Source organism: Falco peregrinus, chromosome 2 (assembly GCF_023634155.1).
Source record: "Falco peregrinus isolate bFalPer1 chromosome 2, bFalPer1.pri, whole genome shotgun sequence".
Lineage (NCBI taxonomy): Eukaryota > Metazoa > Chordata > Aves > Falconiformes > Falconidae > Falco > Falco peregrinus.
In genome coordinates, this window is record NC_073722.1 from 78513826 (window position 1) to 78642415 (window position 128590).

The 128590-nt window shown below is 39.5% G+C and overlaps 2 protein-coding genes across 3 annotated transcripts; both read left to right on the forward strand.

Annotated features, from left to right (window-relative positions):
- Positions 1 to 28200: 28200 nt before the first annotated feature.
- GUCY1A1 (guanylate cyclase 1 soluble subunit alpha 1) lies at positions 28201 to 64886 on the forward strand. Its single transcript, XM_055797013.1, has 9 exons — positions 28201 to 28338; positions 49970 to 50381; positions 53216 to 53277; positions 54903 to 54961; positions 56016 to 56725; positions 58198 to 58683; positions 59198 to 59341; positions 61486 to 61640; positions 63878 to 64886. Exons 2-9 carry the CDS (start codon positions 50133 to 50135, stop codon positions 64077 to 64079), a joined length of 2067 nt encoding a protein of 688 aa, XP_055652988.1. The 5' UTR covers positions 28201 to 28338; positions 49970 to 50132; the 3' UTR covers positions 64080 to 64886.
- A 6708-nt stretch (positions 64887 to 71594) lies between these two features.
- Positions 71595 to 115143, forward strand: GUCY1B1 (guanylate cyclase 1 soluble subunit beta 1). 2 transcript variants are annotated; one of them, XM_055796494.1, is made up of 14 exons: positions 71596 to 71669; positions 72011 to 72084; positions 87842 to 87942; positions 88919 to 89037; positions 93815 to 94012; positions 101482 to 101712; positions 103169 to 103285; positions 104126 to 104259; positions 105061 to 105258; positions 107546 to 107783; positions 108651 to 108791; positions 109932 to 110086; positions 110400 to 110526; positions 113846 to 115143. In XM_055796494.1, the coding sequence occupies exons 1-14, from the start codon at positions 71667 to 71669 to the stop codon at positions 113867 to 113869; spliced, it is 1860 nt and encodes a 619-aa protein (XP_055652469.1). In that variant the 5' UTR covers positions 71596 to 71666; the 3' UTR covers positions 113870 to 115143. The 2 variants fall into 2 exon arrangements, with proteins under 2 accessions (XP_055652468.1, XP_055652469.1); XM_055796493.1 differs by lacking the exon at positions 72011 to 72084 and having other exon boundaries at positions 71595 to 71669.
- Positions 115144 to 128590: the final 13447 nt, after the last annotated feature.

Sequence of the window (128590 nt, forward strand, 5' to 3'; positions counted from 1 at the left end):
TTACTGAAGTTCAACCAGGAATGTCAGTGTAGAGGGAAAAAATTGCCCTCCAAAATGCAAAACCTGTGGGCACCATTGCAGACCTTCCCCTAACCCCCGCCAGAAGCTGGAGGCAGCCAAATGAAATACGGTTCGATACGGTACCATACCAATTCAAGTCAAACAACCTGAATAGAAATGCATTGTTTTGATGTTCCTGATGAAAAATTAAAAGAGACGGAAAAAGCAGCCTTTCTGAACACAGTTTCAATGTTGTGCTCTCTGGGTTTTCTCAAGAAGTGTTACTTTTAACTGCTCAAGAGTATTTTAAATTATTTTAAGTAGCATCATTTATGTACCTGACTGAACAGGAATGTATGCAAACATGCCCAGGCAAATATTTTTTCATTTGTTCTTTATACAAAGACATTTTTTGTGTTTGTGCCTCATGGCAAGACTTTCAGGAACCAGTCTGTGGATGACTCCTCTCTCCTCTTGAGTTATGTCTCCTTGCAACAGTCAAGAGAAGGGGTGGGGAAGAGAAGTGCTTCAGGTCAAGAGGATTTAACCTTTTTTGTTAATGTTTAAAAACTTCATGTGCACAAGTAAACTCTTATACACAAATTCTAAAAACTTGGCAAAAAGGGATGTTGTTTACCTGATACCAGAAATTAAGCTGGTTTTCTGGGGCACTGGAGGGGAGTCATTGCAACATTAATGGTCACTGAGTATGAATTTGAGGAAGACCTTAATGTCAGCCATAGCTCAGTGTAAATAAAGATCAAGGAGTTAGTAGGCCAGGGGTCTTCTGATGCAAGCGATATTTTGGTAGAAAATTATACCATAGAATCATAGAATACCGGGTTGGAAGGGACCTCAAGGATCATCTGGTCCAACCTTCCTTGGCAAATTAAGAATAAGCCACAAGTAGTGCCCTTGCCCTTGCAACTGTAAATGGAGACTGGCAGATTCTCAATTTCTTGCCCAGCCATGTTTTCTTGTTTACATTTAGTATATAAGCAAATTGCATTAATCATAGAAGTCCTATTTCTTAATGCTTATGCATGTCGTCCATCAGCAATATTATCAGAAGATCTGCCAACAATATTTTTTTTTCATTTTTTTTATCCCTGAAGCCTGCTATGCAATTAGTCAACATAATTAAAGGCTGCAAATCACAGGAAAAATGTTCTGTTTACATCATTCAATATGTCCCTTTACCACTAATGTGCTATAGTGTTCCCCTCACAGATTTTTAGTAATCTTCATCAAATTTTCTACAGATCTACTAAGTATGGTGGCTTCTCTCAGACCCTTTACTGTGTGCATTCCAGCTAAACTGGGCGATACTCCATAATTGTTCTCAAGCTCTGTCATCAGCATCCACTAATAGTAGCTGTGGGCACAGGAATGCACTTGGGGATATTAAAATGTTCACGATATATATACACATATTACATGGAAATGAGTAAGTACACTGGTTTCTTTAAAAATTACTTAAAGTGGGTTTTTTTGAAAAAATTACCATATTATGGACAACTTCTTTATTGCAATCAGTGCCAAATACCCTAAACTGTAGCAGAACTGCCAAAGTTAAAAAAAAAAAGTATGGAAGTCTTAAGTTCGCTGGTATTTTTAGATATTTGTCAAACAGCATGAAAGATTTCAAAAGTTTGACCCTTTGGAGTCCCTTCCATCTACGCAAACTTGTAACCTAGTTTTTCAGTTCACAGAAAACAACATTTTTCTCCTCTGTTTTACTTGGCTTGAGTTTCACTTGGAACTTCTCTTTCCCACAGTGTACTCTGAAATGACAGGGAGAGAGAGACGGACAGATCAAACGTTTTCTTGATGGATGACAATGTTAGCAGTAAAGGTTTGTGACTTGCTAATTCTCAGTCAGCAACCTCTTCAGCAGTGTATATGCTAATTCATCATTATGCTCTTCAAATTTGGAAATGCATTTATAATGTTCCCTCAGGAAGTGTGCCTTGGCCAATCTGCTAGCCAAGCGTTAAAGGAGGAGTAAGCACAACAACTGAACCTTTGCTGTAGGACATCCAGCCAGTCCTTGCAGAAGAGGACAGAGACACACCCTGTATTGCAGCAACTCACAAGACCTATTTCTTATCAGCTACGTGGATTTCAAAACAAATCAGTAAAATGTTCTAAATCTTCTCACTGCCAGTTGGAAACATGTACAGAAAAAGCAAGCTTTGCACGATTATTTAAATGTCATTCTATGTGAAGCTGCGGTTGCTTTATAAAATAAACTACTCTGACGAAAAGTAATGATGCGGTTCATGTTTAAAGCTTGCAGTAAGAGCAGCAAGTACTAAGACAGAGTGAAAGACCTCATGTTCCTTTCACCTAGGTGGTCTGGGTCTGATGCAGTCATGTATCTCTGAAATAAAAGGCAAAACAGGTGAAAGACAACTTGCAGCTCTGGAAAAGCTCCAAAAGTCACGGCTTGTGTATACATCGTGGGAAAGAAGGATCTGACTGCATCTTCACTGAACAGCAGTCTTCACTCTTCAACTGTGAGAGAGAATTCAACCACACACTTTCTATTTTCTAGCATTGCTCTGGGTATCACGTACATCTAGCACTGTAGCTGCAGCACTATTAAAATCAAACTTACTTAATGTTTCTCATTATAACTGCAAATGGGCTTGGCTTGGACCATCAGCTAGCCGTTGACCTACAGGAAATATCCTCTGACTTGATCATCGCTGTATGAATCTGCAACGCAGACAATTGATTAAGCCTGTACATCGGTATTGATTGTGGTTATGACCTTCTCGATTTACTCAGTGAACAGTAATATAAATTCTTGACGGGTACTATAATCCATATTTCCCAAGCTGCTGTCAGTCGTTCTGAAAAGAGTACCACTGCAGTTTACTAGATTAGCAGCCAAATTGATGCTTATGCATAAGCAGATAAGACAGAAAGCCAGTCCTGTGGGAAGATATGTGCTGTACCCAGAGAAGCATTTTGGTGTGTGCTTATCTTTGAATGCAAGAGCAACCTCATTATTGCTGTGACCTGACTCAGATGTTTAATATCAAGTATATGTTGACCAAGTTGGCAGAACTGAGACATACATAGTACTGTGCACTTTGCAAGGCTAAGCCCAAAGGGCCTTTCATCTCAGAGCCCCGTCATTACTGATCATACCGCAAGGTCAGCCACTCATTACAGTGACATGCTCAGTATCAGTCAGCTGCACAAAATACATCAAAAAGCAGTTAGAATAAAGCTTTACATTGAGGGTATTTAATAATTTTTTGGAAATTACTAGGAAGAGGTACTGAAAACTTTGAGCCAAATTGTACCATTTTAAGTTTGCATACAGCTTCCAATGACTTCATATCTGCTGACAGCAGAGTAGCCACATGCTTCTGTCTGAAAGCAGAATTTGGCTCTCTGACAGCTTAAAAACAAAAAGAAGCTTTTCAAACCAGTTGGTGGATAAATACTTTGTACCAAAGGCCTTTGTATTTCTACCAAAATGAATCACCACACTTTCTGTTTAGACAATACTTTTTCAAATCAAGTCAGCCTGAGGAAAACCACAAAATCACATATTTGTATTAAAATACTCTTTTTTTTTTCTTCAAATGAGAAGAATGCTAAGCATCCATGACCTATATAGCTATTTTCAGCTAGATAGGAATTCATTATATTTACAGGGCACTTTACTAATTCTTCTTTAGATTCTAATAGCAGAAAGCCTGTTAATGGAATTGAGACACTATAGCAACTGTTTAAATGTTTTATATATAAAACATATACAGATGAGATGTACTCACTTAGGGGATCACGTGTGATTATAAACTACATTATTTATCCTCATTAGTATGATTATACACAAACTAATAATAAGCTGTGGCAATCAGACCACAGGGTTGACCAATGGCTGATCAACTGCCATAGTTCTAACCGTTACCAAGTTTTGAGGTTTTTTTGGACCTGCTCCAGCTAACCTTTCCCCAAAGGATTCAGGTGACAGCATGGGCCAGGGACTGTTCCCAGTCATCAGTCTACATGTGGTTACCTTCTGAGGGTAAAGGAGTTTAGATGCATGGAGATGAGTATGTATGTCTTAGAGTCAGAGAAAACTCCAGAGTCCATTAAAAATCACAGAAACACAGAATAACTTCAGTTTGAAGGGAGCCCTGGTGATTCCAGCCCCCTGCTCACAGTAGGGCTAACTTCAGCTAGATCATTGCTCAAGCCCCTGTTCACTTGAGGTTTCAGAGTCTCCAAAGATGGAGACACTGCAAGACTTCTGGACCACCTGCTGAAGTGTTTGACCACCCTCACCGTGAAGATCTTTTTCCCTTTTATTAGTCGGAATTTCCCTTGGTGCAATTTTGTCTATTATCTCACCTCCTTTTCCTGTGCATGCTGTGAAGATTCTGGTTCCGTCTTCTCTGTAGCTTTCCATGAAGTAGTAAAGACACCAATGAGACCCTCCTGAGCCTCCTCTTCCCTAGACTGAACAAATCTAGGTCTTTCAGCTTCTTGTACATTATGTGCTGCAGCCTGCCAAATGCTCTGGTGGTTTTCCACTGGACTCACTCCAGTTTGTCAATGTCTTTGGAAGCACGAAAGCAGACAGGTACACTTCAGCATAAAAATCGCTCCCCCAGTTTAGTGCCATTTGTTAACTACCTGAGCGTGCTTTCCATGCTTTTTTGTGAGCGGCAAAGGTTAATGGTTCCCATGCGATAATGCCATGGGGATGGCCCTGCAGCATCCTCGGTCTGGGCCTGTGACAAGCAACGGTGTTCTTGAGGTTACTACTGTAGGGGTAAATTGACTCTTCTATAATGGGAGTAGCACATATGTGCTACAAAATCTGCTTCAGGATATCCCAGCTGTTTTACACACAGCCAGGCTGGCACTAGACTGGATCCTAGAAGCAGTACAGCAACATTTCCATTGAAGCTAATCCAATCGGCATTTTCATGCACAACTCCTATGAGGAAACGCAGTATCTATTAATCCAAGAAGAAATCTTCATTAGTTTGGTTTTATTACTCCTGGTGTTCAAGCTTCTCCATTTATACATAACTCTGGCAATTCTATATTGTACTGCAATGTTCAGTATAGATATAATCTTGAGCTGAGCCAATCATATTTGCTGTGAATAGAACCTGAAGAGCTTTCTTCTCCTACCAGATGGCATAGTTTTGGCTCATGACACAGAAATAAACTCATAGCCAGTCTTTTATGGGTAAAAAAAAATGCATTTTACTTCCATTTTGAAATCTGTTTGCTATCTGTTTTTTTAGTGCAGATAGTACTTCTGACAGCTCACTTTATAATTAATCCTGACATCTTTGATGGTCTCTTTCTACATGGAGGAATGGTGTTTTCTTGCTATACTGGCATTTCACATCCCACTGAGTTCAGAACAAAGGTGGTTTTGCTGCGTTGCTTGAATGCTAAGTTTAGAGTAAGAGATGACAAGGTGAATGTAAGCCTTTGATTAGGTGGATTCATTTTTAAGACATGATTGATATATAAAATCTGCATCAGATTCTTACAAAAAAAAAGTCCTAGCCCTGTCCTGTTAAAATCCACAGTATTACCTAGAGTGGAGCGTTTAGAGGATAAGTACATACTGCTACTAGTAAGTTAACATTACGTGCTAGATAACACCAGTGTTAGCTGTCTTATAACTGTTACAAGACTTACTAGAATTTTTCCTACTTCACCCATATCTGGAGCATGTAATTTTGTTTCAAACTGACAAAAATCAATCTCAGGACATTTACCACAGGCAAGGTAGTAAATACCTGAAACTTGGAGGCTTTATTTGGGCTCTCTTCTAACTCTGCATGCACTCTACATGATGGCATCAGAAGAGTGTAGGATATGGGTACCGGTACTTGTTTGGGCTAGAGGACCAAGAAGATGCAGAACCCATTCCCTTGGCTTTCCTCCAGCCAAGGGCAATTCAACACTAGCTGAACTGTCAGATACAAGCTTTAAAGCTTCTGTGCTCTACCATGTAATACAGAAGGAACATTGTATCGTCTGTCTCACAACATATCTCACCGATTTATTTTATAACCCTTTTCCCACAGCTTTGCTGGAGTAGTCATAGGGATGAAGTAGGTGACAGAGGTTTAATTTTATTCCTTTGAAGCCATGCTTATTTGTTGATTTTGTATTGTAATCTGCTAAGGTATAGGTGTTAGGATTCAGCTTTAACTATAATTACGGTTCATTTAAATGATACAGAAGTGAGGCTTATGATCATGTAGCTAGTAGGATCAGCTTTATTGCAGAAACTTAGTGCCCTTATTAAAATTAGTAAATCTAATAGCTTATATGAAATGTATGATGTTCCTAAACAGCATTAAAGATCATCCTCTGTCTATTTTATATTTTAGTTCAAAATTTGCACGTGTACAAAAATCTGCATCTCAACAATAACAGACACTGGTGCATCTGTCTTGAAACAGGAATTAGGCTTTTTGATCTGTTTACTTAATATTATGTCACAGCATAAACACCAAGTTCCTCTTTAAGTCATAGATGCAAACGGGACAATGCTAAGTTCAAGCCTCTGATAATCATAAAAAAACCTGCATATTCTGATTATTACTGTCCCATCTCTTATCAGTAAATATATCAGCACATAGCACTTTTACACAGATCTGCTGAAAGCAACTATAAGCAAACTAGATTAGGCATGTACACTTGCACTGTGTTGTATAAATTTAGGTTTGTATATAGAGGTTTTTTTAGATTTTTCAAGACATTTTCTCATATTGCAGGTTTACACCAACTAGCAGACTGAAAGAGCTATATAAAGATAAAGACTCCAGAAAAAGACCTTGCTGCAAATATTTTTGTAACCTTCTGAGAGGCATGTCTCATACTGGTGGCCCAAAAATACATGGCAAAGGTACACCACCCACACTGCAGCACTTCTCATGCACTAGGGTGTGGAACAGAGAAGGAGGATTCTTTCTTCAGTCTGCCCATTTTGAGCAACTGATATCTTGTTTGTGCAGTTGTAAAGAGCTGGAACTTTCCTTTACTATAGAACCATAGAATTGTTTAGGTTGGAAAAGACCTTTAAGATCATCAAGTCCCACTGTTAAACTAACAATGCTAAGTCCACCACTAAACCATGTCCCTAAGTGTCACATCTACACTTCTTTTAAAAACCTCCAGGGTTGGTGACTCCACCACTTCCCTAGGCAGCCTGTTCCGGTGTGTGACAACTCTTTCAGTGAAGAAATTTTTCCTAATATCCAATGTAAACCTCCCCTGGAACAACTTGAGGCCATTTCCTCTTGTCTTATCGCTTATTACTTCATAGAAAAGACCAATACCCACCTTGCTGCAACCTCTTTTCAAGTATATGGGATATTGGATTCTTTGATTTGCTGAAACAGGGTTCATTTATAACCTGGGATAAACAGATTACATGATTTTCTATACATAAACACATATACACACATTTATAAATTTACTTCTACACATAAACGAGACAACTGTTTAAACTCTTGGGTGTCTTGTGTGGTTTGCAAGACCAAAGAATTCATGAAGCAACTGACTTTGACTATATTGATCCTGTAGAGCTGTACAAAGCAAGAGAAACAGTTCCGAAACTTGCATGTTGAATTTGACTTTCTGTGAGGAAGTAAAGATAAGAATATTTTGCTTGGCTTCTGTTCTCTAACAAATTAATGTTAGTTGCCATACAAAGGTAAGGTCTGATTTTGGGAGTAAGTACCTCTGTAAAACACCTGCCAAATGGACCTGTGTACATAGACCGAGTCACACTGTGGATGATCAACATTGAAAATCTTTGTAGTCACTGCAACAGATCCTTCCAGTGGTAATTATGGAATAATTATTGGAATGTACTACAGCATAAAAAGGAATCCTGTATGTGTCCTCCTGCTGCATCCAAGAAGGGATGCGTAAGCTCAGCTTTAATATGGTGAAGACAGGAAACTGTGACGGAGCTGTTTTCCGTTCTCATTACAGTAATTATAATTCAAAACTTGCCATTTTCCATTCGTCAGAAACTTTACCAGAAAGAAGAGATTTTATGTTTAAAATCAAGATGGCCAGAACTCTCCACTCTCTCTAATGTTTGGGTGAGAGGTAGTCAGCATTTCAGAGAGCTTTGCCCAATATTTCCCATATTCTTCTCTAAAAGACTGCAGAAGAATGAAGCAATATATCCTTTCTCTTCTTCAGTTTTGCTCAGTTGGTTTATCCTGCTTTCTGTTATGGGCTGAAAAAAAAATAAATATCTGAGACACACAATAATCTAGATATTCAAAATCAGGTGCTTTTAAAAAAGTATATAAAAAACCTATATATAGGTATATACACCTAATATAATGATAAACTCTTTCTTAACACTTGATAAAAAAAACCCCAAAATACCACCCACATTTGGAAGCAGACTTACATATGTATTTCTGAGGTGTGAAAGGCTAGAAACCCTAATTATATTTAGCATACATCATGCAAATTTTTTTCCCAGCAATCATATTCACAAAGCTTTTGATCATCTTATGCATTGATAGTTACCCAGTCATACCTTATCTTCCAGATGGTTCCTGAAAATCAGTAGATTAAAAGAATTTGAAGTGCTCAAACATGGTAAAAGAAACTGCAGAGCACTAAAAAGGGAAGGAAAGAAAAACTCAGAAAGCTACCAAAGGAAACAGAGAGAACAAAAGAGAAAGACAGAACAGGCTGAAATCCAGCTAGCAATACATTTAACTTCATCCGTCACTAGTATATATATATATATATATATATATACATATATATATAAAATCAGAAATAAGAATTTAAGGTGGTCAATAAAGGAAAATAGTAGCTAAAAGGCTTATTCCAGTGTGACACAACTCAGATCCTAATCTCTCTAATCTTTCTAATCTTACTCTAATCTTTCTCTTACGCTAGAAAGGCTTCCCCATTAAATAAATTGCTCAGTGTATTTTTCACAGTAAATCTGTGTGCTTACTTTTAAATGGCATGGAGAATTTTTTTCTAAAGCAGATCACTCTTGAGTGGAGATTTCATAGTAATTTACTGAAATTTCATGGAATGTTTTCCCTAGCTCTGTGAACCCTGATGAAAGTCAGAAGGGCAAAATTAGTCTTTTTCCATAAATTCTTCTATTTCAGTTTTTATCATAGCTTCACTGTTCGGCAGTTTCTGGCCTTCCTTCTCTCTATTATGCAGCTTTATTCAACAAGGCTGTATTTGTACATATATTATACTTTGGTACCACAATTGTTCCTGTAATCACAGCAAATGGCTTTTGCAACATCTTCTGAATCTGTACTAAGCTGCTGTACTTTTGTGTGTTAATCCATAGCAGGAAAGCATGAACATTCTTGACAGGTTTTCAGGCTGAAGCAAACATTACCAAAATAAAAAAAACCACAATGTGTTCACTATTAAATAGTTTGGCCAGGGGACTTTTGTTTCTCATGAACAGGAATTTGAATGAATACAAAGAAAAGTAATTTAATTATAAATATACTTGCAGTTGAACATAATGGTGCCATCAATTTTTTAGCAGACTCCACATTACAGTCCATGGGGGATCTATTAAAATATTGATAGCAGGATATGGCCCATTATGAGGACACACAATGTATTCTATTTTAAACAGAGAATTAATAAAGATTTGTTTGAGGAGGATGTAAGAAGAATAATCCATAAGGTTTATTTTGAATATCACTGGAGTGGAGGAATTCTAAACTACTGCCTTTCACTCTTTTTTGCCTTGCAACATTAGGGGGGTGGGGGGTGGGGGTGGGGGGGTGGGGAAGAAAAGGAACAGTTATTTTTATAGCATGTTATATCAAACAGTTATATTTCTAGCATGTAATATACATACGTATTTTTTCCCTCTCTTGTGTAATAAGAACTAGGCTTCCCAAATGGACCTGAGTACTCAAGGAAGTGGAACTGTTCTTTATTTTCTGCTTTTATCTTATCCAGGTTTACCAGAATGGCAAAATATATTTCCATTGCTCTGATGGAAGGACAGAAAAGCCTTCATTTCTAACTCAGCCTCCTTGAAGAGAATGCATAACAGACACAGACACTAATAGAGTGTTTCATATCTTTTGACCTTTTCCTGCTTCCTTAGAAATAATTGTGGTGGCTTTCATAAATCTTTTCCAGCTAATACTTTCCAGTGCTCAAAAGAGGAGGAGAATATAACACTGGTGGCAGCTTGGTCTTTGGAATTTTTATTGGATACTCTTTTCTCATTTTACATTTTGTTCCCACACAAAACATTCATTCCTCCCCCTAATTTACTTCCTCTGCTGGGGAAAGGGGGAGAATCACAAGTGTGGTGAGGAAGGGGAGGGTAATACAGCTGTCAGGCCAGCACAGTCCCTAGGACCCAGCAGTTCAGACTGACAGTCTCCCTCTGTTTGCTGTGCACTGGGTTCATCTGCCATTTTTGAGCAGCCTTAAAAGCCTATTTTGGAAACAGGGGGAATTTATCACCTTCCAGACAGGGATCTTGAAAAGTGATGATCAAATCCTTTATCTTCAGGTTTTACAGTTTAAGTAAGGTGGAAGCTTATGTAACTTATTGTTACTTATTTTAGCTAGCATAACAATATATGAAGATAAGCTATGTGAACACATCTATCTGAGAATGACAAGGTTTTGGCTGAGGCAAGCTTATGGTTTTCCCTGTTGGCAGGGCTGGGATATCTCTCAGAGCAGCAAGGGATAGAAATCTGGTGTGTGTGTCGCAGCTGCCAAGGCTGATTTGAAGCTGGGAAGAGTTTATGTCAGGTCCACTATGCCAGGGCAATTAGCATTGATAGGTCTTGGAAACACATGGCACCTGTACAAATGCCAGATCAACTCATTAAGATTGGTGAGATTATGCTAAAAAATTGAACTAATCAGATTTGACTGAGCTATCAAATAAAGGGAAAATGCATATTCCTGAATCTCCGATATCTGAAGTTATCTCAGCTTCTCGAGTTTCCCATTTCCTTTTTCTCTGCCTTTTCTTGTGCTGTCTAAGCCTAGCTGGTTTGATCCTGGTCTCACTAACATCATTTTCAGCAGGGCTGGGATTGCAAACATGAACCTCTTCAAACATTGCAAATTAATAAGCTCCAGCTTTGTGCACAACTGAAACCCTTGTTCTCAAACATGTCATCAAGTGTGGCCAACCGTCATCCACACTGATAGAGTTACATAAATATATATATATGTTCTGAGAGAATGTCCCCTCCTTGTACAAAACAGGTCAAGAAGTCAAGCACTACATCCTGAAGGGTTTTCTCTGGCAGCTGCATCAGAGGATGCAGTTTTCTACTTCTATACTTCTGTGCCTTTTCCAGTTTTTCTTTTCTTTTAATGCAAGCCTTCATATTAGTACTCAGTCCTTGTTTATATGGGAAGATGTTCACATGTAAAATCTAGGGGGCTCTTGAAGACTGAAACACAGAAGACCAAACTTTTTGGGAGGGAAAAAGTTATACCCGGTCTAGTGTGGCCACATAAAGAAATTGGTGGGAAAAGCATCTTTTTTCATCTCTCTGAGCCCCTAAGCCTGCATCTCAAACGTGCATAGAGACTACACAGCTTCTCATAGGAGGAAAGTGCTAGCAGGTTGGGCATTCTCTGTGAAGGCTCTTGGCTTCAGAAAACATGCATTATAACACATCTTGGATTTATAGAGATATTACAAAGACTGTATTTCCCCATAGATTTTCTATACACAATTTTATCCTAAAATTGAATGTAATCTATCTTGTTGATGGGCAGGAAGAGATGCACAGTGTATTTTAGTTACAATTGGAATCGTTTGGTTTCTTAAGGGGTGTCTGACAGAAGTGCCCTTCTCTCGTTGAAGAGGTGTATAGCCACGGTCACACCGTGTGTTCCAAACATGCCTCGTGAAGCTCTGCATCAGGCAATGTGGTGGTGATACTCCTTCATGTTTTGTGGTAGGACAGCATGAAAAGGGGGTTTTCTGAGTTCCAGCACTGAGATAGGGAAGAACATGAAGACCAGCAGAAAGAGGATGGGTAAATCTCAAAAATCCTTGCCTTCAACTCCTAATAAGGCTAATGTTTCTATACTCATCAACATTCCCACAATCTCAAAATGCAGATTAATTAATGCAATGATAAATCAGTAAAGATAATGAAGGTTTGATTGCACAAATTTAATTGTTTGCACAAGTTTGCATAAAGGGAACATATCAAACAGACAAAATAATTGACTCAGTTTTGCTTTGTAACAAAGCTAATTTCTCTAGCATTTGCAGAACTTTTTTTTCTTGAATAACATTTAAGGCAAAAAGCTAAAAAGACCTATTGAACAAATACATATTTCCTGACTAAAAGATAAATGCCAAGCGTTTGCTGTACAGTTAGGATCCCCACTTGTTGGATCCTAGAGAGAAAGGCCATGTACTAAGGCTGACTACCTAAGACATAGTTACATTCTCTGTTAGCACACAGTCAAGATTTTTTATTAGAATTGCCTTGACAGCTGTGAAAATATTGCTCTGCTGAAGTGATATTAGAAACAAAATTAAAAATTGGATTGTTAAAGGAAGGTATTGGGAGCAAAGGGAGACAAAGCATCAAGCTTTTGTTTAACAAATGGTCTTTTTAAGCAAAGCACATAATAAAGTCAGGCTGAACGGGGCTCTGAGCAACCTCAGCCAGTTAAAGGTTTAACTCATTGCAGGGGGGTTGGACTAGGTGACCTTTAATGGTCCCTTCCAACCCAAACTATTCTATGATTCTATGACAAAAGAGCTGTGGTGATCATAACCAGGTGTTTGTGCTCACAAACTATCGTTTAACCCTGGCTGGTCATTAAGCACCACACAGCTGCTCGCACACTCCCCCTCCCCCCAAGGGATGGGGAGGAGGGTTGGAAAGGAACGTAAAACTCGAGGGTTGAGATAAGAACGATGCAATAGTTGAAATAGAATAAAAATGAAAGAACAATAATAACGATGATGACAATAACAGTTATAAGAAAAAGGGGAGGGAAAGAATAACATCCAGCAGGAAAAGAACATGAGGTGTGCAATGCAACTGCTCACTGCCTGCCGGTCCATGCCCAGCCCGTCCCCAAGCAGCAACCAGCCAACCCCCCAGGTACATATATACCAGCATGACATCCCATGGTATGGAACACCTCTTTGGCTGGTTTGGTTCAGCTGCCCTGGCTGTGTCTCTGCCCAATTCCTTGTGCCCATCCAGCCTTATCCCTGGCAGGGCTGGAGGGACTGCAAAGTCCCCCATCAAAGCCAAAACACAGCACCGTGCTAGCTCCTGAGAAGATAATTAACTCCATCCAGCTGAAACCAGGATGCAGACGCAGAAAAAGACCCAATAATTACAGTTTTGTTTTCTCTTACAACTTGAATTCCTGCCAGCAACAGAAATATGCAGAAATCTAATAGTACTTTGGATGCTCACTATTTAGGGTGCACTATAATGAGATACAGAGGTTCCCAAACTGCAGCTCCAGAGGCACTCCTCGCCTTTCAGGGAAAAGCAGACAGCCTGTGAGCCTCATGCCTACAGAACTGGCTGCATGCCTAGCAGGGCACTGCAAGTCACTCTGGTCTATAAGAGCAAGCACAGAGATCTTGGGTCTTTGACAGCCTATGCTTCTCATTTCAGTTATATTTCTAAAACAGAAACCCAATGAATCTTGTGTTCCATCCATCTATCATGGGAAGAGCACTATTGAAGTCAATGAGCAATGGCATTCAATAGAAACAAAATAGTGAGAGCAGATATTGAATTTACATGTTGCCTTATGTCTTTGCCTTATCTATATGTCATGACTGTCCTTGAACCTAGCATTTCAGTGCTGTGAAGAGGGTTTTGCTCTTCACTTTCTTAGGCTAGTCTCTTTTGGATATAATGATAATGGTAGGTGAGCACGGAACTAGTCCATTAGCAGTAGCACTTTGTATCTACATGAAATGTCTTCTTTTCCAAAAAGTCAGATGGAAGTAAGAAGTTATATGTTATATACACTACATTTTGTGTGCCTGCAATGCACAGAACAGCTGCCTGAGAGAAGGCAACACAGATGAATGGTGTCAGTCTTTGTTTATCTTTAAGTACGCTTTTAAGTAAGTCTTGAAGTATGGAAACTAATTACCTGAGCTGAGGTGAGAAAAATAGATACAAAGTTCATAAGTAAAGACCTGAAACTGCAGAAATGGAACAACAGTTTTTGAACAGTTTTTGTTGTGTTGAGTCTTTTTTTTAACAAATATCCATGAGAAAAACATTGGGAAAATGTTTAATCCAGACCAAAGCAGTATATCATAAGACAAAATGTCTTTCTTTCTTAAAGAGTATCTGGCTCTCAGATGCAGAGACTACAGATGAAGTCTTATGAGATAATTATGGCCATACAGTTTATGCTGACTGATGAATAGTGCTCAGACATCCTCCCTGTTAAGAGAAGCAGTGATGGGAAAGCAGGTGAACGTTTCTGAACCAGAGCTTCATAGTCTTCCGTGATCCAAGACTGATCAGCCAAGGTTAGCATTTAGTTGTGACATGACAGCCTGTGCCATAGCTGTAAATACCCACACCTACACATTGCATCAGGAATATCAAAGCACTTCATGTGTACAGTCCATTTAACAAAATACTGAGCAATATGAGCATAAGTACTTCAAATATGGTTCAAGTAATTACCACTTCACATGCTAAACTCAAGGGTTTATCTACATTAAGGACTGCAGAAGTAAAAGTATTTCCTTTGTGATAACAAATAAATTCATTGTTCTGATATCATCCAGGGCCAGGATAGTTAAATAGCATTAGTCAGTGCCTGTCAACTCCTTGTATAAAGTAAGCTACATTAAATCCTATAAAATACTCCTTTACACAGAAAAAACCCTCATTCATTATGAACATTGCAATGTGCATATTCATTCTGATCCGTGAAAGAAATGTAAACATTGCTCTAATTCTATGCGTATGAGAGCAGGACACAGTGAATCACCTTTTGGAACACAGAAATCATATGGAAATAATTGTTTTGCTTGGAACCTGAGATACATACAATATGCTGTGTAGTAGTGCAATGCAATATAGTGTTGTCACTTTGCATCTACTTCTTTAGAAGAAACAACAGAGAAAAGCAGTAGTTTTTCACCCAAATAAAACAATGAAGTGATCATGGCAAGAAACGGTTTGGCAGGACTAGTCAATGCCTCCTATAATTACAGTTTACTTTTTGCACAGTCTTCACCAAGGGTTCCTCTAAGCATCACAGTAAGGAATATCTTCTTCCAAAGAGACTTGCCATTGAATGCAAACAAGTATTGCCAAAACAGGTAGGCAGACCACAAAATTTTTCACAGGCCAGAATTTCACAAACAATAGCCTAGGAACCACTGAGGTTCTGCAGAGTGCTTGCTGGTGGCTTGCAGAAATTCAGCTGGCAGTGATGTTGTCCACTCCTATTTTCTAGCAGTTGAGTTTCATTAGAAGAGATCTGGAAATACAAATGTGCTGGTTTGGGCTGGGATAGAGTTAATTTTCTTCAAGATAGCCAGTATGGGGGTATGTGTTGGATTTGTGCTGGAAACAGTGTTGGTAACACAGGGATGTTTTAGCTGCTGCTGAGCAGCGCTTGCACAGAGTCAGGGTGTCACCTGCCTCCCACCCACCCACCAGCGAGCAGGCTGGGGGGCGCAAGGAGCTGGGGGGGACACAGCCAGGACAGCCGGCCCCAACTGACCCAAGGGGTATTCCAGACCATATGGTGTCATGCCCAGCATATAGAGCTGGGGTAAGAAGAAGTTCAGAGTGATGGTGTTTGTCTTCCCAAGCCACCATTACACGTGACGGAGCCCTGCCTTCCTGGGGATGGCTGAACACCTGCCGGCCGAGGGGAAGCAGTGAATGAATTCCTTGTTCTGCTTCGCTTTGGTGCGCGGCTTTTGCTTCACCTCTTCCACTGTCTTTATCTCAGCCCACAAGTTCTCACTCCCACCCTTCCAACCCTCTCCCCCATCCCACCGTGGGGGCAGTGGGCGAGCAGCTGCGTGGGGCTTGGCTGCTGGTGGGGTTAAACCACAAGCACAAAGCAAGCTCTCCTAAAGCTGACCTGCTATGGAGACAGCTGCTGGTGGTGTCACAAGTGAGGAGCAGCACATGCCATTTACCAAGCAAGTTCTGGTTTAAAGTTCTGTAAAAAGAAGTTCTGTAAAAAGCCAGCAAAGTACATCAGGTGACTTTTCCTCCGATGGGTAGAAGTCTGGAGAGGTCCAAGTCCAGGGAGGGCAGGAGGGGAAAAGACCAGCCTGGAAGGAGGCAGTTGCAGTCAGGCCATCACATCAACATGCTGCATTGTTTAAAAGACAGGATTTGCCCCAGATACACAATTGTGTTTCCTAAACTTTTACGACACTACTGAGTGTATTTCCCTCATCATTTTTAAGAATTAGTTTGCCCATCTGCTATTCCCTCAGGAAGTTAGATATGGAGCTCTTCTAATGAACAAGAAGTTCAGTGGCCATAAAACTATTAAGCAGCCGTTTTTCAAAACCATTTCAAAATATGTCTATCTAGGTGTTTAACTACACCAGGAAGTAAAAGATACGATAAATCCACTCTACACATTGTATCTATATTTAGCATATGTTTGCTTTCTTCTTTCTGTGAAATTTTATACATGATTTCTCTGCTGGTGATATTTTACAGAATAAATAGAGGAGATCAAATAATAGAACTAAAAATCTCCAGAATTATTTCTTCTCCTCCCTCCCTTTCACACTTCCCATTTTCTGCCAGTTCTATGTAATTTCTACTTTTTTCTCCTTCTGGTAAATTTATGTCCTTTTAAACTCAACCAAAGTTCCAACATTGATATTGTTTTTTTTTTTTTCTGGTGAACCATTGCTAATAAAGATTCTACAGATCAAAAATTTCTGTTACTTACAGAAACATAAGCCATGACTCACACATTAGGTAATCAGTAATTTCCATAAATCCTAGTATTCTTTTATAGGTAGGACACACAAAGTTTCTTAAATTTCAGAGATTAGCAGGCACACACCCTCTAAACGTTTATTATAAACTTTCTCCATGTTTTGTTAATTGATTGTTTTCCTTTTAGGCTGCAATTCTGAAGTCAAAGGTATCATCTCAGTCTTACTTTTTATTTGAAAACTGGAAGGCAATAAGAATAATTTAAGAAAATTTAACATGCTATTTAAAATACTTTTCTTGTTAAACTAATACAGCAATTATCTGAAATTCAAAGACCTTCTGTTAATGCATGGGATACTAAGAGATAATATATTTGATGGCTATAACAATTAGCTATTTTAATTCTCTAGAAGCTTCAATGAAGAGCCAAAATTTGAAATTTACAGTAGTCTTGTTAGGTGAAAAAGACTTGTGTTGATCTCCTTCACTGACGTTCTCTTGAAATACTGCATTAAACTCCATGTTTGTGAACAGACCTAGGAGGAACCCTCTGTAACCTTTTAAAAGTGGTATCTCATTGTGTGATACACACACACAACTGAAAGAGAATTAAAGCAGATGGTGGAAACTCGACCCCTGCTTAGATGTCCTATGCATATGAATTGTCTCATCTTGAGATCTCTGTGCTATTGTGAGCTCTGTGATAACATTAGGATTAAAAGAAAGGAAGCAATGCAATAACATCTCGGTTTTGGCAATTCTAAAACTATGGCTGCTAGGAAAAAATATAATGTTCAGTTTTTCAGTTTTTCAGCTCATTCCTTAAAGCAGCAAGCAGAAATTATTATTTTTTTTTTTTTTTACCCATGAACATTTATAATCAGTTACAAATAATCCATTTGCTATGGACTTGGTCAGAAACTGGGTTGACTATCTGTGCAGGGCAGTAAAGGAACAAAAAACTGGCTACTTGAAGTTCGTGGTATATGAACAGGAAAAGCAGATTTTGTCAGGCTTCTTCCTGAGCATGGGAAAGGGTTGGGAATATACTATTTAAATGGTAATCTGATTCTAGACATATTTCCACCACACCGAGTAGGCTGGCTGGTAAGGTTGCCTCGTTCAATCTTATGTTAACTAGGAAAACTCACATAGCAGTTACAAAGAACTTAAAAATGCAAGCAAGTGGTACAAATTAAGCATAGAGTATCTGGGGAAAAAAAGAAGTGGATGTAAATTCTCAGCCTATTCTAGAACATTTCTGGTTTTAGTTATTTTAGTATAAAATCAAAACCCACCAACACAAAAATCTCCTTTCCAACAGCAGCAGCTCCAAACGGTTCAGATCTGAGCATAAGATGTGGCCATTCTGGATACCAATACAAGAAAATTTTGTGCTTAAAGTCAATGTAGGCCAATAGTAAAAAATAATTTCAGTATGGCAGTTCTGATACTTCCACTGATCCCTGATTCCTATAATTTTGTAATAGGGTGGTTAAAACTGAGTATAATTTAAAGCAGCCTTTAGGCTCTGTATGTTGACTTTCAGGAAGTTACAGTGCTTTGTACTTTGTAAATCACTATTGCTCTGGGATGCAAAAATTTATACTCATCAAAGAATTACTTGCTTGTGGCTGAGGAGATATCAAGAGTCAAAAATAGTAGATCTGTAAAGCTGATGGCCTCCCATTTGGAAAGGTTAACACCTGGTTCATGGTATACTGCCTGCCCATATCTCGTCTCCTATGCTTTCAGTAGCCCACTCTTTACCAGAACTGTAACTTTTTTAGAAAGTGCAGAATTATTGTCTTTTTTAGGCAATTGGCATTCAAGATGTATGCACTTGTAGATTTGAACAAAACATGAAAATTTTATGTCTTAATTACATTTGAAGTTAATCTACATATTAAAAACTGAAAAAATAAAATTAAATCACTGTCAAGGTCATGTTGCCATTCCTATCTGCAGCTATTCAAATAGATGACCCACCACCTCCAGAGCCTCTGAAGTGATTCTTCATTCTAAAGCTTGCTAAATTAAACTTTTTTCTTAGAAGGGATGGCAGGTAAACAATCTTTTTGATTCTTTTCTCCTTGGTCCTGAAACGTTTTTCCTTATTTGGATACATACTGGAAAGGTCTATTAATTAAAAAGTCTTACAACAGAAAAATCAAACCAAAGGAGACAAGGAAAGACCAGGATCATAAAACTATCTTTAATTACATCAACACCTCTTTCTTGCCTTGGCTTTTGTTTGTTTTGGGCTGTATATTTATGTTTTTTCTAAATACACTTCTGAGGTTAGGAAAGCATTTATAGAGACAAGCTTTCACATACCACCTACAAATGATACTAATTAAGCTACAATGATATTTATATAGTGCCTAGCTAATGGAAAAATCCATCGCTTTGTAAAGAACTTGGTCCATGGTGATGCTGCCAGTGATAGCTATACAGGGGGCTTGTTTCCTTAGGGGGAAGATCAGCCAACCTCCCAGCCTTGTTAACCTGCCCAGATACCTAAACCCACTGTGAACAAACCAACCCTGATGCAATACCCAATAGAAGGTTTTCCCATCCTCCACATTTCACTTTAAAAGCAGGTTTTAAAGTGAAGACTCCCATTTTTGATTTGAGGTGAAGGAGCCGTGCGGTTCTGTTACAAGAAATGTCACGGGGTGATCCTGGTGGCAGCTTCTGGGTGTGCAGGAGGAAAGGGAACATCAGTGCATGCGTCTGCAAGACCACGTATGTGCTTTTTATTTTCCTGGTTGTAATTGTAAAGTATGTAATTTGAAAATATTACAAACGTAATAAAATGTACTTTTCACCTCTCTTAGTTCATGTTTTTCACCTAAGAAGCTACCTCAAGAAAATCCCATGAAACCTAGTGATACTAAGGAAGTACTAGGGGAAGTGATGAGGCTAACAACAGGTGTGTATGATCTCCAGGGTTTGAGGAAGGATGCCTTTTAGTCGGCTGGCTGAAGGATGTGTTTGTACTTCAGTTGTACAGATGCATTATCCAGCTGTGCAAATCTCCTCTAACACAGAGCTCTAACTTTCAGGACCTTTTTCATATCAAACTAGTTATTACAGGACTGGCAAGATCAAAACACACTTTTGAAGCTTTTTCATTTCTTCCCATTAACTTTGTGAGCAGCAGTTTGGACACTATAAGCCTAGGTAGTGCAGGGACGAATTTTTGCTTTTGACTATCTTGCAGCAAGTGCAGTGGCACCTGGTATAACCGAGTAGTGGAAATTTTCATAGAACAGCTAATGTGTATGGAATTTGAAATTCACAGGCAAAAGAATAAAATCACTCAAATGCTGTTGCTCTCTTAGTACTATTCACTTTTTTTATTCTTCTTACCTATATTTTTATATTTTGCCAGGTAGCTCTTCTTCTGGCTTTTCAGAACTTGGCTTCATTTTCTTTTCCTTTTTCCTGGTTCCACTCATTATATTAAGTCAATTTCAGATTCCCTTCTTTTGTTGTCTTATTATCATATTTAGTTATTCAAAAGTGAAAGCAGGGTGTTACTTTGTACTGATTTTATACAAAGAATCTACTCATAGACTTATTCCATGGAAAGGTCTAGAGAACAAAAGGAGTGTCAGGCTCGTTATAGGACAATGTGCACTGCAAAGAACTAATTCTTTGTGATGAATACAAGTGTGAAGTGAAAAGGAAAATGACAAATGTTCATGCCTAACATAAACCAGAAGGTTTCTGCCAAGATATGGGACATATTAAAAATGACTTTAGGAAGTTTTAGAATAAGGGAAAGACACACATATATTTGGGGGCCGGGTGGGGGGTGGGGGTGGGTAGGCAGAAGTCTACATTTTATTTTGTAAAAAATCAAAGCTTAATGCGTCAAATTCAGGTGACAATACACTTTCATCTGTAGCCAGTCTTGAAGTAATTAATATATGGTTGTTCTTACGCCATCAGTACTCAGTTGACACAATGCACTGGGCTTCACTAAGGTTATTGGAATGACTTTTTCCCATGTTATTTCATAGGAAGTGCTCTGTTGTGGGCACAGAGAGAGGCAGTAGGCAGTTCCTTTGTCAGTTCTCTGTAAGCCACTCCATTTCTATCTCCCTACAACAAACTGGTTATTCCTTACCAGAAAAGAAAAGTGAAAAAGAAGCAATGAAAGATAAGGCAAGTTACCTGACAGCAGCCTGCACTATTGCTGGGAAGTAAAAGAGAGAAAAAAATGGGATGGATGAAGTGGAAAGGGGAAGAGAGCAGGGAGCAGGGAGCAGGGAAGTGAAAGGGAAAAAAAAGGAAAGATCTGACAGGCAGGAGGAAAACTACAGGGAACTCCTTAAGAGTGCTCATCCCATCTGCTTGAGAGCTCCCAGCGAAGAAAATAGGATGGCCTGCTTGTGTGTAGTCCACATGAGAAGTCCTGTGAGAGAGGTTCCTTCTCTGGCGTTTTTTTATTTTTCTCAAAAACAATAACCTGAAAAAAGAATGAACCATAATTTTTTTTCTCCATATGAATTTTGAGCTAGGTTTCCATTATCTAACCATGATTTCTCTGACTAGATGAATTGAGGTTAATGAGGTCGTTGTAGCTCAGTATTTATTTGCATTTACTAAAATTAAGCAACACAGTTTAGCGGAGCAGGGAGGGGGGGTAGCAGGCTTTTTATGATGCATTAGAAAGCCAACTTCAATCAGTTCTTTGCAGTATGATGAGCCTATTCAAGATTTCCAGAATTCAGTAACGACTGCTGAGAGCCACATTCTGTTGATGATAATACCTTTGCTCTCTAAGTAGCACATTCATTTTAACTCTATGTGAACCAAGCTGAGAGGTTTCAAACTAAAATGATCCAGGAACAAACACTGAAAGCAAGAAGCCCTACCTTGTTTACAGTACGATCAGTAGGCGTTTGCCATGGTAGGTAATCAGAATAAAAGAACAACCTTCATCTGTACAAACCAGCATTTGCAAAACTGAGGTCAACCTAATTTTATTTGCAAGCAATGCTCTTGCTTTCTCAGTGATGATGATTCAGTGCCGTGGTCCATTTTCTTTTGATAAAAAAGGATTTCTGGAATAAAGTTCCTTTAACTGCTCACGATAGTTTCCCACAAGAGTGGATCCAGATGTTTGTAAAAAAAAAAATCCAAAAGACAAGCTTCATGAAATCGCTCAAGAATGTTTTCATGAAATATCTATAGAAATGTGAGAGATTATGTGTATAGGAAGTTGTATCTCATTTGCACTCTCATAGCATCCAAACATCTGAAAAATGAATGGAAACCATTGTACTTGACACAATGCAAACAGAATCTCCTTAACAAAAAGCAAATGAGTAATATTTATAATGACATCGTTATGCAATTTTATCTAATTTAGAAGATGAGAAATTTAAATACTGAATGAGAACTACTGTTATGTACAAGAATAATACTTGATCTTATTCTCAATAATGCTAAGACAACAGATAAAATGAGTGCCTCAGATATGACTGCCAACGTGTGCACAGGATTTTTCTTCTCACATCATTTTAACAACTGAATTAAGCTGATATTCAGAGACTGTGGAGAAAAGGGTGCCATTACAGCAGTGGACTGCAGTGCTTAAAACAGACATTTCTAAAAACTAAGCGGTTTAGAAATATTTTTTTTTCTGTATAATAACTGACTTACAGTATCAGTGAAAGGCTTTTAAATAGCAGGGAAATCAGTTTGGGATGGCTGCATTGTCTCAGCACAAGTTTTCCACTGCCCTCGAATATAGCTGTGTCTTCCTAGCAGTAAAAAATGCATTGACTAGGTGAACGACCTAATCTTCATACATCAAGTTTCTTATATATCAAGAAATAGCAAAACTTTTGCTAGACCTGAATTCCTGTACCTGCAGGAACCAATCCACTAATCTGAAGTTAAACTGCAAAAAAAAGGCTAAAACTTGCACATTATGGTGTTTGCTCCCTGCACTCCTAATTCCCTGTGCTCTGCAGTTGCTTAGGGAGCTCTCTGCAGCTGCCTTCCCACCGCCTGCCGGCCTGCCCAGGCTTCCTTGGAAGGGAAATCAAGGCAGGATGGAAGAGCATGCATTTGCAGAGCTCATCCAAGACAAAGTCAGGGTGCTGTCAGGGCGCACGCCTGGAGCAGAGAGCTGAAACAGGATTCCGGATCACGCAGCATAGGCACAGCCAAAGTTTAGTAGAACGCAGGACAAATGTTTCATAACAATTTGCTCGGGACAGGAAGGATGCCATAACAATTTAAATTAGAGGAGGATGCAAAGAGTTCTCAATTACCCAAGCTGGAACTTGTATTTAAAATCGAGCACTTCCTAAATATGACCAGAAAAGAAACAAATTTGTTCTATGGCCAAATATCACTGCCTAAAAAGAGCTATTAATACCTGATCGGTACAAACAAGCATTACATGCATCTTCCAACTGAAAATATGAGTGTTGGGCAAGAAAGCAAATCCAACTGGCAGGAGGATGTTTCCGCAGGAAGCCTGACTGCCTGTCACCTGCAGTGAAGATGAAGGCTGTGAGTCCTGTTTATCTGTCGCTGCTGTTAGAACCTTTGCAGTATTTCTGTGGCTTTCCATGGTAAATGACGATAAGAATTTTACAAAATTGTCTTTCTGTACAAGGTACAGGCATACTGTCAGAGGACACACTGTAAATCTAGCCTGCCCTTCAGGAAACAGCAGTTTACCAAGAAAACTTACAATAGCAGCAAAAAACCCCTTTTGATTCTCAGAAAGTTTGTGTTCCAGGACAGCTTGCTTGCCTGTCTATGAAGCCTATGAAAGGATGGGGAACCTGTGCTTTCATTCATTCATTGAAACAAAACCCTTCTTCAAGGCAGACTTGAAACTCTGCACAAAACTTTCCTTGGTGACAGTGTGGACATTACTGCTGATAAATACTCAGATCTGACTGACCAAAGCTGTGTAACAGTAAAAATAGGATATGTACTATTTGAAAAGGAGTCTTTCAGTGGGAAAGGGCAAAAAGAAAACTTTTTGATATTGGTACCCTTTTGAAATGTGATATATTTGCAAACAGCAAGACACATGTTCCTAAGGAAGGTGTTTATGAGCCTTAAGGATAAATAATTTCTAAATTAGATGATTTAACATTGTTCAGAAAGTGACAAATTGAGCTAGATGTGGATAAATCACTGAAACCTCCTCTGAATATGATTGAATTTTTATAAGAGGTCCAGTAGACACTTTCAGGCACATCAGTGGTCGTGTTTTCCACAGTGTTTTCAACTCCCTATAGCAAGAACAAGTGAAGCAATAAAAGAATGCTAACTAGGTGGCAGAGGCATCCAAAACCCACAGTTAATTTCAGTTCAGATGTATTTTAGATAGTGCAAAATTAAATAAACTCTTCAGCTGGCAGCACACCTTTTGGCGCTTTGATCTTAGGTAGCTCATTAGAAGATCGAGTGTATGATACAATTTTTTTCAGGTTTTTGAAATTCTCACCTGCCTTCAGGAATGATTGTCATTTCTTGCTCTGTAAAACCTAATTTGATTACTAGTGCCATGGATCAGGTGACTGTCACCTTTCTGTGTCATGTGCACCTCCTCTGCACTGGAATGAAAAGCTAATGTATTCCTCATGTGAGTCTCCAATAAATATCATTGAATGGCAATACTGAACAGGTATCATTATGGAGTGGAGTGGAAATTTCAATTACAAACGAGAAACAGGATGGAAAAAAAATATAAAAATATCAAAGCTACAAAGCCAGGCATTATACTTAAGGAAAGAATTGTTTGCCCATATCTTGAAAAAAGACGCACAGCATAGCCCCATCACCCCCTTGTTCAGTAATCCACCAGCTAGAGGTGAACTGAGCCAGCAAGTCCATGAGGTCTCTGGTTGACCAGATGGAATTGAAAAGCTGAAAACCTAAATGGTCACAGTACGACAGCCAAAGGTCTGAAGTGGAGCACCGCACAGGTGCAACAATGCTGTTTCTAGTGCCAGTGATAAATGCAAATATCGTTTGGGCAGCAATAAACATTATATGGCTGCGTTAGGAAGACCACAGCCAGCAGCTGGAGGGAGGTAACGCTTCCCTTCTGCTCAGCACTGGTGAAACACGTCTGAGTGCTGGGCTTAGGTCGGGGCTCCCCAGCACCAGAGAGACATGGACTTACCACAGCAAGCCCAGCAAAGGGCTGCCTAGGTGATTAAGGTACAGCAGCACCTGGCCTGCGAGGAGAGGTGGAGACAGCTGTGACTGTTGCAGCCCAGAGAAGAGGAGGCTCAGGGAGGCCTTATCCGTGTGTATAAATACCTGATGGGAAAGGAAAGAATAGGGAGTTGGACTCTTCTCAGTGGCATCCTGTGAGAAGATGGGAGGCTGTGGGCACAAACTGAAATACAGGAACTTCCATTTCAACACAAAAAAACCCCCAAACTTTTTTGCTGCGAGGGTTTTCAAACAATACCTTGCCTACAGAGGTTTTGGAGTCCTCACCCTTGAAGGTACTGAAAACCCAACTGGATGCTGTCCTGCGCAAGGTGGCTCTGCTTTGAGCAGCAGGGTTGGACTACCTGAGGTCCAGATGTGCTTTCCAGCCTCCATGTTTCTGCAGTTCTGTGATCTGCCAGCACCTCCAGTCCCACGGGGCTGGTGCCTGAAGCCATCAGGGCTGAGCCATCTGTTGCGCGGCACCACAGCTCGGGGCTGCAGCTTTCTGCATTTTCAGAAATGTCAGTTGCCATGGGGGAGATGATAAATTTGAGAGGTGCTTCTTTGAAGACATCTGATTTGGCAAACTTGATTTAAATACAGCAGATGCCAGTAAATGGCAGTTTAGGAGTGCTAATTTTGCTCTGAATTATCATGCCCTTGTATATATCATGCCTATGTATATATACATATATCTTAGCATTATTACATATAATATAATCTTTCTATTTTATTGGTTAATAAAAGAGACCTTTAATGTAAAGAAGAAACTGAATAAAATGTAGCCATTTTTAAGTGGGACATAAGTGTTTCTTGATGAAAACATGATGTCTTTTTAGTATTTGTAGCATCTTATGGAAGAAATTTATCTAATTAATTTTGTTTGGAGAACTAACATTTCAATGGCTAAAGTGAAATGAATACTGCCTTATATTACTATTTTAATTAATAAAATTTGAAATACTATTTTCGTCTTCCAGTTAATCACTGCAAATGTCTTACTCCTAAGTGCTTTCTTTGTTTTTTATTTGGTGCAATTTTGCAAGTCATTACTCGTAGGCACACAGCGACAGATGTGATAGGGACAAACAGTGGCTTTTCAAGAAGTCTGGGAGACCTTTTGGTGCTGATGATCCCATCGCTCACCAAATGTCCAAATTCACCTTTCTTGCCTAGCATTAGTTTGTCACACTGGGCCCAGCAGCTTTACACTGCAGTGATCATCATATCTAAATTTGCACAGCGCACCCTGAAATAAACGGCTCTTACTCCTTTTCGGCACAGGAACTTGATAATGGAATTCATTTACATTGGTGTCTCAGAAGCTGGTTTGGCTTTTACAGAAAAAGCTGGTTCCCTGAGGCAAGAAAAGTAAGGCTGAGCAGCAAGAATTTGGCTAGTTTGCAGGTGAGGGCAAGCATTAGCAAGATCGTGCCTTGCCTTGAGACTAAGCATTGTTTCTGTAGGCAAGAGGCTGCACCAATACATTTTCTATTAATACAATACTTTTATGAGATGTGTAGTGTCCGCCAATACATTTTCTATTAATACAATACTTTTATGAGATGTGTAGTGTCCTAGACTATTTAGCACTTGATTAAGTTTCACGTTGCTTGTCAACAACTTCAGAAATGTCAACAAAATGGGCTTTGGCAGATTATTTTCAGCTGACTAACCGGTGGTTGAAGAAATTCATCAGTTCTTTAGGTGACAGGTTTCTCTTCTTCTGTCACGGCAGGGAGGGATGCATGGTGTGAAGCAGATGTATTTATTAAATCGTTTTTCACTTCTGGCAGGCAAGGAGGCAACAAAACAGTCACACCTGGAGCTTTGATAACCTGGCTCATGTAGAGCTGGTCTGTTCAAAACCACTTGCAGATGTGCTGCTTTTGTTTTGGTTGATTTCAACCCTCTCTCCCTCACCAGCTTGTGAAGCTACAACAGCGAGCTACGAGAAATTACACCCGTTCATCTCTTGCTGTGTAGGTACGTATGGTGCTGCTCCAAACTCATCCCTCAGCTCACAAAAGCTGTTTCTTTTGGTGAAATCTGTTCGCTGCCATGTGGCTTGACAAGGCAGCTAATCCTGCTGTGAGGTCAGTCACTGTTAATTGTCCTACAAGATAATTGTTTCTGACCCTGGGCTTCCAAACACCAACCACTGTTTTCACAGTGAGAGTATGATGAATGCGCTATGGCGTTCATGAAGATTTAAAAATTGTGGAGTTGCTCTGTTTCAATGGTGGCACACAAGAATCAAGAGTATGATTTCAGACCCGGGCAATGCTAGAAAAAGTGTTTTATGAATTAGTGTTCTAAATTGAACTTGGCTGTCCAATATTCTGAAGTTTTTTGAACGATTCTTGTTTTCTGTGCCGATTGGGGAAGGTGCCGTTACCCTTCTGCCATTGCTTAGCTATTGGTTTCAACAGTCGCACCCCAAAGCTGCAGGAACAATGAGTATCTTGCAAATGTGCATAGTAGCACCAGCAACAAGTAAACCACAGCCGCAGTAAAGTGTGAGTAAAACGAATGCGGTAGCACAGGCTGGCAGGGCGGGCGGAGGGATGCTTGGGGACACACACGAGTCACCACAGCCCCTTGCCACCCTGGTGACACCGGCTGCGGAAGCCGCACACGGCGGCTGCTGGCTCTGCGCAAACCGGCGCTGCCCGACATCCGAACCGCGCGGCGCCGCACGGAGACGGGGGGAGGCGCACGGCGGCCAGGCACCGCTGGCCCTCCGCCGCACCGGGCACCGCCGGCCCTCCGCCGCACCGGGCACCGCCGGGCACCGCCGGCCCTCTGCCGCACCGGGCACCGCCTGCCCTCCGCCGCAGCCCGGCCGCAGCGCTCCTCCGCCAAGCCCCGCGGAAGACCCGTGGCCGCGCAAGGGGCGCGCCGTGCCAGCGGCGACAGCGCGCCTCCCCCGGTACCGCTGCCGTCCCCAGTGCCGCCCCCTCCCCCGGTCCGGCCGCCGCCCCCGGTGCCGCCCGCCCCGGCCCTGATTGGGCCCGCGGGGAGGCCCCTCCCGCCGCGCCCCCGCCCGCCCGGGCGGCCCCGCCGCCGCGCCGCGCCCGCTCCCCAAATACACCTTGGCGGCGGCGGGGAGCGCACGGCGCCTGCCCAGAGCCCTCGGTGGGGCTGCGCGGCCGCGGCGGCCCCCGCCATGGTGAGTGAGCGGCGCCCGCGGCGCGGAGCGGAGCGGCGCGGCGGGGACCCTGGACAGCGCTGGGACGGGGCGCCCGGCCGTGCCCGCGGGGAGCGGGGCTGGGGGGCCGGGGCGGCGTCGGGCCCTGCCCGGCCGTGCGGTGCGGGGCTGAGCCCCGGGAGCGGGCGGGGAGCGGTGGTGTCGCGGGGAGCCGTCGGCACCCTGAGCCCCGCTGGCGCCGTGCCCCCGGCCAGGTGCGGCATCGGGCGAGATAACGGGGCGGGGAGCGGGCCGGGGGCTTCAGCCGCCAGGGGCAGCAGCCGCCAGGGGCACGTCGGCGGCCTGTGTGCATCCTCGGCTTTCTAAGAATTCGCTGCTGCTGGTGCCCGTCGAGCTAATTAAACCCATTCAGGCTCGATTTACTGCATTACACCTGGGTGAGGCTTCTTACCGGGTTTTCACAGTAATTAGCACCGTTGCACTGCACGAGTTAGACACAAAACCGGCTTTTAATCACATACTCGATGCTCTAACAATAACTTCATTTTTGCATTTACTATTCCAATTCTTTTTTTCTTTCTTTCTTTTTTTTTTTTTTTTTTCTAGGAAGAATAAATGAAACCACAAGCCGTGTCATATTCATTATGACTGGCAGTTTACTTTTTTACTTTTTTGGTCGGTTTTCTTAGATCCACTATTCTTTCTGTGTGTGTGTGGGGGGGGGTTGTTTGTTTTTTCCCCAGTACTTTAGGCTTGTAATTCCCTTTCTGAGTGGGTGGAGTTGTTTCTGTGGCTAAGGTTCAGCTACCATTACTCGCCTAGGCCTAGTAGTCCCTTTGTAAAATTATCTTTAGTATAAACACGAGACACTTGAAAAGTTTTTCTTGTATGTAAAGCATCTTACGTATTCTCTCAAGCTTGATGTAATGCTGCTCCTAAAATGGCTCTATTTTAGCAACTGGTCACTTAGTCTGTGTCTGTACTGAGATGACTTTCTAAGTTCAAAGGGCGAGTTCTACGTTCGAAGGGTGAATTAACAGGAAAAAAGTCCTGAGCAAGGCAGTATTGCTAAAACCAAGTGTGGTGGTGCAATGCACTGCTCGTGATACTGTGTTTGGGCTGTGCACCTTCACCGGCCTGCGGGTGACACGGTGCTGTGTCCGGGCTGGTCTAAAGGGAAATGGTAATGCTTTTCAATGGGTGGAATATTAGCAGGAAAAAAGAAATTCTTATCCACTCCAGTTTTCCATTGTGAAGCCTCTGAATACAGAATTACAGAATAATGTAACAGAGTGATTTTGCGTAACAAGTGTTAAGGCTTTAATTATCTTTCTGTGAATAGAACAAAATGTTTGACTTATTTGGAAATGGTCTAATCTTACAGTTTTTCCCAAGACAAAACTCCCAGTGCAGCCAACTCCCTTTTCATGTAGTTATGATTAAGATTGTTTCCAAACTACAGAAAGTAGGTGCAAGGGAGCATACACTTCAAATCGCATAAACAGGTCTGCTGCTTTTCTAGGGTTAGGAACAAAAGGTGGTGGCAGCTCATGCTGGAAAGAGATTCTGGTAACAAACTATTTTACATAATTAATCAGAGAAGTTAAGCAATTTAAGCAACCAGAGAACGCATGCAAATGTGTTACAAATGCCAGCATGGAAAGTTCTCTTTATTGTAGAGAAGTTTATTCCTTGGATTGTGTTGCTCTGGGGTGCTGCATATGGCCATACATTCTGCAGCTGTGATGACTGTTCTCTTTGCTTTGCCAATAGCAAGAACCTTAAATGAACTAGGTGATTGTGAGGAAGCATAGGGAATGCTGTAACAGTGAAATAAAAGACTTTATGCTTCACGTTCTCAGAAGAGAAGAGCAACTGCTGAAATCATGCCGGTGTAAAGCAGGCAGGAAAACCAGGAGAGGAGAAAGAAGGAAATCGCATCTTGAGATCTCTTGGTTGTATTTTTTTTTTTTCTGGGGAGTTACGTAGCTTGCAGCTATTGTGAGTCATGACAGTGTAAGATCGTGAGGCAAACATTGGAGGAGAAAGTAAGGGATTTAGTTTTTCTGCAGTGAGTTTCTTACCCTTTTTTGACATTAGCAATAAAATGGCTCACCATCCCTTCTCCCCCTGGTTCACTTACTGGGTATTTGCCTAAATTATTCAATTAAGTTTTCCATTACCCATTAAAAATGAGAAGTCAAGGTTAGTCTTTAATGTTGTGTCCATAAAAGTAAGTACTGAAGTCTTGTATATTTGTCTTATTCTGATTAATGCTTTCTTTAAAAAATGTCTTTAAGCATTCTGTGACAGTCTGTTTCAAAACAGATCCCGTAGTGAAATCAAAACATAAGTAAGAGTTTATAATAAAATCTAATGCTCAAAATATCAGTAGCAGTCAAAATCTGGTTATGTCATGTAATAAAAGGCAAAATATCACAGCCATTATGAAGATAAATGCCATCTGTTTGAAATTCTAAAAGAGAGAGAGGGAGAGAGAGAGGCTCAAAATAAGAATCCAGGAAGTCAAGGTAGAGTTTGTAGCAAATACAGTTGTTTTGCTCTTAACTGAAAGGAGTTGTTGAACAAAAATATGTGGTAAATTGTATCTTAGTTTAAAAAAAAAAAAAAAATAACAAAGCACCACAGTAATCTAAGGAAGCAGACACAACCTTCTAAATTATCAACAAGAAAATATTTATTAGAAGGTACTGTCTGTGTTTTGTATCCACTCTGTAGACATGCAGCAAGTTTCCTTTTCTGATACAAACTTACTCATTTAAGAAAAAATCAGTCTGGGTAAAAAGACGACTTAAAATAGTTATTGGAAGCCTCAGGGCGTGTTTGAATGAATTTTGTTGTAACGGTATTCAGAAAACATTATTTCTCAGCTTGCACATTTTATTAGCAAATGAAAATGGAGCCATGGAGAGCTGCCATTAGTTTCTTTGCTAGAATTCCTTGCACATTTTGTACTATTTCATTTTTAAAGACCTTTATTGTCTGTGGTTTATTAAAATTCACGACATTTATTTAGATGCTTAGCATTGCATTTCAGATTATTAGCATTTGAAATTTAAATTAAGCCAAATTTGACATTACTTTGAATATTCTTTTCTGCACATTTTGAGCATCTGAGATACGGTTCTAACATATATGATATATATTCAGCAAGTCTTGCATGACTAGTTGTACCAGGAGTGGATATTCAAGTTTATCATTGAACAGATATTATATTTTTAAGTTAGTGTTCAGGGCATAAGCTTTGTTCAAGAAAGCAACACAGGACAGAATGTTAGTATCTATTTAATTCTAAATTTCTGATAGGATCTAAGCATGTGCATAAATGCACTACGGCTTCTAGCTCATGATTTGTAATAAAGGCAACAAAATTTGTTAAGAGAGTGCAGGTTTTTGTAAGGTTTTTGCTTATAGATCCACCTGCTATGAAACAATCAAAAAGACTATGTTAATATCTCTGATGAAGCCTTTTACTTCTAACACAGGTATTGACTGCAACTTACTTTGCAATATGCTGTTCTTCTGGGTTTTTTGGTTGTCCTACTCAGGTGATGCCACTCTTAGGTCAGGGCTAGTGCTTTTGTATCATTTTGGCTCCTGGTTTATGGCCTGTAGCTCACACGGGATGCTTAGTTATTTTTGTGGATGGCAGAATCTGGAGCAAGCTGACATCTGCTCCCCTTTCACAGGGGTGCAGGTTTTACTGCTGTCAGTTGTTCTGCTGCTTCATGACTGAAGTCAGAGCAAATACATTCTCTAGGGGTTAATTTTATTTTACCGTAGAGAGACGTTGCCAAGTCCTGTTTGTGGCTTCAGGCCCCAAGTAAATTTGAGCTTTAGGCCTTCCACAGGCCTTCAGCCTTTGAGAGAATCCCACCCCATCAGAGCAGTCTTTTGTGAGACTCACTTCTACTTATTTTTCATTGCATTTTCTATCATGTGATAGTTCTGTTAAGTGGAATCAGTGCCCTTGCTAAGAATATTACTGCTTTCACGTTTAACTGCAGAGTGTTTTAACTCATGTTATGATTTGATTGAAGTGCCCGGTTCCGCAGCTCAGACCCTCACCGGTGCATTAGGCACCCTCCCTGCTCCTTGAGCTCAGTGGTGTTGTGGTAGACATTATTCTTGATTTTACTGCTCCAACTCCTTCAATTAGTTCCTTTGCGTTACTTAAAGGCCAACTTGTGAATTGATTTCCTTCTTCCACATTCATACTAGGAGTTGCTGTTCCGAGAGGACGGTGCCCTGCTAGCAGAAGTATTCAAACAAGCCTCGTGCAAGTCAGCACCAGTAGGATGATTTCTTACAGGGAGCACGCGAGGCCTGGATGATAACCGAGCTGTGACCTCGTGCATTATTTCTGAGAGGATATTTCTGTGACGAGACCTCCTGTCCGTACCTCTTGTGCATATGTGTCTGTCTGAGCGGGACAGGATGCTGTGCTGTCCCTGCTGGAGTGCCAAGGCCACTTTCTCTCTGCCCTAGGGCACAGTGAAAAAGGCATGAAGACTTGGACCCCAGCACGGGGCTATGGGGCACAGAGCTGTCTGAAACCCTCTCCTGGGGCTGTTCGACTGTGCCTTGCACTTTACGCATGGCTATGCCCATTGATTGTTTCGGCTGAAGCCATATAGAAAATAGGTCAGCCATACAGTGGCTCGGGAAGAGTGCTTTAATTGTGGGGAGTGTGATCTAGGGTGTGTGCATCGTCATGGAGGAGGCTGGAACCAGTTCCAAAGATGTTATAAAGCATTGTGGAATCTAGCCCTTAGACAGCTATTGGTATGAGAGGGTTGCAGGGAATAACCCGGGCAAGTCATCCGATTGTTTCAGTGTGAGTAAAAATTTCTTCCTAGAAGGTGAAGTCCTAAAATCCTTTAATTATTTTCTCCTCCACAAACAGAAATTGAAAGAAACATACATTCATTAAGTGACTCTCTTCCTCAGCCCCGTTCTAAGGTATTCAGAACATAAATATATCACTCCTTTGGTGAAACTATATTTTGTGGGAATCCACTTGGTGTAATTCTAGAACATCGTCGATTCCAGAGGGTGCAGTAAAACTTAAGTTTCCCATGATGCCACATACAGTAGTTGCTGCTCAGCTCTCCACTTTTAATAAGTAATAGCACAGTTATTTTTGGGATCCCAGAAACAGGTTTCTCCATGGTGTGTGAGAAAGGGGTGTGTTGTACAGTGATGATTGCCTTTCTAATGCTGACCAAGGTAAATGTGTGTTTAATTTTATTTTAACCTTTCATTTCACTTGGCGCTTGATACAGATGGAGACTGACAAAAGTTGTTCAGGGAAAGCTGATTTCCCTCCTCAGCAAATACAGAAACTCTTCACACATGAAAGAGCATTAGTAAAAGCCTGACTACAATGGAGGAACACCTCAGCAAGATTTCCAGTTTGTTGCATGGAAAAATTGGGATTTTGTATTTGCTCATAATTATTTCCGTGATTTGAAAACACAAAGCAGTATACCCACTTGCTGTTTTCTGGTTAATAGGGAGGGGTACCTGCTTGTATTAATAGCTGGTGGCTCCCTAGTCCTGGCTGCAGGCACCCTGGAGCCTAAAATACTCACTGCAGTCCCTGTTTTAAATAGCACTGCTAAAAATGGCAAAATTTCCATGTCTTTGAAGAAAGCGTGCATCAATCTAACTTTAATTTTTTTAAAAATTTTTTTTTACTTTTTGCCAAAATTGTCTTCATAGCTGTCTGTTTGCACTGGCAAGCTGAGAGTGCAAAACCACTTGCCTCATATTGAGAAAAACATTTGGTGGATTGATAAATGGTTCCAATTTTGGTGAAAATATAGCCATTAGTCCATAGAACTCACAAAGCATATTTAGAGATAGGATGTTAGAATTTCCACATGGAAAGAATGGTATGAAGGGAAGGACAGTCTTGTGGCTTAAGAAACTTTTCAGGGCTTTTAGACAATGTGGAACTATTTTATTTTTCCTCAAAAACTTCAGGAAATAATGACAGGAATAATTACAAGTAATGTTGGATTGAATTAAATGCTTATTTTGATGCAGTGAAAGGTTCCCAAACAGGTTGCATGTTATTACTAAAACCAGCCAAGAGGGAATGCCTTTCCTATAAGCAAGTACAGTCTTCAGAAATGAGAGAATGAAGTTAAACCTGGTGTGTGTTAGGCATGAAGCTATCAGGTGAGGATACCTTCCTTGTTCTACTTTTATATATAGCACCTACACCCTTTTCTGAACCCTACCTGCAAAATCTATTTGCATTTCACTTGTAGAAATGTGCAAGTGTTTTGATCCCATATTTATTTTTTAAAATCTGTCTGCAAATTTTTATAAGGTTTGACCTGAGTTTTGTAAATCACTCGGATCTACTAAACTCATGGACAAAAATACTTGTGTAACTCTGTTAAAGAGATCTGGATACACTTAGCTCAGCTGCAGTCCGATCTCCAGTGTGCCTGATTTCCCCACATCTAAAAGAGGCATCATAACACCTCCTTTCATCCTCCATTCTCCTGTCTGAGCTATTCAAAGGCAACCCCTTCTGATCAAACATCAGCTTTTTATTGTATATTTGTGTACAGCCCTGATCTTATTTTGGGCCTTCTGGAAACTTAAAATAAACAATACATCTAGCAACAGTGATGGAGAAAAAGAATGCAAGATAACGTTGGCACAATTTCTGTGCTGAGCAACCTGCTCAAGGATGAACTGACCAGACCGGGGTGTAAACGCCAGTATTTGAGTTTAAGCAAAGGCTCCACGAGAATTTTCACATGTTGACCAAGTATCAATCTCACTGACTGAGTGGTGGCCTACATGAGTGCTAAAAGATAATGAAATAGTTCCCTTCCCAGACAAAAACATTTGTTTGTGTGGTGGAAGTGACACAGCGTAGAGGAGACTTGGCTTCCAGTAAGCAGTTAGGCATTTTAATGGGCTCATGAGGCTACGTGTGTAGTGTGACGCTGAAAATCTACAGCTGGTCTGAAAATCAGTCTCAACTTAGATCAGCTCTGGACTTACTTTGCGTGTCACATGCTCCAGATGTGTGGGAGATGCAGCATGATGGTGAACTGTATGTGGAAGAAGTCGTTGACCATAACTGGTAAATTTTAGAACCAACAGAGTCACAGCTTAGTCGAGGTTTGAAGTATGCAGCTATACCATGCATGAGATCGTGGTGGGCATCATGACAATGATTATGCTCTTAGAAGATGAGTGACTGGCACTAGTAAAACCATTTTAAATGGTAGCTTAATATAATATATAAAATATGGTTTCATGCTATCTTCCTTCCAGTTTCTCCTTGAAAGTAATTTGCATTTCTAAGCAACACTAAGTTCTAAGCAAAGATAGGTTTAAACAATAAAGGGGAATTAAAAGGTAAAAGTATCTTTTCAAATAGGCTTTGAAGCGGTGAAGAACCAGGAGCACTGATGGAATACAGGATTATGATTTACATGTAGCAAAAGCTAAAAAAGAACATCCATCTCTGCCCATGTTGTGGGCAGATTTTAGCTAGCAATAAATTGGAACAGGGAAAAAAATAAGAAATCGAAACGACAGCAGCAGTGGCACAAAAGCATCTATTGGGGTTGATGCATTTAAAAAACCCCAGATTTTCTTGCAGTTGCTGTAATGTACTGTACTGTAAATGGCTGACCTATCTGATGCTGGAATAAATATGCCATAAAAGGTTTTCTGTGCAAGTTTTTATGTAACATATCCTCACTGTTTTCTTTTCCAACTGTTACTCTACAATCATGAAAAATATTCATAATCTTTAGTAAAATATAAGTAAACACATTAAGATCTGTAATGCTAAACTTGGGGTTGGTACTCTGTCTCTTAACAAAGAAGCTGCATTACTTAGGAATGCAATCCTGTTGTCAGCTTAATATAGTATGGGCACTGTGGGATTTAGATGCTGGTAATAAACAGAATTGAAAACCCAGAGCAAAGGTTTACAACATGAATATACTGCAGAGATACTTGTGATACTGTGAGAACTTCATTTCTGCAGTGTCAGGATACTTGTAAAGTTAGCGCTTTTGTCTCGTTGGAACTTGCCAGGTACAAATATTTAAAACAAGTGTTTTGAATTTTCAGCATCACCTGCACCGTAAGCAGAAATGGTGAATGTTTCCAACCCTGTGTAAGAAGACTACACATGGTGCAGTAGACTTGCTTTCCTTGTTGTGGTTTTTTACCTGCTGAGGGTGTACACTCTGATGATTCATGGTGCTGCTGGATGCTTCAGCATGCCAAAAGGCTTAAAAAAAATGTTTTCTTCATCTTGGCAGGAAATTTTTCATGGAGGAAATGCCACCTTCCTTTATCCTTAAACTTAGGTCTCTGGTGTTATCTTCTGGGAATTCATGCGTCTCGTTCCCTCCCTCTTCCCCAGCTATACACATGGTCTCTCAGCCTTTTCATCATGGAATTTCATGTATTTCTAGAAAAAGAGGGAACTTGCTATGTAGCATCCTCTTTTTGGTTTAAAAACAAAAAAAAAAAAAAAAAAGGCAAGTTGGAGACATCCTCTTATCTGGATAAGAGAAGATAAGCAGATAAACACAGAGGTGGAACCTGTTATTTGTTATGAGATTTCTTTTATCAAGAACCCGGTTAATGATAAATGTAACTTTCCAGTCAAAGGAGCATTTATTTTAAGGAAAATATAAAAACAACATTCGAAACCTATTTGAAGTACTCCTCTAAGTACATATGGACTTGCTAGGGCTGGAATTTGCTTTTGGTTAATTTTTCAGTTTTCTCCCACAGTTCACTGTCCAGCTTTCTGCCCTTTCATGTCTGAAACAGCTGAGCTGTTCTGTGCTGGCTTGGAGCCACTATTCATGGCACCAGTATGCAACGTAGCAGGTTGGAGATGTCCTCTTATCTGGCTCCTTTTTTTGGAATGAAGATGATTTCTTAGTATAATGAAGAAAAAACCCCAAAAAGCTGTTCAGTGGTGGATGCCCATTTTACAGACTTAGAAAACGGCACACACAGAGTGGTTGTTCTCAACTTTTTGGTAGGAAACAGTACTTGAGGGGCCCTTGGTGTGGGGCAGCTCCCACGCTAAAACCAAACTTTGCGGTATTTGGGTCGTTCGTCACTGCACAAGCTGAAGTGTTGGGACAAAGGTGTTTATCAATGGCATGTGATATTCGTTTTGGCTCTCAGTGAAGTAAATTGCGATGAGCTGGTCACCTCAGTAGAGGTAACACAGCTGAGATACCCTGCGGTCCTGACCTGCCGCTCCGGGGTGAGCAGCACACAGTGCCCGTCGGTGGGCTGCCGTGTCCGCACGCCCCCGCTGCTGCTTCTCTGTAGCTGCTGCTCTCTGGGGGGATCCTAGCCTCTAGAGTGAGACCCTCAAGCTGTGTTCCTTACTCGTTTTGCTGGAGGACTGAAACCCAGAGGCTCCCAGCACTGCCACACCTTGAACTGGGAACTGGGTGCCCGTACAGTTGCTCACCCGCCGCGGTGGCACGGTGGGAGAGGGGTCTGGCTCGCGGTCACTGGCCCTGGCTGCACCAGTGCACTTACTTGTGTGCTGCCACCCTGGAACGCAGGGCAGGGTGGGCAAGGAAGCCGGGGCAGTCGTGCTTCTGTCCTGGCATCTTGGATGCACGTGCAGCACTAAGTGGTATGTCAGAAGGCCCAATGGAGAGGGGAAAGAGGTTCCTTATAGACATATTGCAAGAGAGAAGTGAAATATCTTTAAAAAACCCAAAACATCAAGCTATGAAATCTTAAACAATGTGTGTCTGGCCTTTAACTTGTAAATCGGTGTCATTTAAAACAAAATACTAGGAAATAACTTTTGAAATGTCCAAGTGTAGAAAGTGTTTACTTCTTTATTAACATAGGATAGCTTCACTAAACAACGCAGCAAAACAAGGGATGTCGCTCCCTGCCTCCCAATAGGTGCTGGTGAAGCAAAACACCGAAACTAGAAATTGGGTCTTGGCAGCCAAATCAGGGTGATAAATACATATCCTTCCCTAGCAGTGCAACAGAGAGTAATATATATAACAATCAGAGTTGGTTGAAACACAAGCTGTAACTACCACAGAACAAAATTCCCCTAAAATCTGGAATATTGCTGAAAAGCTCTTTGAAATTATCATTTCATACTGGCAGTTTACAGAAAAATTATTTGCATAAGTACCCACCATACTCCAGTAGACTTGTAGTAGAGAAAAAGCAATATATCAATATGAGAACTGTCTGTACCTTTGCAAATTATTTTGTTCCATTGCCCATGTTTTCCTTCTTCCTTATGGATCTTTTAATTCTTGTGTCCTTCTGTAGGCTTCCCTCTCTGCTTTCTTCTGTTTCTTTTTCCCTGCTCCTTTATTCTGTTTGTATCTCCCTTGCCTCCTTTTTATCTCTTACTTAATAGAGAACGGCAGTTATTGTGATAAATGAGAAGAACTATGCTACCTGAGAAATGGAGCAGAGCTTTGATCTTTCAGGCTTTGGCAAGAATACTGCGATGTTAACATCACTGCAGGCAGTGCAGGTAGTTATACAGGTGTGAGATGGAGAGCTGTGGACAGTTCTAGATGCTCCACCTAGAGTAACTCCAGGAAGATTACCCCGTGGTTCATACAGTGCACAAAGTTCAGGCTTTGTATCACAGAAGCATATTAGTTTGGATGACAAGTATGTTCTTTGCTAAGAATTTTCCGTATGATTCTAGACATTTGGAAAATCCAAGTCCTCTGGTAAAATTATCTCCCGTGTTTTATGGAAAAAAATATCTGCATTTTCCTGATGAGAGAAAGACCTGAGGGCCTTGCCCAAAAAGTCACAGAAGTTTGTGGGATAAAATAGCAGAACCCTTATGGTTAAAATAAATTTGATTTACCTCCATATTTAAACCCTGAATTTGTACATCGGATTAGAGGCCAGTGGCTGGTACATCCAATGAGAGGTTCTGCACTGTGTTCCTTGTCGACCCTTGCTTGGATTTCCATTCCTCCAAATCTCTTAACCTGTTTAATCTCTGATAATCTGAAATGCTTGCCACAGAAATAATCAGTGAATTTCAACAGAATTTACAAGCGTTTCAAGCCACGCATATGTTCCTGTGCCAGTCTGTGCCCAGCACTCTGGCACTAGAACAGCCAGGACTGAAGCAGATACTAGTTTCAAAAAAGCTGGATGACACTATTTGTGGGATTTAATATTCAACTTTGATATTGTTACAAAAAGCTGCAATTCAACAGCTAATGCACTTGAATCAGTATAATGCGTGCTTTGAAACCTGCTACATCTTTCCAAATGCAGCTGTTATAACTGGGAGAGCAGCACTGACCAAGGCTGCTACTATTTGGTAACATTTTGTAGCTGTCAGAATGGGTCTTTTCTCTGCTGTTTAGCTCTGCTGAAGGTTTGGAAAAGTAGCATACACGTCATGTGTTTTTCTTTGCATCGTGATCAGTGGCTCAATGATCTTCTGATTTTCACTGAAAATATTATTAAAACAAGAAGCTACAGTTTAATACTGACTTGAGAAATTTCTTTGTGAAGGGTCTCACATTTCTAGATCTGAATAACCTAGATTTCTGCTAGAGTCTGTCCCATGCGTTCCTTTTGTTTCAAAATAGATGTGTCAGAGCTGAATAACCCATAAATATTTTCAGCTGATTTTTCTGCAGGGCCACGTTGTCACCTTAGTCTTTAACAACAAACCGCCACCAAGGCCAAGGGGAAGCTCCACACGGAGTATGTGGTGAGCACGGCGGTTACCTCCGAGTCAGTTCTGCTTTGCCACCTTCTCCCTGCTGCTGTCATTTGCATGTGCTGACCTTTCCTGTGCAAAAGTAATCTGAGAAACACTCTGCAATTTGATTTCTTTCACATGCTTAAAAAAAAAGTAGAATAAATGGAACGGGAGGATTTGAAAGATCAGTAGCCGCGATAATTCCAGCTTCCACTGGAGACAGTTAACAAGCGTCACGGATCAAACATTCTACAGTAAGCCAAAATCTACATCTTTATTTCTTTAATTTTCAGTTGTATTACAGAGATGGTATATACTAACAGCAGGCTAGTGTTAGTCATTAAGTGCGTATTTACTGTGATTAATTAAACAACATTAATTTCTCTTAATACCACAAGTGCAACCACAGTATTTCACAAAACATCTCTTCTTTACATTGCTTCACCATTTTAGTGAAAGAAGCAGCCTGTGTTTTTAAAGATGATATAAATTCACACGTTTACCATATTTACCTACCTTTCTCAGCTTTAAACGTATATCTACTGTATTTTCCAGAAGAGTATTAAAAAAGAACCAAGTGATAGACTCAACAGGGAAATTAGTATTGTAATGTATTCCTAGAGCATCCAGGCTCACCGGGTGTGCTGATTACCTTTGAAAAGCCCAGTTTCAAAGGCAAGGTCCACTGCTTTTGCATACTCAGATCTTTTTTAGAATAGCAGATTTTGAAAGGAGTGGGCTGTGAATAACTATAACTGCCCGTACATTGTATGAAAAATGACAATTTTTATTTTACAAATAAAAATTAAGGTCCTAGTGTGTACTAGTGTACTGAAGGTACAGTGCACATGGCCAAGTCACAGATTTCAGTTCTTTTAAACACGCTTTGTAGCCAAAGCTGTCTGTAATCATTTAGTCAGAAAGGAAGGTGCCTGCTGGTCCTTGGCCTGCAGATACCGTGGAAGGGAACAATTGGGAAAATAGCTGATTTCTCCTCTTCTTCAGAGCTGCATCCTTTGCCATGGGCCATAGCTAAAGCAGAATCAGTAGCTGCACGATAGCTGTGAAAATACCTTTCAACCATCTGTTCTGGTTGAATACACCTCTTCAATCAATAATTTTTTTTCCCTATCAGAAAAATTACAAGGACATGACCTCGCTGCTCCAGGATAAACCGTTTTCACTAATGAGAAGTTCCTGTTATTGGCTTCCCATGCACAGTTTTTAACTTCTCCAGAATCTCAAGTGACCTCAGTGCTGTGTTTACCATCACATCTGCACACCCACCTGTGAAAACCCCAAATGAAAAAAAACCAAGGCCATATTTTGCTTCAAAAATAAGAAAACATGCAAATCCGTATTTCCGGGACAACAGTCACAGACCTGTTAGGTTTAGTCCTATTCCTGCTGCATCCAGAATCCTGCTATTGACTTCAGTGGGAGTTGGCCTGAGCGCTGAACTATGACTATGAAAGGTGGTTGTCAGTGATTTTCAGTGTGAAAATGATTTTGTAGGCATTGTAAACAGAAGTGGCAGGTGGCAAATACTCAGTCAGAAAACTCCGCAGTTGAAGTCTACTAATGGAACACTTTGCTTTCTACAGACCTAGTTTTCAAACAGTTCTCTAAGATCTATAGAGTTCAGGGAAACTTTTAGTACTTTTATCTATAAAACTTTAAGTACTTTTATTTATAGACCTTGCTGTTCATTATAATTTAAAGCTGTGAACACAAAGGGAATATTTAACCATATGCACTTTCATAAGACGCTACAATCAATGTCTTATATTGCTCTACCATGCTCCAGTATCTTTGGGAAAATAACAGTAATAGTATTTATGCAAACCTATGAGTCACTGGCATAAACAGTTACCCACAACTCTCAGCAAGATAAGCGTTTCTGAAGATGTAGGAGAATTATTTTATCATCTCTGAAGATGCTTCACAGTTAATCTAGACCATGGTTCTCAAATGAGAAGTTACTTCATGCATTACAAATTTGGAATTCTTAAATAGTTTATGGTTTCATTTATTATGAATGATGCAGCAATCCTGGCTAAGTCATGAACACTGGTTAAAGATTTCAGTAAAAAATAGCATGAGGTAAAAAGCTGTTAGATTTTGCTCTTATTACAGAATAATTACAATTATTTTTTACTCTCTTTGTTCCTAAAAGAATTTTTGCACCATGAACTAAAAAATCAGAGTTTGCAGGCATCTGGAGTTGGAGGTTCAGTTAAATAAGTAAAGTTATATGCGTTGGCAAGTTTGAAAGATTCAGCTGTAAGTAGGTATTTGGGAAAAATCAGTAAACAAAACAATTAACAGTTACTTCATATTCTAGAACCAAGCGCTTCTCCATTTGTGACTTCTAATTCACATTCCATCAGCTGTGGTCAAGATTTTGATCTTTACGTTTAACTCCTGCCGGCTGTCATGAGCACTGCATGTCCTCAGGGCAAGCTTTAATTATTGAAAAGAAAGAGTTCTGAAGATGTAAATGTATTTCTTAGTTTTCCTCTTAATGTTTTTCATGAAATATTGTACTTTCACAGGCTGCAAATGCAGATTAAATGCTAAATTTAAAATTTATTCTTTTAAAGTGTGAGAACAGTTGCCAGACACTTTGTGTTGGTCTTGCTTTTGCTTGTCCTCACTGCAGCACCTCTGTTGCGATTGCTTCCTCATCTGGGTACCCGGATCACTTAAGGTATCATCAGCTATTTGGTTCAATATCAGTATTTCTCAAAAAAACCCCCACCCAAACCAAGTTAAATAATGTCTTGTGGTTACCTACAGCAGGTTATTTCTACCATTAGGGAGGTCTCTAGCTCTGCCTCAGGAAAAATGCCCATCAGGGCGGGGGTTTTCGGGGGCAGTGTCCTCATCGTGAGCTGCTTAGCTGGTGGTACAAGCCACCCTTCGGACCAGGGGTGAGGGTGCGAGGATGTGCCATGGCCAAGGGCTACAAAAATCACCTCTATTTGGGGTTTCTTGAGTGCATGAGGGGGGAAGGGGTGCTGGGCACGGGGGGGCTGCCCGCTGGGCTGTTTGCACACATTGGGTTTGACGCGCAGGAGGAGAATATTTTTCCCACGCTATCTTCTCAGCATGCCTCCCTGTTATTTGGTGCTAGCATAGGAAAAATATTTACCCTATGAAAGTACATGTGATACTTAAAATGGCAAATATATATTTCATAAGGAACATTTGGGAACCAGTCCTTCCTTTAGCTACATGCCAGAACACGGGCGCAGCAATTAGGGTTCCCCCTGTGCCTTTAATTGAAACCAGAGATGTGGCTGCAATATAACTTTCGCATGTGGAGTCTGGCCTTCTCCCAGGGCTACATTTGTGTCCAGGGATTTGCTTCACACCATTACAGGGAAATGAGTCAGTCACACACTCACTATTGGAAATTCAGTGCTGCTTTAAAACCAGGGTTTCCCCCTGTCTTGGAGAACACTGGTTTCATATCAAGCTGTAGAGCTTGGTGTTACTGCACGAATGCTGAACTTTTCAAGCAGCAGAAATCTGTCTCATGATGACTTTAAAATGAGACATATCATCAGTTCTGAAGTTTACTTATGTATTCCGTGAAACTGATTGTCTGCTGATTACAATAGGGACAAGATGGAAAAGGAGGTAACATTTTCTTCTCTGAAAACAAAGGTAATTATTTTCTTGATCTCCTAGCTTGGTAGCTGTCTGATGTTGCAGCAACACAGATCACAATCCATTCGACTTGGAGCACAGAGGGAAAACTTGATTGTGTTTCTCTGTTTCTTAAAACATTTCATAAAGAAAAAAAAGTAGAGAGGCGAGGAAATTCCACATTATGTGGGGAGAGAGTCTTTCTTGTAAGCAAGGTCCAGATTTTTAGCTTGCCCTGAGCAGTCATGCAGGACAGTTGCTGGGATGAATTATGACACGGAATTGGGATTTCCTAAAATGTCTGGACTGTTAAAATAATAATTGGTTGCTATGACGCATATTATTTTATCATAGCTGCCTTACCACCTTGTACTTGGCTTGGTAATCAGTGCAAGTGCTGTGTCGTGTTGTGATATTTCCTTACTACCAAAAGTTTGCTGTGCCTGGCAGAAAAGGTTTAAGTGTGCTTCTCAGAAATAGCCCCGAACAGGCTAGCTCTGGCAGTAAGGGCACTGGAACCGGGCTTGCACGGCACACAACGGCAGTTCGTGCTTTGGGGAAAATATTGTCAGACTACTCTAAAGGGCCGTGGGGTATGGACAGGTCAGAACTAGAGATGGCTTGTCAGAAACAAGGGTGGATGTTTTGGGGAACAAGCAGGAAAGTTAATGCCTGACAAAGCGTATTCCTTTTGAGAGCTAGACTGGAGTTTGAGATTGCTGAATCTGGTAATTTCTTGGGTACCAGTTCATTATTGCAAAGTTCACTCTCCAATATCATGTCTCGTCCTGATCCACAGAGAGGGTAACAACCTTTTCATCAGTTACTGCCTTTGTTCAAGCAGCAAAACCCTGCGCTGTGAAAGAGCCTAGAATCCTGCTGGAAAAAAAGTTACTACTTTGTAGTGTAAGTAAAACCCATATCCACACAAGGGTGGTAATGATTTAGGATTGATCACCTATATTTGGGATTTCCTAGAGCTCAAGTCCTTGCCTTTGCAATTTTCTTTTTATAGAGTTATATTCTTTATGCAATTCAGTCTGAGTAATATTTTAATTACATTTCTGTTGCTGCTGGAGATTTATAAATCCTATCCCTACTGTGTACTTTACCTAATATGCAAGTTACACATGATACAGTTTTAAAATTATTCTTATGTAATGACACAGTTATCCTCAGATTGGTTAGCAAATGTATTTACTGTGCTAACAACAGACCAAATTACTGGAAAGGGAAAAATGAGGCATCCTCAAATTTCAGTTGATGGGTTAGTCTCTGACTGGGGACATGCAGGAAAACATCTCACTCCTCTTCACAAGGACACATCTTTTCCAAGATGTCCTCGACCTAAGCCAGCAATTAGCAGTTTTCTGATAGGTATGACTCACTACCACTTAGAAATCTGGAAGCAGATTTGCCTATCTCCTCCGGTTAGTTCCATCTTGTGCTTTCCAAAGCAATACCCAAACAAATTAATGCTTTGAAAGTGTGGGCACTCTGAGCATGTTTTAAGTTGACAGTGAAGCAGCCAAAGCTTACTTATTTGTACAGGATTTAATAAGACTAGTAAATGCTTCCTTTGACTTCTTAAAATATTAACTTATACATTGAAGTGGACCTGAGCAATTCTCTCTGTCTTAGAAGCCTCCTTAAAATCCTTGGAAATGGACGCATCACCAGGGCTTTGATTCTGTTGCTACACACAGCACTTGAAGGAGAAAAAACGAAGTACACATCTTGCACTTCAGATTAATAAGACAAACTGATAGGATTTCGTTATTTTCCCCGTGTTTGCCTGCGCACAGGCACGACAGCTGAATCAGCAGTGAGCTGCTGCTGCTTGGGGTGGTGGGTGCCACCCTGCCTTGTTAGAAGCTGCCTGCGTTTTGCCTGTGCCTAACAGTCCCAGTCCCTGCCTTGCTGTGGGCAGAGGCGTGCTGACTGGCGAGGGGCAAAAGGCGTCACACAGAGACTGGAGCTGTGTGGGAACTGCACAGCCTCCATCGTTTTACCGAAGGGCAAGGCAGAAGGTCACAGCTGCTTCTGTTGGGGCAGCAGCACCCGGACCACGCCGGGCTCCTGCAAGCGCTGCAGTCACTCTTGTGCTGGAGAAAGTTAGATCCAGTCAGTGGTGTCTTCTGACTGCTGCAAAACAAACTAATTATTTATTTTTTTTAAAAAAAAAATCTTGCTCAACATGTGGCAGTTCACCTAGCAAAGTGATAGGTGTGATTTAAAAAAAGTGACATTATAGTGTAACACCATATTCTGCCCTACTATGAGCAAGGGGCTCTGCTTGTAGTAAGACGAAAGTATTTAATGTGGCTTCTAATTTTTGTGCCATGTCAATAAGCTAAGATTATAAACTACCTTTAACTACTGTTACCAAGTGGCGTTGCTTAATTCTTGTGAATATTAGCGGTTTTTACTGTATGATTGATGCATTGCACTGTATTTCATGGCACTGTCAAGGAAATGTTTTAGCAGAGAAGTATTCAGAAGCAACTGATACAAATAAGCATACAGGAAGGCATTTTGGCTGCAAGACAAGTATAGATGTAAATATACAATGAAATGTTTGCACAAAGCATTTTGAGCACTGTGAAGTTATTCTGCTCCTATGACAATACTATGTAAATTCATCTTCGTTTTTCTGAGTGGCACAGTGCCATGCTGCATTCAGCCAGGCACGAAATAAATTGGTTGCTTGTAGTTTGATCTCACAGCAGATTATTCAATTTTAATTTTCAATTTGCTTCCCGAGGTAAATATGACATCAATTAATATGTCAGAGATGAAGAACTCGCATGAAGCGCTGCTGCTCCCCTGGGATGAGCTCTCTCAAAGCATGTTTGGAGAGGAATTAAACCCAGAAACTTTTCCCATGTTTCCTCACGTTCCTTATTTTTTGTTATGGTTGGAAAATGTCTTTAAACACTGTGAACAATGGGAGGGCTGGTGTTCCTCATTCTTGAAACACATCTGCAGATGTTTGACTTAGCCTGTGATGTGTGCCATCACCTTTCTCATACGTTTTTAAGGCTTATTATACTGCTGAAACGCCTTCTGTAAACTCTACACTGGTGATTCATCACCTTTCTCCTGTCAGACCTTTAAAACCACTGTCTAATTGCCGGTTGAGTGAGACAGGTTTTCCTGTAAGACAATAGATTTTTTTTTTTTTTTCCTGAACTTTAGTTATACTAAGTGTGAGATGCACTTAGGATACCAGATGCAAACCTGATATTTTAATAAAAGAAGACCTAGTACATGCTTGGGTTTTTTTCAGTGTCTGAGCCCTCTGAAGTGTCATGGAATTAGGTTTTCTGCTTTGTTTTTTTAAAGATGTGATTTAGGAGGTCTTGTCATTGCAGAGGTCACAAAGAGTTTTGAATTGGCCACTGCTTGAAAATTGTTATGCCTATTAAGTTGATGCAGGTTTTGAACTGGGATATATGTTACCAAAGGACCATCCCATTTGTTTCTGGGAAAACAAGAACTTCAGGTTACCCCAAAAATAGCTCTGCAGGAAGCTTTCGTTAGGAACTGTCATTATTTGGAATTTAAAGATGTGCACATTAATGATACTGGTTTTGTACAACATCATTATTACTAGAAACATCATAGATCTTGAAATCAATGATGATTTTGTCCTAAATAGCAATTGGCAGGACCCTAAGGTCATGTTCAGAGCAAGGGCACAGATTCCAGCCCCCACCAGGGCAGGAGGAGGCTGCGTGTGGGTGCTGTGCAGCACCAAGGATGGCAGGCTGCATCACAAGAAGAAGCTGCAGACATGGTAGCTGCATGCCCAGCAGCTTTGTCAGCTCAGGGATCTTCACATCAGTGCCCCTTTTACCCCCGAATAAGTCTGGGAACATGACCATCTTCTGGGACCTCTCCTTCCCACTTGGCAGCTTGTGGAGACTTCAGGTTTTCCAGGGTAAAATAATGGCATCACTTCCTTCACAGAGCTGATTCTACCTGCCTGGATATTTTTTCTACCCCATCAAATGTAATTTAATTAAAATACAAAATGCTAGCATGGAAGTGAACTGGCAAATAATTCCTGATTGTCTTCTAGAAACAGAAAACAGTTTCACCAGCAGGGAGAAAACCCCCCCATCAAATCCACTGGTAACTGCTGAAGGTCATTCACCTCCCCTGTTCTTAGTTTAGTGCAAATGCAGTAAATATCTGTTGGTATGTAATTTAACCCCTAATTCAGTCTTACAGTCTTCACAGAGAAAGCAACTTTTTGTTTTTTTTAAATAGCAGCACATATAAATGCATTATTACATTCACTGGGAGATGTTTTAAATGTTTTATTACACATTTTTTTCACAAAAATATATTTCAGAGGTTTTTTTTCTTTCCAAAATGCTGGTATACTTGATTTAAAATGTTTTAGTATTACTATTCTATAATTTCAAGATTTATCGTGAAATTTAAGGGACAAATTCAGCAAAGCATGTGAGTATATATGTAATATATGCCAAAGCCGTAAATTTTTTTATCCTTTGGTAGTGGTGCACATATATATTAATTTTACTATTTTTCTTAACAGTTTATTTCAGTACACAGATCAGTCTAACTACAGAAAAGGTATTTATTTTCTGCATTTTTTGTAAAGTAATGCAAGGTTATATAACGACTCCTGAATAAAAATACTTGTACATGTATGTAAAAATGCTGACATTATAAAGAAAATTATTAAGTATATTTCTGTACTGAGAGTGTGGTTCTTGCTTGAAGTTTTTCACCGCCTCATTTGCTACACAACAGTATTCAGCAATAAAACATAAAGCGTTACTGATGTCCAGACAGTAGAAACAAATGAGTTTCTATGTAAAAACTGAAATATAGAATGTTATGTAAACATTCTTCAGCCTTTTGTTCTTAGCATTGTGGTTTTTGATTCTTAAAATAATGCTTTAATAATTTTGATAGATGTCTCCTAGAAGCTGGCCTGACACATCGGTATTACAGCATACTTTGAAAGGGCCTTTTCTGCCAAATATATTTTTTTTCCCAGCAGCAGCCAGGCCAGCCCGTTTCTCCTCTCAGCCACGCCACGTGTGCTGGGTCTGCAGCGCTGCCCTGCTGTGCCATTCATTCCAGCAGTTTCAAAAAGAAGCGGCTGATAGCCTGTATCAAGGAATTAGTTATTTTTAACCCTGGTACAGTTGCTGTGTGACCCTAAAAGCCCTTTGGGTGTCCCAGGGGCAGAAATAAGCGGTGTGCTACACAGGCTGATTAAAGCCGTAGTATGCCTGAAGGAAATCGTTATTGTCCTGTATCTCCAGAGAGACAAATGTGATACTTCAGCTGCTTCCAGAGTCACCAAAAGCTCTCAAGGTTTACCTTGGTTTAAAGTATTATTATGAGGATAAGAGGATCCAATGCAATGAGATACAGTCAATAGAAAATGAAGCCCTTAAGGGAAAAGCCTTTTTCAGTTTAAGTCTGACTGAAATAAATGTAACAAATGGAATGATTATTAAAATGAAAAGTTCAGCCCCCCCCCCCCTTTTTTTTTTTTTAAATCTGTTGTTTGAAAGATATCCCCTTTAAAAGCATAAAAATCCCTTGGTGTTTCCAAGCAAGTTCAGTTATGGTCTTATAAATATATATATATATATACACAACAGATATAAGTCAGTGGTCAAAATGCCATGATCTTAGTTGTCACCAGCCAGTAGCTCGTACACAAGGCATGGACCTTTGGTCTCGGGTGGTCTGCTGTTCCAGGAGGGCGAGTAGTAACTTCAGTCATATACCTCTCTGTCACAAAAGGGATCATCAAGTAAATTGAGATGCAAGTATCCGTAACAAGTCAGGTTCATTGTGCTGTATCAGGTGGCTTTTAATAGCTGCTTATGAAGAGTAAAAAGGTTTTCTGATTAGAATTCTGCTTTCTACTTTTTCAGAAACCTCATCCATCAATGTGACCAAAGACGTACCAGATAAAACAACGCCTCTGCTTTAATCACTAGAGCCCCAATTTAGCCAAGAACTTAACCATGCATGTAACTTTTAATTACCTGAAGCACTGAAGTCAGTAGGGATTACATGCTTAAAATGGCACATATGCTTTCCGGAGCAAAGTCCTAGAAAAGCCATTATTTTAATGCACATATGATAAACCTGGCATGTCACAGGAATTTAAAAGAGAAAATAAATTATTATTTAAATATTTTAAATTATTTTATCTTTTTTCTTGTTTTGTAGGGGCACATATTTGTTCCTGTGGTGATTTATAGCTACCAGTAATCTTCCACAGTGGTTGCCCTGTCTACTATTCTGGCATCTTCTGCTCTTGCTAATAAACAGAAAAGAACTATTAAACTCACAGCCAAGTACTCTTATTCTCAAGAGGGAAACTTTGTACAGTATGTTCTGTACAAAACTGAAAGACTTGAAGATCACAGGGGAATGTCCTTTCTCCTTACTGACTCCAAGTCACATCCCTGAGGAACATGACAAGGATTGCACAGAAAACAGCTCTAGAGCGGCTTTGCCCATCTGCAAAGAAGTCCATGAAAAAGATGCTCAAGGAAACCTGCCACAAAGGAAAACGAGCAGAAGTAGAGTGTACCTGCACACGTTGACTGAAAGCATCTGCAAACTAATCTTTCCTGAGGTAAACAGATACTGCATAATAATACTTTAATAGCATTTAATTATAAATATTAAAAAACATTTTATGCCAGCCTTTGGATGTGCGCCTTTAAACTTCAAAGTTTGTGTTCTTACATAGTTCTGTATAGTTTAAATCCTCATTTCATCCTCTTCCATTCTTTCTGGATTGATGTTTTTGTCTTGTATTTGCAGCCTCCCACTGATCATTTTAAATGTTCCTTTTAAATCCCTGTATTTCTGTACGTATTTTTTACATAAAGATACAATTAGAGCAACTCTGCCTTGTTACCTAGTTGTGTAAATAATGTGGTCATCTCATCAGTTCACCTAACTGAATCCATATTGCCAAGTGCATTACTCATTATCACAAAAAAATTAAAATAGCTATTCTCATCTGCTGTGATGCTAACCTTCTGCCACACTATTTTAGAAAACATTACTGTCTGCATTTACCGCAAGGGTGTTCTTATGTCTGTGCTTAACTCAAGTGAAAACAGGTACAGGGCATTCACAGTGGTTTGCTTTGCTGGAGGTGAATACCATGGTTTATCTCTGTAAAAAAAAACATGAAAAATGCAGCTCCATAACATTCAACACTTGGGCTTGCTTCAAATTCTGTGGGAAATGTGAACGAACTGGCTGGTATATATTGAGACTACAAATGGCAAATGGCCAACTCTGTGTAGTCATTTCATTACAGTTCTACTACTTGGACATTCAGTGTACTTTACTAAAAGAGCTAGAGTTTTGTTAAATCTATTTGCAGATCTGTTTTCACAACTCTTCATCTATTACCCTTTTGCTAAAATTCTGCGGTTTTGATAGACCCCCTTTTTACCTCTGCTGCATTACACAGAAAAAAATCATCCCTTTAAACTGATCTTCAAATATATAAAGGAAAGGTCTTTTAACTCAAGAATGATCTGGCAAAGTACCCTTTCTATGGTGTCGTGAAGTCACTAGTGTATAGCTGTTGGAGGGATTTTTAAATAGATAACTGGTACGGTTTTTCTCTAAAGAGTGGTATAAATGTATGCAGCTGCCTATTATGTAATCATGATAGGCTAGTTCATCAGCTGGGGCAAAAACTTGGTACCATCAAGGATATTATGACCAGGTACCCCAGGAGCTACTGAAATTCCAGGTTTTTTTCCACTATTATTTACAGTTATTCAAGTAATATTCATTGGAGCTTTGTCCAAGGTATAATAGTCTGTTCTCATGCTAATTTGGGGTCCAGACCTAAGCATATTCCCAATCCTCGTTCTCCTTAGAAAGGTTTTGCTTGCTTAAAAATGTATTTCACATTGCTCAGATACTTGATAGTGCCTTACTTAACCATCAGCAATTATACCACCATCTTCTTTCAAATTGGAAACTCCAAAACAGCGGGCTGCATCGTGACCCCGACTGCTTCATGAGCTCCTCATGAAAAGAGTGAGTTTTGCATGGAAGTCCAGGACATAGTGCATCCAGAAAAAACTTCTGATTAAATTTGAGATATAATGTAGTGATTGTTTTATTTGCTTCTTTGGTGTTTACAGCAACATACAGGACATTGTTTGGAGATAAGTAATGAATTGGATTGTGTTCCACTTCCTGTACCAGTTTATACACAGGTGTAATTTACATTGTGTTCATATATGTAAACAGTTCCTCAATCTAGATTTTTGCTTGGAAAAAGTCTCCAGAATGTATCGCCTTTCTTTCACCTGATATTTTCTTTGGGTGTGCAAAATTTCCTTTTGCGAATAAAAAAAGTAAAAGATGCCACAGAAAATGCTGGTTTCTTCAAGGAGTGAGAACCAAAGACAAGGCAGACCACAGCAAGCCCCACAGCCAAATTCCGTCATAGCAGTTTAGCACTGTTCTTTTTGGGACGTTTGGGTTTCAAATGATCAGTCTATATACCTAAGGGAGCTTTACTGGCCCCAACAGTCTGAAATATGCTTGTTTGGAAAGTGTAATTGTTCCAATTAGGAACTACAGAAAGGATATGGAACCACAGGATTGAGGTAAATGGAGGTAAATCTTTATGATAGTTTATTTTATTATGGAGTCCTTTTACACAGCTTATCTACAGTGCTAGATTTTCATCTAGAGGGGATTTTGGGTTTGCAGCACACATAGCCAAAATTCTTCTTTTTCTACAAATAAAAAATAAATGGTTTTAACATTGTCTTGAAATGCTGTAGTCTTGAAAACAGAAAAAGAGGTAATCCGAAGCACGGAATGCTATATGGATTCTTTCATAGCTGCATTTGAAACTCTGTTACCTTTTGCAGTTTCAATCTTGACACTTCTGAAAATTGTCTGGAAAAAAAAAATTAAGTCTTAATATCCAAGAAAAGTTACTTGGCAGAAGAGCCACTTTATACTCGTTTGTTCTATCCATAATACATAATATAACTGGCTTTTTCTGTTAGGAGAATGTATTTTAAACTGAAAAGATTTCTTTCTACATTTTGTATCCATGGCAGGGTGTTTTTTTAGGGGGAGGGGATGGGTAATAATAGGAAGTTGGATTAGTTATCTCTTAGCAGCACTGGCTTTATTGCCTTCTGAAAAACTGGAGGTAACGCACATCACTATATTTAAAATGCACAACCGCTGGCACACATGAGCTACGGGGCTTAAATATAGTGGTACTGGAGCTGAAGACATCAACATAAACTAAATCCCAAACACAGAAATGACATGCTGTTTCTAACAACTACATCATCTTGAAAAAAGTCCCAAGGACAGCAAAGTAATTCTCTGTATAAAAATTTTCTTCTCATGATTAAATGTTCAGCAATGACATTTTAATCAATATACCTTTTTTTCCTTCCCCAGTTTGAAAGGCTAAATCTGGCAGTTCAGAGAACACTTGCAAAATACAGAATAAAAGAAGCCAGGTACGTATGTGTAATGGGTTTGCAACTAACTTCTCAGCAAAAATGCTTTGCAGACAGTTCATAAGGACTGGGGTGGTGATTGAGAATCGGGACTTCTGGAATCTGTTTTCAATTATCTTGTCAAATTGGTGTGTAACATTTAAGGTAACGTAAGTTAATAATGATTTAGTTTATTTTAACATATCTGCAAATATTTAAATCACTAAGTTGACTTAGTGGGCACATTTAGCTGTTTGTGCGGGGAAACAGGCAAGGACTTTGTTTAAAATGAGCAAGTCTTTTGGAGGAACTCAGAGAGTACTCAGGCATAGCTAGAAAGGTAGATATAATTGTACATGGATATAGCCTGGTGTTTTTAAGATGCAAATGGTTAGTATTATACAAAATAATCTGGCTTTTGGTACAGTGGATGATCATACACTACAGATACTGACATACGTGTTGTCTTGGGCTCGCTTGGCTTCTGCTTTCTGTTTCCAAGGAACTCAGCTTGATTTTCATCATTCTTTAGTACTAACACAATATTAATCATTTGACCCTTGTAGGGAGCGAGGATTTCTTAGCATCTCATTGTACAATGAGGATTCGATTTATTGAATGCATCTGAAAAAATATGCCCCTTATTTTAGATCTTCTTTCAACAGTGGAGAAAAATAATGAAGTTGGAAACTACACTGTTGCTCACCATGATAAGAATAGATAATTGCAATGTATCTTTTAAATGATACTTGATAATTTCAAAGCAGCATCGACCGAACCAAAGATAGCTAGTCAGATGTGCGTTGCAACTGCTGACTGGCTTATTGATATGAATATTTTCCTTATCTTTAATTATGTGTTGCATCCTGGCATATTAGTTTGAAACAAAAAATTATCATATTCTGAATGATGTAATAATGCAAATGTAAGCCAGATCTAAATGTATTGCTTTTGTATGTAAATACATCTAAGTATTTCAAATGAAGAAATTCAGAAAGCATGTATCAAATGCTTATTGCTTATATGGAATTTAATCTAAGCTACGTGTCTTTCTCATCATTTTGGGCTGGACATTCAGGTTGACATTTATTGACCTCAGAGAACTCAGAGGGCTGCAGTTTTGTGTCACAGAATCTGGATTACTACTGAGAAACAAGTGATTTTGAAGTCACTATTTCTTATCGGTATTTCCTCTCAAAACAGAAATACTTTCTCACCTCTTTTGAATTTAATGCAATGTAATTCCAATAAATGCTTGAATATAAAGTCCAATTATATTATACAGTTATATTATACAGTTATTATACATTATGAAATTCAGTTATGGCTTCAAGCAAAAAACTCAGACCAAACAAAAATGGAACTGTTGCAACATAAGAGTTTTTAATCAATGACAGGCAATAGCATTTGGCCTCAATCCATAATCTGAGCTCAGACCACTAAAACTTTAATTTAGCGCAAATGCACAAGATAACGTAAGATCCTACCAAGACCCTCTTTTGAGTTAATGAAAACTGCCTATTTGATCAGCAAAACTTGGTCTGTACACATTAAAGATAGGGTAGGTAACTTCTGTTAGTTACTATTTTTGCCATGCTTATCTTGATTTTTCAGGGGTTTTATTTATATTTTTATGTTCTTTACAGAAAAGCTGGGGATAGAGAAGATTTTGAAAAAATAATCAGTGATCATGCTAATGCAGCAGGTAAACTTGCTTAATAATATATATTTAAAGTATTTCTAAGTTATATATATAAGCTAATGTATGTATATATAAATTAATCTAGTTACTAAAAAATATTTTCCCCGTGCAAGGGCTACAGTGATGCTGACCAGAGGCTAAACAGTGATCTCTGACACTAACAGTTCAGAGTGTCAAAATTTGAGCTAAAGAGAAGAGTTTCTCAAGCCTGAGCTGCCATAGAATCACCCACCCCTAAGATCCAACATCTAGAGGGAGTTCTAACATACATTATGTAGTGAGGTACAGTTTTATACTCATGAAAAACAGTTTGCTCCTTGTCATCTTCTGAAGGACTGTAGTCTGTCTGAAGAGAACTGCTATAACTTGCAATACAGAACTCTCTGGCTACATCTATAATAGCAAATTAACATTTCCAGGACCTGAAACATGGTCTTCTGTGCGCTTGAACTGTTAAGCTGGTCCTGGCACACAGCTGACCTGTGACAGATAACACTTTTCCAAATTATTCGCAGTAATGGTTGGAGAGCTGGAACATACCCAACAGTCTGCTTGCAGCTGTCCTGTTAAAACAAATCTACTAGCAAAGATACGAGCTGTTCTGTGCCAGTTGGCCTTGGCATCCCAGAATATTCCTAGGGCCATTGAATTTACTGGATCAGGCATAGCAGTTGTATCTGCATGTGTGCACAGATCCTGTTCTATTCTTACCTTGTATTCTTATTTTAAGTTTTAAAATTCTTCTTTTATTTCTTTATATCAAGCTAGAGGAATTGGATTAAATCCTGTGCCAAAACGTGCATTCATTCTGGCTCCATCTCTACAAAGAACACTGATTCTGGGATCTTTCCAGACTGCAACCTATTGTCTGCCTGTTTTCCAGGCACCACGAATATGCCTTTGATTACAGCAAGACTCTTGTAGGAGAGGGCCTTCAGGTGTCAGGGCTGGGTCAGGGAAGGATATTGATAATTCAGATTGGTCTAGGATAAAAAGAAAGCGGAGGTTAGCCTCTGTGTGATGAGTGCAGTTCTGACTAAAATGTGGTTCCATGCAGGTGTTCCCGTGGAGTCTCTACAGGAATCTCTTGGTGAAGAGCTATTCAAAATATGCTATGAAGAGGATGAACACATATTAGGGGTTATTGGAGGAACCCTTAAGGACTTCTTGAACAGTTTCACTACTCTGCTGAGGCAGAGTGGCCACAGCCAAGAAGCAGGAAAGAAGGACAGACTTGAAGATGCTTCCATATTATGCCTTGAGAAAGATCAGGACTTCTTAAATGTGTATTATTTCTTTCCGCAGAAAATCACAAGTCTTATTCTATCTGGCATTATTAAAGCAGCAGCTCATATTTTGTATGAAACCGAGGTGGAAGTGATGCTCATGCCTCCTTGTTTCCATAATGACTGCACTGAGTTTGCAAACCAGCCTTATTTGCTGTACTCTATACAAGTCAAAAGTGCAAAACCTTCCTTATCTCCATGTAAACCACAGTCTTCACTTGTGATTCCTGCCTCTGTGTTCTGTAAGACTTTCCCATTTCATTTTATGTTTGACAAGGATATGTCAGTTCTTCAAATTGGAAATGGGATAAGAAGACTTTTGACCAGGAGAGAATTTCAAGCGAAGCCCAATTTTGAAGAGTATTTTGAGATTCTTACCCCCAAAGTAAGCTGCACTTTTAGTGGAATAATGACAATGCTCAATATGCAGTTTACTGTACGAGTCAGAAGATGGGATAATACTGATATGAAATCATCCATGGTAAGAGACTTTCTATAATCATTACTTCTGTGAGGAATTTGTTAGAGTTAAAATAGCTACAAAACATGGTGCACTTTTCATGGCCTACCTTTCAACATCCAATAATACAACTGAATAATAATGATTTATTGAAGGCACTCATGTAGTTCAGATTCTGAAGCCAATATTCAGGCAATATTCTGCTTTAGGACTTCTACACAAGTAAAACCCGACTGTTAACTTGATTTTATTAAAAAAAAAACTTTGAAATATTGAGATAAACTCAGTAAACTGAGATAAAGCCAATGACATGCCATGCTGTTGAGAATAAGGGCGTCTCCAACACAAGGACAGTGGCAGGGAAAGCTTTACTAAAGTACCCCTCAGTCATATGGGAACAACAGCTCTGGGATTTGGGGAAAGAAGTAGCCATTCCTTATGCTCATTCAGCCTTTCCTTTCTTTGATGTTTTGGTATCTTTGATATTCTGATGTTTTCATCAAATGCAATTGCCAAAGGTTGCACATAGTTTTAGCTGATGGGGTTACTCACTACCTTTGCTGGGGTGTGTGGCAAATGGCCCGGGACAGTAAAAAACATGGAATATCCAATGATTGCTTTTATTCATCACTAGCTCTAGCTGAAGTCCAGTTTATGTACACCTGGGGCACTCCAGGATAAATCACCAGTTCAGACTCAGCGCTCCAAGAACTTCAATAAAGGTTTTGCCTAGTTAATAATGAAGTGTGAAAAAGTGTAGCACTGATTAGCTACTTCATCTCAGAGCTGTTTCTGCGCTAGGCAACAGTTTAATGATTACAAGGGGTAGTAGACTGCGCTTTGCTTTTTGCACATACTTAACATACACGAATCTCTATTTGCAAGTAACAGGTTTTCTTTAAAAAATGGTCTTTCAAAGCAATGTTAAGCGGAGCACTGCAGCACCTTGCACGTTGCACAAGTGAATTCAGAAGGGACATAAAAATACTTCATACAAAATACTTTGCTTTTTTTAATTATTAAAATGGGATATTTCTTCCATTTATGCCTTTAATTTTAAATTGCAGTGAGTACTGGACATCCTATGATAAAATTTAAGCTGATTTTATCTCTTTATTTTAGAAAGTGGTGCATGAACTAAACACTAGAGTTATTAGCAGAAGTTCATAGGCCACTATTGTAAGTAACATTTTATCAATAGATGAAAATGCAGAAAATTCATTTCTTCCTAAGCTAAAACTGATCCTGATACTCAAATATCATTAGTTTATCCTTAAGTTGTGGTCTAACTTTTGTACCAGAAGGCTCAAGCCAAATAAACTTATTTGGTGGCTCTATGTTTTAGCACCCCATGTTTTCTCTTAGGCTACTAAATGAAAATGAAAAGACTGTGGACTGATCTGATTTTCCTGTGTTTCAGCAGAATTTATTTCCTCTAAAACTTCTGGCTTCTAAATCATCCCCATGAATTCTTGCTTCTTTAACTGTTTCAGGTGATGGACCTTAAAGGCCAGATGATCTACATTTTTGAGTCCAGTGCCATCCTGTTCTTGGGATCTCCTTGTGTGGATAGACTAGAAGATTTTACAGGACGTGGGTTGTACCTCTCAGATATTCCCATTCACAATGCCTTGAGAGATGTTGTCCTGATAGGAGAGCAGGCCAGAGCTCAGGATGGACTGAAGAAGAGGTTAGGAAAGCTAAAAGCAACCCTCGAGCAGGCCCATCAAGCACTTGAAGAAGAAAAGAAGAAGACCGTAGATCTTCTGTTTTCCATTTTTCCTGGAGAGGTTGCTCAGCAGCTGTGGCAGGGACAAGTTGTGCAAGCCAAGAAATTTAATAATGTCACAATGCTTTTCTCTGACATTGTTGGATTCACTGCCATCTGTTCCCAATGCTCACCTATGCAGGTTATCACCATGCTTAATGAGCTTTATACTCGCTTTGATTACCAATGTGGAGAGCTAGATGTCTACAAGGTACACAATTTATTGCATTTCTGTGGGGTTCTGGAGCAGGAATGGAATTGAAGACTAAATGGGACCGAGGATAATAGAAGTCTAAAAATTATTTTGCCCTAAATCTTCATTATAAGAAAGACATATTAAAGTAAATCAAAAAACAAACAAAAAAAAGATCAACAGAATCAGCCATTCATTCAGCCAAGGGAGAAGCCCATCAAAACTTAAGAGTTAATTTTAAAAATTAATTTCAATGACCGTGTTGTGAATCTGTAGTAAATAGGTGTTCAATGTAGCTATGAGTGCCTGATGGTAGGTGGGCGGGGAAAAGTATTTTGGCATCATGCCCAGCCATAAATGAAGTGCAATTTTTCCTTTTGAATGATACTGCAGGATTTGCCCAGGACTTAAATAATTTAGCAGGACAGATAAGATTCAGTCAATATGTCGGTACAGTTCTTACTATAGTCGCAAACTATCCTTTTGTATGTCAAACAGTCTTAACAGTAAGGAACAAATATGCCTGTTTTAGGTTGAGACTATTGGAGATGCCTACTGTGTCGCTGGAGGTTTACACAAAGAAAGCGAAACGCATGCTGTTCAAATAGCATTGATGGCCCTGAAGATGATGGAGCTGTCAGATGAGGTGGTGTCTCCCCATGGAGAGCCTATCAAGGTCATATATTTTATTGTATTTTATATGGTTAAAGTGGGTGTTTCTGTTTGTTTTGCCCTTGGGGCTTTTGTCTCAAGAAAATCTTGCATCGTTGCATTAACTCAGGCAAGTTGGGGAAGTCAAGTTTGTATGGCTGGAGAAGCTGACCTTTGTAGTGCTATGAATGAGAGTTTTGTAGAGAGGTAAAGATGAAAGAGATCTGAAAGTCAACCCAAAAGACTGAAATGCCGTCAAATCAACATGTGTGCACTGACATGCCACAGTTTTTGTCTCAGTAGCAATACATTTAACAGTAGCGTGGAATATTCTGTTAATGTTTTCTAATAAGGAGACTAATCCTCTCTCAAAATTAAACCCAGTGAGAACATCTAAGTCTTTTGAGGTAACAGGTATAAATACAAATCATCAAAGACACATTCTGATTGCAGTACTCCACACATCTTTAGATGATTGTTGCTGTTCTTGTCTTACAGTCAGATACTGAACCACTACCAGAAGATAATGGTGTTAAAGCTGTCAAAGCCACTGTTAGATTCAGTGGTAGTTATATTTATGGCTTCCTTTCAGTGAGGACTTGTACATGTACTGAACTATTCATGCAGGTTTACCTCCCGCTGAGAAAAAAAAGAGAAAGGCCTGTGTGCGTGACAAATGATGTAGACCTTCTGCTAAGTTCAGATGTCTTGGAATGGGGTCCTTTTATTTTTAATATAGGTGTCTCAGTTCATTATGTCTTTCATTTGCTCATTTTTAACAGGTATCTGTTCATCTGGTCCTTTAGAAAACTTCAGAGTTCTTTGATTTTAGATTAAGGAATATTTGTATTCCAAGAAAAAGAAAATGGTTATTAAGAGGATTACATGCTCCACATCTATCACAGAGAACAGCAGTATTATATTACAAATAAATGTTATACTTTTTATATTTCACAATATCAAATTAAATTACACTTAAAAAATCTGGATACATCTTGACAGTATTATAACATGTTTATAATTTCCACACAAATGCTGCCTCTATGATTTTGAATGAAGAACGCTATTACATTTTAAAAAGTAATTTTAAAGCAGAGAGAAAAAACTTGTATAAGTATGAGCTAGAAGCTTCTTAGAAGAAAACAATCTATTTTTAATGAAAGCTTGCTTCTATTTTAATGAAATTCTTCGTGAAAGCATTGGCTGTTTTGCAAAGCAACAAATACGTCACACAGTCTACTGTCATTTTATATATTGATTGTCAAAGAAAAAGATGTGACTGCAAACCATTTTAAATCAGACTTGTGTATTGATGTTCATATTTTAGCCATCTTTGCTGTGTGGGTGGATTTTTCTTTTGTTGCAGGCTTTTCTGCTTTTCCACTCAACATTAGAAATGGTGACTTCTTTGTAATGATAGGATATTCTCTTGGTATGTGAAGAGTAGCACACATAGTAGAGATGCTAGCTTCCCAACACCATCCCATTATTGTGCCAGAGTGCTATTCTGAAGAAAACATGTCTATGTATGTATAATAATGCACATAAGAAAAAGAACACATCTCAAATAAAAAAAAAAGGGGGGGGGGGAAGGAACATAGAAAGCAGCACTAGCTAAGCAAAACTCAAAAATTTGAGTACGAGTAACAAAGAAGAGGTATCAAAATGTTTCAACTGCTGCATTCTTTGATCAATTATAAATTTCTGGGATTGGGATTTACTCTGTGACCTCATCAATATGGTTCAGTTGGAACTACAGCATATACATATTGTCTTTGCTATTCACTAAGACTTGTCTTCTGACCTTAACAGCAAAGCAAGTAGTGTTCATTGACTGTCACCAGTCTTAACAACGTTGTGTCATGTAATTCCTCTCAGGAAAGTATCCAAGTGTCATAGTAACTCCTGCTGATGTTTCTAGATCAATTTACTGCCACAGGGACCAGAATTATCACAGTCATAGCAGATGAAGAATTACTATAAATGCAAAGCAGGGTAAACTTCAGCTATTTCCTCTCTGCAAGCAGTGATGACCAGAACACAGACATTTTAAGGAGACTGTACTAACTCAATTTAGATTAGTAGCTCATTATTTCATTTTTTTTAACAGAGGAAGAATTTGTAAAACTGACTAACCTAATAATGCTGTTTTCTATCTTTTATTTGAAGATGCGTATTGGCCTTCATTCTGGATCTGTCTTTGCTGGAGTTGTTGGGGTTAAAATGCCTCGTTATTGCCTTTTTGGAAATAATGTAACCCTTGCCAATAAGTTTGAATCTTGCAGTATACCTAGAAAAATAAATGTCAGCCCAACAACTTACAGGTACAGTGCTTCATATCTATACAATGTCCACCTGAAGTAGTTACTGTAATAGTTCATTATCTTCCTGTTTGGTTTTTTTTCCCCATCTGAAGTATGGCTGTTTATTTTCCTCGTTCTCTTTTTATCTGACTGCTGGTGGTTATTTTTAGTCAGAATGCAACCAGCAGCAGCAAGAAAAAAGGGCCAAACAGAACAGCTGCTATTTATTTTTCAGATGTTACATTTAAAATAAATGGACTGTCTGGACCAGTTTTTCTTCTTGTCCTGCAGTTGTATACCTCTTGTTTGTCTGGGGTTTTTGTTTGTTTGTTTTTCTCCCTCATATAGTTGGCTCCTCTTGGAGCTGTGTGGTTTTCAGTGTGAATGGATGCCAAACTGGCTGCAGGTACCATTGAAAATAGCAACCTAACTATCTGCAGAATGGTTAAACCTCACCCTATGTACATCTTTGTTCTCTTTTGGTTAGGGGAGATGAATGAATAGGTTGCAATGAACCAACCACACCAGCTGTTTAATTTATATAGATCTTGATCCCAACTCGGTTTAAACCTTTTAGTATGAAACACAGGCTGTACTATTTATCCACTCGGGGCACATTTTTGGTGATGTGTACGACATAATTTTGCAGACAGCTTGCAAGCAGTCTCTCCTACAGGAAATACAATATCTCTCATTTGTCCTCTGAACCCGATCCTCTCTTTGTATTATTTGTGTAATTGTACTTAAAATTCACCTTGCAACATGTTCATGGCCAAGTATAGTGCTTTTAGGTGCCAGGAAAAATAATAGGAAACCATTTTGAATTTGATGGTAACAATTCAGTCTACATCTGAACTCCAGCTCGACTGAATTTGATGCCACGGAGCTGACAGTGACTATTGTTTCTCCCACAGTGGCCAAAAGTTTTATAAGAATGAACTGTAGAGCGTGAACCTACTCGTAGAAAGTGGTATGGCTGGCTAGGTAAAATAACCAGAAATATGGATATAATTTTTTTTTTTCCTTTCAAGGAAGCTTTGCTACCCTCAGCGTAGCCTGGACGGTCAGTTGTTCCTACTCGGCTTGTACCCACTGCCGTGTGTCTGATACTGCCCTGGGGCAAGGTTCTGCATCCAAGGTCAGCCAGAGGATGTGGGACAGGATCCTGACAGCCCCTGCAGACTGCACTCTGCGATCCACAGGGTGCCACGCTTTAGATTGTCCCATAGAGGTGTTTTAGAGAAAAGTAGCACAGGTATTAGGGCACGCAGTAATAACCTTTTTGATCATGCGCTCTATACAAATACAGGGATAGCACTGGCATCACCAGGGCTTATGTATGTCAGAAGAACAGTGATATTTTTTTTTCCATATCCATATGGAAAATAATTTTGAATGATACTGACTACAGTCCTTTCTTAAAACCATTAGACACTTCGTCCACACAAGACTTGCTCATAACCTGTGGCGTAAGTAGGTTTCTGCATGTCTGTGTATTCATCTCAAGAGAATATTTGAAATTACTATACTGCTGGGGAAAAAAAAGAGTTAATTCTCTGAGTGCCTATAAAATAGGCAATTTGATTAAAGGGTAAACTATTATTATTATTGTTGTATGTTTGCTTTTTTTCCCCTGAGTGAATGATGTATTAATCTCCTTTTTGTTTAGTGTTTTTTTTCTTTTTAATGCATACACCAATTCTAAACACATATTGATAATGTTATGGCACCTTACAGAATTCCTGTATATTGCGGTAATTGTTTGGAAGCTTAGGTGCCAGTCATCTGTATTTATCCCTACAGATTAGTAATCTGTGTTTCAGATACAGAAGACCACTGAGTTTAGTGAACACATGTGTGAAAAAGCAAATTATTAGAATTGGTAAGAGGATCTGAATAGTTCAGTTAATAAGCTTTTTGGTATTTCATTAATTAGAACGTTAATTACGGTTTCATGTGCTAGTGTGAGCTAGCTTTCAGTACTAAATGATTTTTGAAAACATTTACAATAAACATAGCACCTACATGCAAAACATTGACACGACAAAAAAAAAGAGAGGCAATAATCTTGTGTGCACTGGTGCACAAGTTATCAAGGTTACCAAATGAACAGTATTTCTTTTATATTTTAAGTAAATAACATAAATATTACATTAGATTCTGCCCTGCTGGGCCTGAAGAATCATTGAATGTCTGTACTTGTAGTAACAATTAGTGACTGATTAATTTTTAATCAAGATGATTCATTTTTGTTCTAGGTTGTTAAAGGAGTATCCAGGTTTTGTGTTCACACCTCGCTCAAGAGAAGAGCTTCCACCAAATTTTCCCAGTGATATCCCTGGAATTTGCTATTTTCTGGATGCTTATATTCAAGGAACAAACTCACAGACTTGGTTTCAAAAGAGAGATTTGGGAGATGGCAATGCCAATTTTTTGGGTGAGGAATCAGGAATAGACTAAACTGTACATTCACAAGTGTATAGAATAAATTTATAAATATTCTGAGTTTTTTGTATAAATGGGAAATTTTTAAAAATGTATGAAACATGAAAGCACTTTAGATTGTTAACACCTGAAAGCCAGTATTAAAATTTCAGGAAGTATGTCACTGACTACTTTTTATTTTTCCTTTGCATAAGGAACATAGGCACTAAAACAGTGTTGCAACTTCACTGTTGAAAATGCTACTAAAAATTACATTTTCCTTGTGGTGATTTGTAAGTGCTATGTAACTACTCTCTCGGTTCTCTGTGTGCTGAGGATTCTAGATGTATTTTACATGTCGTGTGTCAGGAAATGTAATGTGCAAGTGATGCAGCCACATGCAGTGTTGTGAGCTGGTGCTTATCAATGACTATTAAAAATATTTTCTTAGTGATTCCATAAGAAAATATCCATTAAAATATCGTCATCGCTATCTCATACTCCTTCCAGTACATCCTTTGGGCCCCATCCTAGAAGCTGCTGACCATTTGCTAACAACACTGACTGGAGTCAGTGTGTTGAGGGTGCTCAGCATCTTCTGGATCAGGCTGTTAGTTGTAGCTAATGCACATAAACGTAGCAGAGTTTGCTGCTTACTCTTTCATGTACTTTATTTTGTGTATAAAACAAATACAGATTAAAGCACTGTATAATCACATGCTAAAGTCTCTGTAATCATCAAACAATAATCAAGTTCTTGGTTTTTTTTAAATACTTTACAAAAACAGTAATATCCACTTGCTATTATGTATTAGAGCAATAAATGTTTTCTTTTTGTTGTCATTTAAATCTGAAATGTTTTAAAAGAACTGTAATAAAACATGCTTTGAAGTGTTTGCTCCAAAGGAAATTCCAGTCAGACTGTATAAAACAGGAACAGAAGCACACCAGTTTAAAGCTGTGATCCTTATTCAGGGACAGCAACGTGGGTAGGACATGTTGGTGAAATGCCTATGGTATACTCACTTTAAAGTTGCCAAAGGAATCTACAGGTGAACAGAAATGCTTCACAACGTACAAACACATATACGCAGTATTAACGTTACTACAGTACCAGCTTTTCTATTGTGGATGGTGAAACGTGAGTGGAGAACTCTCAAGGGTCTGCCTCTAGAACTGGCAGAATATAGTTACGAGTTATAGTAAATCCTGTGGTTAGGATTCTGCCTCTCCAACTAGATCCATCTGCACAGAAATTTCTCTGTGCCACACAGTTTGATCCCAAATGCAGGCTGAGAGAACTGCACTGCTTACATACGTACAAATATTTCCAGTAGTGTCACGCAGTATTGGTTATTATCCTAACCTCTGAAACTCTTGGGGTTCAGCACATCAAGCCATAAAAGTCTTCCTTCAGGCTACTTGCCACTGAATTGGATTTTGCTCTCTCAATATTTACAGGGAGCATTTACATTAGACCGAGGTGCCATTCGTTTTCTGAACTTGACTGGTTCATTCAGCAGCTGGGTATGCTGTTTTATCCTCCTATTTTGCAGTAGAAACTCATACAGAACATGTACCGTCAGAGCCTTGAGAAAATTCTCATAAGGGACTAGTTCTAAGAACGTTTTAAAAGCATATTTGAATGCAGATTTCCTGTTAGCAGCATTTGAACAAAACTTGAAATATTGAATCCTGCTATTGCTTGAGATCTCCAATATCCATCCAAGATGCTTAGAAATAATTGTGTCACAAAAATGGCACCTGAAATTCTTCCCACATGTTACACACATCTCTCTCTTGCATGTGCCATATATACACACGCACATATGCAAGCATATGTACTTGTAACATTTTTAACAGCAGTGTTTCAAGGAAACAAGGACTATGTGAAACTTGGCCGCTGATCTTTGTAATATTATGTTGGTTGGAAAATTCTCTTCAATTGACATAAATACCCAGGGGCTAGTAGCAGTCCCATGTGGGTGCTCCTGCATTTAAAACTGTGGGAGTATTTGACTACTGACTCCTCAGTAGACTCATGATATTAAGCCAGTAATGACTGAGGTCAGTAGGAATCTATCCATCCTTGTTATCTGTTGAATGTTATAATAAAATAAAAATTTTTAAAAAAGGCTTTTAAGTAAAAAGGATTTCTTTTTCCCTCTCTGTGCAATGGGAAAGATTCTTAGGAGTGAATTTCCTTTTATCCCTAGGAAAGAACTATTGCTGGACTGGATGATGACCATTCTCAAAGCCAGATTTCATACAAATCTGTCATGGATGTTCATCGTGGCAGTTCCTGACACGTTCCTAAGTGTATCTCTGTGAAATAAAACACACCCTAGGCCAAAGTTCTTATCACAGATCAAATTGATCTTCCAATATTGCTTTTTAGAACTCTTTTATTTTCTTTTTATAATACACCCTAAGCTACATTACCAGCTAGGATAGAATTGCTGTAGAATTCTTATTTCACTAATTTTTTGCCTGAAAATTTCAAAATGTTCCCACGTCTACTTCAGCTTTAGTTCATAAAGAAATACACTTGAATCTCAGAGGAATAAATGGGATTTAGGCACACATTTTAAGACAATGATTCAAGAAGGTACTTTAAAATGTACTTGTTTTCAGACGTGTTCTGCAGAAAAACCCACGAGTCTACATTAGCTTTGAGCATAACTTAGTAATTTAGGTCTCACTGAAGCTGTTCCTCTGTTTTAAGTTTTTTTGCTGAATGAATGTGTATTTAAAAAGGGACAATTATTTTTAATTAATCTTTTCATTTGGACTTTAAATAGTTTTTTCACTTTTTAACTAATCTTTTCACTTAAACTAAAGCTAATGGAAAAAAAGGAAGCAGAAATCCAATATGCAAATTGTTGAGATAAACACAAGGAAGGAAGTTTAACTGATATAATACTGGGAGATTTTGCAAGGAAATAAAACAGTTGTTTTTAAGCTGATGTCTTGTATAGTATTATGTTGTATGATATTGTGAAAGTGTTTAGAGACCATGCAATGCTATCTATATAAATATACAAATACTTCAGTAGTATGACCAGAAACAGTTTTGTTATTATGTGAATTTTTATATTATTGTTTCACGAAAATTCTGTGGGGCTGATTCCTGTTCACATTTACACTATGTGATGGAAGATACATTTTTATCACACTGCAATTTCTTTGCCAAAGAGGTGTAAATGGCCCTTGAAATAAATAAAAAGTGAGTCCTTTGAACTGACATAGCTAAAGTGAAAGCTATAGCAAAAGACTTCCACTGATTTTATTTCATTCAGGCAAGACCTGGTAAGATTTCAGGGAGATGCTGGAAAAGAAGTCTCGTTGCTGGAGTCAGAGGAAGTGCAATTAGTATGGAGATGATTCTTTCTCTGAACTACTTACTGTGCAAAAACAAAGGAAACGAACTCACAGAAACTGGCAAAACAGTGAACAGATAACAGAGCCCCAGGACAGATCTACTTTTTCTTGTGAAGTCTTACAAAGGAAAAATCCAGATCTCCCTCAAACCCAGTTTATTTCTCCTATCATTTTCTTCTGCATTCTCTGCAGAAACAGCTGCAACAGATAGTACGGGAGGCAAACTCAATATTTCCAGCTGAAAGCTATCAGAATTAAGGGGAACTTCTCTTGACTCTTGGCAAGAGGACCCTTTTACAAACCCCACCCATCTTATAATCTAGCAGACCATTCTAGCTGCTACCATTTTTTATGCCTGCTTATTGTTCTGCAAAAGCAGTGGAAGGGGAGTTTTTGCTTCCTGTGACAGCAATAATTTTTGTGGCTACTTGCCATATAGCGTTCAAGGGACTGTGTTGCTTTCAAGGCCCTGCTCCAGTTTATCAAGCCAGCTTGGCAGGAGCTGAATTTAACTCTGAGGCTGTTTCTGAAATGAAAGGTAGGACTTTTCCACCTCTAAAATCTTCAAGATGGGTGCCACAAGTGTCTTTAGAGACCTATAAAACCACCTCTGATGTTATGGCTGCTTACAACTGCATAGGAAGGAAATAATCAGATATAAGAGGTTTTGTTGTTTGTTTTGTTTTGCTTGTTTGTTTGATTGATTTTCCAATCCCATTTGCATGAGTTCACTGACAGTCCTTTTCTGTAGAGCAAAGGGAGAGCATAAAACTCCCTGTTGTACTCAGCATTGCTCTGGTACTGAAGCACAAATAAAAGATGGAAGGCAATCAGTGGTTCTGGAACCTCTGCTACGTCGAGACGCAACAGTTTAAGATATGTACTCCTCTGAGCACAAACAGTAGGATCTGAATGTTAAATACGCAGTTAGGCTGGAACATGAAGCTGGAGAGCCAGTCAAAGAAATAATAAACAGAAAGAATCAAAAACAAAATAAACAACCTTTTAAAGTTGTGTGTCTCATCAGCTTCAGTAGATTTTTGATGCTAACAGTAAAGTTGAGCCAGTGGTTTCCTAATATAAATAGAAACGAGCACATTGCTTTGCAGCTCCATTACAAGTCTTCCTTTGAAGATCTGTGCTGAAATTGTTTCCTGTCTTCTGAGAAGTACAAAGTCACAAATTCTTGTGCCACTACACCAAGAAATGCCATGTTTATATGAGTATCCTGCACATACAGCGTGTAATGGGAAATAACCTGGAGGAAAACATTCAGCAACGTCCCCAGGATACGAAAAGCGGCAGATTAAGTCATAGCTACACGTCCACTTTTTCGATTTTTTTCAGACCAAACAAAACCTGCTAAAGAAATATTGAGGACAATAACATTCCCAGGGGCTTTGGACTAGAACCCTACAAAAATCAGCAGGAGTCTTTCCACTGATAGCGGAAGCTGTAGGGAAGATTTGGACACACGATTAGTTTTTTTCTGCATTGCTAAGTTTATATTCCCCTTACAGAAGGATGCAAGAGACACCACAGAATTTCTCAAATTCACACAGGTTATTGCATTACAGAACAGCACTGACATATTGAGGGCTGTTTTAGTCATAGCTTGTCAACACCAATAGTGTATAGTGGTACAGTAGTAATAATGATTCTTGCTGAAGTGATCTTAAAGAGCGTATTTCTGCCCCTGAGGAGTACTATTATGTCAATCCCAAATGTCAAGTTTTCCAATCAAGACCATTATGATTTGGAACAGGTAACTAGAAAATACCCAAAATTCCATTTGATGTCAGGAAAGCAACTCCACCTTCAGCAAGTAAAACCCAGCAATACCATATAAGGCAGTATTTTTAATCAGGATTACCGTAACAATATAAACTGTCAAAAGTAAAAAATGCAACTTATTAAAATACTTCGGTTTATAGTGCTCGTGTATTAAAACAAACCATACTGAACTGAATGTAGATGTTCTTGGCTAGCTAGTGGTTTTCCCAAAATTATTGTCTCAGCAACTGTCCTTTCATACAGCATAAAAGGATCCTATGATACTTTTTGCTTTCATGGATCTCAACAAGAATTGCCAGATGAAGTTAGCATCTCAAGTCAGGAAGAAACATGCCCTTAAAAGGTACAGCAGTACTTTTTCTCCTTTAATCACTGACTGCAACTCTTCTGGCTTTCTGATGGCCAGTGCAGGAAAGTCCTCCTGAGAAACATGTTTGGGGGGACGCAAAGTGGAGAAACTGCCTTGTACGATTTCAGCTACAGAAAATGCTTTCTAAAAAGCTCTTTTCACACCAGCATTCTATATACATCCCAGTTGTGGCTAGTGCTACAGCTTCACTTCCACTCCAGAATACCAAAAAACAGCTGGGCAGCAGGTGATGAGCTGCACCTCGTGCATGAGGGTTCCCAGATGGGGATGAGACTGTGTGCTATAGTGAGGAAGCTGCAGGCTTTATGGAATTGTATCAGTTACAGTCCAAATAGGTGTGATGTGCACAATGCATGTGATCTAACAGTCCCGATGCTGAGGGGTTAGGCTTTGAAAACATAGCCCAGTATTAACAGCTTAGTCTAACACATACTTTGTCACTGATCCCTCTCAGCAAATCACTTTGTTGAATTATATAAATCTTCCAAATTTTTAAAAGAGGATACCTGTTTTAGAAAAGTAAATCAATCATTGTCTGCTTTAACTGTGCTCATGCTGTTTTCAGTTCATATTTTACAAACCTCACTTCAGATGCTAGAGCTTCTGCTTGCGTTACGACGGCTTAAATGCAAGAACAGCCTGCAAATGCAACCTACCAAACCTGAACCAAATCAGAAAAAAGCAATTTTGACCTTTGTACATATCAGTGCTTTTGAAAAAGTGTCACTCAGGTACACAAAATTGCCAGGATAATCTACTTTCCAAAAACCGTTATCCAAAAATAATGTTATGTAATCTCTCTAGTATCATGTTATGAGCATGAGGGTTTACCCCACACACAGGGTGAGTGGACTCCCTTGAAATTTACGAAGAATGGGGATGCTGTTAAGGCTGACTTTCAATACAGTCTTCTTGTTTCCTGCCTGGGATGGGGAGTCAGGACTTCCTTGACATTTTGTATCCTCAAAACTACTTTATAGGTATGCGATGAGACCACGCAACAGTCCTTTCTCAGCTGTCCTTGGCACACTGTCAGCAGCCATCTGCCCAAAACTCCCGTTGTAAGGGTCATACCTTACTTGGAGAAGTCTTTAAGAATCCGTATGTAGCAGGTTACTGATACAGTGCAGTGTTTATTCACCTTGGCTGGTGACAAGGCCCCCAACACCACACACAGAATTACTGCAAGCATTGTTACGCTTTTAACTTCACTAGCCTTTGAACGATGAATGCGCAGTGACCAAAATGTCTGTGACTGCGCTGTCCCTCAGATTATTCAATTTTTAGGGGGTATTTATAGTCCTAAAAGCTAAGCGGCTCCACTGGGACACGAAACAACCGAGGAAGCCTTTCTGCTCCAGCGAAGGCACCGGCGCCGGGGCACACAAGGCCCACGCCGGGGCCTGCCCAGCCCCGGGGCCCGCCGCGCACCTCGATTCACCTCCCAACCCGTGTCAGGCCAGTCCCAAGCGACTCCAGCTGGAGAAAAGCATCTGGAAAATCCCATCCGATGCGTGGGAAACTGTAAGAGGTTCAAAGGGTTACCGGCTACGGCGAGCAGCGGGAACAAACCACCCCGAGGGGGCTGTGTGCGTTCCCCCGGCCTGCCCGCCCCCAACGCACGCTGGCCTGGGGCGGCAGCAGACACCGTTATCCCGCCGGCCACCGTCTCAGCACCTGAGGAGGAGGGGCAGGGCCAGCCGCCGGTACGCGCAGGGAGCCCAGCCCGCTCCCGGAGCCCCCAGGGCAGCGCAGCCCAGCCCGCCCCCGGCCCCCGCTCCCGGCGGGGCGCAGGCAGCGCCGCCCAGGCCGCTCCGCGGGCGCGGTTGTCCCCGGCCCTCGCGCCCGCCGCTCCCACGGCCGCGTTCCCAGCCCCCGCATGCCCCGGCCACCCGCAGTCCCGCCTCCGCCTCCGATTGGAGGAAAGCGTGGCGACGGCGACCCCCATTGGATACTGGAGTGGCGGCCGCGCTCGCCATTGGCTGTCGGTGGATGCTACTCGGGCGGTGGCGGCTGGGGGAGGTGGTGAGGCAACCGGGACCCATCTGCTGCTCCGCGGCGGCGGCGGCGGCGGCATCATGGTGAGCTCCGCCGGGCCGCCCTCCCTACACGGGGGAGCGGGGCTGATGGAGGGCGTCTGGTCCGGGCCGGGCTGGCCGGGTCCGGGTCCGGGTCCATGGTGGGAGGGAAGGGAAGGGAAGGGGCTGAACCCGCTTAGGCAGAGGGAGCCCTAAGGGGAGCCGGGTCCCGGCCCGCTGGTTTGGGGGGAGATGGGGGAGGTGTGAGGCGACGGTTGCTCCCGCCGGGGTGAGCGGCACCGGGGTGAGAGCGGGGCGGTGGGGAGGCGTGGGGTGCTGTGGGGCGGTGGAAGGGGCTCCCCCGCCCGGTGCCTGACCGTGCCGCCGCCGCGCCCTGCCCGCAGTACGGCTTCGTCAATCACGCCCTGGAGCTGCTCGTCATCCGCAACTACGGCCCCGCCGTCTGGGAGGACATCAAGTAAGTGCGTGTGCCTGTGCGTGTGCCTGTGCGTGTCCCTCCGCGGGGCCGGGGGCCGCCGCCTGCGGGGACCGGGCAGGGCGGGCACAGCCTGGCGCGCCCCGATGGCCGCCGCGGGGCCGCCCGGCATGTGTAGCCGTGGCTGGTGGCAGCGGTCTGCGGGAGGCGGCTCTCGGCCGGGGCACGGCCCTTACCACGGCCCTTACCACGGCCCTCCCCGCCTTTCGTCCCGCACGGGGCCTGTCACGCCGCAGAGAGCCGCCTTGCTCGCTCTCACCGATTCCCGGAGCTGCAGCGGGGGTGGCATCCGTCCCTGCGGCCCCCTCCGTTATACAGCGCGTGCGGCAGAAATCATCTGCAGGCAAAACGTCCCAGAAACCAGGGGAGCCCTTCCTTGGGCCAGACCACCAGGTGAACCATGCGACAGTTCACTCTCTGTGCGCTCCTGAGGAACTGCAATACAGTTTTTACCTAGTAAACTGTCTAAAATGAGTGTAAGGTTTTGGTAATGTACGCAGCTTGCAATTAAAAGTCACGGCTATAGAGAGATGCATATAAGAATGTACGTATAAGAATGATTTTGGGCTGTTGAACCTGACTTCTTGTGTCCAGCCCTTGCTTGTCTGGCAGTATAACATTTTTCCAAGGAGATGACTGTCTTCACTTTAAACTGATTAATTGTGAGATAGCACAAAAAGTTTGAAATGGGTAGTGCAAACAATATTCTATTTACCATAAATATGGTGGGTTGGATACTTGGGCAGAACTACAAGAAATATATTTTAAAAGCCATAAATGCTTACAGAGTTGTAAGCTTACTTTGTAGGGCTTTGTGTAACTATGTAGTCAGAAGAAAGGGTTTAATATAATCTCTTGATATTGTATGTTTTAAGGGAGAACTGTATTATCCAGTTTGGAGAAGGTAGTCATCTTTCAGTGGGATGCCTTCTTTTACACTACTCTCCCATTTATTTTGGGCCAATTTTAATATGTCACTATAGCTGTCTTGCCATTGTCCTAATACAGTTTTTGGAGTTAAAGGACTTCACTTGACAGTGAAATTTTTGTGACCGTGACAGTTTTTTTCATTAATCCATTCATTGAAAATGTGGTAATCTTACACAGTACCGTGAAATCAGAGAATCATGGAAACATTGGTAGGAAGGGACCTCTGGAGGTCATCTAGTCCAGTCTTTGTTCTAACCAGGTTACCAGCACTAGATCAAGGTTCAGCTGTGACTTTTGTCTAGCTGAGTCTTTAAAATCACCAGAGACGGAGAGTCCACAGTTCTGGTTCAACAGACATTCACTGTTCCAGTGATTCCTGACAGTTACTTTATAAATTATGCTTTGCAAATGCAGTTCTGTGGATTGCATAGGTGAGTCTTCAGTGAATGCCACATAGTTTTGTACCGTAAGTTGTGAGTTATACAAGTTTATTTTTCTTACATACCTTATTTAAACACATTGGTCATTTTCCATGAAAATTATAATAAAATATATATATGAATATAATACAGAATGTTCACTCTTTCCTGGTGTGCCAACCCTTACCAAGTTGTCTTTGAGTATTATGGTCCGTTTTTGTCCAGATTACCCACTTAACAGAATTTCTATTTAAGATTAATCCATCTGAGAAGATACAAAGTTTCTTCTAGTACACAATCATACTGCAGACAGTGAGAACCCGGCCATAATCCCTGATGCATCCTATCTCTTAAGATTTGATGCACACCTATTAGTATACTGAAGGTAACTAAAACCGATGAGGAGTATTACTCATTTAACATTTTTGGGAAATTTAATGGAAAGATACAAAATACTTTGCTAAGGTCAGCTGTGAAGCTTCAAGAAGCTGCTACATCCTGTTTCTGTTTCTCAGCTGAGAGACATTTCTTTCTTGTAGTAGCCCAACAGCTAGGCTCTGCTATTAATTCACAGAGAAGATGGCTTTCTGAAAGGATACTACCACACCACCACCCAAGAGTGGAAGAAGAGGGGAACATGATCTGCAAGAAAGAGCCAAAATGTACGCAACAGCTGCCATAGCTCCTTATGCAAAAAGTGTTTGCAACAGGGTATTTATTCAGCAGGATTTTTCTTTAAAAGTAGCATATTATAGAGTTTAGAAACCAGCAAACAAACTCCTGTATATCTCAGTGGAACAGATATAGTGGTGCTGATTTAGGAGTTGCTACAGGGTCAACTGAGAGCCACTAAATGCTTATTCTTTTTGGTACTTTTAAGTTCCTATGGTGCACCTACAGAGATACGGAAGAGGTTAGATATTTTACCTTATGTAAGCAAATACAGACTTCTTTCGAAGGCTTTGTTAGAACTGTTAATCGTTTAGGAAAACATGGGAAGATACAGACCAGTGTTGTGGCATGGTGGGTTGAATCAGTTGAATCACCCGTGATTGTTTTGGAGGAGTAATTGTTGAAGTCAACAGTCTTTGGCTGTTTAAAAAAAAGTGAGAGGCGCTTTGCACTGTGTGGTTGAATTTGCAACAACTTAAGCATTTCTGTGAAGCAGGAAAGCCTCTGCTTTGGTTTTTTTTTTTGCATGTTGAGATGATCACATACAGCTGTTCTGTTCTCCCTGAAGTCATTGCAGAAGATGTAAATCAGCATTGCAGACCTCTGGATTGTGATTGCTGAGTGATTCCCAAATGCTAGTGGCTGAACTTGGAGTTAATGTTTATAGAAGTGAAAAGAAAACATAGAACTGAATAATCCAAAATAATGAAACCAGGTCATTCTTCAAAAAAGTATGTTCAGAAAAGTTAAATACTGAACTGAAAGGGTATGCTTCATTTGCAGCATGAAGACTCTTGTCTTCTCTGGCTTCTTCAGTCAAAAGTGACACTGTGTGAAATTCTTAAATACAGAATTTGAGAGACCAGATAGTTGAATTTTATACTTTTATGAGAGTGGTGTTTTCATTGCCATCACTTACTCTTACCTGAGTCAGGGTGATGATTTCAAGTATCTGTTTCTGCTATTTCATTCATTTTTCAACATTCTTGTGAAAATCCGATCTATCTGAAAAATATACATACTGATTTTGTTTTCAAATGTCCCAGAGTGGTATTCTGGGAAAGTTAGACGCCATGGTTTTTTCATCAATTTTTAAAACAGAATGTAACTAAACAACAGACTTCTTTTTTACACATCAGGCAACCTTTACAATGAGGCACTAAGCTCATGGAAAAATTAAAGTATGTACTTTGAAATTTTACTGAATATAATTTTTGTCAGCTCGATGGAAATACGTCTTCGTTTTCCTGAAGAACTAGAATTAAAGTGCTTAAAACCTAAACAGTTCAAGGCCATGTATTTCTGAAACAACACTGTTGATCCCAAATAGGCTGAATTCAAAATAAGGTGAAGAAAGCTGGCATACGAGTGGTGAAAAGTAATCTTGATTTATGGAGCCTTTATTAATTTTCTCAGCCATAAATTCCCCAAAATTTGTTTCTTTTAGGTAGTATGCATGGAATTACTGTCTATGTACCTGTCCAAAACAAGAGAGACTACCCACATTTAAAAAAAAAAAAGAAAAATCCAAGACTTATGAAGTTCTGTCTTCTCTGGTGTGTTTTTGTGGTGAGCATATTTAAATAGGTGTGTGCTTACGTATTTTCAAAAGGGACTTCTATCATGATAAAATCTGAGCTCTTCTGCAACAGGTGTCACACTTGGCTGAGCTGAACAGCCAATATATGTGAAAATCTGAGCACTCCATTCAGCAGCTTGAAAAGTTTAATTCTGTAACAAATGTTAACAAGGATGTCTTCTTGAAACATCTCCAGGATAATATTTGGGAGCTAGAGCAATGTTGTCAGCAGGAAGTATGTAAATAGTCATTTATCCTCTCTTTCCCAACAGTATCCCTCTGTGTTTGATTAAATGAATACAGGGTTTTCCCATGGGCTCCTAAATCTGAATTTAGGCCAGGATAGATGTTCAAACTGTGGCACTTTCAAATAAATTGCCAAGAAAAGGAATGAGATCTCAAATATTTCATTAAGAAATGCATTAAAATGCTTCATTGCAAGACTGTAGAATAAATTAGTATTTTTCCCACAGAGGTATGTGAAAGATAAAATTTTGGGAAATGAAATGGCAGTCAGTCAACTGCAGTCTTCATCTTCCTTCTGTTTCTATGGTAGATGTTCCCACAAGAACATGCGTAGCCTGATGAGCATGGGCAAACTAGAACAGGAATTCTGTGTTTGCAAAAAGTAACTATCTGGAGGTCAAACTACTTTTTAATTGATTCTAGAAAATAATATCTGTGTCGAAACTTGCACAGTAGCAAAACAGGCATTTTGTGCCTCAAGACCCATGTATCCTTTGCTGGCTGTACATTAGCGTGGATGCAGAAAGCAAGTAATTGTCTTTGTTTTCCTGGTGCTCAATGCTTAGTGTAGAATTAAGGCATCACCCTGCCTTTGCCCTTTATTTGTCCTGCTTTTGTGGGTTAAAGCTGGCACGTACTGTCCACACAGGCTCTTAAATGTCAAGAATCCAGGGAGCCTGCAGGGTAGCACAAACGTTACATGGCCCCAATGCTCTCGAAGTGCACACAAAGGAGGAGTGAAAGTCAATTGCTAGTCCTATGTGGAAGGAAATTATTGTTGTTCTCCCCCAGACTTTACACATTCTCACCTACCAAGGCCTCAGGCTAGTTGAGTGATCAGAATTTGTTTTCTGTAACTGTACTGTTAGGGTTAAAATGGTGAAACCCTGAGGGTTGAGAAATTATTCTGGTGCAATATAAGGGGAAGGCTTCTCTCCTCAGTTTCAAATTGGGTTTGACTTAAGTGGTAGAGAACACTCTACAATTTGCGGGAGTGAAATGAACTGCAGGGCTATCGTTTGCTTTAACAAAACTAAACAGACACAAACTACTGCATCATATCGGTAGAAGTTAACGTAGGTCAGACTTTAGGTACTCAGTGAGGCTTTTGCAGTAAAATGTAGATGATCTAAGAATACCTGTTTGTTGGGTAACTTTTCAAAGGCACTCGTGTTGTTGCGGGTTGGCTAGTTAAGTCAGGAGAGGTAGATGCTTTTATTCATTTATGCATTTAATGATGTCCTCCACTGATTTTCACTAGAATTTAGATACTTAGGAACTCACTGACAGGATATGATGTTCTGATTAATTTTATTTGCAGTTATATTCCAAAGTAGTAAATAATATAAAATCAAATAATAGCAAATGTACTCAACTCTGCCTTTAAGAATATATATTACAGTTTTTTTTACAGGGGAAATAACTCCATTTTTAAAAAATGTGCATTGTTTCCTGGGACTTTCTTGATAGTAAAACCTGCTCATTGTTATGCTTCTTAAACAAAGCAAGTAATAAAAACCATTTTGTAGCAGAATAAAGGTACTAGCTTGACTTACTGTGTCTGAATAACAAGTACAGAATGTCATCTTGTCAAAAATCTATTTTTCTTCTTACTAATATGGCAAAACACAATTTACTTTTGATGACAGATCCTATAAAATCAAGGTTTTGGCCTATTACTGTTGCTTAGGACAATGTTTAGAAATAATAACAATTCATACTGTAGTATAGTTTGCCTTTTCAGAAACTTTGAAAAATATGCACAAAAGCTGTAATAAAAGACTATTGTTACACTTGCAACAGTAAACTCTTAAGAGGTGTTGGAATTCAGATAATGTGTAGGTCTGATGTTGGTGGCATGTAAAGTCCATGGAAGGTGGGTTTCGAGCACAAGAAGTGCTGAGTACCTTGAAAAAACAGGTCCACCTGTCTCAAAGCAAGCACCCAAAATCAATGAAACCTGTTTGATCTGTGGTAGTCTTGCCACTTTGAATGGAAATGGTATAACTGGCCTCATGACCTTGTTAGAGAGCTAATTAATGCTTGTGCATGCAAATAGTATAGGGATCAATTCCACAGGAAGTCTTGCTAGAAAGGAATAATTCTGTCTTCAGAGCTGGATTGGAAACCTGTGTTGTAAATCAAGCCTGAGTTTATATATCAATGAACGGGATAAAATAAAATATGCAATAATTGTGCATTAAGTGAGTAGGATCTGGCCTCAGTACTGAAATAATCGGTAGCCTGGAGGAAAAGGAACAAGTTCTGTGGGCTCATGGGGGTGACTGCCAGGTTGTGTCATTCAGCCTCGGGGGGAGGCAGGGGAACATGGCTTGGAGCAGACTTCACTGATGTTGTTACAAGCGGTACCTAAGTCCATCTTTCATGCTTTCACAAAGCAACAAAAATCCCTCGTCAAATGCTTGTGGCTCTTTATGAGACACTAATTTTATTTCTTCATAATCATTCTGGAAAATGGCATGTTTTCTAAGTTTTCAGTTGACCTTAGCTTCTATATATAGGACAACCCTTTACAAAGCATGTAAACCAGTATCATAGTCTATGCCAATCTGTCTACAGTATTAAAAGTGTCACTTCTGCTGGGAGAGAAGATGGATAATCATCAGCTTAGAATGTAATGTTTTTGGAGAAATTATATTTGTATATGTAGATACATATGCATATAAATATTTATGTGTACATGTGTGTGTGTGCATGTGTGTACGCATGTTATATCTACGTAACCACAATGTGGCCTGGGCAATAAAAATGCAGACTGAACAGGAGATAAGAATCAAAGATCTGTACAAAATGTGAGGTCTGGGATTTCGGTTAGTTATCAAGTGTAGCTGAAGTGAGAGAAAAGCTTTCCAGTTATTTGTGGTATGTTTCAACAAGGTCTGAGTTGCAAGGGAACCTTGGTGCCAGACTCCTTTTACACATCTAAGTGTAGGCTTGGACATGCTAGGACTTCAGGGGTCTTTGATCCTGTTAACATATTTGGGGTTTCTCCCATCAGTTTCCTGGCTCTCCTGTTCCTTTCTTACGTACTTCTTTTCTCAGGAACTGCAGAAAAGTCCAGGTGGCTAACAAGTGGCTTATGGATTTTACCACACAGGCACGTATAGCTGTGGATGGCAGTGGTGGAAATCAGTCCCATGTGAATTGTCTCTCCCACTTCACTGAACTGCTGTGAGCTTGCTCGGTATTGCCCTTTCCCAGCCCACAACTAATTTATTATAAAGAATGCTTGCTTTACAGTTCATCTAAAGTTACCGATTCTTTTGTGCTCAAAAATGTTGCAGACATACTGTGTTAATTATCTTAATTGTTTTCTCACCATGAACACTGATGAAAAACCAGATGATTCACTAGAGTTTTAGATTGGAAGTTCATACTTTTTTTGGGTTGTGTAGTACCCTGTTAATTGCAGTGGTCTGTGAAAAAACATGAAAATTGATTTTTCACTCTCTCCTTAGTACTGTGTGGGTTTACCTAGTGCTGAAGATGGAGTGTTCTGTTCAATCTATCTCATAACAGTTCTGAAAAAAATGCAGATTACTTATAAATTGATGTCAGAAAGAGACTTTGGAGAACCATTAGTACAGTATAACATCTAAATAATGAGTGTTTATCTAGCAACTGGAGTTAAGCAGGAACATTTGTTGTTGTTTATGTTTCTAAGTCCTTATTTCATATTATTCCAAAATTCGAAGCAGTATTTTTAAAGTTTTATTAAAACTGGTGCTGAATAGATGATTCTTCATGGGCCTGGAGGTTAATTTCACAAGACTTGTAGGGTCAGGACACTGCACTTCTGTTCCTTCAATTCCTCACAGTGGAGGGACCTGCTTGGAGGTCAGGAGTTTAAACTGTGTGGATGTCAAATTCTTTAATTTGTTTGGGAAAGACTTGGCTAAAAGGAAGTAGTGGCATGTTGTGAGACACGTTGTCAGTGTTATTGCAGTATCTCTCAGGTACTTTGCAGTTTTCCCAGAACCGGGAAGTGCTTTTAGACTTGCCAGGATACCAGGTGTTGTAAACATATCACTCACTCTTATAAATGAAACACTTTAAAGAATATTTTGTAAATACTGTTCCTTTTAGTCCACTTACGTAGAAGAAGTATTACGTATAATACTAGCTTTATATTTTTAATAATATTTTTAGTATTTTGAGTAGTAGCAAAGAACTTGTACGTTTGTTAACTGTATCTTCTAGGATTATCTTGTTATGAAAACTTACATTAAACACTCTCATATCCAGCCTGTGAAACTGGGAAATAGCTCAGAACTCTGAAGTCTATAAATACGCCTATTTACTTTACCCAGAACATCATTTTCCTGGACAGATTCCCATTTTTATTTAATCTTGTAACTTAATATAATTTATGTTTTTCCCAGCTGGGTGTTTTGAAATATCTCTGGCCCATCCACAACATCTAGAAGTCTTAGGTTGGTTTTTGTTTTTGTTTTTTTGTTTTTTTTTTTTTCCTTTTGGGAGGAGTGAGAAGAGCAGTTCAATATTTTTAATAATTTTTAGCAAAGCATCTTTGTGAAATACATGAAAAAAAGATGAGAAGTATTTTGAAAACACAAACCACCTGTGAATTTATATAAGGAGCAGTGAGTTTGCCATTTTAAAGAGATGCAAAGACAATGATTTTGGTTTCACTGATACCATCTTTAGTTCTGACACATGTAATTCTGTTTAATAGTGTTACTCTTGGAACTGAATTAAACTTGACATGCTCCTATCAGTGAGATCAGAACCATGCTGGGTTCCTAAGTGCAGCAGTGTTATTTTGTTATTAGATTGTTTTGACTCGTCTCTTCAGTTTAACGAGCACTTTTTCCATCCATGGTACACCAAGAACAGTTAAGTACAATGGTGGCAAAAGTCCCAACAGAAACAATACCTGTCATGGAAGAAGTCCTAGAGGTGGTCTTGGAACTAGCTGTTGTTGTGGTGTGTTCAAGGTGACACACCCAGGGCATGCACTTCGTACTGGAATTTTGATAGGAAGAGATCCAATTGTACTTTGGGGACACTAGATGGTCTGTTAAAGTGACACCAACAGGTTCTAAATAATAATGTTATATCACAGAGAAGCCTGTGCATCTTCAGGGTACAAAGTAATTGTTCCATGCAGTCTTGTACCATCTTTTTTTCCTGTTTATATCCATTACGTTTTGCAATATTTACCATGTGCTAAGTTCTGAAATGGGAAGGGTTCTTTTTCTGTAAGAATTTCTTTTTTTTTTTTTTTTTATTACAGCTTTATGATTTACTACAGAGACAGGATAGCAAGCACTGCTTCACAGGAATAAACAAGTTCAGACAGCAGCAGCCAACCTTCTTGATTCTGATTTATTCAAATTCCCTTTAAATGCTACAATCTGACTGCAAAATCCATGTTATGCAGATCGGGCTATATAAGTAAAACCAACCTGATGTGACATCTTGTTCAACTGTGTCTGTAAAATCTCTAAAGATGGTAGAGGAGGTCCTTACTACATCAAAATAGAGAAACTTTTTTCGTCTATGTGAAATACAAATGTATGCGGTCTGTGGCTTAAAAATCTGCAGTGCAAGATGCATTTTGATTTTAAGAATTTTTTTTGTCAGAATGTTTGTTCACACTTGATATTTCAGCCATCTCTGTGAATTATTAACATCACCTTTGAGCGTTAGTAGTGTGTTTTCACATACTAAACTAGTTTCACAATGGGAAAGACTTTGAAAGGGCCCATTGTACACGTGTAGTATCACCTGTAACACTGTGCTGTGCTGCTAGACCAACAGCAGTCTGGGGGCTGCTAGCATGTCTGATGGAGGAAAGTCCACTTAAAGACTTGATCCTGCTTTGATCTACTCGATAGGAATTTTTCCATTGATTTCAAGGTCAAACCTGTATGTGAAAAATGGCCTCTATATAGCTGTGCTATTTTCCATTGTGCAATGGTTGAGGTTCTTTTTTTTCCCATGTAAACTTCCTCACATTAACCTGGATAAGACAAACATTCCGGAGGAAAACAAAGGTATTTTAGAAAAGTCTGGGCTAGAGTCTTTGTTTCCCACAATTTGAATAGCTCTGTAATCATTCAGAATTAGAGTAAATAGAAAGGGCTGCCAGACCATAGCAGTTAGGACAGGCATAACATAGGATGTAAGTTTTGAACCACAAAATACCACATCCTGTATGCTGACAACAGGAGTCGGTTTAGGAGTCGGTTTGGGCAAGAGCATTAAAATCCTGTTTTTTAAAAAGTTTTAAATGTAAGCTTACTGGGGAGCAAAGTAAACCCTTCTTTTCTCTCTAGAAATGTGAATGAGACATAAATTGTAAATTCTGTTACGTTTGACTAAGTAGTTGTTTTGAAAGAAAGGCTGTACAAAAGTTAAAAGTTTGCTACTGTAGTGCTGTTCCTTCACTACAGAGCTAACTAGGGCTTGGAAATTTGCCAGAGCTTGTTGCTTTTGGGTCATTTCCAGTCAAGCCCTTAAGAAAGTCACCAACATGTTATTGCTGTTAATACCTTTGTGATCAAACACTGTGGTCTGGAGAAAACATTAGAGCTATGCTGATTTACTGCCATAATTTTATTTGGTAAAAAACTGGGAATAAAGACTGCAGCAAAACATTTCAAGGGAAATGCCACAGTTTTTCATAAAGCTATGGATTATGAAGTTTTCCATGAAATATGGTTAGCCAGATGTAAATTCCTTGCATCTAAGGATGCCATGTTATATTGCAGTTCTAATCCCAGCTCGTGAACCGTCTCTCAACCAGGAGAGGGAAGGTGAGAACAGGTGTGGTTTTCTGGTCTTTTAAATTTCACATACTCAGGTTTGTAGCCATACCTTATTGTCCCACACCGGCAGGTTTGCTTTCATACGTGGTACTTGTAGATTATGGAGTTAAGAACAGCTATGTCACACCGGAGGAATTGCTGTTGATGGACAGCCAGCCAAGAGCAGCTCCACAAAGCTGACAAAGCAGCCTCACTTTTAGTATTAGTTGTAACTATTTTCATAGCACTGTCATGTATTTCTTCATATCAGCCTAGCTGTAGAACCTGTTCCTTCGTGTAAATGCCGGCAGCTTTGGTGGATCAGGTAGGTGTCAGCTAATGAGATGAGGAAACTGCAGCCATGAGGAAACAATTTAGAGACTGCCCATTCACCTGAATGAACGTTTCAATGACTTTGTCCTGTTTCCTAGACTGCTGGTGGTCATGGCATGGTCAGCCGTTCTGGTGCTGACAGCAGTGATGCTATGCCCTCTGAAACAAGATTGTTAGAGGACTTGCCGTTTTGTAGACTTGCGGAAGGACAGGTGCCTCTGTAAACCCAGTTGTTTTCACATTGCATTGGCCATTTTGGATAAGCTCACAGCAGCATTTCGCCATCACGTTCAGTCTTAAGTCTATTGAAGTATTTCAGAGAGAAGGACTTTTGGATGGTTCTCACTGCTGCCAGATTACTGGGGGAGGCAGAAAGGCCTCAGAAGGTGCATCCCAGCTCCCTGGAGGCAGGGACAGGCTTCAGCTGCCTGCACTGAACCGTCTGTCCTGTCCTCTGCCACTCTCTCTGGCTACACATTCTGTACACCCAGCAACTTCTGTGACCAGGGGATGAAGCAGACAGGGAGATCCACCCAGAAAAAAAAAAACCCAGAAAACCGAGTATCTAACTGAATTATATTTCAGCTCAGCATCTAGCTGAACAGTTGGGATGGACCAGCACAACAGAGCCTAGAGGTATGGGGATGGAGTTTTTCTGGAAAGGAAGAAGAGTGTTCTGGAATTTCAAGTGCAAGCTTTAAAAGTGCCTTTTACCTTTTGATGCAGGTTTAGATCAGACATTGTCATGGGATTTGCCATATTTGTAGGACAAGCAAAGAAATTTTTGTCCACATATTTTTGAGTGAGGAGTGTAATCCTCTGCACGAGTAAATATTTGAATTGACAAATTTTCTAGAAAAAAATTCCCCAAATAAGATTAGCTTTTGTTGGATTACATTTTTTTTAAAATATATTTTTCTCTGTCTCTACTAAAATAAAAATAACTAAAAGCTAGGACTACTTTGTGGTGGTGGTGTATTAGCCTGCAATACAAGCACTGGTTCCTTTTCCCGTACTGCTGGAATCCCCAGCAAGACTGCTAATACTGAGGAAGAGAAGCCTTAGAGCAGTGAGTTTCACCCCAAAAAATTTTATTCAAGGAATGCAATGTGATAGATAATAATAGAACTATTTGTTGTCTAACTTTATCAATGAAGTTATTTTAATGGGAAATACATCATCAAGGCTACAGAGGACATGGTTACTAAGTGACCCACAGGATCTAGAGAAAACTGGAGAAGAACAAAATAGCTACAATAATCTAAATGGAATAGGCATTGAAATAACCAGTGATGATTTTAAAAAGAGGTGGCTTAGAGAAACTGCAGGCATTGAAGAAAAACTTTGAGAAAGTAAACTAAAGACAAATTAAAAAAAAAAAAAAAAAAAAGGAAGCATGGCTTGGCACATAGAAGGAAACAGGAAAAGTTCCAGTCAATGTAGTTGGAAAGAAATGTAAGAAGTTTTGAAAGAGATGCCAGCATCATCAAACTGGGTCAATTTTTAAGAGAAAACTCTCACACACACAAATTGTATCTACTGGATTGTGCAAGTATGCAGTAGTTTTGAGGATGTTTGTTGCTTTTCCAGATGTTTGTGTTATCCTTGTGGTTTGGCTGAGAACAGAGACTAAAAACACAGTGTGTATCAGAGATGTGGGAAAGTTTGTTCACCCTTTGCAAAGCTTCCTTCCAAACTGTATCTGACTTCCAGTTATGTATCATATTATGAGAATCAAAGAATCGAGATGGTTTTCTTTTCTCATATTAATTTCAGTTCTTAAGAAATGTGGACTCTACCTTCTTGTTTCTCAGTGATCTCATATGCTTCAAGACGATGCTTCCCACTAATAACTCCAGCTCTCCTCCTAGTTAGGAAAAGAAGGAAAGAAGGAATTTGTGTTTTCAGGATTCAATGAGACTTGATATCCTGCAGGCTGATCTGGTCCTCTTCCCCAGCCATTCTCCGAAAGCTTCAGAAGTACTATTTTGGAGTATGAAAATATTTTGGAATATGAAAATAAATACCTCCATTAAGTTAATTAATTCTACATAAAGGGAACATCATTATGAATGAAAAACATTATGTAAGATGTTTAGTCTTACCTCCTCTGTAGCCTTGTCATATTACTTTAGGAAAATTGCTTAGCTTGTTTTTAGCTCATTATGCTCATTCTTAGATGGAGTATAAAAATGTATATTTCAAGTAGCAGTTACAAGACTTCATTAATTAATAAAAAAAGTACATATATTTTTAAAAAATAAAACCAATGTAGTATAATTTTTGGTCAGCAGTAAGAATGAGCAAGATTAAAGTAAGATTAAGAGGGGAAAAGAAATACGGTTTCCAGACTTCCATTTCATAAATGAACAGACTATCAAAGACTGATGTTTATTAATTAGAGAGTTAAATGACAATTTATTTTAGGTCAATAGAATACTACCATATGAGATTGCAATCAGGCCTTAGCAGCAGTACCATTTGCCATCTACCAGTTTTAAGATGAACAAGAGTACTCAATTCTCAGACCTCTCTCCCCTTTGAATAACTCGGAAGATGTTTGTTTGTATGGATGGATAATTCTACTACACTTGTAAATGCTTGAATTGTTGTGCAGGCTTTATTTCTTATTTTTTATTATTTAATTTTTAAAATAAATTCTGCCTGCTCTAGAAAATTAGAATTTGATTTTTGGTCAAAGACTTCTGTTTTGATTGATGGTTGATCATGTTATGATGATGGAGCAAAGATTTTGATATAAAAGGGGATGTAGGATTTTACATAGTAGTTTTATAATCTACTTCTTATAGGTTTATAGTTTCTCTGATGACCATTAGAAATTTAGAGCAGTTAGAAATATTGGCTCTTAAACTGTGTTTGAACCTTATTTCAAGGAGCATTTCTATCCTACTCTGGTAAAAGCCCTTCATTGTCATGGTGCTAGTAAATAAGTTTTTAATCATGGTTCTTTTCCATTTGTACATTAGAAAAATAATTATTTCAGTCCTGAGTTGATGAATGTCTTGATTTGCATGACGTGCTTAGTTTTTTATACAGAACTGCCTCATTGTCTGTCTTGATATTTTTACTAATTCTAAGGCTTTTTCAGAAGAACAACTCCCTGTACTAATTTTTTTTTCTTGTGACATAAGAGGGTGTGATTCAGTCATTCTCGTTTAGGCTTTCCTACCTCTTTGCCTTTCTTTTGTCTTTCTGAGATGTTCTGCAGCATGGAGCTGTGTTTAGATGAAACAGTGTCTTTTCTTTTTAATGAGGTAGCTGTGACCCTTCACTTGCACAGGTGTTATTGATGCCATGATCATATTAGCTTTGCTGAGCCAATATACATTCTAAGCACGTAAGTTAGAGTATGAGTACCTACAAATGCCTCCCCTTTTGTCACTATTTCTGCAAAGCACATTGTCTCTGTAAAGAGTCATTGTAGGCTAGACTGCAGAAGGTGAATATAAAAAATGTTCTGAGAAAGGAGACTGCTCTTTTGCCAGATGAGGACTTCAACAAACAGAGCATGGCTTCATCAGGGACCATAGTGTGCCCCCCCTGCACGTCCCCCTCTCTCTGCTGAAGGAGAACGTGCCAGGGGATGAGGAGCAAATACAGAATGTGACTTGCACTTGCAACAGGGCAGAGTCTGGGTTGTGTCCGTTGGGATGCTCTGTGCGCGGCAGCACCAGCAACACGGGGCAGTGGCCCTTTGGGGTCCTGGGGTCTGTCTGGCCGTGAGGGTGCTCCTTGTCCTTCTCCCAGGAGCTGGGACTCAGCCAGCACTGCAGCACCAGTGGCCTGGCTCCTGTGTTAAGCACATGGGGTAAAACAGGGAGGAAGGCACTTGTGGGCTCTCCCTAGTAACTCACTTGTGTCAAATGCAAGGCTTGGAAGGCACAACAGTTCATTGCCTAGGGCTATCAACTTGTTTTCCTCAGGAAAAAAAAAAATAGCTTACAGAGTTGTGCTGCCTTTTCCACAAGATGCTGACGACTTCAGCAGTTCAAGCTGAAGAGATAATAAATGGTCCTGAAAAGCAAAGGAGTAATTTTGTCTTGATTTTTTACTTACCACCAGTAGTAAGTATGTATGTGACATGTGAGAATTGTTTCCCGTAGTGAAGAAATGTGTATTTTTATTGTGCTTTAGCTAAATGGTGACACTTCAGTCGTGAAGAACTGGTGTGCAATGCAAAAACAAGGCCTTAAATCCTAGCATCCTTTTATTTTCCTATCTACTGAACATGTGCAGAATTCTGAAAAAAGGATTTGATTAGGTACCTATATCTGGATTTTAGATTCCTCTTTGAAGATATGTGCAATGGTTGTTAAAAGCATGCCATGCCTTTTGTGGATTAAGTGTAATCAAAATTGGAAGGAATGAAAATACTTGCTTAAAAAGTGTTTAAAGAGCCCATCTTGGCCTTGGATATTCCCCTGTTTTAAAATGCAACTTCTTTCTTTATTAGTACAGCAACTTCTTCGGGAGGCTTCTTTGTGTACTGAAAAAATATGTTTATTTTCTCACAGCTAATTATTATTTTCAGAACACACATGGTCTGAAATATTTGCATTGTACCTTAGTATGACTCTAAGATATGGAACAGATTTATTTCTAATTTTCTTAAATAACTTCTTAAAGATAGAACCTACAAACTTATTGTATTTAAATATTTAAAAGACTAGTACCAAGCAAGGTATATGAATTTATCAATATCGTGCTTCTCCCTCAACCAAGATTTTATTCTATTTCCTTTTTAGGAAGGAGGCACAGCTGGATGAAGAAGGACAGTTTCTGGTCAGAATAATTTATGATGACTCCAAAACCTATGATCTGGTTGCAGCTGCAAGCAAGGTCCTTAGTAAGTAATACAGGTCCATTGATCACAAAAAGGATAATCCCCCCCCAAAAAAAAATCTGTGTAGAGAGAGAAAGAGGATATAGCACAGAGGAAGTGAAAACAAGGTATTGATCAAAGAGAGAATTTTTAAAAAATCTCAGAAGAAAGATTTTTTGTTCTTTATCTATGATATTTTTATTCCTTTTATTCCTTGAAGAGATTTTTTATTACTTCCAAAGTATTCCATGTCATGGGTGCATAGAGCATGGTCAGTGTTACAAGCAGGCATGAAATAACAATATATACTGCCTTGCCGGTACACCCAGGTTTCAACCACTGCTGCAAGAGCAGCCCATGGATGAGTCCTTGACCTCTTTGCTGACCAAGCATGCCGAGTTACAGAAATGTTTGTGGCATGGGCACATCTCATTCACATCAGCCATTGATCTGGGTTGCATTCATTGTCAATCAGTGCAGCTCTGGTCTGGAATTTAAAAGGTAGAATTATACCTATCAGCGTGATTTTATCTGCAGACCCAAGTGTGGTATGAATTTGTTCTGAGTCAGTAATTAGCCAAGAACCCATAAGACTATGATGACTATAGTAATGTTGATTTGAAGCAGCAGATGTAGCTTCATGCTATTGTAAACCAGAAGTGACTTCCCTGAGGTCAGCACTACTAACGACCAAGTTCCTTTCTTTTCAGGTAGTGAGTAATTTCTTACCTGTATGAAAATCTGAAATGCTATACATGCGTAAAATGCACAATGCAGCAAGGTCATAATGGTAATTGGTAAATCCTAATGAAATTCATGTATTGAATACTTACAATTTGCTGTGTGGACCCTGAATCTTGCTTTTCTCATATTCTTGACCTACTGGATCTGGGTAGGGTTTAGGTAACTGTCTTTCTCGTTTATGAATACGAGACTAAAATAGTAAGCAAAGTGCGTCAAATGCAGTTTGGACTGAATCATATTTTCCTGTTTTAACTAGATCTGAATGCCGGGGAAATTCTTCAAATGTTTGGAAAGATGTTTTTTGTGTTTTGTCAAGAATCTGGTTATGATACAATTCTACGTGTCTTGGGCTCAAATGTCAGAGAATTTTTGCAGGTAAGAATTTTGTGCTGAATTATTTCAGATACCAGACAGAATTTACGGTCTAGTCAACAGATTAGATTGAGATTTGGAGATATAGGTTGTACTGTATAATCTCCCAGTTATTTGTGGAGAGTTGTCTGGAAACTTTCTTCCTTGGTATTTGTATTCTATAGAGCTTTCCACTGCTCAGCAGTTCTGGCATTGTTGCTCTCTTTCCCTCTCAGTTCATATATTATTCAGTAGAGTAATAATTTCCCCTTGTCAAACATCCTTGACTCTTCAATTTCATAAATAAGGATTGAGAAGGCAGGTAACCTGGGGTTGCAGAGGTATTCATAAATCTGAAATGTCCTTTGAAATTCCAAAGAGAAGTTTTGAACAGGAGTTCAACAGCGTAACAAAAGTATGGAGTACAAGAGACATGAAAAAACCCATCAGTTCAAATTGTCTGCATGTGTTAGAGTAAAAAGATTTACCTTGTTTATACTAACAGAAAATGTGGTCTTCAGATTTGTAGGGTATTTCTTCTCATAAGTTATCTTTGACTTATATATACTGGTTAATTCTAATTGTATGTTATGTACAGAGCTAGGACTCATACACAGCTTGTCCCTAAGACATTATCCTTCATTCATGAGCTGAGGGTGGGATAGAACAGCAGCGTTTAAGTCAACTTCTTTGCTTTCCTGACTGCAGAACTGTGTGATACTGCACTGTGAAACAAAACAATATGAAAACAATTTTTCAATAGCATGGAAGAAACATAGTGACTTCTTTAAAGTGTGGTTTCGAAGTGTAGAAAAAATGGGCTTTCCTTTTTTGTCACTTGAAAATTTGTCACTTCAAAAACCACCTTGGATTTAAGATTTGTGATATATATCACTCTTGGAGAGAACTGTGTGCTGTAATAAGCTTAAAAGCACTGAACTGATCAAGATTTCACGGAAGATTGCCCAAAAGCTGAGTGTCATATCTTTATTGATTTTTCACTGGAAATTGAGCAGCCTCTTGTCATCTGTTTCCTTAAAATCTCTCCAGCAGTAGTAAGTGAAAAGAGCAGAGTGTATCGTTTGCTGGATAATTAGAATATTGACTTCTGTGTTTCACTACCTGCCCCAAAACCTGGATTATTCCAGAGCATCTCAGATACGGTCAGCCCAGACTTTTTGTACAAATCCCATGGACTGTAATTGCTGGGCAGACACCGGCGGTATGTATATGCTCCAACATGTGCATACCATGAGTGATCTGTTTACTGTTGTCTGTCTATGGGATGTGACATCCTTTAAATTTCATAGCTTCATTCACAGGCTGTCCTTAAAGCAAGCCTTCAGGTAAAGGTAATTTTTAAAGATGACTCGTACTGAAGTTGTGGTTAGGGTTGAGCAAAAATAGGGGAGGAGGGAAAAAAAAGTGTAGCTGGCCCGTTGCTTCATCACTTTGGGTACACGTGGATGGGCCAGTGCTTCCCTATTCCTTTCCCTCATGCCCTTTTACATATAGTATACTTCTCTTTCCATTCCTTACCATGTGTGATGATTAAAAGACTGGACACGTTAGTAGGGCACACCAACCATCTATAAAAGTGTAAACAGCTTTCATTTATATTCTTCTAATGACAGTATTTTAAGCTGCTTTGTTTGAATTTCGGTGTTAACAGATGACATTGGCTATTATACACTTCTGCAGATTTTAACAGGACTAATGTATGAGTAGCCATGCCAGAATTGTACTTTTTAGCTTTTTATTATGATGGAAAATCAACATTATCCATGATTTATTATTTTTGGATCTTCCAGCAGTTGGATTAGGTCAGGAACTGATTTATATACCTATTACAAAAATAGGTGCAGATTTGGTTTAATGTACTAAACTTTTTTCAGATTCTTAAAATACATAAGAGGCACTTCTTCAAATCTGTACTGAGTCCAGGATATACGAAATAATTGAGGGCTGCAGCTTTTTAAAGCATATGAAAATAAATCTCATTTATATTCTGTTTCCTGTGACATCTCAGAGAGAGTTTAGTTTATTCGTAGATGAAACACAGGTATTTCAAGCTTCATGAAACAGGAAAAAGATCCTGCAACTTAATCTAATGTTTATACTTTCTGTGAAAAAGAGGCCTGGATAAATGGCAAATCGTATTGAAAGACACTGCGCCAGAGAAGCAGGGTGAAAAAAGGTACCCCCTGAGAAACTCCAAGTGTGGTTTTATGTTGTGTTCAGTACCTTTCTACTGAATGAAAATCGAACGCTAGAGTAGTGGCTAGTTGTCATTTAGGGAATCATTTACATGGCTATTCAGTTGTTTATAACTGCAGTACAATAAATTTCAGGGGACTAATGCCTCTTTAGAAAAGTCTCCAGATGTTCTGTACTACACAGGGCTGAGCAGTATATCTTTGTATTTCAGGTGCCAATCACAAAAAACTCTTTTGCTTTTAGACAGGCCAGAATCTGCCTGATTTAGTTTGCTTCTTGTTCTTGCCTAGTGATCCCTTTGTGTTTCACCATGGAGCTGATCACTGCTCTCTGAAGCTCTAGACTTAGTGTCTCTGGTCCCAGCAGACACATTCATTCTTCCAGAAGCTGCAATATCAGTTTAGAATGGATCAAACACAACAAAAAATAGAAGTGGGAGTGACAATGTATAAATGGCAGGATCGGGGAGTAATTTCAGCTCCTTGATCTGGAAGCCCATCTCTACTCTTGACTATGTGTAGGAGCAAGGTTCTGAGTACAATAAACTCTTTGCTCGCCCCATAATCAGTCTGCATAGGGAGAAGAGACACGTTGGGGACTGGAAAGCAGCTGCAATACATCCTGGGCAAGTCCCCCACTCTGGATGATTCGAGAGTAAAGAGTGAAGGGCATGTCACATGGGCTCACCTGTGATGCTGCTTGGACAAAGTCAGCAGTAATGGGGTAGCAGGGTGGCAAAGTGGTCTTGCAGAATGGAGCTGCTGTCAGTTGTTAGCAACGCTTAACGTCACACTTAAATGTTAATAATTAAACAAGCATCTTACAAAAACTTCTGTCCTTGACATTGGCCATTTCTCGTAAGTCCTTTTGAAATTCTTCGAGTGTTGATGACTCTGTAACTGGAAGATTGTCTTTTCCCGTGTATCTCCTTAAAGAGTTTTTTTTCCAAAAGGTCGATATATCCCAGCTGTTTCTGAGGCATGTGTACTGAAACAGCAGTTTTGCACCCAATCAAGGAGATTGTGGGGCACTCGCTCCGAGCCAGTCAGCTCTTTTTTCTCATCCACGCTCATTCAAAGCAGTCTTTCCCAATTTCATTGTCTTGAACCTTGCAAAGATCTTACAGAATTTGCCTTGAAGCATTATACTTTTTTGCAGTTGAATGCCCGCTAACAGCTGGAATGAATTGACTCCTAGATTGTTGCTTCTTCAAGTTTTAATTTGGAGGTGTTGGTATAGCAACAGAAACATGAATTTGAAACAAACTGAAAAACTGAAGGAGGAAGTTTCAGGCTGAGTGCATCCTGCATAATTCATCTCCAAGAGTCTCATTTCCTCTGGAGGCCTCCCAGGAGAAGAGGCAGCTGTTTGAGCACTTCACAGCTCACATGAAATCAAGTTCATTATGCTTCCACAAATCTGATGATCGACAGATGCTCTTGAAAGGTAGAGAATGGCCCAGACAGGACATTGCAAATATTTTCACCTCACTTCACCTTGGGCTGGCAGAAAACAATATGCAAAGCCTGGTGGTAGTAGTTACTTGTGGGGGTGAGAGAACAACGTTTAAAATATGCAGTAGTGGTCTGAACTTAAGAAGTAAAGGAGCTGTATGAATTTTACACCACAGGTATATAATTACGTGGGTTGCAACACTATCCAGCAAACTAGGTTGCTCTTTCTGTATTAAAAATACAGTAAATAGCAACCTGGAGCCTTGATAATGGCATCACAATCGAAGTAGAGGCTAGTGTTGTGTTCTAAGTGTGATTTTGATCTCACTGTTCTCTTTAATGTCCTTATTAGATAGCCTATCAATTTATCATTTAGCTTTCCTCTTCAGAAAGCAATTTGTCTGGTCAGGATTTAAGGTGAAATATATGAGATGTCCAGGAAAATAGGCGACCTCTTCCCTTTCCTAAATAACCTTTTCTGAAACATTATTACAGCAGATGTGATAAATTCTGTGTCATAAATTCTATGTATTCTGTGGATTTTTAAAAGTATTCTCAAAGAAAATATGTATTTAAGGTTGATCTTTCAGTCATTTAAAACTTTACTTTAAAATCTGAAGTGTTGTCAGGCCCTGTAAACTTGGGTTGACTGTTATGATGTCAGAACTAGGCTGTTTCATTGAGAATAAGGAAAAAGATACATGTTTATTCAGCATGCTTATTTGTATTTCACACCTAAATTCACATCTGAAGAGATTATAGGGACTAGAATTGGAAAGGATGAAAGTGAATGAGATTACAGGATTAAGAAACACACACAAGGTCTTTAAATTATCAGTGTTTCAAAATACAACATATTCAAGCACAAATTCTTACTATCTGGGGTAATTTTTAATAGTGCTAATTTTGATTCCGTTCATTGTCCACATATTGCCACAGTAGATGGAAAGAACATTGCAAGCTACCTGAAAAGCCTGCTATGATGGCAGTTCTAAAATTATTAGGCAATTGCACAGTGAATGTGAGCAGTAGGAGAAAGGGGATGTTCAGATTAGACAGAATATATGCTAATTTTCTTCAGAACTAATAAGTAAATGTCTTATAACAGTGTTTTTAATTTCTTCTTCCAGAACCTGGATGCTTTGCATGACCACCTTGCTACTATTTACCCAGGTATGCGAGCCCCTTCCTTTAGATGCACTGATGCGGAGAAGGGGAAGGGACTCATTCTGCATTACTATTCGGAAAGAGAAGGTCTCCAGGATATTGTCATTGGAATCATCAAAACTGTAGCTCAGCAGATCCACGGTACAGAAATAGATATGAAGGTAATATCTGAAGGGATGTACACATTGGAAGTTTGTGTCATTAGGGCAAAATCACGAAAATAAAAAATGAAGTGATGGCAAGCAATCATTTTCCATTGTTGCTGTCCTTTGTGAAGCAGTGGCATCAGCACTGACTCGGGGAGACCCATGATCGTTTGTGTTGCTTTAAGGACACGTCAGCTGTGTGCTGAGAAGTCCCGTAAGAATTTGCAAACAGACCCAATTGGGAACAGTTCAGAACAATATCCCTTTATTCAAAGGAGACAAGATGTACAGAAGTTAGATACTGGGTTATTTGGGGTGCTTTTTTCCACTTTATTTTATATTTGGCATATATTGCTTACTGTCTACTTTGTTCTGTGAAAACACGGGCATTTTGTCTTTGTGTCCTAGATTCTTCATCTATGTGCAGATTGAGAGACTGATGTGCATTGATGGGGCCTGGCTGGCGCGTAGTGTTTTCCTCCCAGTCCGCATGCCGGGTCCTTCCCAGAACCAGGATGTGTTTGTGGGTCTCAGACTATTATTGTGTGGGAGTGTGGCTGGATAGACGCCTACAGCCTCAGAAGTGGAAAAATGTTCCTCAGTCACAGAGTTTACGTAGTGTCGTGTGTGCTAAGTCACTTGTGAAATGGGAAAGAAGCTTCTAGTTTGTGTCCATACAGACCAACAGAATGATTTAATTGATAAGGCCTTGCCTATGTAATAGTATAAAATCAGAGCTTGATCCCAGGTGCAGATATATCTGGGGAAAAACAGCAAATAAAAGCTTTTTGGTGTTAGAAATATTGCAACTGTTATAAAATACTTTTCATGAAGTAGAAAAGAATCTAAGCAGGTACAGCAAGCATTTTTGTTTTTTTTTAACTATTTCCTAGTCATATTACATTTTTATCACAGGTTCATTGTGTACTGGCACAGAAAATCAGTTCTAGTTTCATGAGCATATCACAAAAACATGATCTTGCTCAGGTAAAAGATTTACAAGCAATCCAACGACAAAGGTATTTGTACAGCTATAATGAAGTATTTGCCTTTTAGGTTTCTTGTTACAAGCTAGCTCAGGATTATAGTGAGCGGCTAGTTCTGCATAGCGATGGTGGTATACTTGGTGTCCTTGTTTAGATATCCATAGTTCAAACTTTTACAGCAGGTATTAGTAATCAGATACGGAAGGGTGCAACAGAATCAAAGCAATCCTTCTCTTAGGTCCTTGTTTATTCCAAGTGTTGAGACAGACAAGGAGGACCATGTTGGCAAGTTGGCTGCAAGAGTGCTGAAGCTGTGACTTGACAAGCATTTCTTGTGGTAGCACAGGCAGTTTATTCAGTCCCCCTTCTCTTACTGCTCAAGCCTGTCCTATGACAGCTTCTTCAGATGTCTCTCTCTGGCTGTTGTCAAGCTATAAAATTAATTATACTGAGGAAATGAACTAGGTTAAAAATAGCAGGTTTTCTTCTGGGCTATTTTTACTTGCATCTGTTCTGTTATGTAGTTTGATGTTCTATCAGAGTGAGTTCTGCCAGCATAGCCAAGGGGTCATGCAGAGACAAAAGTGATCAGTGTGGCAGAGGAGAAACCTGGGTCGTGCAAAGCAGCTACCAGAACATACTTTTGACAAACTGTGTCCCCAGTCTGAATCTTACTTCATTGAGAAGATTGTATTGGACAGTACTGATACCCATGTAGGACTTCTGACAAATAATATATCTTCCAAAGACTTTTAAATATTGATTATAAATTTACTTCTCATTTTTATTTCACTTCATTAGGTTTTTCTTGAAATTTTATTCTACTGTAATTAAATAGAAATGTAATAATATTGGTCAAACCCATTGTAAATGAGCACAAAGTTTAATTTAACCCAAACTATTCTTCTAGACCATCTAAGCCAAAAGCACATAGATGCCTAAAAATTGGTATTACTTCTAAACTGAACAAAGTGCATATTGTCTGTATTTTATTTTGTCTGTTACCCCGTTTTTTCCCTTGTCCCTATTAGAAAGTCATGTGCCCTCAATCCTGAACTTTTTCTTGTCTTTGCTGGTTAATAAAGCATAGCCTTTGACACCTTTAATGACCTGAAATAGTGTTTTACTCCACATACTCACAAACTTCAGTAGTAGATAAGCGGAGAATAATCAGCTACTTGTTTCTCTAAGGTGAGAGTGCCAAAAATTGTGGCTTGTCTACACAGACAATGGCAGTGTCCCTCCATTACTCCACAGGTCAACTATTAATCATTAATGGTACAGAGGGAGGGTTTTAAAGTAAAGTAAGTCTGCCATTGTGGTACCTGGCTAGTTTTATACTGTTCAAAAGATGAGGAGAAAAAATTGTCTGACTTATTTCATCTTAATCCCTTGCTTCATCATTTAGTAAATGAATGCTTTCGTGTTTCATTAGTAATACATTGTTTGAAATAGCACAGCACAGAAAAACAATGGAGCTGCTTTTCATCCCCTCAGTTTTTGTGGACCAACCAATGTCTCTTCTGTTAAAATTTTTAGTTTGGACTTCAGTTAGAATTTTGCTTAAGGAAGACTTTTTTTTTGGAACTGATAAGAGCCTCAGTGCCTAGCTCGAAGTTCCTGATGATATTATGAGAGTTGCCTTCTGACTTGCAAGAACAGAGCTGAGATTCCTGAGTTGCCCTTCCAAATCTCTTTATCCAAAGTATTTACATACTAAAACAGTCCTGTGCTGGATTGTTAAGTTCTGCAGCCCTCTTCATATTACTGTAAAGTTGATATCTGCATTTAGCTGTTTAATACTTTATTACCCACTTTTCTTCCCTGGCTGTTTAGAACAAATACGTACATAAATCTGCTTGAGAGAATGCAAGCTTCTAAGATTGTATTTTCATGAAATTTTGCTTGAATTTTTCTTACATATTACCAGTTCCTGTGAAGGTGGTAGCAGATACTAATTGTTTACAATGCTACTGTTTTTATTTCATTAAGTAGTTAGATTTTGTTTCATGGGTTACACAGAACCACAGAATGACTGAGGTTGGAAGGGACCTCTGGAGGTCATTTTGTCCGACTCCCCCCCTGCTCAAGCTGGGCCACCTACAGTCACTTGCTCTGGACAGTGTTCCGACAGCTTTCAGCTATCTCTAGGGATGTCAGAGGTTGGTTACGTATAAATGAGGGGGAACCTGTGAAGGTGAAGTCAGGACAGGGATTCCGTCAAGGCTCCAAATGGTACAGGTCGATGAAGAATGTTGTACAATCCTATGAAGCCCAAAAATCTGTTGGGAAAACAGGCTTCTAATATCTGAGAGCAGACTATCAAAACCTTTCTTTTACACAGGGAAGATGGTTCACAATATAAAATGAGAAAAGACCAGGGGAAATCCTTGACAAGATGGTAATTTCAGACTGTCTGATGTCTCTCTGATGGCAATATAAAAAACAAAGCCAGAATGTGACCAGCTGAAGAGCTGACCTAAAAACTACTTTAGGCAGTAGTCATGGAGGACGAGCAGTACTGATCCACATGGTAAAATGATATCTGTGTGTGAAGATAAGTCAATCGTACAGCGTGATCAGCCTCTAATTCTGACACAAGGGCAGCCGTAAACTTCACTATCTTCAGGCTTGGAGGTTTGGTGCAGTGAGACAATCTGCCTTGAAACCAGCTACCAGGTGGAAACACCCTCACAGTTGTAACTTTGGGTGTGCAAAGCTAAGAGTGGTATCATTCCCACAGTGAACTGATTTGCCTCAGGATCACCCTGAAACAGCTGCAGTGAAATTTGTCAAGTAGCATTGCACAGTTGGTTTTGGTCGGAAGAGATCAAGAATTTAAATGGCAAAAAAACTTTAAATGGCAAAAACCTGACTTTGTGTTAACCTTCAGGATCTGATGGATGAAGATCCCTATCCAAGGACATTGTGTCCCTCCCTGATGCTGAGATATGAGTGTATTTTGGGGACATGCTCATATCTAAAGGGCTGATTCTTGTCGATACATCAGTGAAAACTTAACAGCTTGTGTTTGTTACACATGCTGTATCACGGTGATACCACTTGATTTAATATCTTGTGTGGAGCTCACCAAAGTAATTTTGAAATAACTGTTCTTGGCGTTGTCCTTCCCTGAAATACTGGTATGACTTTTCACTTGACTCTGAAGATACATCTTCTGGAAAGCACAGGCAGGTTAGCAGTTAGATGTTATAAATTCTCTTTGAAACCAGGAGAGTGATTTTTTTCCCTTCAGTTTTTAACTGCAGTTACTATGGTGATTGAACTCGTAGATCTGATGAACTGATGTCACTTCACCAGCTAAGACCGCAGGGGGAGGAAGAATTAAACTTGATTCCTGGCTTTGTTGCTTCTGTCACTGAACTTGCATTATCAAGCATTTAACAGAGACTTCTTCAACAATGTTTAAATGATACTGAAATTCTGTGACTTGCAGACTTCACTTTCACATTTCACAAACATTCACATGCAGAGTGAAATAATAGGTAAATTCTGTTCTAGTTAAGCTTACTACAGAGTATCTAGGGCAGGTCTTTATGCCAGAGAAGTATCTGGCCAATTAGTTTGGATCTGTAGGTACCAAGCATGAAGGGACAGAATTTAACATATTATATTAATGGCCGTAAGCTCTCATTTTAAATTTGCTGACAAGATGGGTGTAATCATGAGATAGGAAGATAGTGCATAAATGATGTAAGCAGAAAAGACATCATGAACTTATATATCCAATGAAAAGCTATTTAAGGATGAATTGGTATCTTGCTTAACGTGGAGAGGGGTTAGCTAATAAGGGTCTGTGCATGAACGATGGGAATCAAATTCAGTAAACCAGCTACGTCCACAGCATATCAGATTTACCAGGATTGTGCAGCTGATGTTGTGGCTATCTTGTAGATCTGACTCATTTCCGTGTGTTTGGCCTGTCTTTCATTTTCTGCACTAATGTGGTGCACTAATACAGCAAACTTTTCTAGATGCCCTGGAGTCTGGTCAAAAATAGTTTTGCAAATGAACTTGAAGATGCCTGGGAAATTTGCAGCTGTGCACCGTTACTGACACAGTTCTAATCTATAAAGTTAAGAAAATAGCACATTGTGTGCGATGACTGACTTATCAGTGTGCAAGGTTGTAGGATCTGTGGTGTCATGTTTCAAACTTAGCTTAATGTCTTGAAGCATGTAGAATCCTGTTTTTATAGGGTGGTTGGGGTTTTTTTTAACCAACACTTGAGGTTTTTTCTATTGATTCATTTCTAATACATGGAACAAAATGGGAAGTGATGAAAAACCTGTTAGGTGCTGCATGGTAGCAGGAAAAAATCATGTAAGTACAGGTGCAGGTTGGTCTACAGAATACTAGTATGTAGTGACGAAGACGGTCATTATTTAATAATATTAATATCTCTGGAAGGTGATGTGCTGTCAATATGAACATTTCCTTAAAAATTATTAGATCTTCAAAGATGAATTTTAGGACTGCTTTGCCAAAATAAAAGCTTTTCATCCAAAGCAGGCATTTTTTTTTTCCAGTTGCAGCAAGTTACTTTAAAGTAAGATCCAAGACTGGAAATGATCTGGAAGCATAGATCAATTCTAGTGATAATTCTGCACAATTTGGAAAAGGTTACTGTGTATAATCTCAACTATCCCTGGCCACAATATTAGTAGCAATAAAACAAAACCTGTGGGAGTGTGCATGAGTGGTAGGAAGTAAGAACCTAGACTCCAGCTGTGTTCTTTTAATCCTCAGCATGGCCACAGTTTCTCACAATTTCAGAGATTATGGTTAAAAGATGAGGAAGACATGCAGAACCTTTAAACCCTGAATTCAGAGGGAAGCTGGGTTTCCATCTACTACATTCCATTTTCCTAGACAAACGCACATCACTTGTTTTCCTCAAATGACTGCCGCATACTCTTTCCAAGGTTTACCTCTGTTTTTAACTCATAATTGCCCATTTCTCTTTGTCACATGCTGCCATATGGGTTAGCAACACAGCTTCTTGAGGAAATTAGGGTTTATCACTATTAATATTTGAACTTGTTCATACATCCAGCTTTAGGTGCCTACATTAGTTGGTAAATTTAGTAGGCTGATATGTCTCTAAGTTACCTACTTATGCAACAGAAAGAGAAAATTAATGCAGCACATGGTATAGAGCACCTAAATCAGGCTCCTGCTCTGAACTGTCCTCCAGAGAAGCCTCTCTCCTTTCAATGAATAGTCAAATAGGAGGTAAAGGAACACTACCTTCTTAATTAGGCATTGTTTAACAATAAAATACTGTTTTGTTGTTTTAAACTTCTCCATTAGTCTGGGAGCTAAATAAAGTTATCAGCATCCCCAAGCCATCAGCTAGTATGGCTGACAGCTGTGGTGGAGAAATATTTAATAAATTAAACATCTTAGGAATCGAGTGCAGTGTTTGTGCATATCCGTCTGTTTTCTTATGGAAACTCTTAATGTCTGTGGTTAGACTGTGTGTAAAGGGCAGAATCAGGAAGCATTAGAGATTTTAAGAAGTCTTTTTTTGTTTCAGTGGCTTTAGGATCAGACTAAATGGAAGTAGAATCAGGTGCAACATGTTCCAGAAAGTTGCCACTAAACAATACTGTGTAAATAGAATTGTTCTGTTCCAGTCATTAAATCTAACTAAGCTTGAGAAAAGGTGAATTTGGCCTCTCAAGGTAAATTATGTTATTCTGTTAGTTATTAGCTTTAATTACACCGCAATACATGACTCTCACTGCAAATAAAGTAATCCCTACTAATTTTGGGTTTTTTTTACTAACTTTGAGTAAGATTACTGAAGTGTGAAATGCTATATTCAAGACACTTACTTGAGATTCCACTGATGTAGACGACGCTGGTTTTGCTGTGATTTCATTTAATATGGAATGCAGCTCAGAGAAGATTGTCATTGCATTTAGTTTTATCTGTTGGTCCTAGTCTTGTAATCTGCTTGAACGTGTAAAGGCTGTATGTTCAAACATCAGCTTGATCCACCTGGCTGGTTGTGCCACGCCTATCCTCTCCTCAGCACTGTTTGCTGTTGTGTTAATAGACTTTGCAAACAGCTTTCATCAAAATAAGGATTCAAGTGGTCTTTGTAATTCAAGACTTGCCTCGGGTTCATTCAAGGGGAGAGAATTCTGTGTCCTGTCTTCTGGCAAGTACCAGTACAAGCAAGCATAACCTGAACCCTGACCCCTGATTTCAGGATGTGCATTTCACTCAAGCTTTATAAATTATATTTGGATGATCTTCAAAGAGCAACTGTGGCTAAGCAAAGACATAATTATTCACCTGGAATTATAAAGACTCTCTAAAATCAGAAATACTTTAGTATTTTTCAAGATGCAGGTACCATTCTTGAATTCATCTTTCTAATGTAAATGTACTCCCATCTTCATAGTAGCATTCCAGTTATTGAGTAGCAGAGTTCTCTGTTTTTCATTTTTTCCTTCATTTTTCTAGGTTATTCAGCAGAGAAATGAGGAATGTGACCACATTCAATTTTTAATTGAGGAGAAAGAATCTAAAGAAGAGGACTACTATGAAGACCTTGACAGATTTGAAGAAAACGGTACCCAAGAATCTCGCATCAGTCCCTATACTTTCTGCAAGGCCTTTCCTTTCCACATAATATTTGACAGAGATCTGGTGGTCACGCAGTGTGGCAATGCTATCTACAGAGTCCTTCCACAGGTTAGATGATTCTAATGCATGAATAGTCGTAGAGATTCCTAATAGTTGATGTTTCACAGTTTTATTTTAAAGATCAATAAAACAGATTTAGGATTCTCTGTCCAAACAGCATTCCTATGTAACTGTATAATACTTACTACATTATGTAATTATTACATAATTATTACTACATTACTCCTCTTGTTTGAAAAAGGACTGTGAAAACAGCCCTAATTCTGCAACAGCTTTGTTCCTTATGGTCATGTCCACAAAGAGAATAAGCTTGAGCAGAGAAAATCTGATCACCCCCTTCAATTCAGGTGTTGGCTTGATACCTGGTTCTTTCTCCAAGATACATTTGCTATGCAAGTGGCAGATAACTCTGTAAAGTGGGTGTGAAACCATCAGTGCAGCTTGGCCTGCCGTTCAGGAAATGGTCTTGCCCATACTACTATATAGTGTAGCAGCAGGTACGTAGTCTGTATCTGTTACCTGACAGTAATGCTGTCAGATGCATAATAACTGAAGAGCAGAATAACACAAATTGTAGCATTCTCTCTCGGCTTGTACATCAAAAGCATCAGTATTAACTCAGATGACCCAAACTATGTGAGATATATATATGTATATGACTTCTGAACTTAATGCAGCTGCTGCATTAAGTTATTTACAGTGAAAAGGTACTCAGAGGTCTGTTTAATGTCACGTATTGTGTATATGAACAGGATACCTCAGTTCTTGCCTGAAAGAGCTGACAGTGTTTCTAAAAATAAGCAACAAACAGGGAAAAGCAGTAATGAGAGAGGCAAAAAAAAAGATGGTGAAGACATCAAATCATTATTACAATTATGTAGGCTGATGTTGCACATACCATGTTGTTTCTGAATCGTTGACATACTTTCAAAATGCAGTTTTATGTTAGCTTTTTCCTGCAATTTGTTTTTGGTGATTTCTCTCCTGAATTTTGCAGAAAGGTTTGAAAAAAGAGTAAGTAACTGTCAGAATGTTCCCAAGGGCATTCGCTGAACTGATTCAGCCTCCTGAGGATGGCTATCAGAATCCTGACTATCAAAGTTGATGCTTTAGAGAACTTGGCTTATTGAGAAGGGAGTTTGAAGGAGGTCACTTGGGAGGAAAACACTGGAAAGCTTTTTTTATGCTGTAGCGTGAGAATGGTTTGACAGATAACAAATGTGATAGTCCAACACAATTTTACAAAGTCATCTTGCAGACTGGAATTGCATTTTAAAGTCAATATACTTCTGTTGTGAAATCCTTGATTTAAAAGCCATGTGTGTTAACGGAGAAATGCATAAAGTATATATTCTCTTCCATTCAGTACTGTCATCTAAGCAAACTGAATGTAATTACTCCTTGTATATTTTTATTTTATTATAAAACATAACAATCTTTTGTTTTTCTTTTTTGTGGTTTTGTTGTTGTTGTTGTTTTGTTTTGTTTTCTTTTTTTATTCTAGCTGCAGCCAGGAAATTGCAGTCTGTTGTCAGTCTTCTCCTTGGTCCGGCCTCATATAGATATTAGTTTCCATGGGATCCTTTCACATATCAATACAGTCTTTGTGCTGAGAACCAAGGTAAATAGACAATATTCACCTGGCTTTTCTTTAAGTAAGTATGCTTTGGAGAAATAAGAAGTGCTGAAAGCTCAGAAATCTTCAGAGACAATTCAGTAGTATGCTCGGTATCCCTTTTGAGTCATGAGCCAAGAAAAAGTCACAGGTGTGAATTCATGTGGAGCGGTTAAGTAGAATGCTACATGGGAATGGTGAAGTACAGATACTTCATGTCTGACGCTTTCTTTGTAAGGGGCCAACCCATTATATACTTGTACAAAAGTAATTTTTGTATTTTCATACATTTACTTTTGTTTCATAACGATATGGGAGACAAAACTGAAATGTGTTCTTGCTTGAACCCCTGTGTTCATGCATAGTTCTGTCTCCTTTTCTCTAGAGAGGGCAGGAGAGGAGGCAGGTGATGAACGAATGCAGCATGTAGAATAGCACCTACTGTGTCAAGGAGCCTGTTTATTTATTGAAGACTTTACCTGAGAGAAACCATAATAAATAAATAATTAATAAGATTTATTAGAGGTGCTGCCAGGCATAGATAGAACGTCATAGAATAGGCAATAGGCAATACTTTGGTCAGACTACTGTTAAGAAATGACACGGAAAAAAACAAGCAGTTATGAACAAGAATGTGACTATGCTTTATATCTCTGAGGCAGCAAATCATAGTATTAAAATAAGGGTAGTATATGATGTTCAACTGAGAAATTAATCAAGTTTTAATGTAGGCTGTAACTCCAATTAAACATTCTGACTGCCTTCGTAGTAAAGGCTCTTAGTACATGGCCTGGTGTGTAACACATGTACTGTTGCCCTTATATAATTGTGACTTTTCATCACCAGGAGGGGCTGTTGGATGTGGAAAAGCTGGAGTGTGAAGATGAGCTGACTGGCACAGAAATCAGCTGCTTACGCCTGAAAGGGCAAATGATCTACTTGCCTGAAGCAGACAGCATTCTCTTTCTTTGTTCGCCAAGGTACTTGAAACCTGAAGACTTCTATAATACTGATTTTTATTTTACAATTACTGATTTTAAGAACACTTTGCGACAGTAGTGCTACAGCGATTAATTGGTTCAAGTATTGACTTCATTGATTTTGATGTGTTTATACTAAAAGAAGGAGAAGCATTTAAACATCAGAACTTGACTGATTATTAAGTAATTCAATGTAAACATTGGGATGCTCTGGCCCACTTTGTACAAATGGGAATTTCTCCCGATTCCACTATTTTTGGCAAGTTTTGTCCTTTGTTTCTTACTGTGAGAGTGCTAAGAAATGTCACAATGATTTGATTTCCTATGCAGATTCATACATTTTTGCAGTAGTCTTAATGTAACAGAGCAGTGATGATTATAAAGAAGTGGCTGGAATGGGGGCTGAGTGGAGGGCTGCTTTAGCTGAGAGCATGTTGAGCTAACACATCAGATTACACAGTTATGTTAATCTCCTGTGTAAAAGGGAGAGAGTGGATGAAGGCAGAAGGGGAAGAGGCTAATTTAACGTAATCTCACTTTTCTGTGTGTACTGAAGTATGTACATTCGGTACGTTCATGGAACTTATCAGTGTGAAGTCTATATTTAAATGCAAAATCAAGAGCCATGTGTTAACATGAATGAACACAAATGAGGTAGTTCATAGAATGGTCATGTTGTAGAGCTCATCACAAGTTCAGAAGCATAATCCTTCTGTTATTCAGCAGCTTCATTTGAGTTTTAAATGCTCCTTTGGCAAGTTTAATTGTACCCATGTTATTATTTATTTCTCCACGTTGCAGTGTGATGAACTTGGATGATTTAACCAGAAGAGGTTTATATTTGAGTGATATTCCATTGCATGATGCGACCCGTGATCTGGTTCTTTTGGGAGAACAGTTCAGAGAGGAATATAAACTGACTCAGGAGCTTGAGATCCTCACTGACAGACTGCAGCACACACTGCGTGCACTGGAAGATGAAAAGAAAAAGACAGACACGTAAGAACCAAATCCTGATTTTGATCTGAAGCAGCCACAGCGATATATTATTTATAGCTACCTTCTTAAAAAAATAACAGAATCTTGGGAGGAGATATTCAGGGTCGATAATTTTGGAGTCAAGAAGGAACACTTTAACGCCTGAGAGGGTATTTCTTTATTTAGAATGTCAAATGTCATCTGCAGTCTAGGCTGTTACATGCACAGGTGTTTTAGTGGCTCCCTCCCTGACAAGGAAAGTTATGAGAAGTAAACTGACAATCCTTTTTACTTTTTGAATTACCTAAAACAGTAGTGTTGCAGACTTTCTTACATCTATCATGCTCACAGGTTAATAGAACAGAAAAACATACCCTGTAAGCCTTGAAAATAGTCTGTGTAGTGGTGACGTTTTGCAATAGGCTAATGTTATGAAATTGGTTTTATAGTTACCTGTAGAAATCGATTTGGGGCCCAATGCACACAGTTTATTATTGTACTTATATCTAGATAGTAATATTATCTAGATAGCCCCAAATCCATTTCTACAGGTAACTATAAAATCAAATTCATAGCATTAGTGTATATATAGTTTTATATTATCTGTCTATATAATACATATATATATTAGTCTCTATATAGCTGAGCTCTAGGACTACTGGCAAATAAATTAAACAAAACTTTGTGTGACAAGCAGCGTGAGGTTGATCATAGAGTCATAGAATAGAACAATAGAATGGTTTGGGTTGGAAGGGACCTTAAAGATCACTAGTCCCAACCCCCCTGCCATGGGCAGGGACACCTTCCACCAGCCCCGTCCAGCCTGGCCTTGAGCACTGCCAGGGATGGGGCAGCCACAGCTGCTCTGGGCAACCTGTTCCAGTGCCTCACCACCCTCACAGGGAAGAATTTTTTCCTAGTCTCTAGACTAAATCTCCTCTCTTTCAGTTTAAAGCCGTTCCCCCTTGTCCCATCACTGCAGGCCCCTGTACAACATCCCTCCCCAGCTTTCCTGTAGCCCCTTCAGGCACTGGCAGCTGCTAGAAGGTCTCCCCGGAGCCTTCTCCTCCAGGCTGACCCCCCCGAGCTCTCTCAGCCTGTCTTCATAGGAGATCATCTTCATGGTCCTCCTCTGGACTCCTCCAACAGGTCCATGTCCTTTTTATACTGGGGGCCCCAGAGCTGGAAGTAGTAGTCCAGGTGGGGTCTCTTGAGAGTGGAGTAGAGGGGAGGAATGGTGGCTGACTCTCCTTTATAAAACATAGTTCCCATCACTGTAATAGATTTTTCTTGTGGATTATACTTCTGTAGTAGTAGAATTAACATTTGTTGTGCTGTGAATTCTATTGACAGATTATTTTTCCTGTAGTAGAGTAATGGAAATTGTTGTAAAAAGACTTGAAAGGGATGGACAGAACAGTCCGAGAGACAAGGAGTCTAAAAATATTTTTTCTGTTCATTCTTATTGACTTGTTTTGTAGAAATCATTTTATCTTCAGGAATTCTAGCCTTCTTGGCAGCCACTGGAACAGTGTCAATTGCTGTGTCATGTGCCGAAAGTATTCACTAATTATAACTCATGCAGTAGTGAACTTGCCAAAAATGCAACTAATGAGGATTTGTGCAGGAGGCTGTGTACCAAATGATGCTCAATTTTTGTGAATCTTTGCTGTGTAAGGAGGGAAATGCACCTTAAGATGGCCATTAGAAAGTTGAAGGAATACACATAAGAATAGGGTGAAAACTCTGTGTGAGTGATTTGGATTTTATCTGCATAATTTGTAATATGAGCAAATGTTAATATGTCATGTAGTCTATTATTAAAAAAAAACATGCAATAAACCCTAAAAGCAACATTCTCAACAGAAAAGGAAGCATTTAGCAACACATGAATTGATCAAAGGTGGGAAACCGATGCCTTTGTTGCCTTTTTTGTATTTTTTATGGTTTTGTGAGCAAAACCAGATTATATGAACTGAGGATAGGACAGAAATACTTAAGCAATAATTAAAAAAAAATGATCCAAGCAAGTAACAGATCACGTCAGAAGAATTAGTAATATTTACCTCATTTTGTTGGCATCTTATCTGCATTAATATGTGTTTGAAATGTCGTGGCTTTAGGTACACTGATGTAGATCAGTTCCTGTGTCCCACATAATACACTTTTCAGTAAACATCTTGCATATTGCTCTTTGATGATGTGAGTGTGTTATAAACCCTATAGGAGATACCAAGTAAATATTTGAAGAGTGCTGGTGTAAAGACCTTTTCCACGTTCTTGTGCCTTTCTTTTCTTACACATTTAGATTACTGTACTCTGTTCTACCACCATCCGTGGCAAATGAGCTGAGACACAAGCGTCCCGTTCCAGCGAAGCGGTATGACAATGTGACCATTCTTTTCAGTGGCATTGTTGGATTCAATGCCTTCTGTAGTAAACATGCCTCTGGAGAGGGAGCCATGAAGATTGTTAATCTTTTAAATGATCTTTACACAAGATTTGATATTCTGACTGATTCACGAAGAAATCCATTTGTTTATAAGGTAAGCAGAAGATTTTAAAACTATTTAAGCTGTGACTTTTTTATAATTTACTATCATGTCACTCTTTTCCATCTTTTGTATTTTAGGCTTTTTTAAAACACTAGTTCTGTTCTCAGTCTGAACTGTGTTACTTGATATTACTTAGCTGAAGAAGAGTACGTTGTTTATTTCTAAATGCATGAAGGAACACAAAGGGCTTTAGTTCTCAGCAGGATTTCTGCACAGTCACCCGTTAGGTGCATATATGTGTCTACTTCCATATTTAGCAGATACGAACACTTACACAAGCAGTTTGTGGTTCTGCTGACCCTGTGTTTTAAGTTTTTCAGTCATATACCTGGGTTGTCCTGGTTGTAAATTTTAATTTACTGTTCAGTTACTCAACATGCATTTCATTCCTTCATTAGGAATGAGGTGTAGTTGCAGACGTGGCTGGTAGCAGGTAGATAGGTAGAAAGAGATAGATATATATATATCCCATATATATAGACAGGTGAATTCTTCTGTGTTTATATGTTTAAGATTCATTCCTAGCTTTTAATAGAAATCAGTTTTATGTCCTGTGCCAATTGAATCAAGGGTCTGAGCCAAGACAAACATAGTGCTCAGTTTCTACAGAAATTTGGAAGACTCCAGAAGAGAGGGCTCCAGTTCACACACTCACAGTGTCATTTTGATTTGTTACGTTTTGGACATAAAATACATTCTTTTCAGTAACAAACAGATGTGACGGGAATTAAGGTGATTTGAATGAAAGTGAAGGGAAACTATTTGAAAAGACAAGCAGTCTTGAAAGAAGCACTACTTCCATTCTTGTACTCTAAAGCCTGTGATAATAAAGTAATTGAAAAATGTGTATCTTGATAGGTGGAAACAGTTGGGGACAAGTATATGACCGTGAGTGGTCTACCAGAGCCTTGCATTCATCATGCACGTTCTATCTGCCACCTGGCTTTGGATATGATGGAAATAGCAGGCCAAGTTCAAGTGGATGGTGAGCCTGTACAGGTTAGTGAATGTGTGGGCTTGAATGAAGAGCCCATTCTTTGACATGATAAAATGGTAATGCTTTGAAATATGGTTATGTTCATGTCCTAGTCCTTGCAAGCTTTGTTAATGTTAGATTTTGCGATTGATATCTGCAAAAATGAAGTCACATGTAGGTGTGACATGTACAGTTCTCAGACCTTAAAATCTAATTAGTGTTTAACCTTTTAAAGGATTAAATTAGGTCCACATCATTTATGTCTGTTTTCCAATCATTTCAATCTAATCAACAAATTCCCATTGTGCATCAAGTACAATTTGTTGAGCCTTCTTCATCTCAGTGAAAAGAACAATAATATTCCCTCACTGATATTTTTGATGACGCTTCAGATCCTCATGTCAGCACAAGAAAATATTGCATTAAAAAGATATAAAAATAAGCGGTTATGGCAGTGATTACTGGCAAAAATGTGTATTAGTGGAAGTTCACTCATTGCGGGATTTTATGAAGATGTTGGGGCATTAATACAGAACTGGGGAGGCTGCATTGACCTGTCCTCGTCAGAAGGCTATGAGAGCAAAATAAGTAATGAGTGTGATGCATATTTCTATTCACATGAATGTTACTGGTCTGACACCTAGCTTAGAGCTCTGGACTTTGTCACTGGGCAAAGAAGCAAGAAGGTTTGATTTGGAGCGTTACAGTAACTGTAGGAATGAGCTTCCCCAAACCCCTGTCCAATCTCTGAGTTTTTAAATGTAAAATACCATGACGTTTCCTTTGAGAAATGCCTTTTTTCCTTGATCTAAACTATCCATTTCTGCATCTTCTGAGCACTCATTAAACACAGACCTGCAGAGTATGCCTCTTTCCCCGTTTTTTTTAATTTCACAGTATGTAATAGCAGCATGGCATGATGCATGCGGGAAAAATATGGAGTTTATTCTTTCATGGGGGAGGGATAGTCATGACACTGCACTACAATAAAAAAAACCAGTAACATGAAACACAAAAGGCAAGGTTTTGAAGAAGCAGGAGTGCACACTGAAAAAATAAACTCTAGTAGATAGGAATGGTGTAATATCTGTATTTAGTCAGAGGCATTAGATTAGTTACATTGATTTTGAATACTCAAACTTTATTTTTTTTTCTCTCTCAAGATAACAATAGGAATCCACACTGGTGAGGTAGTCACAGGTGTTATAGGCCAAAGGATGCCACGTTACTGTCTCTTTGGAAATACTGTCAATTTAACAAGCAGAACAGAAACTACTGGAGAAAAGGGAAAGATCAATGTCTCTGAATATACTTACAGGTGAGTGATGAAGTGTTTTATTGGTGTTGACATCTTACAAGAAATCACTTTGCCAGCATAATGTGAAAGTGTCGTTGGGAGTTGAAAGTGACAGGACTCCTGCAACACATTATTTAAGTACGCGAATCCTCAAGAAAATGTATGGCAGACTGCATTATGATATACTGTTATTGTTATGCAAATATAATAAAGATAAAGAGATAGATTTGACTTTTGTAATTTGCTCACATATCTGTAGCATCTTTAATATTTTATATAATGTGTGGCATGCATGCATAGTACATAAATTTACACGTTTCTTTTTCAATTTCAGGTGTCTTATGACACCAGAAAATTCAGATCCTCAGTTCCACCTGGAGTACAGAGGTCCAGTTTCTATGAAGGGTAAAAAAGAACCAATGCAGGTTTGGTTTTTGTCCAGAAAGAGTACAGAGACAGAGGTATGACTAACCAGAGTGTAATTTTTCTTTTAAACAAGGTATAAACATGACAAATTTTATCTAAACCACTGAGATCCATTTGCATTTGGAAAACTAAACGTTCCCTAGAAAAAATGAAGTTTTGTACAACACTATTTCATTAATGCATTTATTATCTTGACAGCACGTTAAAGTCCTTGATTATTTGTCTTTGCAGTTTTTGCAGTCCCCGAAAGAACACTTTTGTATTTTAAAAAGTGCTTGAGGGAATGCCAAGTGTTTAAATATTTATATCTCCCTTTTCTTACGTATTTCTCCACTGTAGTAGATTTTGCAATATAATGGCTGTTTCTGTTTAGCTGATATGTCGAGTTATCAGCACTTCAGAATTCATCATGTGCTTTCTTACAGTGGGTGGATGAATGTGCCTTCAGATAGTTAGGCAATAGTCCAGCAACTACTTGCAGACAGGTTCACACCTGATATGTGTGGTGGTCCGTTAACCCCAGATGGATCTGCTTCTTTGGAGACTGCTGGATGATAGAGGTGTTGCTTTAGAAATATACAGGGTGAAAACTGATTCTTCTAATTGACAAATAGGCCTAAATCCTCTTCTCAAAATGATGTAGGGTAAAGCTCTTCAAGCACTGAGTGAGTCTTTAAGCTTATGCATCAATTTCAGAAGTCTGGGCATGTATTAACCAAAATCCCATTAAAAGCCAGTGAGATCTAGACTCACGAGTGTGCTACAAACTCAGACACTGAATCAGATTACAGTATGCCAGCTGATTTGCTATAGTTGAGCAGGTGCATACATTACACCATTGCCAACAGGGAGAAAAAAGGGTAAAAATAATTTACATAGCTTGACTTTTGTCCTGAAGTAATATAAAATGGAAGAGGTTTAAGCTAATGAGGTTTAATCTTAGAAATATACTGACTAAAATAATGTCATCAGTTACGTTGGCTGAGATAATTTTTCTAAGTCACAGGAAACTAATTATGCATCTGAATACTCACGTGCTTCTGAAATGAAATTTGGGCTGTTAAACTGTTTGGGCTCTGTAGGAGATCTAATCCAGATTTATTACCACTGGTACCCAAGTATATGAATACTGACTTTTTAATGGTAACTCCCAGTATTAAACTTCAGGGGAGAGCCTGTACTTGAACTCTGCTAAAATCTGTATCGTAGTATGTATTACTTACATATTCTGGTAATAAATTTTGATAATACTTTTCTATTTTTATTCTGTGTCAAGATTACCTACAAGTTCACACAGCTACCATTCTTTCAAATCTATAGTTGTATTTAAAATGTATTTTAATTAAACACCTTTCACTTTTTTTTGCGTTATAAATTATGTCCTATCATTTGTAGCAGGGCACATTGTAATTTTAAATGTAAAATTTCAGAGGGGTACCGAGTCAGGTGGGTATTTTCCTTGTTTCACCGTCACCCGTTTAATATGAATATAGGGTTCAGATAGTTTAGAATTTTAAATATTGCACTTTCCTTTTAGAGATCTTGTACAACAGTGGGTTGTCTTAATCCTCACAGCAGTCCTGAGAGGTACTTGCTGATACTGTTATCTAGTAATCAGGCTTTGTGTAGAGGGACTAGGGGGTAGGAATAACCCTGACACAAATACTGTCAGCCTGATTTTCAAGAGAACTTAAGACTCACAGTTTAAGCACACTCAAAATGTGTGTGTGTTTATTTTTTGCTGATTCTGAAAATCAGATATACATGTAATTCTTATAGCTAGAAGGACTTGTCCCTTCACAGGTATTTCTTCTAAATTGTACCAAGTTTGGGAGGAGACTAGAAAGATACATTCATGTGGTGATTGGAACTGTCATTTGGTCAGGGGTGATTATGAAAAGTGAAAGAATATAATCCTCTAGTCTTTTAATTCTTTTTCACTCTCTGCATAATTTCACCTGTCCATACACAAAAATGCACTGAGTTTTACTCCTTTAGATTTTCTGAACTTGACTGAAGTTTCTCTTTGTCTTGTAAAGGTACTCTTCATGTTACTTCTGGCACTTTATAGGCTGTACATAATAGCTGTAATCGAAAGCGGAAATCGGATAACCAATCTTTTATGTTTGATTACCTTAGAGTATTCGCTTTGCTTTAGGCAAAGGTGTAGTCTTGGGGTTTTTTTTGCAAAATCTTATTTTCTCTGACCTTTCAAACACATACCCATGCTAATTGCAGTGCTGTTAATTTCAAGGGCACTGTTCATAACAATGAGTATGGCATGTTAACATATATTCAGAAACTGTATGGTAAATTTCCTGAAAGGTCACTCCAGAATATTGCAAGAAGTGGCTTATAGAAGTAAACACGAAAATACTTCTTAAATCATCCTGCAGATACTTCTGCTGATTATTCTTTTACTGTGAAGTTTTCTGTCTCCAGTATCTTTAAATCTGGGATGGATTCACGTTAGTGATATATTCTCCTTCTCATTATATCCCTCAGGGAATGATTAGCTCAGCATTTGCAAATCTGTCAGCATAATATTTTACCCTGAAGCCCAGTAATTAATACATGGTGAGGAAAGAGGACGAAATATTTACAGCTGGCATAGAGATGTGAAACCAAGGCTTAAAATATGCCGTCTCTCTGCTAGGCTAGAAAATGATAGGGTTGGGGCAGCTCAGTATGCCTCAAACTTGGTTCCTGAGTTGGCATGTCTAATATCAGTCACCATGAGCAGCAGTTACTTCTGAGAAAGACCTGATTTACAAGAGTCCGTGGTGTTTGGAGTGCTGCTGCTTTACTTTTTTCAAGTTAAAATATCTCTTCCATGATATCACTACACCAAAAATAAGGATTGCATCAGAAATATACATAGAACAAAAGCAACTGTGACCTGTTACTCATTTTGCATCCAGTTGTTTGCACAAGATTAATTATTACTATCATTATTATTTTAACAGAGGTTCAGCTGTAGCTCTTCTCTTGAAAACAGATTTGTTTTAAAAAAATAAGCTTGCAGAGACCCTCATGTGTCTGACTGCAACTTCCATCATTCCCCACTTCCAAATACCTTTCTCTTCTGCCATGTCCCCACATTACTGATGGGAACATGTTAAAATATCTTGGTCAGAGCAAGTAGTTCATCAGGGAATGTAGGAATTGTTATGTTCCTACATACCACAAATACAGAAGAAATATGTGTGTTACCTATGCTGTGTTTTATTATTTCTGTTATTTACTGATACTGGTTGCAAGTTGTAAAATGTATTTTGTCACTGCGTTGACCCACCATGTTGTTTCTTCAAAGAAAATACCTTACTTCTCAAATTCTACTTGCATGCACTCAAGGAAACAAAGCAAGATGCTTTCTGAGCTGAGGGAAGAGGAAGAGGACGCTGGATAGGGCGCAGTACTGTCTCCAAATAGGGTGCCAGGCAGTAAGGTTGAGTTATGGATGCTATTTCACGTCATACCTCCCATTGCTGTGTGCAGTACCATTGTTTTTTGCCCTACTCCTGAAATCATACTCAACATTTTCCTCCAGGCTTGCTTGCTATTTTTTCCCCTTAATGTTTGGTGGTGTTACCTCTGCTGTGAGCATGTATTTCAAGCTTTCCTTTTTTTTGATATGCATTTTTGCACGTCAGTCATGTACATGTAGCCCTTCCTACCACCAGATAATGAATAAAATTTTGTAGTATGCACGCCACAACTAACCACTTTGATCTGATGCTTCACATCTTCATCTTCATCTCTGAAGTATAGTGGTTATGTGAATCAGTGGCATTTCTGGAAAGATAGGTATTTTGGTTGTTGGGCAGAGTAATGAACCTAAAGAACTATTTTTAAAAATAATATCTGAAGCAGCATTATGAAAATTACTGTATAAATGTTGTTTATCAGATTTAGCCCTGCTATTACCATGTCTCCCATTCATTTTGTGAATAACACTTTAAAAGGTTCCTCTTTTGATACCATCCTGCATTTTCCCTTTGTAGACACTATGTAAACATTTGCTGTATTGAAAAGGGGCAGTTTGTCTGATACTGCCGTTTGAAGCATGTGCCAATGTCCTTCTACTGAAATGCTGTTCACTTGGAATGTATTTCTCATTGATTTATATTAACTAAATTGTCACGTTAATAACAGATTGCTGGACAATTTTCAACCACCTGTAGTGCTTTGATTCTTTTGTGATGGAGTCCCCAGAATTGAAAGGTGTGCTGCCGAGATGTGGTTGTCATGGTTGTCTTTTGATTTGATTTCTCTAATTTTCAGAAATGATACTATTTTATGCCTTGGGAGGACCTGATAATATTCTAGGTCTCCTGGCATAATTAAGGGATGTAAAGCTTGTAAGGGAACATAGTATCTTTTATCAGCTGGTACAGTTAGTAGAAGTGGACAAGGTTTCAGATGCATAGACTTTCCATAACTTCAACATACAGTGCATTTTTATGTGAATAATATCTGTTCTTACCTGACTGATAATTTCTGAATATTTGCATTATAAAATAGGATAGTGCAATTACTTTGTGTATAAAAATTGTCTATATCTAGTATACCTTATCAGCACAGAATATATATGTGTAAATGTTTCATGTTAATGTGCAAAAGAAATTGCAATAAATTATTTTTTCCACTGACTTACAGAAATCTTGGATTTTCTTTTTGGTGAAAGCTGTATTTTATTGTTTGATACAAAACAAGTATGGTTCTCCAGTCCATAATTTGAAGTCCAAGTTTAAATAATTTATCAAGTAATTGTTCTAATTTTTGCAAATATCTAAGTGTCTACCACATTCAGATTAATGGCTTGCATCCTGAGATTAAAGGAGTGTTCAAAATGTGTAGATTAATGCTGTGAAAATAGTAGACAAGTTCACAAAAATGTATACATTCCCTTGAAACTCTTGGACTGGACAGTATCTAACAATCAAAAATTATTAGGCATCCACTTTGAGCAGGATGTACATTACCAACCAAAGCTTTAGGAATGGGAAATGAAGATGGGAAGCCACATGCGTTCCTTTCCATCGCCTCACTGTCGGACAGCAACACGTCCCAGCTCTCCATGAGAGATTGCCCTCACTCTAATAGGTACACAACAGCAATTTGCACTTGAAGTTGATCGAGCTTACCAAAACTTTCATGGTGACTTCTAAAGGCGTGGGGTTTGTGACAGCTGTAGTTGTGCATTGACATAATTCATGCAAATGGCTGTGAAGTAACTGAAGTTTCTGTATTATGCTTCATGATGGAAGATGGCATGCCAGAAAATTGAGTTTATATTTTACCTTCTTGATCATTTCAGACTGTTAAACCTCCTGTTAAGCTACTTTGTAACATAACCAATTTCTTAAAGCACTAAAATAATAGCTCATATATTGTGTTCATATAAGAGCTTTTTACTTCAAGGAAACCAGTATGATTTAGGCACTTCACCATTTTTATTACTAGAACTGGTCTTCACTTAAATGCCACTTGCAGCTACTAAAACTATACTTTGGTTAAATATTATTCTCAGATAACAGTAAAACCTTATGCAGTTCTGTTTAGTTCTTTTGTGTGTGCTCTGTCGCCTCTTCTATTTAACTGCAGTGATCTATTTTTTCAATAGCAAGCTCTCTAGCAGAAACATGAGGCAGAGTAATTACCAAAGTCTGTTTACAAGTGCATCTGGTTTATTTTAGTATTTTTTGTAAAAAAAAGTTGAAACAAAGAGAAGAAAGGGGAAAGCAGCAATGAAATTGCAAATTATGGAATGCTTAGCTGTTTGTAATCTCCTGGAGTGTATGCTTTCCTTCGAATTCAGATACTCAAAAGAATTTGGATTTCTGTGCATTGTTAAGTGAGGCTGTAGCCATGCAGGGAACTCTGCTACTCTAATACAACTGTGGTTGGCTTTCATAGTGCCAGGCTGAGTAGTTGGATTGTTGCTAATGTTTCTTGGATAATACACTTTTTTTTTTTTTTTTCCCTAATACGAGGCTTGAAAAGCTGCAGAAGGACTCTCACAGGCTTCAGTAAATCTTGAGACAAGCTTATTAAGTGCACACTGTCAATCTTTAGAAGTTACATTATAAAGACTTCCACAACCAATGAGGCCATTTGATAATGTGGCCCATATTTTTAGATGCTGATGTTTTCATTGACCTGCCCCATGTGGAATTCTGTCAAAACTGGCTTAACTTCAATACATAGGAAGAGCAGAGGTGGAATACTGCTGGTTTTAGCTCCATATATGTTTCTGAAAAGTTAGACATTGCCTTTGTTATTGGTTTTGGGGTTTTTTTTTAAGAGATTATTATGAGAATTTCAATATATAAATAGCATCTGGTACAAATTCTGTGGTACAATACAATTGTACTTTTCAAGAGAAGCAATTTTGTGTGATGAGGGTCTGTGAATTTGCAGCGGTCAGCCAATGCTAGCACACATTTGTTTTTCTCTGTTCATATCCTGGACACCTCTGGCCTAAAGCCCGTGTGGTTTTTATATCCCAGGTTCTCGGGGTCATTCTAGCCTTCCAGAGTTGATTTTACACTTTGATAAGCTGGGTATCCTGCCTAGTGCTCAAACAACTGACTTGTGATTAAAAGGACAGAATTTAGCTGAGTGCAGACAAAAGACTGAAAGTGTTTGCAGTTCCTAGCTGGTGTTAATCATAATCCTGAGCTGGACACCAATTAAGTCCTTGAGCCTTTGTTTAAAAATAAAAACCAAACAACAAAATATCCCCACTGAAACTACACGGCCATAGTTTTCAGGTAAGAAATAAACCTCTGTTGCTGGCATCAGCCCCTGTGTCAGTATGAGCATAGTGTTGTGATGAACTGAGTGAAAAATCAAACCACCTTCATAAATCTTACTGAAATATGCAATGTACTAATTGTGAAGAAATGCACATCTAATTCTCACTAGTCCTAAACACTGTGTGTAAGGTTGCTGGAAAGAAAAGAAAGCAGATTATGTCTTCTTACTTTCAGATGTTTTGTGCGAGTCAAATGGTGATTTTCATATGCAAAGCATTCAGAAACAATCTGATTTAAAAAAAAAAAAACCAAACTGTGCTAGGAGGCTGAAGAGTAAATATCCTTTTTCCACAGGGGGCATAGTGAATCATTCCGAGATTTAACAGCCTGTACCAGAAACCAAAGTGTTGCCTTCTGCCACGATATGGGTGTGTTTGTGGGCAATTACGTAATGATCTGGAGGATAAGAAACTTGCTCACAAAGTGAAGATACATGCCTTTTCACAAAGCCTTCCTTTCCCACATCATCCTACCCCTCAGGTTTTATAAATACACACACAAATATAGATACATGTGTAGGCCGCCTTTCTTCTTTGCTTGCAGCTTGGCCTGTGTCCAGCAAAAAAGACACTCGTATGAGGCCTGTACAACAAGTACAATAATCCTGCAGTAATCCTGATGAAGGCACTGTGTGGGGTTTGGGTAATTACTCTTGAGTCCTTCTCCCTGCAGTCCTTTTCTATTTAACACAAAATGTATGAGCCATCTTGGGAGCACAATTACTGGCAGGGAAGGATTCAGCTAGGGACAGGAGGGAACACTGGAGCTCCAAGTCAAATGATCGAGTGTCTCAGATTGCCAACAAACGTTTTCTCGTTTGTCCTCATACTGTGTAAATTTAAGGTTTGCTGTGTATTCATTTTTAAACTGGAGATGTCAGTATTTAAGCTGTAATTAATTTCGTTTTATCGTGGAGATGCCAAGAAAAAGTCAACATTTGTTTATGAAATATTTGTCCTAGGACAGATTTTTTGCATACTCTTTACTGGGTATGATTCATTTTCCCACTGTGGTATCTGTGGGTAAATGTTGACTTGTATTTTCAGTTGAAAAACACAGCTGGACACAATCTCCACTGTCTCTTGCATTCCCAGCTATGTCACGTTTTAACTGTGATAGTTCCCTGCCTTTGGACCAGGTTTTTCCTGGCACCGCAGCACTGCAGCAGTAGGAAATACTACTCAGACTGAGTGCCGTGGCCTATCAAAAAAAAAGCCAAAGTGAACCCAACACTTCAAAATGCCACTGATTCCCTTTCTCATTATGCTTTCTTAATTTCTGGCCTCAACAGGCTAAAAACTCCAATTAATTGTTCAGAACGAACCTGCAAAAGGAAGAGCTGCTGCAACATGGGAGATCACGCACTAGGCAGCCAATAAATCTGACTGGGTGGCTCTTCACGGGCACAGCTGCCAGTCCCTGCGTTTTATGTTCCTTCTTGTGTAATAGAAGATGCTGTTCTGTGTCAGATGATGTCATGTTTTCTAATTAAGTGCTGCAGGATGTTAATATTTTCTCCCCTGTTGCTACAACACCAGGCAGTCTACGTAGAACGTTGCAATGGTCTCAAAGAAAGCAGAAAGGGTATATTAGACTGTTGTGTCAGGTTTTGACAGCTCGGCAAGGCTGACAGCATAAAACCATAGGGGTTGCTTTGCGTATGATCCTGCCTATAGGTCTCAGAGTCAGACCTGACGCTGGGTGCCACCCTGTGATAACAGCAGTGAAGCAGGCAGAGGTGCTGTGTTAGAGCACTGCAGCGCCCGAGTTCTGGTGTCCTCCAGTGTGAGAGCAAAGACTTACTTCCCCCATCTTCCATGATTAAGAGGCATACTTTTTCTACATATAATAAGATAGTGCCCTGGAAAAGAAAACAAAAACACAGGAGAGGTACCTGCATGTCCGACTGTAATACCACCTGGGTAAAATACTCTTCATCCGAAAAACAATTTCAATTTGCTTTGTAAAATCGTAACAAAACAGGACATACTTTAGAAAAGGAAATCTGACCTTCTCTGAATCAAAACTTGCAGGGAAGCAATGAGGTGGGTTTCTGAATTCGCATTAGTCCTGCAAAAGGGATGAGGCTTTTGTTGATACAGCCAGGACCGCAGCTGCTCTGGGCCGGTGCTGGGTCCGCACTCAGCCTGCCCGTGGATGCCGTCTGCTGAAGCACTGCAACACGGTCAGAAACATTTTTGCAAGACATTTGCTCAATTTGTCTGGGCTTCTCTTTTGTTGCTAGTTAATTTTTAGCGGGAAGAGTAAGTTTTCTTGGGCGGCAACTCAAAACTAGTTAGGGGGAAAGTATCACATGCTTTAGCATTGGGGAAAAAGCGATAGTGGGGCCTTGCTTGGCCGTGACCCCAGCAAGAATGACATGGACAGTGTCAAGGGCAGGGTAGGACAGGAGCTGCCTGAAGAAGAAATGTGTCTGGTTTGTTTTTTGTTTTTCTTTTTTTTTTAAAAAAAATTGAAATCTGTAGAAGGTGGTACTGTGAACTGGATAGTTTTACCCTCTCATGTTTTAATGTTTATTTTCTGTTTATACATGCTCAGAAGATAAAGCTTTCCTGCAAAGAGAGCTAATGATGAGCTGCGTGTTTGCTGCTGAGTTACTTTTGTGAGGCCATGACATGGGCACAGGCACCTCGCACAGTGCTCCTGTCGGGTGGGGGCTGTCTCTCTGGGCCCTTCTGGCTGGGTGGCATTGTCTTGGGCCATCACCTCTCCCGAGAGCGGGGACTGCAGTCCTGTTAGCCGTGTTACGGGATCTAAGAGTGTGCAACTAATACCCAAGCAAAACTCTCATTGAAGGCAGCCAGTAAATTCCGAATTAAACAAGCAGACAGGCCGTAGGGATAATTCGCTTCCACAGATAGATTATGGCTGGAGATAATTCATGAGACTGCAGATGTTTTGCAGGAATGAGGAGGAAGAGAAGCTAAAATCAATCAAAGAGAACCTGCTCATTGTAGCTCTGACTGCAAATGCTTGATTGCCCTTCCTCCATCACGCTCCAAATGACCTAACCTTGATAAACCCTCACTCAGAAAAGGAGGAAGGGGGGCAGGAGATCATGCCGACCTACCAAGTGTGCAGCTTCAAAATGTTGACCCCTGTGGGGTTGGTGACATGCACAGATGGCACACTAAGTCTCTTCCCTTTCTGAAAGAGGGCAGTGCCTCTGGAAGTATGGATTCATGAGCAGGTTGTGAGTAAGGCCCTTGGGAGGTGACCTGATGCTGGTGAGTGTTTCTGTCCCAGCACTGTGTAGACACCCAGAAGAGACGTCCAGAAGTCTGATCTGCAATCACAGGGCAGAGTGTCTGCTGCCAGCCAGGGAAGGGGCAATGAGCTTGCTGTGGCTGCAGGACTGTGCACCTCCAGGGTCTTGTCAACCTCCCCTGCTGTCACCATCCTGGCAAAAGGGCACAGAGAAGCAGCTCACCATCAGTCTGGAGGCAAGGGGCTTACCCTGGGTGCTGGGGGCTCGCTTTAGGTTGGAGGTAGCAGGATCTTGCAGGTATTTGTTAGGGAAGAAGCACGGGGGGTCATCTTGTTAGTTGGTGGCTTTCTCCTGAGTAGCAGGCAGTTAGCTCTCTGCTGTGCCTGCAGTACTCCTGTTTAAAAGATGAAGAATTACTGACCGAACAGGCACCTTTGACTGTGCACCCATTTGTGTACTGTCTGTGGAGTAGCAAGAGTGGTGTACAGACAGCACAATCTAAAGTCAGCAGCTGTTGGAAAAACTTGCTTTCCTGAGGTACTCAATTTTCCTCCTAAGGAAGACCGTGGAAATAACTGCTGCTTTGCTTTGGTCACTGGAGGAAAAGAAAGGTCAATTTTGTTATATAGGAAAATACTTATTTTTGAAAGCATTTGCTTCCTTCAACATGTAATAATTTGTCAAATAACAGAATTAGATATATTAACTGTCATTGCTTATTTTATAAGGCTGAAAAGAGAGGCTCTCTGGACAGAAGTGCTGGTTTAACGATTGGATCTCTACCTCTCTGAAAGTCTCAACCCCAGTTTTCACTTGAACCTTATTTCCTGGGGGAATGGTCCCCAAACTGTGCTGCATATGTCTCAAGGGACACTGTCCATCCTTTTGGTTCATTGGCTTTGTTTTTACTAAAGTACTGAATTCTCATCTTACCCCTGCCTGCCCCCACCACCCTGAAGAAAATCAGGAGCCTTTCCCTTCTTGATGAATTCTAACTCTGCTTTGGACTTCAGACATCAGTTGAACTTTTCTGGTAAGGAATATGTAACACACCCGCATTATTTAACAGCTTCAATTCAAGATAAATGAGTTAAACTTTTCCCCAAGCAGGGCATGGTATTCCCATAACTACATTTACAGGAAGCTCTTACAAGAAAAGCATCCTAGAATCAACCAAAAAACTTGATACAAAGCAGATCCTATTTTAAAAGGTAATTATTTGTTTTAATTGTTTAAGACTTACAAGCCAAAGATACTATGTTTTCACATCTTTCTAAACATTTCATATTTCATAGATAGTTTCTTATAGACAAATTTTTGTGTAATTTCCACTTGCATAGTGGCTGATTTTATTGCCCCCTGTGAACCTGGAGACTTGTGGCAACTGCAACATTGCTGCAAGATGATGTTATTTTAGGGCATTACCATGGTGCATTAATCCAGTCTGTTAATGGAATTAGTTGTTAGAAAGAGCTCGTCAGCACTTCAAGAGTGGCTTCTGCCATGGAGCCCTCATTTCTTTGCTAGGAGTTTCCAGTTCCTGCTGACCAGCAGTATCGCTCCCAATGCAGGGTAATCCATTTTAAACATCTGTTTCTGTGCCTTATGTTAGTTTTGACCACAGCCTTCTGGTGAATATACAGAAGAAGTTATATTAAAACAAATGTTACTGAAGGTGTTTCTGAGTTGGAGACAGGATTGAAAACACTTGCAAAAAAAGAAAAATCAGCATCATATTTTTTTCCAGACTGGCTCCTATCTGGAGTATGCCAGAAGCCCCTAAGTCTGATACTTCTGTTCTACCATCTTCAAACTACTGCACAACCTTTAATTATGAGGATGTGGATAAACTGCATGGACTGATGTTAAACAGTCATTGCTTCTTTCCCTCATCTGTTTCTGTAACAATTCCCTTTCCCTTCTGTACATCTCAATAATGCAAATATGAACTTTACATTACATTTATCAGAATTATTTTACTTGCTCACCAAACTTGAAAGTATCTATAAATCATGAGCATTACTAGCCACCATAGCTAGGTCAGGTTGGAATGTCTCCTGCTCCTAAATAACAAACAAGTGCTGGAGAACTCCTTGCCCATGGAAAAACAAAAAGCAGCTTTCTTCTGACTGATACGCAAGTGGGTGAATTCTATCAGTGCATGGCTTGGTGCAAAACAATTTACTAGCAATCAGGAAACAGGGACCTGAGCAGGAAATTAGGTGATGAAAGGAACGGTCCCAATCCACCAGCACATAGCTCAATCAGGGAACAACTTTAAGCACTGCTGTGGCTTTTTCATTGATGCCTCTTTCCACCTTACAGGGGCAGGTGGAACAGATAATTGGGAGGCTTCAAGGCAAAGGAGACGGTGCTTTCTGAGCGTTAGGCCTTGCTTGGGCTCTTGTGGTTGTCCGGGCACTTGCATAAGCAGCACTACGTGAGATGCACCTGCCTTGCCCTGCAGCAGAGGGAGTGTGAGTTTGTGGGTGCAGAGGACATGGGTGAGGGAATCTGGTGTGCAAGATAACAGAGGCTCTGGTCCCTGCCAAGGGCTTTCTTCCCATCAGCACTAAAAGGAACAGTACAAAGCAATGTTGCTGCTTTTTCACTTTTAACAAGAAAAAGAGGGGCAAATGTTGACTACTAACTGATCCTGTAAGTATGGCCAAAGGAATTGTTTTATGAATCTGAGAGCTGCCTGGCATCTGTTGTCTGTTCTGTCGTCCTTTGTGCTCCTTAGGGCAAATAATGATTTCTTGATGTATGTGAATGATGCACTAATTTTAATTAACAAGTCCTGTATATGATTTATTTTGTTAATGTGTTGTTTGTAATACATAGCCAAATGCGTGCAGTCAGAACACATGATATAAATCCTTGCCTTTTGTAGCTTTCTCAGCAGGGCAGCTATTCTGTCCTGATGGCTGAACAATCTCACAAAATAACCCTCAACCTCTTTCAGCTGATTCTTTGAAGGTAGAGAGCCCTTGGGTAACCTAGTGTTTTTAAATCCAGGTAGGAAGACTGAAAAAAAAGTAGTCAAGTCTTCTCCTTGGTGCAACCCTCTAGAATTTGGCTAGCTTTAACCACCATTGCATAAGACTTTGTTGTTAATGAAATACATATTGATAAGTGATTGTTGCATGTTTTCCTTGCAGGGCACCCAAGGGCTGGTCTTGAGATCATGTAAATGACTGATCAGTTTGTGGATGTTTTTATGCTCTTTGCTCTATTGAGGGAACAATGCCAGAATTATGCAGCTGAATTCTGAAATATATTTGTTGACTTTAAACTGTGAGAGTGTGATGAAAAGCTCCTGTAAGGGTTAATTAACAGAGCCTAACGCCTTGCTGAGTGCAAACTCAGCAGCAGGTTCTGCATTTAGAAGGTATATTTCCTCTCTGATGTTATGAAAGACACAAAAGTTAAGAAAGAAGGTAAATGTCTAGGATTTTCCTTAGCACACGAATGGTTTGGTTCCTCAGGCCTTCGGATTTTCCTCAGAGATATGAAGCATACCTCTCATCAAAGTGTCACAAGAAATACTCTGTTCTAATCTTGGAAACGACCCCTTTCTCTTCCCCAGAGAGATCGTTACCCTGATTGGATGTATCTTTGGGATTGAATGTGGTTATTAATTTGCTTATACTGTTCTTGATTTCTAGACAGGTTTTTTTCTGCCAAAAGATTCTTGTGGGCCTGTTGTACTGAAAACTTCTCATGGGATATGCAGAAACTGGCGATGCCAGCTAGAGAGAATTCAGTCATGTATCAGCAGTAAAGAGTGAATAGATTATCTCCAAATTTAGCTATAAACCTCATAATCCAATATTTGCTAGTGTCCTCAGCAGAGCTTATGTGGGTGAGTATTTGCTGGAGCAAACACAAAGATATCATCAAAATAACTGGGTAGCAAGTAGCTGGGCTGTTCAACACAATTCAAAAACATTGCTGCCCCTGCTTCTTCACATACCAGGTGTGAACATGCCTCCCCTCAAGGGAGGCTTGAGGACAGTCATGCCCATCACTGCAGTGCAGTTGTCTGCTCACTATTTAGGCCATTTGTTCAATGTTAAGACATCAAAGCTTTCTTTGCAAGCAGTCGGGATGAGGGAACAGGTAATAGCCATTGCCTACCTACCCTGCTTTCCCATTTGACAATTTAAAGTGGCATCCCAAAACATTTTGGCATTTTGAATTTGGTGCTTTGAGTTGATGGATGAGATGGATAATTAACAGTTTTCTAAGGCTGAAGGCCCTTTGGAAAAGGGTCCACATCTTGTGAAGAGCTACACATGGTGAAGTCCTTGTCTGAAGTGGAATACTGGAAAATAAAGAGCAACTGGCAGCTTGCTCTTCAGGAAAATTGAAGTTTCTAAATTATGGTGTTGTAATGCATGATGTGACCTTGTTTCTCTCAGATTTTTTTAGAATTGTGTAGATCTCTTAGTAACAGCTTTGCCTTTTCTCCTTTTTTTCCTTTTCTACTTGTTACTGTTTGTTAGATTTTCATGTGTCAACAGCGAACAGCTTCTTATAATTCATCTTAAACCAGATATTTTGTGATGTTTCTCCAGTTAAATATTTGGGGTGGGTTTTTTCCCCTCATATCTGGTTTGTTTCACATGCGGTGTTGTTTGCCACTTTTATTCATAAGTTGCTCAGAAGTTTAAACTAAAAAAAAAACCCAACCAAAAAAACCCCCACCAAAAATGAAATGCCAAAATTCCACTTATTCAGAGTGCAGGAAAGGACGAAGATGTGATGTAACGCTTCCAGACTAGAGCATGCACAATCTACAAGTGAACTGTAAGTTTACATGGGCTTGGTCTGAAGTTGTTTGGCATTATTAAGTGGGAAAATTTCCACTGGTCTCTGGATCAATTCTGTAACAAATAATATTAGTCCTACAGACAGTGGCTAGGAATGTTAAGGATTCATCAGGGTTACAAACGTAGCAGGCTAGGTGACAACAGGAAGATATTCCAGGGCTAGTCCTGTTAGCCAGGAGTCATAGAAGGCTTTATAATTGTTTTCTTTGGTCACTACTGTACACAAAGACCTGTTGGTTACCCCACGAAAAGAGGTTATTTTAAAATGCTTAGCTAAAGTTATTGGGAGTATCTGTTATGGAAACTGCACTAAGAATTGAATCATTGTGGGAGGCAGATGGGCTGAGTTGAACAACACCAGAAGCAAATTTTGGTTTTTAATGAACAATTTTGGCATGTTCTATGGCATGTGTGCAGTCCTGAGAAGCCCACATTTTTCACAGCTTGTGTATGAAAGTCTTCCTTCTTGTAACTCTTCCCATTTCTTATCTTCAGTTGATTCATGGTTTTGAAATGAAGCCTTTAAGCATGTGACGGGTATGTCTGCAATGGTCAAATATATGGTCATCAAACCTGCCTTCAATGCCTGTTTGCCAGGTCTTAAAAAGGTAGAAGTAGGTAAGGGAACCCAATGCTGTGCTTGGATTGAGACCCACAAGTGAGGCAACCTGTGTTAGTCTAGGTCTTCATCACTAACTCAAAACAACTGGCTAGGTTGGGAGTGGCTTTGAAAGTGTCACAAAGTAAGCAGAAATACTGACAATTATCATGTAGACTACAAATCTTATTTTCATCAAGGATCCTGAAGTGTACTGGAAGTATTACCAAGTTTTCTAAGGCTCGTGATCGTTCTTTTGAAAGCAAGCCCCACAATTAGCAAGGCAAAGCTAGATATGCGCTGGTTAAGGCTTCATGTTGCAAAATGATATGGTTTTCTAGAGGTAGAAAGGTTTTAGTATTTCAGTCTGGAAGGAACAGCTGCATGTGTGTGGAGCTCTCTCTCCCTGCTACAGTTTTGTAAAAGCACTCCTGATCCCAAAAGAGGTTTTTAAAAGCATCACTGTGAGAGCCTCTATCCTGGGATAGGAGATGGGTAGGGAGCCCTGGTTTGGATGTCAGCTGTGCGTGCAGTGGGAAGAGCTATTTGGAGTTTTTCTTTTCTAAAGGATGTTCCCTCCTTCTTGTGGTGGCTTTGCTTTTTGTGAGGAATCAGCAGAGCTGAGTGTCTTCTGGTGGATAAAAGGACTTACACTGCAAGAGGGTTAACCAGGATGGGCATAAGCAGCGTCAACAAGATGTGGTGCTAGCCCTGGATCTACAGCAGTATCCCATTCACATACAGAGCTTATCGTTTATAACCCAGTCATGTTTCAACAAGTAAGTAATTACTACAATATGAGTTTGGAGAGACTTCTTGTATCCTGAGTTTAATAAGCACACCGACTGTCACCCTGGGAAGGTAACTGAGGATACAGTTACAGTGACCAGATGTACCAACGTTTATAGCATAGTAAGGGATATATGCTTCTAAAGCACTGTGTACTTTGACAAGTGGTATGAGTGAACCATTGTGGTTTACCTTGGTCTGGGATTTTTTAGGATCGTGTGATGGTCCTTGGATCTCCAAAATATGAAGCAACAACCCCAGAGCAGTGCTAAACTGGAAAGGAGCTGTAGGAAACCGAGGTGCTGTATCATGCTGCCATGGGGTACTGCCTGGGTGAGGAAGACTGCTTTCCTGAAGTTTTGCCAACACCAGATTCACGTACAGTGCACATCCTTGTGCTAGTGCTGGAGGGCGGACACAGCTAGCTACCTTCCAACCTGAGTGACTGCATAGGGAAATTCCTGTTTTCCTGTGTAGTTTCAGCCTAAAGAATTGGTGAGGATTAAGGACATTCCTATTTTACCTTAACCAACACTTTCTTAAGCAACAGTAGATCAGCTGGCTCATATAAGCTCCTTAGGAGATACTTTGATCTGCTTATTTTGGTGCAGAATAGGGATGGCTGTATAGTTTTGCTTGTTTACCTCAGAAATTAATCTATACATTCTGTGGCAAAGATACTGTCACTTACTTCAGGCTAAGTAAATGTCAGGTTTGCCAGCAACTTGTTTGAAATACTTTGCCAGCTCATACATCACTAATCAGAGGGAAATAATCTGTTTAAAGTTATACTGAGTGATTCCATAACAGATGCTGAGAAATCAACTCCACTCACGCGTGAAGGCTTGTGACCAAAAGCCCGAGGTAAGTGGGGCATCTACTGGCAAGATGCTGCAATGAATTAATCTACTCTGTAAAAGTCTTATCTAAAGCCTTCTCCTGTACAGGCCACTCTCTGTTCATTTTGCTTTACCAAATAAGCAAGTGCCAGGCCTGTTTCCTGAGCTTTTTGTCCAAAGTTGCAATTTCTCCTTGGATAAATCCTTACTTTCTGGCACTCCTTTAGAGATGTCTTCCACATACAGAAGAAAGGAAATGAGCTGAAGAAACCTGTCAAAGGATTTGATGCAAGTCTTTCACAATCTCCAACCTCCCCCCACCCCAAACTGTCCCAGCAGGTTCTCTGATAGATTCTAAAGCTGTCTTCCTTGTATCAGGAGCTACTTTGATGCTCTGATCCGCTGCCCAAGGGTGTGAAAATGAATACAGTGTGTAAGAGCATGCAACAATCCTCTCTGGACATAAAATCCAGAGCAACCAAAACCAGGTTGTTATCCACACAACCTGATTGCCTTCCTCCATTCTTCAGAAAATATATGCAACAGCATGATATTCTCTACAGTGTTAAATAAAATCTAATGACTTCTGCAGAATGCATTTAAAAATGTCCCATTTTTGTATTATTTGTTGTGCAACACTACTGTTTTGGGCTGGTTGGAGGATGTCATCTTCAGGCTAATGTGTTTCTAGCTATAACATTCTGTGTTGCACCTCTGCACATCAGGCAGGGATTTGGAAGGTGCCCAAGGGGGCTTTCCCAATCATGTCATTATTTTAATTGTCGAGATTAACATTTTTAGAATCAAACAATTAGCATGGGAAAAGCTTGCTGATATCTGTACTTGAAGCATGGATGTGCACTTGTGAAAAGGAAAAGCAAACAATTAAGAAGCAAAGTAATGCTAAATTGGGAGACTATCTGATAAAACTGTTAAAATAGGTTGCTTCTCTGCCCTTAGACACGCACCATCTTTAACTATCCAGTAA

Excerpts from the sequence above, each read along its gene's own strand:
- GUCY1A1 (XM_055797013.1), top strand. The coding sequence starts at position 50,133 with ATGTTCTGTACAAAACTGAAAGACTTGAAGATCACAGGGGAATGTCCT. Across the intron at positions 53,278-54,902 it reads TACAGAATAAAAGAAGCCAG|AAAAGCTGGGGATAGAGAAG; the intron begins GTACGTATGTGT and ends TGTTCTTTACAG. Across the intron at positions 56,726-58,197 it reads CTGATATGAAATCATCCATG|GTGATGGACCTTAAAGGCCA; the intron begins GTAAGAGACTTT and ends TAACTGTTTCAG.
- GUCY1B1 (XM_055796494.1), top strand. Across the intron at positions 72,085-87,841 it reads GCCGTCTGGGAGGACATCAA|GAAGGAGGCACAGCTGGATG; the intron begins GTAAGTGCGTGT and ends TTTCCTTTTTAG. Across the intron at positions 89,038-93,814 it reads ATGTCAGAGAATTTTTGCAG|AACCTGGATGCTTTGCATGA; the intron begins GTAAGAATTTTG and ends TTCTTCTTCCAG.